The 111,717-nt window shown below is 50.5% G+C and overlaps 5 protein-coding genes across 8 annotated transcripts; 4 read left to right on the forward strand and 1 right to left on the reverse strand.

The window, feature by feature from the left end:
- The first annotated feature begins 792 nt into the window (after positions 1-792).
- On the forward strand, positions 793-4,012 carry SOX12 (SRY-box transcription factor 12). Its single transcript, XM_087445463.1, has one exon. It carries the CDS (start codon positions 1,165-1,167, stop codon positions 2,122-2,124), a length of 960 nt encoding a protein of 319 aa, XP_087301589.1. The 5' UTR covers positions 793-1,164; the 3' UTR covers positions 2,125-4,012.
- Positions 4,013-18,106: 14,094 nt separating this feature from the next.
- On the forward strand, positions 18,107-24,400 carry NRSN2 (neurensin 2). Its single transcript, XM_004433860.2, has 3 exons — positions 18,107-18,147; positions 21,045-21,239; positions 22,867-24,400. Exons 2-3 carry the CDS (start codon positions 21,051-21,053, stop codon positions 23,290-23,292), a joined length of 615 nt encoding a protein of 204 aa, XP_004433917.1. The 5' UTR covers positions 18,107-18,147; positions 21,045-21,050; the 3' UTR covers positions 23,293-24,400.
- Positions 24,401-42,639: 18,239 nt separating this feature from the next.
- TRIB3 (tribbles pseudokinase 3) lies at positions 42,640-53,236 on the forward strand. Its single transcript, XM_004433859.3, has 4 exons — positions 42,640-42,853; positions 46,303-46,593; positions 48,479-48,771; positions 51,771-53,236. Exons 2-4 carry the CDS (start codon positions 46,303-46,305, stop codon positions 52,261-52,263), a joined length of 1,077 nt encoding a protein of 358 aa, XP_004433916.2. The 5' UTR covers positions 42,640-42,853; the 3' UTR covers positions 52,264-53,236.
- Positions 53,237-61,063: 7,827 nt separating this feature from the next.
- Positions 61,064-79,636, forward strand: RBCK1 (RANBP2-type and C3HC4-type zinc finger containing 1). 4 transcript variants are annotated; one of them, XM_087445465.1, is made up of 13 exons: positions 61,064-61,087; positions 61,634-61,722; positions 62,689-62,833; positions 68,924-69,017; positions 69,122-69,320; positions 70,477-70,598; positions 70,687-70,860; positions 71,905-72,179; positions 73,104-73,215; positions 75,801-75,980; positions 76,765-76,863; positions 77,245-77,388; positions 78,393-79,636. In XM_087445465.1, exons 2-13 carry the CDS (start codon positions 61,701-61,703, stop codon positions 78,471-78,473), a joined length of 1,647 nt encoding a protein of 548 aa, XP_087301591.1. In that variant the 5' UTR covers positions 61,064-61,087; positions 61,634-61,700; the 3' UTR covers positions 78,474-79,636. The 4 variants fall into 4 exon arrangements, with proteins under 4 accessions (XP_087301591.1, XP_087301592.1, XP_087301593.1 ...); XM_087445466.1 differs by lacking the exon at positions 61,064-61,087 and having other exon boundaries at positions 61,189-61,722; positions 71,905-72,065; XM_087445467.1 differs by lacking the exons at positions 61,064-61,087; positions 61,634-61,722; positions 62,689-62,833 and adding an exon at positions 66,942-67,055.
- A 3,743-nt stretch (positions 79,637-83,379) lies between these two features.
- On the reverse strand, positions 83,380-103,541 carry TBC1D20 (TBC1 domain family member 20). Its single transcript, XM_004433855.3, has 8 exons — positions 103,359-103,541; positions 93,141-93,326; positions 90,907-90,987; positions 88,339-88,525; positions 88,074-88,175; positions 86,998-87,139; positions 85,978-86,165; positions 83,380-85,709 (listed from the first exon to the last, which is right to left on the reverse strand). The coding sequence occupies exons 1-8, from the start codon at positions 103,426-103,428 to the stop codon at positions 85,454-85,456; spliced, it is 1,212 nt and encodes a 403-aa protein (XP_004433912.2). The 5' UTR covers positions 103,429-103,541; the 3' UTR covers positions 83,380-85,453.
- Positions 103,542-111,717: the final 8,176 nt, after the last annotated feature.

Consider the following 111,717-nt stretch of genomic DNA (forward strand, 5'->3'; position numbering starts at 1 on the left):
GTAGGCGAAGTGCCCCGGCCCTTGCGTGCACTGAGCAGGGAAGAGAGAGCTGGGACCGCGAGCGTACGATTCGAGCCCTAGTCTGCAAGTCCTCGGTGTTTCTTGTCTGGAAAGTGGGCGTCGTATTCCCTTCTTTCTCAGGACTCTTGTGGCCCTTCAAACGAGATAAAAAAATATGAAAGGGATTCGTTCTTTGAGTCCAGAAGCATTTGTTGAGCTTTTATGTTGCTGGACCCTCTGCGTACTAGGCAGGGGCTACATCTATGACACGATGAGTCTGTCACCTTAAGGAGCTTTTCTGAGCCAGCGTCCCCCCTCCCCCATTCTGTCCTGAGACGGTCCAAAAAGACGCTCTCGAAAGAGGAGAGGGCGGAGGTCCAACCTGGCGGCAGGTGTCACTGAATAAGCTAAAATTTCAAAGGCAACGCGGGGCGGGGACAAGCTTTCAGAGGCAGATGGGAAGCACGTTCCGCGTCCCCCACCCTCCCTCCAGTCCCCAGCCTAAGAAAAGAAACCGACTTCATCCTACACCCCCAATCCCAGCCGCGAGACCGCCCAGCCCCGCAGCCCGAGCCCCGCCCCGCCCCGGCAGCCAGCGATTGGGAGATGCAAATACCAGGTTCTCTGCCCAGCAACGGGTGACGCGCCGCCCGAGCGCGAGGCGTGGCCCGGCCGCAGCCCAAGCGGGCACCTCGGTGTTTACACGGGGCGGCCCCGCGCGCGCCGCAGCGGCCCGCAGACGGCGAGGGGGAGGGGTGGCGCGCGCGCCGGCGGGGCCGCGCGGGGAGAAAGACATTGGAAGGCGGCAGGGCGGGGAGCGGCGCGCGCGGGCCGCGGCGGAGCAGGAGGCTGCAAGGAGAGCCCGCGGGGGCCCGGGGGGTGCGATTCCTCCGCCCCCGCAACACAATGTGTGGAGTGCAGCGGGGCGCAACTTGCCGGAGGCGGCGGGGGCGCGCTGAGCCCGCCTGAGACCGCGCCGCTGACCTTCTCCCCCCGCCGTCCGTTGGGCCCGAGCGCCCAGCTCCTCGCTCCCCAGCTCGCGGGGGCCGGGCCGAGCTGCGGGGCGGGGCCGCCCCTCCGTCGCTGCTGCCTCCTCCCCCACCTCCAGCCGCGGAGGATGCGGACGGCCCCCGGCGGCGTCTAGCGGCCCCGGGCCCAGGCGCGATGGTGCAGCAGCGGGGCGCGAGGGCCAAGCGGGACGGCGGGCCACCGCCCCCGGGGCCCGGGCCGGCCGAGGAGGGGGCGCGGGAGCCCGGCTGGTGCAAGACCCCGAGCGGCCACATTAAGAGACCGATGAACGCATTCATGGTGTGGTCGCAGCACGAACGGCGGAAGATCATGGACCAGTGGCCCGACATGCACAACGCCGAGATCTCCAAGCGCCTGGGCCGCCGCTGGCAGCTGCTGCAGGACTCGGAGAAGATCCCTTTCGTGCGGGAGGCGGAGCGGCTGCGCCTCAAGCACATGGCGGATTACCCGGACTACAAGTACCGGCCGCGCAAAAAGAGCAAGGGGGCGCCCGCCAAGGCGCGGCCCCGCCCCCCCGGCGGCGGCGGCGGCGGCGGCGGCAGTGGCGGCAGCCGGCTCAAGCCCGGGCCGCAGCTGCCTGGCCGCGGGGGCCGCCGAGCGGCAGGAGGGCCTTTGGGGGGCGGCGCGGCGGCGCCCGAGGACGACGACGAGGACGACGACGAGGAGCTGCTGGAAGTGCGCCTGGTTGAGACCCCCGGTCGGGAGCTGTGGAGGATGGTCCCGGCGGGGCGGGCCGCCCGGGGACCAGCGGAGCGCGCCCAGGGGCCGTCGGGGGAGGGGGCGGCTGTCACCACCGCCTCCCCGACTCCGTCGGAGGACGAAGAGCCAGAGGAAGAGGAGGAGGAGGCGGCGGCGGCGGACGAAGGCGAAGAGGAGACGGTGACATCGGGGGAGGAGCCGCTGGGCTTTCTGTCCAGAGTGCCCCCCGGCCCTGCCGGCCTGGACTGCAGCGCCCTGGACCGCGACCCGGACCTGCCGCCTCCCTCGGGCACGTCGCACTTCGAGTTCCCGGACTACTGCACCCCCGAGGTTACCGAGATGATCGCGGGGGACTGGCGCCCGTCTAGCATCGCCGACCTGGTTTTCACCTACTGAGCCCACCGTCAGCGGGGCGCGCACGCCCCCAAACCAGCTGTTTACATACAGGAATCAGGTATTGGGGCCCCTCGGAGGCCGAGGCTGGCACCCCATCTCCCGCGCAGCCTCCCCCCTCCTAGACGTGCCCATCCCCCTCCAATCTAGACATGCCCCTCCCCCGCAGACACACCCCAAGGCAGCCCAACCTCCATCCCTAGCCTGACATCCAAGCCCCTCCCCGTCTTGCCCCCTCCCGCACAGCCACCAGCAGCCAGCCCCCCTCCGATATACCTCCCGTTCTCTCCTACAGACCTATACCCCTCCCCCACGTTGCACACGCCCCTCCGCACCCCCCGTGGCCGGAGGACACGCCCCTGCCCTTGCCCCCGAATCCCTCCGCCTTCGCCTAGCCCGCCTCCTCTGCTGTTTAGGGGGGCGCTGCGGCTGGGCGGCCCCGCGCCCTCCTCCCATGCCCCTCCCCTCCCCTGGAGGGGGAGGGGCGCGCTCCTCTCGCTCTCGGGGCGCTGGGACCCGCCCCCTGCTCGCGCATGCCTAATGCTTCGTGGGAGGAGGGGGCTGTTTCCAGTCGAACCGCACGCCTCTGTCACCCGCTCCGGGAAGAAGGGGGCCGGGTATAGAGCGATCCAGAGAAATCTCTTGATCCGGGAGCCGCGGCTTCCTTTCAGCCCGACGGGGCGTCGCTGCCTTAATGGGAGGAGCACTCGGAATGGGGGGAAAGAGAGTAGCTGGCCCGGAAGGGATGATTTGGAGCTTGGAACTCTCCCAAGTGGCGTAGCCCCTTTTCCCTTACGGAGTCGCCCAGCCCCACGTGTATGCCCCCACACCGGCTGCTTGACTGCCTCTACAGCCTATCTTGGTCACCAGAAACCTCCCTTTCTTGCCCCTACCTGGGAATTAGAGGTAGGGTCTTGCTCTGGAAATCCACCACGAGAGGAAGGGGCTGCCCAAGAAAACTTAGAAGCAAGACTCCTACCAGTCTGTTGGGAGACAAGGTCCCTCTGCTCCCTTCCCTGCCCCCCACCCCCAGGGAAAGTGCCCTCCCACTTCAGGGCACACTCCCAGCCTGGGCTCCTCCCTAAGCCCACCCCGCCTTCTGTCACTCTAGTCCACCCTCAGTGCCCACAGTTCCAGTATTCAGTGGGAGAAACTGAGGCACGTAGGTACGAGGGGCTTGAGGTTGAGGCCCGATAGCAGATGGAGTGGGAAGCAGAGCCCCCCTTTTAAACGGCTTCGGTGAGACTGAAGGGAGGGTCAGGGTGGTGGAGGAGGGCCGATTTTGCCTCCGTTTTTCCATCTGAAAAATAGGGGCAGCGCTGCTGTAAGAGGAAGTTGTGCCCAGTTGGGGGTGCCCTCGGGGACCCTGCCCCTGATGCCGTTTCCTCTCTTTCTCCGACTCCCCCGCTCCAGCCCCGCCCCTCCGGCCTCCCCACGCGCCCTTTGCCCTCACTACCTGTATCTCACCGGCGTGTGTTCGCCCTCGCGGGTGTGCACACACTCTCATTCACATACACAAATCTCAGGAACAAACGGTCCCAGAGTCCTCGGGACCCCTGTCCAGGGTCTCTGCAGGCCTCTGCCCCACGCGTTCCCGTCGCTGACAAAGCCACCAGCTGCCTCCTTTAAGCTTGGTGCTCTGGCTCTGGGCCTTTCTTGCGCTCTCTCTCTCTCTTTCTCTTTTTTTTTTTTTTTTTAAGTAAAACGACAACAAAAAAAGACAATGAAAAAACCAGAAAACGTCATGTGAGTGAAGAGATGTCACTGTCTGTGGTCTTGGAGAACTAGTCTCGTAGCTGAGGGGAGGGTCCCTCCAATCTGGGGCACTGGCACCCACAGCAGGACTTCCGCCAGTCTGATGCCAGGACTGAATAAAGTGTATTTGCCCCGACCTCGCCCTGTGGTTCTACATGTCTGTGCCTTTCCTCCACCCTCCCCAAATAGTTTGCCAGATTCTAGTCCATGTGATTTAGCTCTGTTGCAGGAAGAGCTGGGGGTCCCAAGGGAAGGCACCTGGCCCCTCTAGGCCTCTGTCTCAGGACTCCCTGGTCTTCGTGGAGGGGGGCAAATTCATCCCTACGGGGGCCAGGCAGGTAACATGAATGAATGAGAGAGTCTGGGTAGACACTGGCTTCGTGACCCACTTCTAAGGGGGCAGCTGCTCACCTCCTGCCGGTTGTGACCCAGTGGCAATGCAGCCCAGCATAGCCAGGTGGCTAGATTTTTCAAGAGAAGGTGGAAATCTGGATGTTTCTATGAACATTTCAATTTCAACAGGAAAGCTGATTCAGATATTTTTAAATCCTTGTGGACCGAGTGAAACAAGTATGCAGGCGTACCTGGTCCAAGGGGGCCAGTCTGGCCCTGCCCTTAGTAAAGATTAAGAAGCAGGGTTGAGCCGCATTGTCTAGGCTCACAGCCCAGCACCACCGCTGAGCACCTGTGTGACCTTGAGCATGTTAGCTTCACCCTGACGACTCTTTCCATACATGCAACGTGGAGACAATAACAGTACCTGCTTCACAGGGTGAAGTTTAAGGTGTTTAACATGGTGCTCCATAAATTGTACTACTCCATCCTCCAGAGGAGGAAACTGAGGGTCAGGGTGGTGAAGCAACTTGTAGGAAGGCCTGCAAGCAGCATAGGTCAGAGACAAAGCCCCAAGTCGGTTCTGTCTCCTGGTGAAGTATTACTTCAGGATGCTGCCTCTCCCTCCCTGTTTGAATCTGCACATGGCGTTAGGCTGTCAGCTCAGGGCCTGGAGTGGTGGGGTTGGTCCCAGTGTCTGGCACATCACTGGCCCGCAGTGTAGGTTTATTGAATGACTAGAGAAGAGCAACAGAAGCCACAACGATTCCTGTCCTTGAGATTCTTTCCCAGTGTTTTTGGAAACTGAGACCAAGCGTTTTCAAAATCTTTTGTCCCCCTGACGCCCATCCCCCTGATTCTTCCTCTGTCAGATCCAGTGAATTCCTAAGGCTGGACAAAGCCTGTTTCCCCAGTACGAACGGAGGTCGAATGTGCAGACCTCCTTCAGAGAGGCTATTTGGGGACTGGGATACCCACAGACGCTTTAAGAGAGCTATAGCAGATTTGGGAGCACCGGGTGCCTATAGAAAATGGGACTGAGGGGATGCAGGAATTAGTGACTGCATCCCCCCAGCCTCTCGGATCAAGATGGAAAAAAAAATCCTATAAGAAAGAGTTGAGAAGGTGTGGAAGACAGATATGTGCCACCCAGAACCCCCTTCAAGGAAGGACTACCCAGGCCATGGGAAGTATGGTCAGTGGCCAGCCTCCAGCTGTCAGCCCTTCAGGGTCTGTCTCAGCTGCAGGGAGCCTCCTCGCCAAAGGTCACGCCCTTCCCAGGGCTGCCTGCACCTGGTGTCTGAGTCAGCCTGGGTATACCCGCCTGGCCATTTCAGTTCAGTGTAGGACAGACACCGGCAGGCAGTACTCGCCCTTCACAGTACTCACCCCAGGGCCCCTCCAGGGTGGCCGAGGCTTTGTCAGGCCTGCAGAGCAGTTTGACTTCCTGTACCCAATCCTGCTTCCTCCTTCTTCTTTTCACAGGTGTTTATCCCTAATAAATACCTTGAACCCCAATTTCGGTTTCCGCGTCTGCTTCTGGAGAACCCAGCCTGCAAAGGAGGGTGTGAGGGGCTGGACAAAGGCAACTGGGTCACTGGCCCAGCAACTGCAGCTGGGCCCCTCGGATGCCCCGCCTGTAGGAGGAGCCTTCTTCACCAACACCGTCAGCTGCAACCTTGGAGCTTCAGTTAGAAACTCCAGCCTCGGCCCACAAGTCACTCCAGAGCCCTCTGCTGAGTCCCATTCGCAGTCCCTCTCCGAGTCAGAGCTGGAGAGAGGGAGATGATCAGTCTATTTGCTCTTCCGAATGGCCCCAGGAGGAGGAGGTTAAAACGCCTGGCCAGAAATAGTGCTAGAACAGCTAGAACGCTGTGGGATCTTGGGCAAGGCTCTGCCCCTTTGCAGGCCTTATTTTCCCCGTATGTAAAGTGGGGGAGGGTGAGTGCGGATAGAGGAGGGACCATTTATTGACTTTAGTTCCTTCCATTTCAGAAGGAAATGGATTCTGACCTGTGAAAGGTGGGAGAGTCCTGCTTATGTGGACTATGGGGACACCTAGTGGCTGGAAGGAGTAGGGAGCATTTGGGGGTGGGGGTCGGGGTGTGTCCTCCAATCTGGCTCATTCATGCCATCATTGATTCATCCTTCAGGTCCGGGCTATTTGAGCCGTCTGGGTTCCAAGGCTTTAGAAACACTTACACGCTGATGTATTGGTTACCTAGTGCTGCATAACAAATTGCCAGAAACTTAGCGGCTTAAAACAGCATGCATTTATTATTTCACAGTCTTGGTGGGGCAGGAGTCCATGCATGCCCTCACCGGGTTTTCTGCTCAGGATCTCACACTGCAGTGAAGGTGCCAGCGAGCTGCGTTCCTTTCTGGAGCTCAGTGTCCTCTTCCACATCCACGTGGCAGTGGGCAGAATTCACTTTCCTGTGGGTAAAGGTCTAAGGTCCCTGTTTTCTTCCTGGCTGTCAGAGTGCCATTCTTGATTCCAAGAGTGGCTCACAGTTTCTTTCTTCACGGGCCTCCCACAGCGTGGCAGCTAATTTTGTCAAGGCCAGCAGGAGAATCTTTCCACAGCTTCCAGTCACCTGGCTCCGGGAAGGCTATCTTTTAAAGGGCTCACTTGATTAGGTCGGGCCCACCCAGGAAAATCTCCCTTTTGGTTAACTAAAGCTAATTTGGGACCTTAATCACATTTGCAAAATCCCTTCACCTTTGCCATATAATGTAACCTGATCACAAGAGTGACGTCCATCACCCTCAGTGGTCTCACACTGAGGGGAGGGACTGGTGTTGGGCATGTGCACCAGGGGTGGGAATCTTGAGGTCCATCTTAGAAGTCTGCCTATCATGGCTGCGGATTCTCACGTCTGTATCTCCATCCTGACGTTGGCAGACTCCTATGTCTGGCTGCCTTCTCGTCATCTCCACTGGGATATCTAATTGGCACCTCAACCTTAGCATGTCTAAAAATGAATTCTTGTTTCCACAATCCTGCCAAGCCTGCTCCCCGACCCCGCATCTTCGCATCTCATATTATTAACAGCTCAACAACCTCTGATCATTGTTGACTTCTTTTTCTCATAGCTTCATATCCCTTATGTCCTGTTCGCACTACCTTCAGAATGTGTCCTGTGTCCTGTCACTGCTCACTGTTTCCATGGCCACCTGCATGGTCCTGGCCCCCATCATTTCTTGCTTGGTATCCGGTGCCAGCCTCCTTAAGGGACTCCTTGCTTTCTCCTTTGTGTCAATCACAGTCTTGTTGTCCACATAGCAGCCAGAGGGCTCTGGTTAAACTATAAATCAGACCATGTCCCGCCACTGCTCAAAATTCTCCAATGGCCCCCATCTCATTCAGACTAAAAGCCAAGGTCTCCAGCATGGCCTGCAAAGCCCTATGTGATCTGGCCTGTGGCCCACCATGGGACTCACCTCCTACCTCTTTTTCCTTCCCTCACCATGCTCCAGGCACACTGGCTTCCTTGCTGTTCCTCCAAACTGCCAAGCACACACCCACCTCAGGCCCTTTGCACATGCTGTTTATTCTGCTTGAAATGCTCTTCTCCCAGATATTCACATGGCTCATTCCCTCATTTCCTTCAGTTCTCAGCTCCAATGTCACTACCTCAAAAAGGTCTTCCCTGACCATTCACATAAAGTATCACACCCTCCTTTATGCTGTCCCCTTACTTTGCTTTATTTTTCTTAGTAGCATTTTTAACTATCTGGTGTTTATCACATATAGTTTTTATTTTGTATCTGTCTCTCCAATTACTATGTAAGCTTCGTGAGGAAGGAATGGCCTCTGCATTGGACTCCATGCCTTGTCTTGTTCAGTTACTCATTCACTCACCTATTCAATGAACATTTATTAAGGGTCTGCTTTTGCCAGGCTCTGTGCTAGGTGCTGGGTGTATAAAGGTGACAGGGACGGACGTGGTGCATCCTCACTGAGCCCGCAGGTCTGAGGAGGAGAAAGATGCATAAACACAGGGGTGGAAATGCATTGATGGAGATGGACAGTGGGGCTCGGGGAACACAGAGGAGGCACTTAGTCCAGACATGGAGCAGGGTGTGGTCAGGTCACCTCCTGGAGGAGGTGATGTTTACGCTGTGACTGAGACCTCATTCGGTTGTGGTTTTAGAACATGGTTACAAGTTCTTTGACATCCCTTCCGTACATTTCCTGCCCCTTGAATCTGGACTGGCCTTTGTGGTCCACCTGTACCCAATGGGACGCAGCAGAATGATGCTGTGGGTTTCCGAGGCGAGGTCACACTGGACCACCGTGTGAGAAGTCCACCAGCCCTAGGACAGTCATGTGGTGAAGAAGCCGGAAACACTGGAGAGACCACGTGCAGGTGCTCCCGGTGATGCAGACACCTGCCTAGGCGCCAGACGGGTGAAGGGGCCTCCAGATGATGCAGCCCCAGTCATTCAGGTCCCTCCTAGGTGTCAGAGTGCCTTCCAGCTGAGGCTCAGCCATCACGGAGCAGAGACCAGACATCCCATCCTGCCCTACCCAAATTTCTGACCCACAGATCCGTGAGCGTGGTGAAATGGCCGTTATTGGCATTACTAGGTTTGGGGGCACTTTGTTACACAGCGGTTCTAACTAGAACAGCAGGATGAGGCAGATTCTGGTGAAGGAAAAGCTTTCCAGACACCAGTAACCGCAAGTGGGAAAACTTAGCAAGAGAGGCTGACATGGAGAGAAGTTGGCTGCGGCTGGAGGGGGTGGTGGGGAGAGAGGAGATGGACTGGCAAGAGCTCGACGGGCCTTGAAGGCATTTGGACTTCACCCTGAGGCTCTACACTGCAGCCCGAAGGGTCTTTTGAAAACACACGTCTGACCACTGCTGAAAACCTTTTGGTGGCTCCCCATGACCCTCAGGATAGTCTGAAGTTCTTGGCCTGGCTTTCAATGCCTTTTGCAGTTGCCTTCTTTACTGTTTTTTTGTGTGTGTGTGTGAGGAAGATCAGCCCTGAGCTAACATCCATGCCAATCCTCTTCTTTTTTGCTGAGGAAGACTGGCCCTGGGCTAACATCTGTGCCCATCTTCCTCCACTTTATATGGGACACCGCCACAGCATGGCCTGACAAGCGGTGCATTGGTGCGTGCCCGGGATCTGAACCCGGGCTGCCAGCAGCAGAGCGCGCGCACTTAACTGCTGCACCACGGGGTCGGCCACCTTTACTCTTTTATAGACTCTTCTTCAGCAACCAGCTCTACCCTGAAACTCTGCCTCGGTCATGCTGGGCCACTCCCCACCTATGCCATTTGTCTTTGCTCTTGTTGAGACATCAGAGGGAGTTTGGGCTCATTACCCTGACTTTTGAGGCCTCGGTTTCCCCATCTGTATGTTGGGTGGTTGGACTAGAAGTCTTTAAGAACATATCCAGCCTGGCACTCCAGGAGCCTATGAAAAGGAGGGAGAAAGCCAAACCTGCGCGTCTAGCTTCTTCCAGGTTGCCTAGCAATGGATACCACACCTCTCGCCATCCTCCGAGGTTTCTTAGCAACCCAATTTCTCACCCTCAGTTGTTTTCAGGGTTTCCTGTTATCTAAATGAATGTCAAGTCCTGCTCTTTCTCCTCCAAAAAAATCTGAGGCCAAAGATGTCTTTGAGACCTGGATATAAATCCAGAACGGAAAGAAGCCTGGGTTTGAGGTCAGTGGAGTGTTTGCTGTGTGACTTAAAGAATCAACCTGACCTCTCTGGCTTTTATCGCAGATTATGAATACCTGCCAGGAGCTCCTCAGGGCTTTCCCTCTTCTCTTGTGCATTTGATTCAACAGCTAAATTTATTCACTCTTTCGACAAATCTTTCCTGAGTGCCTACTCTGTGCCAGGCACTGTCTCCAGGATTGGGAATTCATCAATGAGCAAGACAGACATAGTCACTGCCTTCACAGAGCTTACATTTTCGTGGATGGAAACACACAATCAATACACAGATAAATGTAATCAAGTCATGCGGTGAAGGGGATAAAGTGTGAGGAGAGGCTCCTCTTTTAGATGAGGTGGTTGTATGTGTCAGTATAGGCTAGGGGAGCCCGAGGAGGAGAGGCAGAACAACGGTGGCTTCTCCCCTTCCCCCACAATCTCCTGTCCGGAGGCCAGCTGACAAGGGAGGCTGGGACCCTCAGCCTCCAGGGGTCGGGTCTGCAGAGCAGGGAAAGAGCAAGGAATGGACTGGAAGGCAACAAGGCCCAGGGCTGCCTCATGATCCTTGGGAGGTACACAGCTTTTTTAGTCCACTTCCTGCCTAAAAACTGTTGGGGATCCTAGGATCCTTTTTTTTTTTTAATTGTGGTAAAATATACATAACATAAAATTTACCACCTTAACCATTTTTAGGTGTATGGCTCGGTGGCATTAAGTAGTCACATTGTTTTATAACCACCACCCCCATCCATCTCCAGAACTCTTTTCATCTTGCAAAACTGAAACTCTCCACCCGTTAACCCAATAACTCCTCATTCCCCACCCCCCACCAGCCCCTGGCAGCCACCATTCTACTCTCTGTCTCTATGAATTTGATACTCTAGGAATACTCACGGAATCATGCAGTATTTGTCTGCTTGTGGCTGGCTTACTTCACTTAACATAATGTCCTCCAGGTTCATCCATGTTGTAGTGTGTGTCAGAATTTCTTTCCTTTTGAAGGCTGAATAATATTCCATTGTATGTATATACCATATTTTGTTTATCCATTCACCTGTCAGCGGACACTTGGGTTGCTTCCACCTTTTGGCTATTGTGAATAATACTGCTATGAATATGGGTGTGCAAACACCTCCTCAAGATATCCTGCTTTCAGTTCTTCTAAGCATATACTCAGAAGTGGAATTGCTGGATCATATGATAATTCTATTTTTAATTCTTCAAGGAATTGTCATACTCTTTTCCACAGCAGCTACGCCATTTTACATTCTCACCAATGTTGCACAAGGCCTCTAGTTTCTCCACATCCTCACCATCACTTGTTATTTTCAGTTTTTGCTTTTTTTTTTTTTTTTTGCTGAGGAAGATTAGCCCTGAGCTAACATCTGTGCCAGTCTTCCTCTATTTTGTATGTGGGTTGTTGCCACAGCATGGCTGGCAAATGATATAGGTCCCTGCCTGGAATCCGGGCCCGTGAACCCAGACTGCTGGAGCAGAGCATGGGAAACTTTAACCACTATGCCATGGGGCCGGCCCCCTCACTTTTGTTTTTTTGATAGTAGCCATGCTAATGGCTGTAGGTTCCTAAGATCACTTTGAACTTCAAACAGTCATGGGTTTTTCATCCCAGGCTTGTGATTTCTTTGGCAGAACAGTTCTCTCAAAAAACAGAGTTCTTGGGGCCGACCCCATGGCGCAGCGGTTAAGTGTGCGTGCTCCGCTGCTGGCAGCCCAGGTTCGGATCCCAGACGCGCACTGACGCATGGCTTGTCAGGCCATGCTGTGGCGGTGTCCCACATAAAGTGGAGGAAGATGGGCACGGATGTTAGCTCAGGGCCAGTCTTCCTCAGCAAAAAGAGGAGGATTGGCAGAGGTCAGCTCAGGGCTGATCTTCCTCACAAAAAAAAAAAAAATTAAAAAAAAACAAACAACAGAGTTCTTATCCATTTGACTCTAGTCAGTTCTGTGTACTAAAACCATATCCACAATACATTTCCACACACAGTCCTTAGGTTTGCTTTATTTCTTTGCTCTCTTACCTCAAAGAGCTATGTTAATTTAACAGCAGCCATCAGGAATACCAGGTGGTAGAGCCACACCCCGAATATGAGCTTGGCCTTGAATCATTCTGTCCATCTGAGAAGTTATACAGAGTATTTTTCATCCAAAGCCTTTTAAAATCCAATCTCTTACTTTAATTGACTTTAGCCCAAGATACTTTAATCAACAGAGAAGTTTTTAAAATGAGTGTGAAGGCCACACCCTTAACCCAATCTTTGCCCTAAAACATTTTGATGAATTCATAGATTTTGCTGTGCTCAGCACCTTTTTAAAGCTCATCTCTTTCTATTTGGGGTCTGGAAGCATTAGGCTTTTCCACTTCTGCAAGGACCTAAATTTCTGAACTCTATTTCTGTTTATTCCTGTGTGCAAGCCAGCCAGTTCTTTCCTGAACTCATCTCTCTCTTGAATATTTGGACAAACACAGCCAAAGGCACCCATATAGTCTGCTTCCCAAGTTACTGCAGTGAAAGTTTTACCAAACGTGTTGCTTCTGCATAACAAGCATCGCCAACTTTCCTGCCTGCAGCCTCAACCACTAAGGCACTGCCACGTATCTTGGGTTTGGTTGCATAAGTACCCTTCTTCTGGTACCAGTTTCTTTATCAGTCAGGATAGGCTGGATTATGACATAGTAACAAATTAACTCTGAAATATCAATGGATTGACACAACAAAGGCTTATTTCTTGCTTAAACATATTCTGATATTGTGACTCTCCAGAGCAGCTGTTCTCCACTCAGGGACTCAACAGTCCAGTCAACTTCCATCTTCTGACTGAACCGTGTCAACGGGTAGCCTCCACAACTGTCACGTCAGGAGAAAACATAACTGGATGGTCATGCACCAGCTCTTAAACGCTCTAGCAGTTCTAAAACATGGCCCCCAAATTATTTGACGTTTCTCCTACTGAGAGCCGGGGAGTATGTCTCTTCCCCTTGAATCTGGCCTCTGTGATCAACAGAATAGAGTAGAGGTGACAGTGTGCCAGTTTCTAGACTCTGGCCTTAAGAAACGTGGAGCTTTCATCACCTCTTTCCTGGGATACTTATTCTTGGGAGCCAGCCACTAGGCTGTGAGGAAGCTTGAGAAACTGTGGCGAGTCCCACACAGAGAAGAACTGAGTCTCCTGGCCCTCAGCCCCAGCTGAGCTCCCCCCTCACAGCCATTACCAACTTGCCAGCCATGTGAGCAAGCCATCTTGGGAGTGGATCTTTCCAGTCCCTGGTCAAGCCACCCCAGCTGATGCTAAGTGGAGCAGACTCAAGCCTTCCTGCTGAGGCCTGCCCAAATTGCAGATTTGTGAGCAAAACAATGATTGTTGTTGTTTTGAGTCACTACGTTTGGGGTTGGTTTGTTATGCAGCATAGCAACCAGAACAAATTCTTTGGCCCAGAAGTGACCTGAATGACTCTGCTCATAGCTCATTGGCCGGAACTGATCACGTGGCTTTGTCTCATTTCAAGGGGACTGGGAAATTTACATGGAGCACATGGAAATTTGGTGAGCAGTCTATGTCTCTACCACAGTATTTAAATAAAACCTCTTTGATAAGGCACCATATGAGCAGAGATCTGAATAAAGCAACAGGCTAGCCATGCAGGTATCTGGAGAAAGAGCAGTAAAGGCTCTGAAGCCTTGAGGTAGGAGTTTGCCTGATGAACTTGGCTCAGTCAAGGACTAGCAGTGAGCCCAGCGGACAGACAGTGAGCAAGGGAAAGGAGGAAGATGAGATCAAGGAGGTAAATAAGGTTGCGGGGGAGGGGGCAATGACAGGCACAATAAGGACTGGTTTGGGTTGTCTATTGCTGCATACCTAACCATCTCACAACTTAGTAGCTTAAAACCACACCGTTTTATTATCTCTCAAGATTCGGTGGGTTTGCAGGGTTCAGTGGGATGGTTCTTCTGCTCACGTGATGTCATCTAGGGGCCCAAGTGGGCTGGAACATCCAAGATGACACACATGACGCTATCTAATATGGTCCCGGGCTGGAAGTTTGTCTGGGGCTGTCAAGTGGAGCACGTCCATGTAGCCTCTCCATGTGACTTGGGCTTCTTCAGCATGGGGACTGGGGTCCAAGAGGAAACATCCCACCAGTGAGTGTTCCAACAGAGGGGAAGAGGAAGCGGGTCTTCTTGAAAGCTAGGTCCAGAACCAGCACCACATTACTTTCACCACGTTCTACTGGTTAAAGCAGTCACCGGCCAGCTCAGATTCAAGGGGAGCAGAAACAAACTCCACCTCTTGAAGGGCAGAGTGACAAAGAGTCTGTGGCCATCTTTAATCCACCACAGTCTTTTCCTTTTACCCTGAGTAAGGTGAGATGTTGTCAGAGGGTTTTGAGCAGGGGAGTAAGGGAAGATTGTGGCTGCAATGTAGAGAAGAGACCACTAGGGGCAGAGCAAAAGCGCTGGGTGAGTGGGGATGGCTGAGGGGTCTGAGATGGCAGCAATTCTGCCCAAAGTGGGGCCCTGGCAGCAAGGTTTGTCCCACTGACCCTTGACGGTCCAATATGGTGGCCGCTAGCTGCATGTGGCTATTTAAACTTAGATGTAAAGTAGTAGTTAAAATTAAATAAAATTTAGAATTCACTTCCTCACTGGCATTAGCCACATTTCAAAGGTTTAACAGCCAAATGTGGCCAGCAGCTTCTGTATAGGCAACACAGATATAGAACATTCCCAACTTTGCAGAAACTTCTATTGGCAGCACTGGCTTAGACCATCTCATCTCCTACAAGTTTCGACACATAAAATCTTTAGCTACAGGATCCCACACTCTGACCTCAGACTCCCTTCCTTCCCATCCACCTGTTTTTGGACTTCATCAGACTCCTCAGTCTGGAATTCTTGCATCTTCCCCAGATCCATCTGCTCCCCTCCTGGGCTGCCCTGGCATCCTTACCCACGGAGCCAGGTTCCATCCTGACGTTCATCATGGGATCTGCTCTCTCCCCTGTTCGCTGCATCCCCATTCATCCTCTCCTTCTGCCCCACCTGTCCAGGGGAACCCTAACCCGGGAGCTGGGGTCCCAGAAACCTTCTTCTTCACTCTTATTTCTCCCGACACTGCCAAAGAAAGCCACAGCCACGCAGACCATTGTCTCCACAGATCACGGCCTCAGAGCCATCAGAGCAGATTTTGCCACATGGCGACTGAATGACCTTGGGTAAGGGACTCACCCTCCTGAGACCCAGAGTTTATCATCTGCAAAATAGGAATTCTCACAGCTCCTATCTCGTAAGGCTATTGAGAAGATAAATGATCCTGGCACATAGTGAATGCCCAATAAGTGATATCTATCATTATTATTGATTGTTCCAAGTCTTCACTGCCCTTTTTGAAAAATTGTGGTAAAATACACATAACGTAAAATTTACCATTAGTGACATTTAGTACATTCACAATGTTGTGCAACCATCGCCACTATCTGGTTCTAGAATGTTTTCATTACCCCAAAAGGAAATCCATTATGCAGTTATTCTTCATTCCTCCCTTCCCCCAGCCCCTAGGAACTACTAATGTTTTCTGTCTCTATGGATTTTCAATTCTGGATATTTCATATATATATGGAATCATTCAATATGTCACCTTTTGTATCTGCTTCACCACCTTTTTAAGCCTCCTGTTGAACTAGAACTTTCCTTCTTCTTAGATAATGCCTCTTGTTTTTCTCAAGAGCATTCAATTTATCAGGTGTCATGTCACTCAACTTCCTACCCTCCTCACCTATAAACTAATGTAACAATAATAGTAGTAACAGCAACAATGATTTATGGAGCTCTTACTCTGTTCTAGGTGCCTTGCTAACTGTCTTATATGCACATCTAATTGCACTCTTAGAACCCCTGTGAGAGGCAACTACTAATATTATCCCTATTTTACAGTCAGGGAAACCGAGGCTCAGAGCGGGTAAATAATGTAAGCAGCGAGTGGCAGAACCAAGATTCAAACCTGGATCTGTTCGACTCCAGAGTTCAACTCACAACCACCACGCTGTATCTCTCCTCAGTGGCCACCCTGCCCTCCGTCCCCGGCTCTCAGAGGGTACTGGATCTTCCTGTGCTGGCTCAAGGCCAGCCCATCGCCCTGTACTTTTGACCTCATCCCTTCCCGTCACCTCCAGAACCTCACCCATCCCCTCTCCGATATCACTGGAGCTGAAGCTGATTTGAACGGCTCTGAACTGGAGTCATCTGCTTGCTTCTTCACTCACTGGTCTGACGCCTGAACTGGGATGACTCAGAGGCCAGGCTCAGCGGGGATGTGGTGCCTTCCAGCGGGCTCTCCATGTGGTTTGGCTTCCTCACAGCATGGCGGCCTCGAGGCAGACAGCCTTCTTGCATGGCACCTCAGGTCTCCAGGAGCTAGAGTTCCAGCGAAGTGCGTGTCCTTTTATGTCCCAGCCTTGGAAGTCAGAGCATCACTTCCACCATACTCTGTTGGATGAAGTCATCAGCTCACCCGGGATACAAAGAAAGGCTACATAGATCCCATCTCTCTATAGGAGAAGTGCTAAAGAATTTGCAGCCATGTTTTAAAACTGCCACAGGGTGTTTCCTATCTTTTGCTATTCCTGTAGTTTATTTTGCCCTTAAGATGTCTCAAATCCATTCAGTTCTCTGTGAGCCCAGTAGGCCAAGACATCGTCATCTCTAACCTGGAGCATCCTCACTGGTGTCTCTGCTGCCAGTCTTCAGCTTTCCATCCTGTTCTCTTGAGGGATCAGCAGCCAGAGGGATCTTATCAGAGTGCAAACCAGATCACAGATCCCCTCCCCTCCTTACAACCCTTCCATGGCTCCTCACTACTCTTGGGTGGAAGTCCACATTCCTCACCTTGGCTCACGAGGTCCTGCAGGGTCTCATGAATGCCCACCTCTCTGGCGTCCTCTCCTGTCACCACTCTTGAGTTTAGTTTTGAACTCCAGGACTTCCTCCCATTTTTCTCCCCCACCACACACATGCACATGGTTAAATGAGTAAGCAGTACATATAAGGAACTTAGACAAGCCCTTTGCACATAATGAGCACCATATATTTTCTATTATTAGTCTGTGTTCAGTAAATATTTATTGAGCTGCCTACTCAATGCCAGGCACTATGCAAGGCTCAGGGAGACAATAGAAAATGAAAAAGATGTGGCCCCATCTTGCAGAGCTCATTCATCTTTGTGTCCCCAGCCCTAGCACAAAGAGAGATGGAATGGACGCTCAAGGCATGAAGGCATGTTTATGCAATGGTGCCTGATGAAGCTGGGAGAGGTGTGGTGACTTTCCCAAGACCACATAGCAAAAGTGGGACAAAACCAAGGCTGTGGGCACATGACAAGGAATGAAGTAGATGCAGCTGCCTGGCAAGGGCTGGCTCTCCAGGAAGATGGGCCATAGGGTACACACTGCCCAGGGCAGAACTAGGGGTAGGTTGGGAGTGAGAACAAGGGAGCCTGTCTCATTGGCTCCTTCCAGAGCAGAAAGGAAGGAAGGTGTCCCCTCCCAACACCTCCTCCCCACCCCAACTCCCTTCTCAAGATAAGGGGGCTGATCCTCAGCAAGGTGTAGGGGTTCAAAGAGGAAAAGAAAATGGAGAGAGGACAGGGGACTCAGTGAGAGGGCAAGGGCTTCAGTAAGAGATGAGGGGCTCCTGGTGCAAGCACGACGGGACTTCCTGGTAGGGACCCAGTGACCCAGAGGTGAGGCTCAACCATGTGTGAGGGCTTAGAGAGACAGACAGTAGTTTGTGAAGGGCGGGGCGCTCAGTGAGGAGATGAGGGTTTATACACATGGGTGGGGGCTCCATGAGAGGGATGGAGGCTAGAGAGGGAACTAAGGATACAGTGAGGAAATGAAGGCTTGGTGAGGGCAAGGGGCTTCAGTGAGAGCGGTGGGAGATCCAGGGAGTGATGGGAGAGCCGGTGAAGAGTTTGAAGGACGCATGAGGGGGTGGGGTGGACGGGGTTGGGTCTCCAGGAAGGACTTGGGGTCTCAGAGAGAGAAGGGAACTCTGGCAGGGGACAGGGGCTCGCGATCTTGCAAGGGTCCACAATCTGCAGAGCCAGCCCTTGGAGCGGGCTGGCGCCCCCCTCCCACCCCCATATCACCCCCGCCCCCGGCTGCGGCGCAGGCGCCGACCGAACCCGCTTTTGCAGGGCTGGCGCTCTGGCTCCCGCTCGGCGGAGACAGCAGGCAGAGAGGTGAGCTCAGCCCTGCTCCGCGCGCGGCGCGACCCCCACCCCGCCCTCGCCGGGGCTCCGGGGAACCCCCACTCCCGCCCGCATCCCCAGCCCCAGCTGTGTCCTGCCTCGGGCAGGACGGCGGCGCCCTAGCCCTAGCGTGCCTCGGGCTTTGGGAGGTGGGGTCCCAGGGAAGCAGCAGGCGGCAGAGATCTCACCAGCCCCATCTCCCCGAGACACCTCAGGGTTGATAGGATCGGCGGGGGCTTCAAAGGACAAGACCCCCACCCACCTCTCTACTAGAAACCCATTCCCACCCTCTCTGCCTCAGTTTCCCTCTAGGGGAAAGGATGCAGTTATTTGGACCAGGGAACGGGTGGTCCGGTCAGAAACAGTGGTGCGGTGGGGGGCGGGGAGCATTGGCCGCAGGGAAATCACCCTGGCCTCACCCCCCAGGAGGGCGCCCTTCTCCCAGTCTGGGCAGCGCCGGATGCTGGAGTGGGCGGGTCTGGGGGTCTGGGAAGGAGAACTGAGTGAGGCCGTGCAAAGGCGAGAGATTCCATCCATCTTCAGGCCATCGCGCCTGTCACCTTCCTGTACGCCTCCTTCCGCTCGCTCCTCCGCCGCAGTCTCCCCCCCTCGGACCCTGTGGCCCCCTCCTCTTCCGGCTCCCTTCTCACCGAGCTCCTCCCCTCTCCCGCCTAGGGACATCTTCTCAGCGGTTCCTATGGCAACCCTCGTCCCGGGTCCTCAGCATGCTATCCCTCCCGCCCCCCGACCGCTAGACCGCCTCCCTGCAACCCTAAAATGGGAGGGGGAGGGGCCAGGCCGAGGGGAAGGCAGCGTCAAGGTCACCTTCCTTCTGCAGTGACGGCAGGATTGAGTGATTATGTATATTTGGGGGAGAGGGGCTGTGAGTTGCAGGGGAGGAGCTAATCCAGGCCGACAGTTCCTGGACCCCCTCCGCGCTCCCTCCTCTAGGGTCTTTAATTACAGGTCGCTGCACTGAGACCCTGACTGCCCCTCTGGCCCCCATTCATTCTCCCACCGCGACCTCCCGGGCCCTCAGCCGGGGGCGGTTCCCGCACTGGCCACGCCCTCCGCGGAGCCCCGCCCCCTCCCGGGGAGATCCCCTCCCTCTCCAGACCTCTCACCCTCTTTCTCTGTCTTTCGCGTTTGGTGTCTGCCTTTTCCAATTCTCTGTCAAAGAAAATTTTCTTCTTCTCTTCCTTTTTTTCTCCTGAGTTGTGGGTGAGAGCTGTGGAGTCCTGCGATTTATAGGCAAGCTTTAACGACAGCATTCCTGTGCGCTTGTGTGGACCCGTAGGGGCTCCAGGAATCACCCTCAACACACTCTGTGGCTGTGTGTGTCTGCGTGTGGCTGTATGTGTGTGTCTCTGTGATGTGTGTGTCTCTGTGATGTGTGTGTCTCTGTGTGTTTATGTGTGTGTGTGTTTCTCTGTGGCGTGTCTCTGTATGTAGTGTGTCTATGTGTCTTCCTCTGTGCTGTGTCTATTTTATGTGTCTCTTTGGGGTATATGTGTGTCTGTCTGCATATGTCTCTTTGCAGTGTTTGTGTGTCTGTATTGGTGTGTGTCTCTGTGGTGTGTGTGTGTCTGTGTATGTCTCTGGTGTGTGTGTGTCTGTGTGTGTGCGCATGTTTTTCTCTGTGGCACGTCTCTGTATGTAACTTGTCTGTGTGTCTTTCTCTGTGCTGTGTGTATTTTATGTGTCTCTGTGGGGTATATGTGTGTCTGTGTGTGTATGTCTCTTTGTGGTGTTTGTGTGTCTGTGTTGGTGTGTGTGTGTCTCTGTGTTGTGGGTGTGTATGTGTGTACTGGTGAGTCTCTACACGGGGAATTGAGGGCCACATCTGGCTGGAAATGTGAGAGGGCTAGAAATTTGTCTTACCCTTCAGTGTAATAAGCACATTGCTTTATTTTGTTTGAAGCTGTTCAGAGGGGCTGAGGGCCATCATGGCGGGTGGGGAGGGGCCCAGTCCTTCCCCAGCACTGCCCCCTGTCCCCGGGCTTTGGTTTTAGTCCTACTGTGTGTGGAGACACAAGTACCTTCCATTCCCAAGGCTTCAGTGTCTCCATTTGTGAAAAGAGGGGATCTTAGATAGGCTTCTCTAGAAATCTAACAGCCCTTGAGCCTAAGAGCCCCTAATCCCCAGGGCCCCTGACCTTCACCTCCTGTGGATTCACGATTTCTCAGGACTTAAAGGTTGTTGCCTTCTACAGGGCAGCCTAAGGAGGGACCTTTCAGGGCCTTACAGCTTAGGGAGCTCTGCCTGATGGGACACGTGACCCAGCCGTGACCATTACCCCCAAGAGTAGCCTGATGGGGGGGGAGATTTTGAGAAGAGATGGGGATGAAGATCTCTCACTCCAGACACAGGGCTCCAAAGTTCAGGATAAAAATAATAATGAAGAAATTATTAGTGATAATAATAATCATCATCACAACTTCTATCATTTTTTGGCACCAGACACAATAACTGTATGAAGCACGTTTAATTATTAGCCCTGTTTTACAGATGAGGAAACCGAGGCTTAGAGAGATGAAAGCCCTTGTCTAAGGTCACACAGCCGGGAAGTGGTGGATCTGGGATTCCAGTCCAGGCCGTCAGGCTCCAGAAGGCACAGTCCAGCTACTGGGTGGCCTCCAGATGAAACATGCACATTTATTGACACCTGCAATTGCCAGGCTCTAGGCTAAGCTCTTCTGTGCATTGGCTCCTTCACAGTGTACTTAGGGAAACACAGGCCAGGATTCCAGAAGGCCAGGTTGTACTATAAGTGTGGGGTGTCTAAAACGGGAGGAGAAGTGGAGGGGCACAGAGACCCTGTGAGGGTCACCATGGGCCACTCCCACTGACCTCTCCCTCTGTCCGCTGCACCTTGCCTACCCCATAGGGCCCCATGATGCCTAGCTGCGACCGTCCCTGTGGCTGCAGCCGTGGCCCCAACGTGGAAGATGGCAAGTGGTATGGGGTCCGCTCCTATCTGCACCTCTTCTATGAGGACTGTGCAGGTACCGCCCTCAGCGATGACCCCGAGGGGCCTCCTATCCTGTGCCCCCGCCGACCCTGGCCCTCACTGTGCTGGAAGGTAAGGCTGGAGGAGGAGCAACTCTGGTGGTTTCCTGTGGCTTCAGGTAGGAGATGGGGTCAGTGATTAGAAAGCAAAGGAATGCTGTAGCAGCTACACGTGAGACTTGCACATTCAAGCAACAGAAAACCCAACTCAAGTGGGTTTAAACTAGAAAGGGAAAATATTACTCATTTTATAGAAGAGACTAGAGATTTGGTGCCTTCAGGCAAAGTTTGATCCAGCAGTTCAAACCATCACACTGAGGACTCAAAATTTCACTTAGTCTTCAGGCTCCCCATGGTGCCTCCACCCTTGCAGCCCCTGTTAGCTTCAGGCTCTCCCCATACGTTCCCCAAATGGCTGCTACCATGCTACCACCCTCAGTCTTTCACCCCACACCATCCAAGGAGAATCAGAATTTCCTCCAGAAAGAGGAAGTCCTGGCAAGCATGGTGTTAGCTCTGATTGGGTCACTTGCCCAACCCTGAAGTAATTACTATGGCCAAGGGGATGGTATACACTGACTGGCAGAACGGGGGGCTCATCCCACTTAAATCTGACTGTGGCTTCACAGTGATCTATTGGGGTACTGCTGCCAGGGCAGTGGAAAACGTGAGAGAAACAACAGGGAGAGTGGCCAGTGAGGGCGCCACGTGTGGGAAGGTGTGGAGGTGGCAGTGAGCCAAGTCTCCACGATGGGCATAGCTCTTTGCTAAACACTGTAAGGAGACTGAGACAGAGGGTCTCCCCTCTGAGGCGAGGTGCCAGCTATGCAGAGGGAATGTACAGCCTCAGGCCAGGTGTGCAGAGGATGTCAGGAGAGGAAATGCTCTCAGTGCCTGGGGTGATCAGGGAAGACTTCCAGGAGAAAGTGAGTATGTATTTTAAAATTTCGAGCATCTTCTTATTGCCAGGCAGTGTGCTAGGCTCTTGGGGACACAGAATGTAAGAAGACATGGACCCTGTCCTTGAGGAGCTCGTAGCTGTGGTTCATTTAGTCATTCTGCAAACATTCGCTCAGCTACTGCTCTGTACCAGCACCATGCAAGGCATGGAAGACACCTAGTGAGCCAAAACAGACCCAGTCTCTGCTCTCATGGCTCTCCGGGCCCTCAGTCCTGTGGGGCAGGCAGACATCACTTACACAGTAACCAAAGAACATGTCCAGGTGTGCACCAAGGTGAGTGCACTGCAGAATAAATGGGCACAGCATTTGCATGAGTGCAGAACAGGGAGCCTGACCCAGTCCAGGGGCATCTTGGAAGGCTTCCCTGAGGAGGTGAGGTTTGAAATGAGATCTGAGGGAGGTGTAGGGGTTAACCCACCAGAGAGATAGAGGGTAGATGGGACGGGGGATAGGATGGGACCCAAATAATGATGGACGGGGACTCAAGGTTGGCAGGAGAAACCCATGACTAGGTGGGAGCTGGGAAGGAAATTAATTGAGAGGCCTCAAGATTCCAAATAGAACATGACAGTTTGTGCCCCTTGTCAGTCAGATCCTAGCAGATGTGTTCTGTGATTCTCATCTCTTAGGGTTGGACCAAAGGGTTACCTTTAAGTCCAGTTGGGATCCAAGGTGACCCCTTGGCCTGGGGCCCCTGGCTGTCCCTGACTACCTCCCAATCCATCTGCCTCTCCCCAGATCAGCCTGTCCTCCGGGACCCTGCTTCTGCTGCTGGGCGTGGCGGCCCTAACCACTGGCTATGCAGTGCCCCCCAAGCTGGAAGGCATCGGAGAGGGTGAGTTCCTGGTGTTGGATCAGCGGGCAGCCGACTACAACCAGGCCCTGGGCACCTGCCGCCTGGCTGGTACGGCGCTCTGCGTGGCGGCTGGAGTCCTGCTGGCCATCTGCCTGTTCTGGGCCATGACGGGCTGGCTGAGCCAGGACACCAAGGCAGAACCCTTGGACACCGAAGCTGACAGCCATGTGGAGGTCTTCGGGGACGAGCCCGAGCAGCAGCTGTCCCCCATCTTCCGTGATGCCAGTGGCCAGTCTTGGTTCTCGCCGCCCGCCAGCCCCTTTGGGCAATCCTCTGTGCAGACCATCCAGCCCAAGCGGGACTCTTGAGCTGCCCACATGGCCAGAGGAGGCGCCAGACCTGGAGTCTGGACCCTTCCTCCTCCCCATCACACCCCGCCCTCCCCTTGTCTCCCTAACTTCTCCCTTTCAGTAGAGCCCCTTCCCTCTAAGTTCCCAGAAGGCCCCACACCAGGTCAGAAAGTCGAGCTCACATCTTCATGCCCCGTCCCAGGGGTAGGGCCCCATCTCATCCAAGATGTCAACCTTCCCCAAGTCCTCCTGAAACTGCCCACCTGCCCCTCCTTCCCAAGGCTCTTTAGGAGCAGAAAGCGTCTCCCTCAACCGATCCCCACTCTCCTCTGTGACCTTGGGAAAGCCCCTCACCCTTTCAGACCATCGGTTCCTGCCTCTGTGCTACGAGGCCTGGACCAGAGCCTGGAGTTCCTTGACTCTCCTGTTCTCCCCAGGATGTAAGCATTCCCCCCATGGGCCAAGACAGGAGGAGGGGAAGCGAGGTCATTCTCATCCACTGACCCTCCCTCTGTCGGCTGTACCAGGATGCCTTGGGATGGGTCAAAGATGCTCCCTTGGACTTCCCCTCCAGGATGTGTGAACACATTATCCCTACAGTATGTTTGCTACATGCATTTTGGCATCAGAGCCCCTCAGTCCACCCATTAAGGGCTGTTACTAGCCCCCGTTTACAGAGCAGGAGGCTGAGGGAGGCTGGCGGTCTGCAGGAACTCAGACCTATGTCTTCAGACTCCTCCTGGGCCAGCTCTTGCTCTACAGCTGGAGCAGGGCTCTGCACCTGCCTGATTTCCAGGGGACCCCCGGGGGAGGTCAGATTCAGCCCAGAGAGACTAGCTGCAGGCCTCATGGTCCCATGTGGCTCGGAAGATACTTTGGGCATGCATTTAAATGGTCTCTAAGAGCCAGGGGGCAGGAGAACTGGAGGTATTTGCCCCTAAAAGTCCACCCACCTAGAAACCATCACCCGTAGGTCCTGATCTTACCTGTAACAGATGTGCCCTCCTGGAGGTACCAAGCCCTCCATCCCGCAGGCTCCCCAGCCAGGTGCATCGTCTCCGTTCTCCACCACCAGGGGGAGCTCCAAGACAGCTGGAGAGAGGCGCCCATGGGCCGCGCCCCTGCCCTCCCCACAGTCTCACCACCAGCCTGGAGGGGCCTCCTGGGCGGGTCCTCAGTCCGCCCCGACCAGGCAGGCCCTGTTGCCCTTGTGCGGGATCCCCCCTCCCCATCCTGCACCCCTTCCATCCCACCTTCCCTTTCAATAAACACTGGGATGGACACGGACTTCGCTTCTTTTCTCCCTGACCACTGGGGGCATGGGGGTAGGAGACTGTTACAAGTTCCTACTGTGTGCTGGGCACTTAAACCCATTCTTTCTCCTCTGCGCCTCACAAGAACCCTTTGAGAAAGGGGACTGCTATCATCATATTACAGATGAGATAACTAATGGTCAGAGAAGTAAAGCCACCTGCCTAGGGCTTCCCAGGGGTGGGTTTAAATGCTAGCCTGGTGGGAAGGAAATTTCAGTCATCTTGACAACCTACTGCCCCTATTCCTGGAAGACACGGGGGGTGGGGGTGGGGGTGCGGGAGGGCGGGGTGGTGTTTGGGGAGGGAGCTGGAGCCAAAGGTGGGGTCTTTTCCTGGTTAACCCTTATTGGCACTTACCAAGGTCCAGGCCCTGTTCTCAGGGAATAGACATGAATTCATTTAACCCTCACAATAGCCTGTGAGGGGGGGACCATGATTCTACTCCCAGACTCCACGCTGGTGTTTCCAGCTGCACTCACCTGCATGTTGAATCTCTGCTCAACTGTCCCAAACTCTTCTCCTTATCACCCCTCGCCCTCCAGACCTGCCCCCACTGTGCTGCCCACACCTTAGTGAGCAGCAGCTCCAGCCAAAAGCTTGGAGTCATCCTTGACCCCCCTCTTTCCTCGCAGCCTGAATCCAGTGCATCAGTGAGTCCTGTCAACTCAACTTTGGACACACATCCTGTACCCAACCACGTCCCGCATCCTCACGCTAGCTGCAGGCCTGAGCCACCGGCACCTCTCATCTGGATTATTGCACTAGCTTCTCCCCAGTCTCCCGGCTTCCTGCTTCCCCCATCAAGTCTGATCCTTACAGAGCAGCCAGACAGATCCTGTTATGATGTAAGTTAGCTCTTGTCTCTTCTCTGCTCAGAACCCTCTCATGGCTCCCACCTCACACAAAATAAAAGCCAAAATCCTCCCTGTGGCCTGCATGGCCCTATAGGATTTGCTGCCCTCCCCCTCCCACTTTCTTCCCCTGTGACCTCAGCTCCCAGCACTCTCCCCCTTCCTGCCTCCTCTCCAGCCAGACTGGCTTCCTTGTTGTTCCTCCAACATCAAGCCCAGCTCCTGCCTCCCGGCCTTTGCCTCACCGTTCCCTCTGCTGGCATGCCCTTCCCCAGTTCACCACTCGCTCAGTCCCCTCATCTCCTTCAAGTCTTTGTGCAGATGTCACCTTCCCTGAGGCCTTCCCTGAGCAGCCTATTTTAAAACGTGACCTTGCCCCCATTCCCCTTTCCCGGTGCACTTTTGATATTGGCTTTTGCTTTCCTATAGCATTTATCCCCTTTCAGTATACCATAGAATTTACCTATTTGTTATAGTGTTATGTATTACCCGTCCACCCAAGCCACAATATGAACTCCACGAGAGCAAGGATCTTTGCACCTTGTTTACTGACTTATCCCAAGTGCCCAGAACAGTGCTTGGCACATAGTAGGTACTCAATAAAAATGTGTTGAGGGGCTGGCCCCATGGCCTAGTGGTTAAGTTCTGTGCACTCTGCTTCGGCAGCCCAGGTTTGGATCCTGGGGGCAGACCTACACCACTCGTCGGCAGCCATGCTGTGGCAGTGACCCACATACAAAATAGAGGAAGATTGGCGCAGACATTGGCTCAGGACGAGTCTTCCTTAGCAAAAAGAAAAAAGTGTGTTGAACAAATCAATTTTAGTTTTATAGATGAGGACGATGAGGCTTAGAGACATTAAGCAACTTGCCGGAGAATGCACAGCTAGTAAATGGCAGAGCTGGGATTCAAACGCAGGCAGGTGGGCTCCAGAGTCCACAGCCTGGGCCACTGCACTATATTGCCCCATGGTTTGACAGCCCAGGGCTGGGGACATGACATCAAGTGCCAACTAATATATCCAGATGTTCCTTGCCATGTGGAAACGTGAGCATGGTATTAACAAATATTTTTTACCCAGAGAAGTTAGGAAACCAAATTTTTATATGAGATGGATCCATTTTTAAACATTAGTATCTGTTTCAAATTTGCCTAAGGGCTGTGCAAGACAAAACATTCCCAGGGACAGCTTCAATCCTTGGACAGCTGTGTGTGACCTCTGACCTGGACACTCTGGGTGAGTGCCCACAGCTGATCAGGACCAGGAATAGAATTTCACACTGTCAAAATGGGCCCAAAAACTCAGGTAGACCTCCACCCCAGAATATCTGTGTCCCACTAGCTTTCCTTCCCATTAGCTTTCCTTCCCAGCTGCCACCGGGGAAGCCAACCCTTGTCTGTAACCCCAATAAATCTCAGGCCTCCCCCACAGCCCAGTCCCCAGAAAGCATCCCATTTCAGAGGAGCAGAATCCAATAACCAAAATTAATTCCCAGTGATGCCAACTGTCACTCAAATCCTTGAAGATGTTAAAGGAGCTTCCATTTCACTCTCATACACGCTAGTGAAGATGTGTACTGGGTTGAATAGTGTTTCCCAAAAGTTCATGTCCACCTGGAATCTGTGTTTGTGACGTTATTTGGAAATAGGGTCTTTGCGGATACAGTAAAGTTAGGAAGAGGTCATATTGGATTAGGATGGCCCTGATCCAATAACTGTTGTCCCAATAAGAAGAGAAGAATTTGGACACACAGAGGGAAGACGGCCACGTGAAGATGGAGGCAGAGACTGGAGTGATGCATCTACAAGCCAATGGACGCAAAGGGTTGCTTGTTACCGCCAGAAGCTAGAAGAAGCAAGGAAGGATCACTCCTAGAGCCTTCAGAGGGAGCATGGCCCTGCCGACACCTTGATTTCAGACTGCTAGCCTCCAGAACTGTGAGACAATACATTTGTGTTGTTTGAAGCCACCCAGTTTCTAGTACCTTGTAGAGCAGCCCTAGGAAACGAAAACAGGGTGTAAATTGGCGGAGCCTGCAAGAGAGGCAGTTTGGCAATATCAAAACGGAAAACACACACGCCCTTTGATCCCTCCCTCCGGTGCAGGTGCACCTGTAGGTTAAACTCGACCTGCTGGAACACTGCAGCGTTGTTTGTAACAGAAAATATTTGGAAACAACCTAAGTGTTTATTGATAGGGGACTAGTTAACAAATCATGGTATATTTACATAATGGAACACTATGTAAAAAAATGAGAAAGTTCTTTATGTACTGATCTGGACTATCTCCAAGTTAGATTGTTAGGTGAAAAGCTGCGAGGTGCAGAACACTATGAATACTTTTAAACTATTTGTGTAAAAAGAGTATTTATGGACATTGCTTGCATATGCATAAAATCTCTGTTGATTTTGGTTGCCTTTTGGGAGGGGATTGGGGACGGAGTGGCTGGGGGTGGAGGTGGGAAGGAGACTAGCACATCATACTCTTTCACCCATTTTGCATTTTATTTATTTCTTTTTTTTTTTTTTTTGTGAGGAAGATCAGCCCTGAGCTAACATTCATGCCAATCCTTCTCTTTTTTCTGAGGAAGACCGGCCCTGGGCTAACATCCGTGCCCATCTTCCTCCACTTTATGTGGGACGCCGCTGCAGCATGGCCTGACAAGCAGTGCATCAGTGCATGCCGGGGATCCAAAGCCAGGCTGCCAGCAGCGGAGCGTGCGCACTTAACCGCTACGCCACGGGGCCAGCCCCATCACATTTTGCATTTTGAACCATGTGAATATACTACATTCTTAAAAATAATTAACTTTATATATAGAAAACCCTAAAGAATCCATCAAAAAACTATTAGAAATAGTAAACGAATACAGTAAAGTTGCAGGGTACAAATCAACATACAAAAGTCAGTTGCATTTCTACGCGCTAACAATGAACTAGCAGAAAGAGAAATCAAGAATACAATCCCATTTATAATCGCAACAAAAAGAATAAAAAACCTAGGGATAAATTTAACCAGGGAAGTGAAAGACCTATACACTGAAAACTGTAAGACATTGTTAAAAGAAATCAAAGAAGACACAAAGAAATGGAAAGATATTCTGTGTTCATGGATTGGAAGAATTAACATAGTTAAAATATTCGTATTACCTAAAGCAATCCACAGATTCAATGCAATCCCTATTAAAAATAATAAACTTTAAAATTTTAAAAATAATATAATTGATTGGATGCGTTTAATAAATGAGAGAGAAGAGAGAAATCTTCCTTACAGAAGAATTCCAACTAATAAATACAGAGGGATTGAGAGAAATAGGAAATTCGTCCGTAGCACACCACAGTAAAAATTTCTGCATACAAAATCCACTAATGAATGCTGAAATGAGTGGGTGAAACTTTAAGCAGAAACAGTATATTTGCATGGTCTCAAAGTATCTTCCCTCCATATATTTGTTAATTTCTGTGGGGCTTTTATCCTGTGTTAAAGTTCTCTGATGCTCCGCCCTCCGGGTGGTGAAGCTTAGTTCCCTAGCCTTGGGTGTGAGCTGGACTTAGCAACCTGCTTCTAGCAAATAGAATGTGGAAAGGGAAAATAGTGACTTCAGAGTGAAGAAATCTGGCAGGCACTACCTTAACCAAATGATCAAGGTTGGTGTCGCCAGTAACAAGTCTTGTTGATATCATAGACCCCTGAAATAATGTGATGGGAAGCGCACTCCGCCTGTGTGGTGTGTGTCCCCTCAAATCCATAACTTCAGCCTAACCACATGAGGGACATGCTACAAAATATCTGACCAGCACTCTTCAGAAGTGTCAGGTCACGAAAGACAAGGAAAGGCCAAGAAACTGTCCCCGACTTCAGGAGAGGAAGGAGACATGGCTGGAGGGTAGATAGGAACTCTCTGTACTGTCTTTGCAACTCTTGTATAAATCTAAAGTTATTTCTAAAAAAAAGTTAAAAAAAAATTGTTCTGGTCAAGATGGAATAACAAGAATCAAGTTTGATTTTTTTAGCAGCCACATCTATTGGGCATCTACTATGTGTAAGTAAGTAAAGATAAGGCTCAGAGAAGTGAAGTGCTTGCCCAAGGTCACGTAGCTAGCAAACAGCTGGGATTCCAACCTTGGTCCTGTGATGTTAGGAAGTGGAGTTCGTGTCCTCTACTGTGCAGTTGTGTTCAGGAGTGAACAGATGTGCACAGCTGGATCCCCACATTGACATTCCCTGTGACCTTGGACACACCACGTCCTGTTCTGGGCCACATCCTCACGTGTCTGTTCACAGGTGTGCTCCATGGGCTTGTGTGGTGATGGGACCAGTGACTCTGGCCTCGTTCCAAGTCTCAGCCTGGCTTGGCGTCACCAAGGGCTGTGAGCTTCCTGTCCCAGCCTCGCCAAGCCCCAGAGCACGTGACTCAAAGCCAAGCCCTGGGCAGCAGGCCATCAGTGATGGCCTTCCTTCCTTCCAGTGATGGAAGGATTCATAGGATTTCATAAGCATCTGGCCCGGGCCATGTGGTCAGGGCAGGGAGAAGGAGGGAGGAAGACAGGATGTCCATGGAGGTGTGGACCTGGGCAGGGTCCATGGACCGGATCTGGCAGAGGAAGAGCTGCCAGGACCTGGGCACACAGCAGATGCAGGCTGTGCTGGGGGTGGGGGTGGGGGTGGGGGTGGGGTGAGGGGTGGGGTGGAGCAGGACTGCGACATTGCCTGATCCTGGAGGCCCTGAGTGAGTGAGTGAGTGAGTGAAGGAAGGAAGGAAGGGGTAATAAATTAATGATGGAAAGAGGAAGGGAGTGAATTTATCTTCTCCACAAATCTTGAGCGTCTGCTCTGGGCTGGCCCCGAGCTGAGCACTGTGGACGTTTCCTGGACAGCGCGGACACAGCCTTGCTGTTGCAGAGCTGAGAGCTGGAATGACATCAGTCAGGCTGGGGCACCGGGAGCACCCTTCACCTGCAGAGTGACTCAGCCAGTGTGAGCCATCGTCAGCGTGTCTGGGAGAGCAAGAGCGTGCAAGAGAGGGGTGTGTCTGCCAGTGCATGTGTCCCCATGAGCACAGGCTCAGCCCCCGTCCTGCCCTCCGTCAAAGCTGATCCTTCCTATCTCAGGACTAAGTCCTCCTCAGCCCAGAGCTTGGACCCCAGGGGTACAGACCTCCCAGCAGAAAGACCCCAGTGGCCCTCAGCATTGACTTCTCCACCAGGAGCCCCAGAGTTGTGAGGAACACATGCATCCCAAAGCCACCTCCTGGGTGCCCGTGTGCGGGGTGCGCCCAGGCAGAGGCCTCGCATTCCAGGCACCAGAAGTGCCCCTGGGGAGGCCCAGACAGATGTGCCAATGACACCTTGGCCACTGAGTCCCCACTCTGGGCCCAGGCGCCACGCTAAGTGCTTTTGAGATACACTGCCCAGCTGGGTGACCTTAGACGTGTCCACCTTTCTGAGCCTCAATTTCTAATCTAAAAAGTGGGGTGATAATACCCACATCCAGTCTCGTCATTAGAATAACTCAGTGCATCACGATCTCAATGCACCGTGACTATCTCCCACGGTCCTTGTCTTCTAGCGATGTTGTCTGTTCCGCAACAGCATCCGCTGGCTCGCGTATCCCTGTTTCTCCCATGACACTTAGTCACACAAGACTCAAATAAATACTGGCTGTAAGAATTGCCGAGCAAAGTTGTTTATTCCTCATAAATAATCATGACAGCCACTAGCATTTAGATAATAATAATAACCAGCACTTTTGAGCTTTTATTGTATCTCAGGCGTTGTGCTGAGTACTTCACATTCCTCCATTCAACAACTATTCACAGAACACCTGGTAGGTGCAGGGCTCTGTGCTGACAGAAGAACGCAGCATCCCTGCCCTCTAGGGCTCTTACCTTCTAGTGGGGCAGGAGGACTGGCAAGAAGCGATTTAACACACAAATGTGATCATTGACAAGTGCTGTGAATAAAATAAGACAGAGCTATGGGATTAGAGACAGACTGCATGGGCTGGGGTGGGGCACAAGTCTTCCTAAGCAGTCAGGGAGGGCTTCTCTGAGGAGACCTGAAGGAGGAGGAGGAGCCTGGGAAGATGTAGGGAAAGTTCCAGGCAGATGGAACAGCAAGGGCAAAGGCCCTGGGGCAGGAAGAATTTGGTTTGTTCAAGGACTAAAAAAAAGAGCAAGTGGCTGGAGCAGAGGGAGCAAGGTGGGAGTGGAAGGAGATGGCTCAGCCAGGCTGGCAGGGGCAGCTCCTCGATTATCGTTCTGACTTTACACACTAGAGAACCAATGCTCACAGAAGGCGAGTAACTGGCCCCACATCACATCGCTGTTAGAGGCCAAGCAGGGATTCCAGCCCCGCTCTGTCCTGGCTCCAGAACCAGGCATTTTTTTCCTTCACTCCAGGCTGCCACAGAGACACACATCCATGCGATACACACCAATATACACACATTGGCACACACATACACACACACAAACATACTCGGCACTCTGACCCACAATGAGGGGGTGTGGGCTTGACCATCACTAAATGCCAGACCAGCTGAGATGGTTTAAGATTCTAACATTCTCCCTGGTGTCTTGTGGGGCCAAGTAGGAGGGCCGGATGTCACCTTAGCCCAGCCTTCCAGAAGCTCTGGGCCAAGGACAGGTTAAATAGCAGGAAGAGGGAAATGACTTCCTCAGGAGGCGGCGGGAGCTCTGGAGTGGCCTGTGGGGGTGCAGAGATGGGGGAAGATGATAGACACGTGACAGCCCATGGGGCACAGCTGGGAGGAGAGGGGGAGCCGAGAACAGAGGAAGCGGAGGGAGACTGTTCTCGGAAGACTGTTCTCAGAAGCACAGCCCCTGCCAGGCCAACTGGCTGGCCTCCTCTCACCTCCACTGGGTCACCTCCAGAGATGGAGCGCTCACTGCCCACCAAGGCAGCCTGGGCGGTGCCCACCTTGAGAAGTTCCTCTTCCCCAGCTGCTTTGTGGCTGTAAAATGTGAAAAGATTCACCTGGCAGGACAGGAGAAACCTATGAAAGCTGCATGAAGACCCTGTCATCTTTCTGAATCAGATTGGTACAGATCAAAAACTTCGATAACACACTGCACTGTTGAAGTGCAGTGGGGAAACAGGCACTCACGCTCTGCTAGCAGGAGGTAGACTGGTACAATCTCAATGGAAGATCATCCAGAAATTTCCATTAAAAGTGCAAATGTGGGGCTGGCCCGGTGGCGTAGTGGTTAAGTTTGCATGCTCTGCCCAGGGTTCACAGGTTCGGATCCCGGGCACCCACCGACGCACTGCTTATTCAAGCCATGCTGTGGCGGCGTCCCGTATAAAGTGGAGGAAGATGGGCACGGATGTTATCCCAGGGCCAGTCTTCCTCAGCAAAAAGAGGAGGATTGGAAACAGATGTTAGCTCAGAGCTAATCTTCCTCACACACACACAAAAAGTGCAAATGCACAAACTTTTGGCTTAGCAATTCTGCTTCTAAGAAATTATCTTGGGGGCCAGCCCGGTGGCGCAGAAGTTAAGTGCGCGAGCTCCACTGCAGCGGCCCGGGGTTCGCAGGTTCGGATCCCGGGTGTGCACCGACACACTGTTTGTCAAGCCATGCTGTGGCTGCGTCCCATATAAAGTAGAGGAAGATGGACACAGATGTTAGCCCAGAGCCAGTCTTCCTCAGCAAAAAGAGGAGGATTGGCAGATGTTTGCTCAGGGCTCATCTTCCTCACAAAAACAAAAAAAGAAAGAAATTATCTTGGAGATTCTCTCTGCTCCCCCATGTGTGAATACTGCAGCATTGTTGGTTATAGCAAAAGACCGGAAATAATGAAATGTTCATTGACAAGGGGTGGTCTCAATAAACCAGTACATCCTACAATGGAATACTACAAAGCTGTAAAAAAAATCAGGAAGGTCTTTCTGAACTGGTATGGAATAATCCCCAAGATGAACTGGTAAATAGAAAGAAAGCAAGCAATCTGAAGGACTGTGTGTGCATGCTCCCGTCTGTGTGACAAGGGGAAAATAGTCATAACTTACGTCTTGAAGGAAACACAAGAAAATTGGTTGCCTCCAGAAAGAGGAACTAGGGTGCTGGAGACAGGAATGGGAGGGAGACTTTTCAAGTATTATTCCCTGTACCTTTTAAATTTTGAGCTGAAATATAAACAAATAAAAATATTTTAAAATCTGTCCTCTTGAAAGTGCCATATCCCCACACACTCCCTGCCCCCAGCTAAATTCTGCCCCCTGGACAGAACATCCTGGAAGAGAAAACACCTGTCTGCCAAGACAGGAGGCCTGAGTACGAATCTTGGTTCCATCGCTGACCCATCGTGTGACCTCAGGCAAGACATCCCCTCCCTGGTTTGTATTAGACGACACCAGACAATGCTCCCAGCTCTGGCTTTCTGCATCCTCCTGCTAGACCAGGCACCTGGAGGGGAGGCACCACGCCTTCTTGCTTTTTAATTCATTTAATCCCTCTAAACCTAGTATCTACTATGTGCCAGATTCTAGGCCCTCCACCCCCTGCCCTCCACCCCCAGCCCCAGTGCCTGGCATGGGAGTTGGTCCCTGTGGGAGCTCAGGACACCCTTCTTAGCTTACGGGCGAGGATGAGGAGTGGATGTTTGCACATGCATGGTGACTGGTGGGCGGACAGGTAAATGGTAGATGGTGGTCAAATAGATTTATGGATGAATGGAAGATGGATGGATCTTTAAGACAATAGTCTTCACCTGATCCTACAGCCCTCCCCACAGCTACCCTCCACTTTTTTTGCTCCCCTTTGCAGCAAAGGTCTTTGAAAAAATTGTCTATACTCACAGTCTCTAATTCCTCTTCTCTCTTAAATCCATTCCAATTATACTTCTACTTGCCCCCCCCTACCTTGCATCCATTGAAACTGCTCTTGTCAAGGTCACCAAGGTGCTAAATCCAATGCTCAATTCTCAGTCTTCATCTTCTTGACTGACCAACGGCTTCTGACACCGTTAACCACTCCCTGCTCCCTGATACACCTTCTCTCTTCACTTGGCCTCCAGGTGTCCACTCTCTCCTAGCCGTCCTCCTACCTCATCGGTCCCTCATTTGCTTCTCCCCACCCTTCCTGCTGGAGTGGTCCAGCACTTGGTCCTTGGTGCTCTCATCCAGTCTCATGCCCATGACTCTAGATCTATATCTTCAGCCCAGACCTCGCCCCTGAACTCCAGCGCATACATCCACTGACTGCCTACCCGACGTCTCCTCTAGGAGGTCTGAAAGACATCTCAGACTCAACACAGCCAAAGCTGAACCTTGGGGCTGCCTCCAGACACCTTGCCCATCTCATCTGATGGCAGCTCCATACTTGGAGTTGTTCAGGCCAAGAAACCTTGGCAGCGTCTTTGACACCTCCCTTTCCCTCACAGTCCACATCTGAACCATTAGCAATCCTGTTGGTTCTACCTTTAACATACCCAGAATCCAATCACATCTCACCACCTGCACTGCTGCTGCCCTGCTCCGAGCCACCGGCGTTTCTCAGCAGAATTATTGCGACATCTGCTCCCTTCTCCCCAGAGTCCTTTCAAAGGCCTACAAAGCTCGAGATGGTCTGCCCCAATCACCTCTCTGACCTCATCTATTACCGCCTCCCTGTCACTTGCTCCACTCCAGCCACGCTGACCTCCTTCATCAGCACACCCGTCAAGTGTCCCCTCAGCCTTGCATAAGCCATTCCCCCTGCCTGAACAATTTGCCCTCCAGAGAGTCTCATGGCATCCGCCGGACCACCCTACCCACCACCTGCCTCCATGCCCCTCCTGATCCTCTTCACCCACTCTTCTATGTTTCTACTCTTTTCCTCTAGTACCCTCTAACATGACCTATAATTTAAGTATTTATTATGTTAATTACTTCTTGCATATTTTCTTTCTGCTGGGATGTAAGCACTGTTTTTGTCTGTTATTTTTATGGCAGTATCTCCAGCCTTTAGAATAGTGCTTGGCAATTAGGAAGTACTCCATAAGTATTTGTTGAATGAGCGTATATATGGTTCAATGCTGGAAAGATTTATAGGTGGGTGGGTGGGTGGATGGATGGATGGATGGGTGGATAACGGTTGAGTGGAGGGTAGATGGAAGAATGGAGACATGGTAGGAGAAAGTTGAATGCATCGGTGGTGGGGAACAGATTACAGGTGAATGGTAAACGGATGGATGAGGCATGAATAAATAGGTGGAAAGATTTAATCCAGTCATCTACTATTTACTGAACACTTACTGTGTGCCAGGCACTGTACCAGGACCTGGAGATACACTGGGAGCCAAACTGGCAGCTGCCTGCCCTGAAGGAGCTTACAGTTTAGTGGGGGAGACAGACACTAAATAAATGAAAAAACAAATACATATATAATTCCAAATTATAATATGTGCTATGAAGGAAAAGAACAGGATGCTCTGAGAGAGAATAATATAGATGAGTGATGGAAAAATGGGCAATAAATGGGCAGATGGAGGTGGATAGGACTCGGACGGGGCTGCTTTACCTTAATGGTCCCGGCCGGCCACATGTACCATCCATTTTTAGACCTGGAGCCTCCCCACCCCCCACCCTCAGCTCTGACCTCAGAGACACTGTCCTCTCTCTCCCTGCGCTGACTCAGCACCTGCCCTGGCCCAGCCTCAATGACCCTGCTGACTCTACCTCCAGCCCCCACCCTGCTGAGTCACAGTCTCATGCTAGTCAGGGGACAGCTCCATGGGGGCCCCCAGCTTAACCCAGCCCCTGGGCCATCCTCAGCCTGGGTGGGTAAGAGGCCCAGGAGGGAGGCCAGCAGATGCCAAGCTCCTGATGCTTGTGCCTGACACAGCTCTCTTGATTCTTAAGAGTGTCTCAAGACACTCAGGCCTGGGGCTAGAGCTGGGTGTATCTGGGGACTGGGGTCAGGGGTAACAGATTAGAGCTAAGTCTGTCTGCGGGACTATAACTCAGTCAGGAGCCAGAATTGGAATTCAGGCCAGGGGTCAGGATGGGAAAAGGTGGGTGCCCAGTCAGGAACCGAGTCAGCACTCAGTTTGGGGCCAGGGTCAGGGTTTAGCCCTGGCTAGGGGCAGTGATCAGGGCTCAGGCTATGGCCAAGGTTTCAGGTCAGAGTTCAGTCAGAGTCCAAAGTCAGGGAATAGGGCTCAGTCTATGACCAGAGTCAAGGGTCAGGGCTCAGTCAGTGTCCAGGGAGGGACTGATTGGGGGGATTCGCTCTGGACTCCTTGAGGAGCACCTTCCAGCCTAAAGTGCCATCATCCAAACCCTCCCCTCCCCAGGTCACTCTCGCCCTCCCCAGGTCACTCCCCAAGGGCCAGGCCTGGTTGAGTGTCCCCCACAAGGCCTAACAGTCCTTACTCTAGCACCCCAGGGGCCCCGGCTGGGGTGGGGGTAGGGGCTATGGGGCAGGACTCCACGCCTGACCCAGGAGGGCGCCTTGCGCAAGGCTTTTCTGATGCAACCGGCTGCTGGCTGAACACCTCGAAGTGCCCCCCCCACCCCCCACCTCACAAGCTTTTCTCAGAAAGGGAAGGGCTGGACAGTGGCCTGGATGGAACACAGCATCCATTTCCTTCCCTGGCGCTGATGGCTTCAGGACCGCAGGGGGCAGGCAGGAAGGAAGGCAGGCAGGGCAGGGATCAGACGACTCAGCAACTCAGCAGCAGCTCCAGTACTGGGAGGGGTGGATCTGGGCTCCCTCCTCGCCTCAGCTGGAAGGTGGGGGACAGAGCAGGATCCCTGGAAGTTCAGAGAGCCCCATCCTTACACACATGAAGCAGTAATTTTGTGGCTGAGCCGGGAGAGGGACTGGGGCTGCCCAAGGTCAATGGCAAGGTCTGAACCAGAAACCTGCCTTCCTCCTGCGGTCTCCAGCTCCTCCCATCGCAGGTTGGGGAGAGGACCCCTCACCCTTGAGGGGGGCACAGGACTTCCCCAGAGCTTTCAGCCAATCTCCTTGAGGCTCCTGAAATAGCGGAAGGACACGGGCTTTGGAACTACACAGACCTGGGTTCAAACCCCTGGACTTGCTGTGTGATCCTGGGCAGGTTACTTCTCCTCTCTGACACCTGGTTTTCTCACTTGTAGAAAGGGCATAAGTGCATCCTTAGCTCACAGGGCTGTGGTCAGGATTACAGGAGAAAGCAGACGGAGGACACAGCCCAGGCCTGCCACACGGGGGATGCTCAGGAGGTATGTCCCCACCTCTCCCTACACCCTCAGCTCTCAAGCGGTGTGTGTTGGGGTGCAGGGGAGGCAGCAGCCTGGGCTCCGTAGACATAATATTGCCGCTTATCATCAAGTGCTTACTGTGTGCCACGAACTCTTCTAAGCACCTTACCTGTATTAACTCATTTAACCCTCCATTTAATCCAATAACAGTTCCTGGTAACAAGAAGCAGCTCAATAACCCTATCAGGAGGATGCTACTATCAATTCCATTTCATAGATGAGGCTCTGGGTCTCAGAGCAGCTAAGTGACTTGCCCAGTGTCATATAACTAGTACTGGCCAAAGAGGTCATGTAAGGCTGTGGACAAAGACCACCTGGGCTTTAAGCCAGATAGACAGGCTCCTAATCGCACTACCCTCCTCATCCTTAGGCCAGTGATGTCACCTCTCTGAGCCCAGTTTCCTCATCTGTCTCCAGGGATGAAAACAGCAACTCCCTGGGAGGTTTGAGGATGCAGTGAGGTGATGTAAGGAAGCACCCACACAGGGCCATGCTCCCTCCTCAAGCACAGGCATCACATTCTTCCCGAAGAAAACCCAGGCCCACAGGGCAGACCTGGGTCACCTGGCAGGGCCATGGCTGCCACTGGGCCACCTCTGGGAAGATGCTGTGCCCACGCACAGGGCTTCCTGCCTTTCCTGAGGCCCAGCCTCAGCCACATTCGGATGATGAGGGATTTCTGCAAAGCCCCTGGGAAACCCCAGAGAAGGGGGGGTGCCTGGTCTCCTAACGAGGGCTCCCCAAGAGGAGCACAGGCCTAGAGCTGCAACTCTTGAATCACCCACTGCTTTTCCCAAATTGATTGGCCCAAATGCATTTACGCATCTGTATTATTAGTTTCCTGATGTTTTTCTTTCAATCAGCTTATTTTTTAAAACTTAGGTAAATTCATTTAAAATGGAACATTTAAGTCACTGACCTCAAATGGAAAGCCACTATCATTTCTGGTAAGGAGGAAGTCACCATCAAATTAAATACAAGGAAAGCAAAATAAGATTCTTCAAGCCTAGCAAAATCCTGTTTCTTGCTGAAGACTCTGGACTGAGCCCTGCTCTCTCTTCCTTACCAAGCGAGATGTTAAAGACAGAGAGGCTGTAAAATGAGACTTTTCCCCCCAGTAACTGGAGGAACAGGAAGAAAATCAAAAGAAAATGCGTGTACCACCAAATGATGCAATGATTCAGAGTCTTGAGACCCTACCATTGCTATACATGTCATATTTTAGAAAACACCGACCTAATCCAACTCTTTCTTCCTATTTTACAGACAAGAAACTAAGGCCCCAAGAAGGAAGATGACTTGCCCACCATCTCACGGGGTCAATGGCTTCAGCCAGACCTGAATCCAACCAAAATTCTTTCCAAAGCATCTTTTCGCTTTCGTGGGCACAACTTACCAAGCGGAAGGTTTTGGGGCCGGCCTGGTGGCACAGCTGTGAGGTGCGCACGCTGGGCTGTGACCGCCCAGGGTACGCCAGTCCGCATCCCCCGTGCGCACGGATGCTTGTCAGGCCATGCTGGGGCGGAGACCCATATAAAGTGGAGGAAGTTGGGCACGGATGTTAGCCCAGGGCCAATCTTCCTCAACAAAAGGAGGAGGACTGGCGACAGACATAGAAAAAAAACGCTGAAACGTTTTAAGAACACCAGCGGTGGCATTTCAGGCTTGAGGCAGGCACCAGCGACGGGGTGTGGAGGAGGGAGGCGGGCGCGGCTCCTATCATCGCGGTCCACGGACTCCCACCCCCACCTTGCAGCGCAGCCTCCCCGCCCCGCGCCGAGTTCCTCCTCCCAGCGCTGGGGGTCAGCGGAACTACAGCGAACAGAAATGCAGCCCGCGTGGCTCAGGCATCTGGGTGGAGGGACGTTCTGAGCCCGCAGAGAAGGGAATTGATGAAAGCCCAACTCTCCATCCAGGAAAGTGCACATTTTTGCATTTAATTTTGGGGCGTTGATCACCATTTATTTTCTCTCCTTTTAACAAATGCTTATATAGCATTTATATGCCAGGCACTTCACAGATATTAAGTCATTTAATCCTCATAACAAACCGATGAAGTAGGCACTATTATTTTCCCCGTTTTACAGATGAGAAAACTGCCTCAGTGCATTTAATCCTTAGGACTACAGTGCAAAGAAGGTATAATCAATCCATTTCATAGATGCAGAAACTGAGGCTCCAGGGTCTGTGGCATCTCTACTGCAGACCCCACGCTCTTCACTTCTTTGCTATACTCCCTGGAATTCTTGGTCTAGGGGTGTGCTACTCAATACCATAGCCATTTGCTACACGTGGCTCCTGAGCGTTTAAAATGTGGCTGGTGTGACTGAGGAACCGAATTTTTCATTTTACTGAATTTTAATTTTAAAACAGGTAGCATATTTTTTCCATTAAACCCAACTTAATTGTTTTGGGAGGACAACATTTCACTTTCACCACTGACAATTTAGCTTCCATGCTGATTTGTGTCCAAACCAAGTATGAAATACACACCACATTTTGAAGACATTGGTATGAAAAAAATTTTAGATTATCTCATTAATAATTTTTATTATCTTATCTGTTGAAATGATAATATGCTATGTTATTGGATTAAATAGAATATTTAATATTTATTAATATTAATTCCACCTGCTTCTTTTCATTCTCCTGCAATACCTGACTAGAAAAATGAAAACATACTTGGCTCATGTTATGTGCTATTGGAAAGTGCTGGTCTAGAGAATTGGGATTTGACACGCCCAACTGTGACAAGGCCCTCAAACCTGGAGTCCAGGCCCAGGGTGCAGTTCCAGTGACCATCCACAAGTCCGGGTGGAGGCTGCCTTCGGGTTGCAAAGATTGTGATCTGTCCCTGGACAGTGTGGGCACTGGAGTTAGCTGCCCCAGGTTCAAATCTCAAATCTGCTTCATACAACGAGCTCGGTGGTCTTGGTAAGTCCCTCACCTGGACTCATCTATAGAATGGAGGTGACAGTGCCCATCTCACAGTTCCTTAAGTACCTCAGGGCCTTTGCACTTACTTTTTCTCTGTCTCCCCTCACATCTTTGCACTCCTCACCCCTTCGCTTCCTTAAGATCTTAGTTTAAACATCACCTTCCTGATGACTCCTACTGAAAATAGCCACCGCTCAGTCATATCTGCTGGAGAACAAATCTATCCTGTTCATTCAAGAAAATACATAACATTTATAACATATTTTAAATGATCTCGGCTATTAATTTTATTTTCTTGATAATGGTCTGTCTCCCCACTGATTTATAAGATCCCTGAGGGCAGGAATAGGTCAGATTTGTCACGGCTGAGTCCCCAGCATTTAGAACAGGGTCTGACACAGCATGAAACAAAGTTAGGAATGTGGGAGCAAACCCAGACAGTGCTGGCTCCATCGAGGTGCTCAGAAGACAAGAATGCCTGCCTTCTTTTGCCCCGGACGGCTGCGGGACCTGCTGGTGTAGAAAATGAGTCCACCCATCCCTCCCGGCAGGGGAGTCTCCAGGGTTAAGTGAGGTGCCACAACCGCCTGCTGTGCCCGGAGGGTTCTGAGACACAGGGGAGCTGGTCCCTGGAGTGCTGGAATCAGGGAAACAGAACTCCACCCACCTCCCATCCAACTTCTGCCCCAAGGAGTTATTTTTTGACACTGGTGAATTCAGATATCAAGACCTAAAAGGGATTTCCAAGAAAGGTGCTGGACCCTTGGGGCTGCACAGGGATGTTCCACCAAACAGCAAGGGCCACCAAGGCCTCTCAGGTCTGGAGTCTGAGCCCTGTAACGGGCACCTTCCCCCCTCTGAGCCCCCGTTGTCCCCACTCTATTTATTGAGCACCTACAACATGCCACACATTCTAAGCATTTTACATGTATTAACTTATTTAATCCAAGCAACAACCCCGTGAAGTGAGTACTATTATAAGCCCGTTTTACGGAGGAGGAAACTGAAGCAGGGTTTTCAGTATCTTTCCTGAGGTAGCACAGTGGGTCTGGGCAGTGGTGGGGTGCACTCTTAGGCAAGCTGGATCTAGGGTGCTTGCTCTTAACCACTAGGCTGCACTGCCTCTGTCAAATGAATGCTGTGAAGCCCACCCAACCTCAGGCCTCTCCAGGGCACCGCACTGGTTCTTTTGAGCCCAGAGGCGGCTCCTAAATCTGTGGTCTTTGCAAAACTCCAGGGCTGCTTTCCCAGAGCGGAGCTTCACGCTCCCCCTCAGTAGAATAGGGAGATGGAGCTTCCTGCCCCCCTGGGGTTCTCCTAAAGGTTTAATAAAGCAATGGTGGCAAAGTGCTTTATATATATATATATATATTTGTGTGTGTGTGTCTGTGTGTGAGGAAGATCAGCCCTGAGCTAACATCCAATGCCAATCCTCCTGTTTTTTGCTGAGGAAGACCGGCTCTGAGCTAACATCTGTGCCCATCTTCCTCTACTTTATGTGAGACACTGTCCCAGCATGGCTTGACAAGCAGTGCGCCTGTGCACGCCCGGTTCCGAACCTGAGAACCCAGTGCCGCTGAATCGGAGCGCGTGCACTTACCTGCTGTGCCACCGGGCAGGACCCCAAAGCGCTTTATAAACGGGGAAGCACCCAGGAAACTGTCACGGTTTGCTCTTTCTCCTTGGAACCATCCTGAGAGGGAAGGATGTTCTTGCTTGCCATTTCACAGATGGGGAAACTGAGGCTCAGAAAAGCAAAATGCTTTTCCCAAGGTGATAGGGAGAGTCGGAGGCAGGTGTCCTCGCTCAAACTTCGGGCACGGGGCGGGAGGGGAGGGAGTGGAGACCAGACACCCCTAGAGGGCGGGAGAGGCGAGGGGTGCCGGGGCGGAGCGAAAGGGAGGGGCCGGGGCGGGGCGCGCTCGGCGGTGACCCCGAGGGGCGGGGCGCGGCGGATGGTGCAATCCCCGGCCTGAGGGCATCCGGAGGCGGCTGATTAGCTCAGGTTTACATCACCCGGGCCGGAGCAGGAGCCCGGCGCCTGGCGTCCCCGAGACACTCGCAGCGGAAGCGCCGGCGGCTCCGCACGCGTCCGGCTGCTGGGGCCGGGACAGCGCTCCGTCGGGATCCCGAGCTCGGCACACCGGACTGACCCCGGGCCACCTGGGGGCCCCGGCGACTCTGAGCTTGAGCGGCGGCAGGACCCCCGCGCACGCGGGAGCAAGGTACCCGGTGGGGACAGGAGAGAGGACGGAGATGGGCGGAGGGGGACCGGGAGCCTCTGGGCGGCTGCGGGTTGCTGCGTGTTACACACACGCGTGCACACACAACTTTTAACAAACCCCGCCGTCCAGGGCGCGACCTGGGCTGAGTGTTGCCGTCGCGTCTCAGGTGACACGGCCCGGCAGGGCGTGGGGTCGCCCGAGTGTGGCCGACTCGGGCTGGGCCGAGGGTGCGCTGCCGTGGGGAGTGGCAGCTGTGTCCCGGGGGCAGAGGGGACCGGGGACTGAGGTGTCCGGGTGTCGCCCCGAGAGGGGTGTGCGGTTGTCTGTGTTTTGTGTGAGTGTGAGGCGGGGGAGTTGTGTCGTTTGGTGCGGGAGGTCGGGGGGCGCCTGTGTGGGGCATTGCGGGACTGCGTGTAGGGTCTGTGTCACTGTGGGGGCGTGCCTGTGGGGATCAGCGGGTGTCCACGTGACCCTGTGGGGTCTGGGCGGGGATGGTCTCGGGCGTCTGTGTCTTCGTGGACTGTGCGAGCTGTGGGGAAGGTTGGGCACCTGGTGGCAGGTGTTGGCTGTGCGGGGACACGGCCGGGAAGGGCTGGGGTGCCGGAGGGGGCGGGGCGGGGAGGGGGGTGGGGGGGTGCACGGCGAGTGGGAGCGAGGATGCAGCGCGGGATGCGGGGCCCGAGGGCGGTGCGGCTTCGGGTTTGCACGTTGTATTGTGCGCGCGTGTATTTGTTCCTGCCAATGGTGTGCATTGTACCTGCAGACTCGGGCGTGTGGGGGCGAGGGCCCAGGTCCGCCCCTTCTCCCAGCCTGGAGCCCAGCCTCCTTCCCTTTGCCTCACTGCCCCCACCCCTCTCGGTTTCCGCCGAACCTTCTGCCCGGGACACCCGCGGCCGCCGCTTCAGCTCCCACCGGAGGGGCCTGGCTGCGGAAGGCGCGGGGAGGGTGCTAACTGCCTTCCCCGGGGTTGGGGGGGCGTGTCAGACTGTGCGTATGGCCTCGTTGGTATCAATCCTGCAGTCCTGAGTGTGATAGTGGGGAGAGCTGTGTGTGTGCCTGTGCACTTGCCCTGGAGGGCGAGGTGTGTGTCACGTAATGATATGTCCCTCTCTGCCCTGGATGTGCGCGTGGGCTGGCTGGCTTGGACAAAGTGTCTTTTTGAGGGGCGTGAGTACACCTGTCTGCCCTGGGTTGTGTGTGTGTTTGGTATGGCTCACTCTCATTCCCCGGAGGTGTCAGGGAACAGCAAGAGGTAGATATTGGGGGCTGCCTCCGTCCTACAGCAGAGATTCTAGTCCTGCAGTGTGGCCTTGCTCATCTACAGCCTCAGTTACTCCACCTGTCCAGTGGAGCTTATCTCAGACCCAGCAGCCTCTGGGCATGGATGGGGCCAAGCAGCCTGAGTGCTGGTGTGGCTCCCAGAGGGCCCCTCCAGGGAGTCTCGTGCTTCCAGGGCACAAAGCATCCACACAGCCAGGTATCATCCTGTGTGACTCTCAGAACAGCCCTGGAGGTAAAGAGTCATCCTAGCCTCACCCCAGGGAGATTCCTGAGCCTTTCAAGGGTAGCACTGTAGCATCTTCAGCTACGAATAATAATAATAATAGTAACGGACCAACAGTAGTGACCATTTTCTGACACCTACCCTACAAAAGGCCACTCTAGTTTATTTGTGTTTTCATTTCATCATCAGAAAAATCCTATGGGCTTTGCATCCTGTTCCCACTTTACAGATGAGGGAACTGAGGCTCAGGGAGGTTGAAGAGCTTGCCCAGGACTACCCAGCCAGGAAGGATCTGAGCCAGGATTAGAACCCAGGAATATCTGACTGCAGCCACCCCTGATTGCATTCTTACCAAGATGGGATTATGGCCTTTCACTCGGGGTGGGGGTGGGGGTGGGAGTGGGGATTCCCTCTCTTCCTCCCAGGCCAGCCCAGACATTTGGGAGCAGCGTGATTGGAGAGGTGGGCCTCAGTGTGAGAACCGACTGAGTCATGTTTCCCTGTTAATCCTGCCTGGGACTGTTGGGAAGGTCTCACCTGGGCGGAAGTCCATCTCCCTCTGACTCCTCTTCCCTGGGCTCCGTGTCCCTCATTTGGAGCCTGAATGGGTGGGCAGATGGGTCCTGGAGAGAACTTTTCTGCCCAGACATGCCATTGCCCTCTCCTCCACCCACCACACACGGTGACACAGCTGCATGGGGGGTGGCTTCCCCCACAGTTGAATGAATGAATTTGGGGGCCTTTGACAGACCCTCCCCTCCCCGCCTCACCTCTCACCTGAGGGGGAAGCTGAGCTGGCTGGGGGACTGACTTCGCCTGTGGTCCCTGTGATTCCGGGAGCTCTTGAGCCGTCAGGCAATAGTAGATAAAATTCACATTTGAAAAAAAGAAATACACTCTGATCTGAAATACTCAAGCAGTAAATGAATGCAGGATCTTTACCTTACAATACTGAAATTGAAAATTCCCTTGCCTCCCTACCAAATCCCTTCCTCCCCTGGGGGCCTCCAGTTTAGTCTGGGTCCTTCCAGACCTTTCCCTGTGCATTCACACACCGACATATACACAAACATGGAGATACATCATTTTATATGCTGATGGGGTTTTTACATAAATGAGATCATCTTGGGTGTGTTGTTCAGCAGCCTGCTTTTTTCACTTGACAATATATCCGTTCCAGAGCGTACATTCACATGTACATTCACGGCCTACCTCATTCATTCATCACCCCTCATCATCCTTACTCCCTCCTTCCCTCCCTCCTTCGACCCCTCCCTCCCCTTCACGGCTCATAGCCTCCTACACTATGACACTCAACAGATATAATGCAAAGTCTTTCTTCCTCCCTGTCACAACCACTAAGTCTCTCTCTCCGCTTTACCTTTTTTTCTGTTTTCACTTAACAGTTCACTTTGGAGATCTTTCCAATCAGCACATAAAGAGTTTCCTCAATCTTTTGAATGGCTACAATTGTTCCCTGTATGGATGAAATATAATTTATTTAACCAGTCCCCTAAGGATGGACGTTAAATTGTTTCTATCACATGGGCTGCAGGAATAACCTTGTACTTGCATGGTTACATCAGTGTATAGAGAGCTTCCCAGTCCTTTCTCAGAGCTGTATAGTATTCCACTGTATGGCTGTACCATGGTATTTAACCAGCCTCCCACTGCTGGACACTTGGGAGTGTTTCCTGCCTTTTGCTATTAGACACAAGGCTCTGATGAGCAACCTTTCACATATTTAATTTTTTGGTGAGCATTTTAGTTGGAAGATAAATTCCCAGAAGTGGGACACCCAATTAGGGCTATGTGCACTTGTCAGTTTAATACACACTACAAATCATCCTCTGTAATTGGCTGGGCCAATGTACCCTCCCACCAGCAGGGGAAGAGAGGGCTGCCAAACAGCCTCACTTGAGTGCCTTCCTCTCCTTCTTTCTAGATGCGAGCCACTCCTCTGGCTGCTCCTGCAGCTGCCCCCTCCAGGAAGAAGCGGTTGGAGTTGGACGACAACCTAGACACTGAGGCTCCCACCCGGAAACAAGCTCGAAGTGGGCCCCCGCCCAGGCTGCCCCCCTGCCCACTGCCCCTGAGCCCACCCCCTGCTCCACTCCGTGCCCCTGCTGTGACCACCGCCTCCCGGCTTGGGCCCTATGTCCTCCTGGAGCCTGAGGAGGGCGGCCAGGCCTACCGGGCCCTGCACCGCCCCACAGGAGCCGAGTACACCTGCAAGGTACCTGCCCTGGGGGCCACTCTCCACCAGCGTCACAGGGGGCCTGAGAAGGGTCTTGGTTGCAGAGGATTGCCAGGGACTGGGGGGTCTTTATATTAATTTATTCCTGTGTTTACTGGGGAAGCAGCCCGTGAGCCCCCAGCTCTCTGTCAAGCTCCAGGCTGGGGCTGGGCTGAGACAGGGGTAAACCAGACAGTCCCAGCCCTGGGGGAATTCACAGTGTAGGCCCCATAGTGTGATAAACGGGGTGGTGCTGAGGGGCCCTGAGAGCACAGGGGAGAAGCCTCTACTGTAGTTCAGGGGGGAGCCAGAAAAGGCTGAGCAGGAGTTAGCCAGGGAGAAGTGGGAGAAGGCAGGTCCAGGCCGGGGAAACAGCTGTGCAGAGGCCCAGCGGAGTGACAGCTGGGTCCCCTTGGGAGTGCACAGAGAGGCAGAAGGACTTAAGCCTCCACCTGGGAGCAGCAGCAGCTGTCTCCAGCTCCTGCTGGGTGGGGGTGGGGAGGCAGAGGGACAGATGTGGGCACATCGTCCAGCCACCAGCTTCACCTGGGCTCCCTGCGTGCTTGACCCCAGGTGCTCTAAGGGACCCCTGAACTCTGGGTCCCCTTCCTGCAGCATCGCAGATTCTTTTCTGTTCCCACTGGGGAGGGAGGTCCACGCTGAGAGGAATGACCCAAGCCAGCTCGGACAAGAAGCGTCACACTTTCACATGGCCCCCATTATTCAGCAACATTTAGGGGAGTCTGCTGGGGTGCGCTGGTCCCCACACCAGCGTGAACCGCAGGGGCTGACCCGCCATTTCCACATTGCCTAGGGTTTTCTGGTCAGAGCGTAGAAGGAGCAAGATCGTGTCTTTGTAGATTATCGCCTTATTCATTAATTCCACACACCTTCAGTGAGCACCTGTATGCGCCATGCAGCACGCTGTCGTTCAAAAACAGACAAAATTCTGCTCTCATCAAGCTGACATTCTAGCGGGGGACACGAACAATAAACAAGTGAATAAGTAAAATATAAGTCAGGTAATCGTAAGTGCTGCGGAGGAAAAGCTAGGAGCTGGGAGAGAGGGGAAGGGGGGTAGTGGGGGCAGGTGATCTTAGCTGGGGACAGCCGGGACGACCTCTCTGAGAAGGTGACATTGCAGCAGTGACTTGCATGAATTGAGGGAGCCAGCCCTGTGCGTGTCCAGGCAGCAGGAACAGCCAGTGCAAATGCACAGAGGCAGTAATGCGCTTGCCCTAAATTTTAAAAAAGTCTCTGTTTTTGGATTATTTCCTCCATGCCACCACAACTTTTTTTTTTTTAGACATATGCTTACACTTTTTTCCCCATGGATTACATATGTCTATGCTTTATTTATTTTTATTTTCTGTGCGGCATAGACAAAATAACATGCAAAAGGTTTAAAGTCAGATGAGCCAAAGCGAGCACACCAGCTTTGCCGCCATATGGCTTGCAACAACTCACCTTCCTCCTCTGAGCATCCTCTCAGGGCTATGGTGAGGTTTCCGTCTAATGTCCCTAAAGACCCTAGCACATTTCTCCAGGACCCCACCCTCACCATGGCCCCTCTGCCCTCCCCCACCCTATTCCAGCCATACTGGTATTTGGCTGGGTTTCTAGTGCAGCTCAAGCTCTTTCTTGCCGCAGGGCCTTTGCACTGCCTGTGCCCCCCAACTGGAAAGCTTATCCCATGGGCATCTCTGAATCATTCAGGTCACTTCCCCAGAGTCCCTTCTGGACCACACTTTCTAAAATGGGTGCCCCCTTCCAGAATATTCTCTATTTCATCATCCTTCTAAAGAGTTGGTTGTGACTCTTTCCAAGGCCAGCCGGGGGTGGCTCCACGGCTCCCCCCTCTGCTCACGCCATGCTCCGCCCCCAGGTGTACCCGGTCTGCGACGCCCTGACGGTGCTGGAGCCCTACTCGCGGCTGCCCCCCCACGCGCACGTGGCCCGGCCCGCCGAGGTCCTGGCGGGCACGCGCCACCTCTACGCCTTTTTCCCGCGGCCGCACGGGGACATGCACAGCCTGGTGCGCCGCCGCCGCCGCCTCCCGGAGCCCGAGGCCGCCGCGCTCTTCCGCCAGATGGCGGCCGCCCTGGCGCACTGTCACCAGCACGGGCTAGTCGTGAGAGACCTCAAGCTGCGTCGCTTCGTCTTCACCGACTGTGAGAGGTGAGTGTGGCCGCAGAGACCTCACCCCCAGACACAGCCCAGAGTGGGCCCTAGTGGGAAACTGAGGTTCAGGAAGGCGAAGGAACTTACCCCAAAGGTGGAGAAGCCTGGGCTAGCACCGCCGCCTAGTTCGCCGGAAAAGGTCACTCCGCCCTATCGGAACCCCCTGCGATGGAGCGTAGCCTCGGTCATAATCGTAATGGCTGACGGTGGTGAAGAGCAGAGCTGCCCTGTCTGCGGTGGCCGGCATCCTTGCACATATGCGGGAGGCACTGTTATTATTGTCCCCACGCGGCAGGTGAGGAAACTGAGGCCCAGAGAGGCCAAGTAGCGCCCAAGACCCCGCGGCTACATGAATAGTAGAGCTGGGATTTCCACCCAGACGGGACTGCAGAGCCGGAGCCTAATTCACTCTGAGCTTGAGAGGCTGGAGGCTGGCTGGGCTTGGCCACTGACTCTGGGTGACCCGGTGTCTCTGGACCTCAGTTTCCCCGTTGGTGGGGGAGAGGGCTGGCTTGTCAAGATGTTTCCAGGCTTCAGGGCCACAGACAGCAGCCAAAACAGGCCCTGAGGTTCCCCACATGGGAACTTTTCCTGTGAAACTGAGAATCAGTGATTTTTGGAAGGGGAACAGACAGGGACCCGACATCCTGCCCCTCCCTAGACCCCTCGTGTGACCAGGATGTGTCAGGGAACACACCAAGCCACCAGGTCCACATGAACACCCATCAGGAGCATCGATTCCATGTCAAGACTTTTTTAGGGTGGGAGGAAGGTGACCCCATGGCACTTTTTAAAACTTTTTATATTGAAATACTTTTAGACTTTGAGGAAAGTTGCAAAAATAGTCCAAAGAACTCACATATGTCCTCCACCCAGTCTCCCTTCATGTTAACGTCTCACATAACCACAGTACAACTATCCGCACTCAGCGATTAACCTTGGTCTGGTACCGCTAACTAAACCACAGATCGATTCAGCTTTCGATAGTGTCCCACTAACGTCCTTCTTGTGGCCGGGAGCCCATCCAGGAATCCGTCGTCATGTCTCCAGTCCCAGATGGTTCCTCTGTCTTTCCTCGTCTTTCTCGACCTGGACACTTTTGAAGAGTGCCAGTTGGTTAGTTTGCAGAACACCCTCAATTTGGATTTGACTACGTTTTTCTCACGGTTAGACTGAAGTTATGCATTTTTGGCAACAAAACCCCAGAAATGAGAGGCCCCTCTGAGTACATGGTATCAGGAGATACCTGATGTTGACCGTATTACTGTGATGTCAACCTCGATCCCGTGGCTCAGGTGGAGTCTGCCAAGTTTCTCCACTGTAAGCTTCCTAATTTACCCTTCGTAATTAATAAATACCTTGGGTAATACCTCATAATTAATAAGTCCCTTGAGCTACTTTGAAGTTATGCATGTAAATACCCTGGTTGTCCTCAGACCTTCCTGCACTGATTTCAGCAGCCATCCATTTTGCCTGGAGCAGTTATTACTATGACATTTGCCTAAGGGTGATTTTCTATTTCTTTATTTCCTTCTGTATTTTATACTAAAAGGAACACGCCTTTAGTAAGAAGTAGAATATAAAATGTATAATGATTTTTAAGCTAGTGCACAACTTCCAATAATTTTGAGCTTAGGGTGAGGACAAAACCCCAGACCTCCCAGAGGTGAGAGAATGCTTCCTTCTCTTTTCAAGGCAATAGTTTGAGAAACACTGTGGGTAGAAGAGTGACAGTGGAGTCAGACAGACCCGGGTTCGAATCCTGTCTCTACTTTTTACCTGCTCTTTGCCTTGAACACTGGCTTCACCTGCCTGAGCCTTGATTTCCTCATCTGTAAAATGGACCAAGAATGCTGACACCTCCCCCACCACACACACACACACCTTTTCTGTAATTCACAGGATTGGTCAGTGTTTGTGAAATGCCGCAGGCACCCAGGAAGTGGTGCCATGGGAATAAGATTGACAGCAGTGGGAATAGGGTGGTTATTATTAAAGTACCCTAGAGGCCTCCGGGGGAGTTGTTTAAAGCAGAAGTTGCAAATGGCAGGCTACACACACATTTTTATTTTTGCTCCACATACGTTTTCATTTGCTTTTAATTGAAATTGGTTGCCAACATTTCAAAAACTGGGACTTTTTCATTAAAATATGATTTCTGGCTTCTCTTGGGAAAAAATGGGACTGTGGAGCCACCTTGGGAAATACCTGAGTGGTTCATAGCACTGGCTGTGTGTCGCTGAGAGCCAGGGTTCACGTCCCAGCCCTGCGCCCTGTGGCTGTAGAATGGTGTCCTCCCCACGGGTTGTTCGAGGGTAAAATGAAGTGCGCCAGGTAAGGAGCCTGGCTCTGGGGCAGGTGCACCGCGGGCGCTCCATGAAGACTCACTGTCATGTTGTCAGTGGTGCCTTTTTTTTTTTGTGAGGAAGATCAGCCCTGAGCTAACATCCATGCCAATCCTCCTCTTTTTGCTGAGGAAGACTGGCCCTGGGCTAACATCCGCCGCAGCGTGGCCTGACAAGCAGTGCATCAGTCCGCGCCCGGGATCCAAACCCGGGCCGCCAGCAGCAGAGCACGCACACTCAACTGGCACCACTGTGGCCGGCCCCATAGTGCTGCCCTTTTTAGGCAAGGTTTGTGCTGAGATGTTGGCACAGTCCGCACTTCTCTTATTTTATTACCTGCCTGGACCCTAAGTTTGCATCTGGTTTAAGAGAAGCTTAGTGCCCTCAGCCCCCTCAGCCCCCTGCTCGAGGGACTGTTAGGAAGTGTGTTCCTCTCAGAGTCCTAGTTCAAATTTAATTGCTCTGTGACCTTGAGAAAGGACTTAACCTCTCTGAGCCTGGGCTTCCAATCATCCAGCCTCACAGGACTGGCTCATATCTGCCAAATGCCAGCAGGCACTTGGGAAGTGGGTGCCATTCAGGGTGACAGTGTGGGATGGTGGCATGGGAGTCCCACTAGGAGCTGACCCCTCTGTCTCTCTCCCACCACAGGACGAAGCTGGTGCTGGAGAACCTGGAGGACGCCTGCGTGCTGACTGGGCCGGATGACTCCCTGTGGGACAAGCACGCGTGCCCGGCCTACGTGAGCCCCGAGATCCTCAGCTCACGGGCATCCTACTCAGGCAAGTCGGCGGATGTCTGGAGCCTGGGCGTGGCGCTCTTCACCATGCTGGCCGGCCGCTACCCCTTCCAGGACTCAGAGCCCGCCCTGCTCTTTGGCAAGATCCGCCGTGGGGCCTTCGCCCTGCCTGAGGGCCTCTCGGCCCCCGCCCGCTGCCTGGTCCGCTGCCTCCTTCGACGGGAGCCGGCTGAGAGGCTCACAGCCACGGGCATCCTGCTGCACCCCTGGCTGCGGGAGAACCCGGTCCCGTCAGTCCCATCCCGATCCCACCTGTGGAAGGCTGACCAGGTGGTCCCCAATGGACCAGGGCTGGAGGAGGCCGAGGAAGAGGAGGGAGAGAGAGAAGTGGGTCTGTATGGCTAGGGCTATCCCACCAGACACTGAGCTGCAAACAGTGGATGGAGTTTGGGTGTCTCCAAGCTCTCTCCTGCCTCTTTGAACTGAGCCAGACCTTAAGTGCCTTCTAGGGGGAGGGAGAAAGGAGGAGGCATGTGTGGAGTGTGCTGTATGCACCCCTCTGTGGTTCCGCACACCTGTGCACACGGGCTTGTGCATTCAAAAAGTCTTTCTTGGGGGCTCACTGAGGGCCAGGCCCTACTCTAGGTGCTGGGAATGTAGCTGTGAATAAACGAGACAAAACTCCTGCTCATGGAGCTGACAACACTTTTCCACGCCCACAGGTCAGTTTCCACGCTGGGCACACTTAGTGCAGGTTCGATATCCACTCGTGCTGGCCCCCAGGCACCTCTGTCATGGGACAGTCCCCTTCACAAACAACCCAGCTGCCTTTGTATCTTGCACCTTTCAGAGAAAGGGAAGCATCTCTGTGCCAAAGGCTCCAGGCCTCTCCCCAGCAACATAGGACTCCAGAGCCCAGGCCATGCTGGGAATTGTGCTCCCAGCAGCTCTGTCCTCTTGGTCAAGGGATTCTCTGTCCAGGCCTTAGCCAAGGATTGGGGCTGGAAGATCAAGAGTGGAAACTATGAGGCTGGTCCTCATCTAACTCTAGGAATGGTTTGGAATGAGGGGCCTGTCCACCTCAGTGGCCCCTGACCTGAGCACCAGTTGGGCAACAGGATCAGGCAGAGTCTGCCCGCTGGCCTCCTGGAAAGTCCCAAGCCCTGTTCTGGGGATACTTGGGGTCCGGGACCCCACATTGTTAGTATGGGTTTTTGATGCCACGAGTATATATTTCTATCTTGTGCCTAATAAAGGAGTTGTGAAATATTTTTATCTCTCTTGGACATTTCTTCTCTCCTCTCCTCCCTATCTCTTATCAGTTTTCCCTGCCTCCAAAACCAGCCCCATGGGGAAAGGCCAGAGGCCTTGTATCTCGACCTCAGCTGAGTGGTTGTGAGAACAGAAGACCCAGCAGGTCTTCCCACAGTCTCTCTGTTCCTTCTGGAAACAGTGGTGTTTCAGGGTATTTTTTGGCTGCAAGTAACTAAAACCCTGAGTCAAAGTGGCTTAAAAAAGAAGGAAATGTATTTCACACAGAGCAAGAAGTCAACAGGCAGGGTGGGCTTCAGGGCTGATTGATTCAGCTCTCAGAGCTGTTAGCAAGGACCCTGGCTCCCCAGGCTCATTCTGTCTCTCTGCTCTGTTGTCCCAGGTGACTGCTGGCACAATGGCTACAGCAGTCCCAGGTGCCACATTAGAAGATCTGTGACCAGAGGAAGAAGGAGGGTGGCATTGTAGTACTTGAGAACTCAGCACTCTGGGGTCCGGCTGCCTGGAATTAAATCCTGCCTCTAGTATTCACTAGCTGTTTGACCTTCTGCAAGTTTCTCACACACTCCATGCCTCACATTCTTCATCTGTAAAATGAGGGATAATAGTACCTAACTCATGAGAACTGCATAAGTTATTTTATGTAAAGCACTTAGAATCAACAGTGCTGGCATAACAAGCCCTCGTAAGAGTTAGTTGTTGCTATCCCCATAGCTCTTTCTTGGGATGTGGAAAGCTTTCCCAGAAGCACTCCTAACAGACTTTCTCACATATCTCATTGGCAGAACTGGGTCACATGCCCTTTCCTGACCAGTCACCATCAAGGGAAATGCAGTTACACTGATTAATCATGCCAATCCTCCAGCTGTAGGTGGGGACAGCCTCCTTGAGGCTCATGCTACCTGTGTGGGGGGGAGTGATACTTGAACAAAATCAAATTCAGAGAGGGAGGAGGTAGTGGGAGAAAGCACAAGGAGAATTGAGATGCCCTGGTCAGTAGCCCACTAACTGCAGACACTTGAGGGAGGCTGTCCTAGATCATCCAGCCACCAGGCGACCCTCCAGCTGACTGCAAATGCAGAGGTCAGTCAGGCTGGCCCAGACCAGAAGAGTTGCCCAACTGACCCACAGAATCATGAGCTAAGTAACAGGATTGTTGTTTTAAGCCACTAAGTTTTGGGGTGTTTTGTTACACAGCAAACACTAACTGATACAGACAGGGACAAGTCAGCTCATCTCTGTGCACCCAGCATTGCCCAGTACAGGGCCCAGCTGTGTCTAGGGTCTCATGGGGCAGCCCCCAACCTTTCCCTTCTCCCTCCCAGCTTCCAGCAGACCCTGCCCCAGCTCCCTCAAAAGCTGTGTCCTTCCTGGTACTTGTGGATCAAGGGCAGGGGAAGCAAACTCATATAAGATGGGGGCTGCTTGGGCCGGCCCCGTGGCTTAGCGGTTAAGTACGTGCTCTCCACTGCTGGCGGCCCGGATTCGGATCCCGGGCGCGCACCAACGCACCGCTTCTCCGGCCATGCTGAGTCCGCGTCCCACATACAGCAACTAGAAGGATGTGCAGCTATGACATACAACTATCTACTGGGGCTTTGGGGGAAATAAATAAATAAATAAATAAAAATTAAAAAAAAAAAAGATGGGGGCTGCCACGTGGCATGAACTGTGCCCACCCTTCATCTACATTACACAGAGGGACTCGTTTACTCCTCACAACGACCCTATGAGGCAGATACTCTTGTCCTCTTACAGATAAGAAGAATGAGGTTTAGAGAGAGCAGAAGACTTGTCCAAGACCACACAACAGAGGAAAAGACTCACCTGGTTTTGCCTTGAAGCAGGAACTTTTGACAAGGCCACTCGGATGCAGCCACATGAAAACTGCCACATCAAAATGCAAAATCGGGGCGGGCCCCGTGGCTTAGCAGTTAAGTTCGCACGTCCCACTTCGGTGGCCTGGGGTTCACCAGTTCGGATCCTCGGTGCGGACATACTCACCGCTCATCAAGCCATGCTGAGGTGGCATCCCATATAGAAGAGCTATAACTCCACAACTATGCTACACAACTATGTACTGGGGCTTTGGGGATGAAAAAGAAAAAAGAGGAAGATTGGCAACAGATGTTAGTGCAGGGCCAATCTTCCTAAAAAAAAAAAAATGCAAAATCCACTCTCACCAAGTAACGCATGTAGCCACACCCCTGACTGCAATTAGTGGGGACTTTCGTGTTCTATTTATACTCATTTAATGATCATTGTATACGAGTTTTACAATATCAAATATAATACATATATATTACTGGGAAGGAAGGACTGTTAGAAATTTAATTGGGGATTTTTTCCGCAACTGGGAGCTAAACACAAAAGCACACATCGTGGTCTGCCCCATTACTCCTTCACTTAGCAATTCAACAACTATTACAAATGCCAACTATAGGCCAGGCATCAGGCAAGAAAGACACAGACATGCTCCCTGCCCTCAAGGATTCACAGTCTAATAGAGGAGACAGAGGTTAAACAGATAACCACACAAATTAAGAAGTTACTTATATCTGTGGTAAGTTCTTTGTGACAAAGGGGGGCATCACCAAATATGTCATGTGCTCCCCTACATGCCCTGGCCTCCCTTACAGTCACATGACTGGTTCTGACCAATGGTGTATGTGTAGAAGGGAAAAACAGGGGCGGTCACTTCTGGGCTGAAGCAACTGAGAGCTGGTGGGCCTCCATCCCTGTCTTTCCCTTCCACAGCCACCTCGAGGCCAGGCGTTCCCTTAGCTAAGATAGAGGAGGACCACCAGACCCATGGTGGATTTTACTAAGCAAGAAATGAAGCCTCCTGCGCCTAGTCTTTGAGATGTGGAGTTTGTTTGTTGGGCAATGTTAATTACCATGATGAAGGAAAATTTGCTACGAGTGAAAGAAGGTAAATTCTCTCCCCTAGTAACTAGGTTGTATCAGTCTTGGCTGTGTTACAAACTCCAACACTTGGCGGCTCATGATTCTCTGGGTCAGCAGTTTGGGCTGGGCTCAGCTGGGTCGCTCATGTGTTTGTGGGCAGTGGGCTGCTGGGAGGGGGCTGCTGCAGCCTCACTTATGATTGGCAGGTTCTCGGGAGCCTTGGCTGTGATGGCTCATCTCTGCCTCCAACAAGCTTATTGCTGACTCTGCGTGGTGGTCTTGGGGTTTCAAAAAGCAACAAGAGAGGACAGATCCCAATATGCAAGCTGTGTTTGTGTCACATCAGCAAATGTCCCTTTGGCCAAAGCATGTCCCATAGCCAGATTCAGGGGGTAGGGAAATCAATTCTCCCTCTTGATGGGAAGATCTGAAAATAATTTGTGGTCTTTTTTTTTCCTCAATAGACAACATGAGATATACTTGATCAAATAAGTTGACCACTGTGTACCAAAAACCAACCCTGCAGGTTGCACGCCCCTGGACAAATTGCTTGGTGTCTCTGGGTTTTAGACGTTTCGACTCGTCTCTGTGTGGCTAAGTCCTGCCCGTCACTTGAGGCTGGACCTGGAGCCTCTTCTGACCCTTGTCAGAACAGGGTTTCTCAGCTGTGGCTGGTTAGTCCCCCAGGGTGTTTGTTTAAAATGCAGATCCCTGGCCTCTTTCCAGACCTAGAGGGTCACAACACCTGGGATTCTGCATCTTAACAAGCTCCCTGGGTGATGCTACTGAGCAATCGAGTTGGAGAATCTCTGTATTTGGAGAAATCCTGACTCCTTGGGGACTGAGAGCTCATTTCAGCTGCTCTCTGGGCCGGTTTGACCCCAGCCCAGGTGTAAAATGAGTATAAATTCTACCTGCCTGGAGTGCTAGGATGGGCGCACAGGTGTGCGAGGGCTTTATCAGAGGTCAGAATCTGAGCCACCACAACAGCTGTACCAGCTTCACGGGGAAAGACATACAGCCCCCATCTCCTCTTCAGCCTCTCTCCCCTTACTGGCTTTGTGGTTCTTCATAGCCTGTAGCACCACCTGGCAGGACATTCTATATCTGTGTATGTGAGTTTCATAAGGCCAGGGACTATGTTTTCTTTCCAACTGTCTCCCCAGCTCCTAGAACAGTGCCTGGCACACAGAGGTCCTCAATAAATGTTTGTTGAATGAATGAAAACAGTTGCTATGCAGATCCTACATGCCTAGAGCAAAGCCAGGACACTTATTAAAGATGGTTAATGTTTACTGAGCACATACTACGTGCCAGGCATGGCTCTAAGTGCTTTACATGGATTATCTCACTTGACATGTGATAACCAGCCTCTAAGATGGCCCTCGACAATCCTCAACACCTAGTATCCATGTCCTTGTGTAGTTCCCTCCCACCCTGAGCTGGGCTGACCAGTGTAACTGACAGGATATTATGAAAATGATGGAGTATGACCTCTAAGCTAGGCCATAAAATATATTATGGTTTCTTCCTTGCTCTCCTCGATCATCTGCTTTGGGGACTGCAGCTGCCATGTTGCTGGGACACTGAAGTAGCCCTGTGGAGAGGCACAGGTGGCAAGGAACTTAGGCATCCTGCAAATAACCGACTCCAACCAGACACATGAGTGGGCTTTCGTGAAAGTCGAGCCTCCAGCCCCAGTCAAGCCTTCAGATGACTGAAGTCCAGGCAACATCTTAACTACAACCTCATGAGAGACCTTGAGCCAAAACCCCCTAAGAAGCTGCTCCTCTAATCCCAACCCATAGAAACTGTGTGAGATCCACATGGTTATTATTGTTGTAAGCTGCTAAGTATTGGGGTAATCTGTTAGGTATCAATAACCAACAACTGATACAGATCCTCACAACAGTCCTATGAGGGAGGGATGATCATGATCACCACTGTAGAGAGGGGGAAACTGAGGCCTAGAGAGCGGGAATCTCTTGTCCAGGGTCACACAGACAGCACACTGTGGGACTGAACGCAGGTTCGAATGACTGCAGAGTCTACCCACCAGGATGAAGGGTGTCCACAGTGAATGCAGCTCCACCCTTGAAGGGCCAAGGGCAAGACCAGGACACCTGAAAGAATATCTCTGCCCCAGGCACAGAGCTGTGCTTGTGAAAGAGCTGAAGGAACATGACCATCATAAACCCGCAGGGTCAGCAGGAGAAAACAAGGCAACCGGAGTGAGAACCAGCAAAAACAGAAGCGTATTGGGCCAGCCCCATGGCCTAGTGGTTAAGTTCTGCGTGCTCTGCTTCAGCGGCCTGGGTTTGGTTCCCAGGCGTGGACCTACACCACTCATTGGCGGCCATGCTCTGGTGGCAACCCACAAAATAGAGGAAGATTGGCACAGATGTTAGCTCAGGGCGAATCATCCTCAGCAAAAAAAAAAAAAAAAAGAAAGAAAGAAAAGGAACAGATACTCAGAGTTCAATAGCAATATTATCGGACTCAGATTATAAAACAAAGAAGTTTACTGTGCTTAAATAAATTAATTAATAATAAGCTTGAAACTATGGCCAAAGCATAGGAAATTATATTAAGTGACATAACAGATTTGGAAACTTAACAGAACTTCTAAAATGAAAAATACCGTAACCAAAAAACAAAATTCAAAAGATGGGTTAAACCGCAGACGAGACATGTCTTAAGAGGGAATTTGTGAGAGACATCAGACATCAATCACAGATTCAAGAGACTCCATAAATTTTCACACACAGACACATCATAGTGAAAATGCAAAAAACCAAAGACAATGAAAATATCTTAAAAGCACTCAGACGAAATAAAACCAGAGAGATTACTTTCAAAAGAACAGCAGTATAACATGGATGAACCTCAAAAACATTATGCTAAGTGAAAGAAGCCAGTCACAAAAGACCACACATTGAAACATTTAAATAATATAAAATGTCCGGAATAGGAAAATCTATAGATACCAAAAGTAGATTAGTGCTGGGGGGTTGAAGGGTAGGAGATGGGGAGCGTCTGCTAATGGGTACAGGGTTTCTTTTCGGGTGATAAAAATGTTCCAAAATTAGATTGTGGTCACGGTTGCACAACTCTGCAAATGTACGAAAAAAACATTAAATTGTACACTTTAAATGGGAGGATTTTATGGTGTATAAATTATATCTCAATAAAGCTGTTGAAAGAAAGAACAGCAGTTTGACTGACAGATGATAGTGTCTCCATGGAAGCTGGAAGACAGGGGATGCTGTCTTCAAGGCGCTGAAATGCCAGCTAGAATTCTTTACCTAGCGAAAATGTCTATCAACAATGAGGTCTAAGCAAATACTTTTCAAACAAAACCTGAGAAAGTTTGTCACCAGAAGACTCTTCCCGTGGGGAATTCTAAAACAGCAGTTCTCAAACTTGGCTTCTCATTACAAACACCAGAGAGGGTTAAAAATTCCTGATGCCTGGTTCCACCCCCAGAGATGCTAAATCAACTGATCTAAGATGCTGCCCAGGCACCAGGATTTTTAAAAGCTCCCCAGACAATTCAAATGTACACCAGGCTGAGAACCTGTCTTAAGGGGTGTATTTCAGGCTAAAGGAAAGTGATCCCAGATGAAAGTCTGCGATTTCTTCTGCCATTTAACGTATAATCCTTGAGCACCTGCTATGTGTGAGGAACAGTTCTAGACACCAGGACACAGTGGTGAGCAAAACAGACAAAAGTCCCTGCCTCTAGAAGAGGGAAACAGACAAAAAACAAACAAACAAAAAAGATAAGTAAAATATGCTGTTAGATAGTAATATATGCTTTGGAGAACACATGAAGTCAGGAAGGAGGATGCGAAATGCCGGATATATGTGTGTATGTGTGACATTTCACATAGGGTGGTCAGGGAAGACTTTTGGGTAAAGACCAGAATAAAGGGAGAGAGCAAGCCATGAAGATATTTGGGTTACAAGTGCAAAGGTCCTGAGGCGGGAGTGTTTTCGCCTTATTCCAGGACCCAGGAGACCGGTGGGTCTTGAGTGGAGTGAGCCAAGGGGAGAGTACTCAGAGACGGGATGGGGGGAGCAGTTTGTAGGCCTTGGGGAGGACCTCGGCTTTGACTTTGAGTGAGATGGGAGCTATTGGGGGTGTTTTGAATGGGGGAGTGACATTGTTTGATTTACATTCTTTTTTGTGTGTGTGAGGAAGATCAGCCTTGAGATAACATCTATTGCCAATCCTCCTCCTTCTTTTTCCCCCCCTTTTCTCCCCAAAGCCCCAGTAGATAGTTGTATGTCGTCGTAGTTGCACGTCCCTCTAGCTGCTGTATGTGCGACGCGGCCTCAGCATGGCCCAGACAAGCGGTGCGTTGGTGCACGCCCGGGATCCGAACCCGGGCCGCCAGCAGCGGAGCGCGCACTTAACCGATAGTCACCGGGCCGGCCCCTTATCTAACAGGACCCTCCGGCAGCTGCGTGGAAAATGGACTCTAGGGGCCAAGAGGAGAAGCAAGGAGCCCAATGAGGAGGCTGGTGCAGAACACCAGAGCAGAACCGATAGAAGTGGAGCGCGATGGGGCGTGGAGGAGGTGAGAGGTGACAGATTCTGGATCTATTCTGCAAGGGGACCTACAAGATCTGCGGATCTAGGGGATTGAGGGGCGGGAGAAAAATGAAGGGAGGGGGAGGCTGGAGGATGCGAAGAGCTTCCAGCCTGTGCCGGGGAACGCAAACTTCATTAGTGATTCAATAAAAAGGGGAGAGTGACCGCCGAGAGGCAGCATCGGCTGGCTAAGGGTGGGTTCCTGAGCCCGCCAGGCCTGGATTCAAACACGGATTGCGCGGCCTCGAGCAGGACAGAAACAAACAGCCTCCGTTTCCTCTTCTGCAAACGGAGCTAAGAAGCGGACCTGCCCACTGGAGCGGCGGCGGCCCAGGCCCCGCCCGGCCGTCAAGGCCCCGCCCCGCCGACAGGCCCGCCCTCCCTTCTGGCCCCGCCCCGCCCCGCCGCCCAGGCTCCGCCCCCTCCGGCGGCGCGGCGGGCTCGGCCCGGCGGGTGAGTGGGGCCCGGAGTGGGGGTCAGGCCCGGGGGGCGGGGGGTGCCGCCCGGGACCGCCGGGCCTGGGGGCGGGGCGGGGATCGACAGGGACTGCCTGGCGTCTGCCGCCGCCGGGCGGGGTCCGGATCCCGCGACAATCCTCCGCCCCACTTCCGGGGCCGCCACTTTCACTTTCTCTTCCGCCGGAGCTACTCTCCCCTGCCCCCCCGCCAGACTGCCGGCGGCCGCAGCGAGGGGACGGAGTCGGGCAGGAGTCCCGGGCGGCGGGGCGCCCCCAGCAGGGAGAAGTGGGGACCCTCCCGGGATCTCGTCCCCGCCAGGCCTGTCCTGTTGCCTCTGTCGCGCGTTGCGGGCTTGCTCGGGACCCCCCGCCCTTGCACCTCCCACGCGGCGGCCCGGCCGGTTCCCTACCCCAGGCCCGGTCCCCGGGTGCTGTGATGCTACCCGACTGTCGCCGGGGACACCGAGGCACAAACAGGGCTCGGGCCACGCGGGAGGCCCCTGGCCGGGCTGACTTGCTCCTGGTCGCCCGCCCTCTCCCAGGTGACCGGCGGTAGCATTTCCCCGGAGCTGCAGCCCCCGCCTGGGGGGATGGGCGCAACCACGCCGGATGGACGAGAAGACCAAGAAAGGTGGGCGCAACCTGGAGGCGACTGGAAACTCCGGGTGGGAGGGGGGCCCGGGCAGGACCCGGCCTCCCCTGCCCAGAAGGGCCTGGGAGAGGGGCCTTTAATCTTGACCTCCCCGGCTGGTGGGGTGACAGACCTCAATTGACCTGAATACCAGGGGTCCTTGCCTCCCCTCTTGCCTCTGCTACTCAGCATAGCATTGTAGAACATAAGTCAGACCGTGTCCCCACCCTGCTCGGAAACCCTCCTGTGCTCCTGTGTTAGAACAGAGCCCAGAGCCCTTGGGTAGCCCACAGGCCCTGCGGGCTTCCAGGACCTTACAGTCTTCCCCCGTTAGCCCCCTTGCTCACTCTGCCAGAGCCGCACTGGCTTCTTTCTGTTCTAATCCAACAATTTCTTGCCCAAGGCCCTTGCCCTTACTCTGCTCTCCACCCAGAACATGCTTCCCCAACTAGGTCTTGATGTGTCCAGCGTCTCCTTCAGGTCTCAGCTTCAATGTTACCTCCTTACAGGCCTTCCCTGATCTCCTTACCCTGTTTATTTCCTTGCCAGCGTGGATCACTATCTGAATTTTTTTCTCTCGTTAGACTTAACTATCTGTCTCCTCACTGGGCTGGGAAGTCCATGAGGAAAGGAACTCTGTTTATCTTATTCACTGCTAAGTCCCAGTTTCTGGGACAGTGGCTGGCACACAGTAGGAGCTCAGTAAATGCTTGTGTAGATAAATGAATGGAAGTATGGGAGACCCTGGGAGTATGTGGGAAAAATGAGCCGCGGGGGCGGGGGGAGAGAATGTCAGAGTAGGCCTCCCAGAGAAAGGGACTGTTAAGCTGGGTGCTGAAGGATATGTAGGAGTTCACCAGGAAGACAGAGAGGAAGCAGCATGTACAAAGGATCACCTCCTCCCTCACCCCTAGCTCCTGAAAAATAAACCCTGTGCTAACCTGCTTCCACTGTGCTGGTTTTCAGCCGAGGAGATGGCCCTGAAACTCGCCCGAGCAGTGGCAGGCGGGGATGAACAGGTGGCTATGCAGTGTGCCACCTGGCTGGCAGAGCAACGAATGCCCCTGGTTGTGAAACTGAAGCCTGAGGTCTCCCCAACAAAGGACATCAGGTAAGGAGTGCATGGCTGACCAGGGACTTAGGGCTTCCTGAACCCCGGTGGGCTGCATCATATTCTTGCCTATGGAACAGTTATTCTTAATGGCAGGTTCTGGTGTCAGGAGACTTAGCTTTAAACCCCAGTTCTGTCACTAATCAGCTGTGAGTTCAAGGGCAGGTCACTTCACCTCTCAAGAGTTTCAGTTTTTTTCATTTTAAAATTGGGGCAATAATAGTAGCTATCTTATAGAGTTGTTAGAAGGTATATTAGGATGTTAGGCCTCATACAGCAGGAAAAACCTAACAGTGGTGTAAACAAGTTTGATGGCAGGCAGTCCAGATGTGGAGGCTCTGCTCCCTATAGTCCTCAGAGACTCATGCTTCTTCTGTCTTGTTATTCTGCCATTCACGGCTTCCATTCTCAGGTTCACTGCATGGTCCAAAATGGCTGTTCCAGCTCTAGCCGTCACATCAGCATTCTTGTCGCCAGGAAGGAGGAAGGGAAGAAGGGCACCCCCTCCCATACTCCTCTTTCAAGCACAGCTCAAAAAGTTGCACACACTTCTTCCACTTAATTCCTGTGGACCAGAACTTATTCTCACAGCCATACTCAGCCTGAAGGGAGGCTGTGAAATATAGCCAGGTATCCAAATAGAATTGAGGAGAATGGAGAGTGGATACTGTTAGTCTTTGCCCCAGGAGACTTAAACTTGATGCTGAAACACTTAGCACAGTGCCTGGCACATGTTAATCACTCAATAAACATGAGTATTTATCTTTTTTTTTTCCCTGCTGCATAGTAAGACAATAGTCTTACCATTTCTGATTTTCAGTCATCCTGGTGGACTGCATTTGATTTTTTTTTTGGTGAGGAAGATTAGCCCTGAGCTAACATCTGTGCCCATCTTCCTCTATTTTGTATCTGGGACACCACCTCAGCATGGCTTGATGAGTGGTGCGTAGGTCCACACCCGGGATTCAAACCTGTGACCTCTGGGCCACCGAAGGGGAGTGCGTGAACTTAACCACTACGCAACCCGGTCGGTCTCCCCTATTTGATTTTTTAACAGCTTTATTGAGATATAATTGATATGCCATACAATTTAGCAATTTAAAGTGTGTAGTTCAAGGCTTTTAGTATATTCAGAGTTGTGCGACTGTCACAACAATCAATTTTAGATCCTTTTCATCATTCTGTAAAGAAGCCCCGTACTCGTTAGCAGTCACGTCTCATTTCCCTACCTTTCGCCAACCCCCCAGCCTTAGGCTGCCACTAATTTACTTTCTATCTCTAGGCATTTGCATAATATGGGAATTTCATATAAATGGAATCATACAACATGTGGCCTTTTGTGTCTGGCTTCTTCCACTGAGCATCATGTTTTCTAGGTTCATCCATGTTGCAGCATGTATCAGAACTTCATTACTTTTTATTGCCAAATAATCCGTTGTACGGATATACACATTTTCTTTATCTGTTAATCAGCTGATGGACATTTGGGTTGTTTCTACTTTTTGGCTAATAGGAATAATGCTGCAATGAACGTTTGTGTCCAAGTTTTTATGTGGACGTATCTTTTTTTCCAGCTTTATTGAGATATAATTGACATATAACATTGTATTAGTTTAAGGTATACAACATAATGATTTGATATATGTATATGTTTTGAAATAAGTTTAGTTAACATCTGTTGCCTCACATAGTTACAAATTGTTTTTTCTTATAATAAGAACTTTTAAGATCTACTCTTTCAGCAACTTTTGAATATACAGTGCAGCATTGTTAACTACAGTCCCCATGCTGTACATTACATCCCCAGAACTTACTTATCTTATAACTGGAAGTTTGTACGTTTTGACCACCTTCACGCATTTCCCTCTCTCCCCCACCCCCCACCTCTGGCAACCACTAATCTGTTTTGTTTCTCTGAATTTGTTTTTTTTAGATTCCACATATAAGTGAGATCAGATGGTATTTGTTTCTCTGTCTGACTTATTTCACTTAGCATAACACCCTCAAGTTCCATCCATGTTGTTGCAAATGGCAGGATTTCCTTCTTTTTTATGGTCGAATAATATTGCATTATATATTTCATTTCTCATTCTGTGGGTTGTCTTTTCATTTTTATTGATGGTGTCCTTTGAAGCACAAAAGTTTTTAATTTTGATAAATTCCAGGTTATCTATGTTTTCTTTTGTTGCTTGTGCTGTTGGTGTCATATCTAAGAAACCACTGCCTCATCCAAGGTCATGAAGATTTATCCTTATGTTTTCTTCTTTTTTTTTAATTTTATTTTATTTATTTATTTTTTTTCCCCCAAAGCCCCAGTAGATAGTTGTATGTCATAGCTGCACATCCTTCTAGTTGCTGTATGTGGGATGCGGCCTCAGCATGGCCGGAGAAGCGGTGCGTCGGTGCACGCCCGGGATCTGAACCCAGGCTGCCAGCAGCGAAGCGCGCACGCTTAACCGCTAAGCCACGGGGCCGGCCCCTTATGTTTTCTTCTAAGAGTTCTATAGTTTTAGCTCTTATATTTGGGTGTTTGGTCTATTTTGAGTTATTTTTTTTATATGGTGTGAGGTAGGGGTCTAGCTTAATTCTTTTGCATGTCAATATCTAGTTATCCTAGCACCATTTGTTATAAAGACTATTCTTTCCCCGTTTAATCATCTTGGGACCTTTGTTGAAAATTAATTGACCATAAATATGAAGTTTATTTCCGGACTTTAATTTCTATTCCATTTTTCTATATGTCTGTCCTTATGCCAGTACCACACAGTTTTGAGTGATGTAGCTTTGTAGTAAGTTTTGAAATCAGGAAATGTGAGTCCTCCAACTTTCTTTTTTTAAGATTGTTTTGGCTATTCTGGGTCCCTTGAGCTCTATATGAATTTTAGTATCAGCTCGTCAATTTCTGCAAAAAAAGTCAGCAGGGATTTTGATAGAGATTGTGTTGAATCTGTAGATCAATTGGCCATTTGATTTTAAATAAAATACTTACATATCCACTTCTTGATATATTGACTTGAGACAGTTCCTGTGCTGTTTCTTTGTTATGAAAAATGAGGACTTTATCATATTCATCTCTCACCTCACCTTTTCCTGACTTCCTGGTTTTTGTGAAGGTGTTCTAGGAGAAGCTCTCCAGGTTGACCTCCACTTGATCCCCCAAATTAAATGGCACTGTGGTTTCTGCTGTAAAACATACTGCTAAACCCAGCTTGTTTATATCAGTTGTGTTTGTTATTGTAATAACATAATTTAATTAGCTGTTACATCAATCGGTGAAACATGAGTGCTAAAAGAGAATGTTTCTATGAAAACTAAGTTGATTGCTTTAGAAAGACAAATACAAACGAGTCACCAAAAAAAAATTATCACTTTGGGGGGACATAGTTGTAAAAATACGGTAAAAATCCAGAAGCGTTCTGTACCCAGGTGATTCGAGAGTGTCTCAGTGCTTGCCACTTTAAAGAAGATGATTCTGGAAATCATGGACCATGTATTATGGATACAGTTCATACAACAAGAATATGGAAACTCTGGTGGCAGATTCACACTCAAAGAAAAGCCAGTGGCCCTTCACCTAGAGATGGGCCAGTGAATGTGCGTTTCTGACTTGTCAGTTAAAATTAAGTGTTTAAGGTTTGTCTGCAGCTGTTTGTGCGATTCTCTGCTTTCACGAGTTTTCTGATTAACTGAACACTACTGATCTTGATGACAGTGGGTATGAGGGCTCTAGCCGTATTTTTGTGGTTGTTATTAGTGTTAAGGTTAGAGCTTTTAGATTTTGTTTTCTAACTATAATTAAGGCTTCTATGCTTTGCCTCTAGGTTGATTCTAAAAACGTAAACCTACTAAAATAGCATGTATAGTATTTTGATTATGGAAATACCGTTCACCATAGAATAAGTAGTGCAGTTGAAACTTTATGCACTTTTATGTTTCATAACTCCTATTGCTGGAATGTTTTTTTTTGTGTGTGTGTATGTGTGAAGAAGATCAGCTCTGAGCTAACATCTGATGCCAGTCCTCCTCTTTTTGCTGAGGAAGATTGGCCCTGGGCTAACATCTGCACCCATCTTCCTCTACTTTATATGTGCTGCCGCCACAGCATGGCTTGACAAGCGGTGCATCGGTGCGCGCCTGGGATCCGAACCCAGGCCGCCAGCAGCAGAGCACGCACTTACCCGCTACGCGACGGGGCCGGCCCTGGAAGAAAAATGTTTTGAAGGTTAAGATCTAGTCCTTCGTTTAATTTCCTTTTGGTTTTCTTCCATTCTCCTGCGTCAGACTCAGCTATTCTCGTTTCTTGTATTTCAAAAATTTTTCCTATGGAAAAGTAGATGGTAAATTTTTATGAGAGTCTTTACATGTCTAAAAATTTCTATATTTTGCCCTCTCATTTCATTGATAGTTGGCTGGGTGTCGAAAATCATTATCGTTAGGAATTGTGAAGATGTTTTCTGGAGTCTCTTAAAGCAAATCTCAGATATTATTTCATTCATAATTACTTTGATATGATCTTTAAAAAATAAGGACTTAAAAAAATAACCTCAATGCCATTATCACACCTAAAACATTAACAATAATTCCTTAAAATCCCCTAATATTCTGTTTATATTCAGATTTCCCTGATTATCTCATTAATGCTCTTTATCGTTGGTTTGTTCTAATCAGGAGCCAAATGAGGTCAACACATAGTATTTCTTAATGTCTTCTAAGTCTCCTTTATTCTCCTTCTCTCTCTCTCTCTCTCTTTTTTTTTTTTTTGGTGAGGAAGATTGGCCCTGAGCTAACATCTGTGCCAGTCTTCCTCTATTTTGTATATGGAACACTGCCATAGCATGGCTTGAGCAGTGCATAGGTCTATGCCTGGGATCCCAACCCACGAGCCCTGGGCTGCTGAAGCAGAGCACATGAACTTAACCACTATGCCGCCAGGCCAGCCCCATCTCCTCTATTTTTTTTTATATAATTTTATTTATTTATGTATTTATTCCCCCAATGCCCCAGTAGATAGTTGTATGTCATAGCTGCGCGTCCTTCTAGTTGCTGTATGTGGGACGCGGCCTCAGCATGGCCGGAGAAGCGGTGCGTCGGTGCGCGCCCGGGATCCGAACCCAGGCCGCCAGCAGCGGAGCGCGCGCACTTAACCGCTAAGCCATGGCCCCGGCCCCTCCTTCTCTATTTTTATGCCCTTCATTTTTTTAAGAAACCTGGTCTTTCACCTCCAGAATTTTCCCACCTTCTGGATTTATTACTTGCCTCCTCATGGTGTCATTTCATATCTCTCATTTTCCTTGTGAACTAAAGGTTAGGTTAGTTGGGAGTCACTTTTCAATGTCCAGGAGCTGTTCCTTGTTTTCTAATTGCTTCTTGCCTAATGAATGCAGTGTTTTCCCAGATCTCTCTAGAAGGTGCTAAGTGGACTTTACTGTCATTGATCTGCACCCTAATTTATCTCTGTTTCCTTTGGGATCAGTTCTGTTTTTTCATCTTTGCCCTTCCTTTTCATTGTTTGGTCTTCCAAAAATGTTCGAGGATCCTTGAGAAGGATCAGCATTGGATCGAAATCCTGCCTCTAACAATTATTAGTCACTTCCTCGGCAGCGTCACAGGACCTGTCTGTGCCTTGTGTTTTTATCTTTAAAATGGGGATAACAACGGTACCCACCTCATGGGTTTGTTGAGAGGATGGAATGAGTTAATACCGTTAGGTACTTCGAAGGGTCCTGGCGTCGAGTAAATGATAACTGCTGGTGGTTTGGCTAAGGAGCAAGAGAGAGAAAGATAGAAGAGGCTGGAGCGAGGGAGGGCCGGACCCCGGAGGCCCTTCTGTGCCACAGTGAGTTTGGATTTTATTCTAAGAGCAGTGTGGAGCCATTGGGGGGCTGAAGCAGTGGGTTCTGATCAGGGAGGAAGCACAGGGGTGTGGGAATCCGGGAGAGGCCCCTAACCCAGTTAAGGGGTCGTGCGTCTGTGTGTGTGTACACACGTGCAGGTGCGTGCACAGGTGTGCCGACGTGTCCCTGCCTGTAGCTGGTGGCTGAGGTCGGACCTGCGGCCAGAGCCCTTGCCCCACCCCCACTCTTCTCGCAGGCTGTGGGTGAGCGTGGAGGATGCTCAGATGCACACTGTCACCATCTGGCTCACGGTGCGCCCTGATATGACGGTGGCGTCCCTTAAGGACATGGTGAGTGAGGAGGCTAAAGGGGACCTCAGGGCGGGGGCTTCCCATTTTGCTCCTCCTGTCCACTCTGGTGTCCCTTCCCACTCTCCTCTCCTGGTGACCCCCAGGTGTTCCTGGACTACGGCTTCCCGCCAAGCCTGCAGCAGTGGGTGATAGGGCAGCGGCTGGCCCGGGACCAGGAGACCCTGCACTCCCATGGGGTGCGGCGGCACGGCGACAGCGCCTACCTCTACCTGCTGTCGGCCTGCAACACCTCGCTCAACCCTCAGGAGCTGCAGCGTGAGCGGCAGCTGCGGATGCTGGAAGGTGAGCTCTGTTCCTGAGCTCACCTGAGGGTGGGGGGGGGAGGGAGCAGAGCCTGGGGCCTTTGGGTCAGGGGCTTGCCGGGAGGACCCCATCCCTAGTGAGGAAGAGAGGACAAAGGACACCCCAGGAGGGAGCCATTGCAGGGAACTGTTTGAGACCCGCCAGCCTGGGGGAGAGGGGCTGAGGCCTGTCACAGCTCTGGCATCTATCAGCTGTGTAACCTCGCGACAGTCCCTCCCTGTCTCTGCTCCTCAGTGTTCTAAATCTGTAAATTGGATGTGATGATAATAATAGCTAGCCTTTAGTCTACATTTTTTACTTCTTATTTTGAAATATTTCAGACCTACAGAAAAGTTGCAAAATTATACAAAGAATTGTATAACAAATTCCCATGTGCCTTTCATGTGGATTCCCCCAAAATATTAACATTTTATCACATTTGCTTTGCTATAGCATTCTCTCGCTCTATAAAATTATTTATAAAAATTATTTGTATATGCATAAATACTTTTTTTCTGAGCTGTTTTGAGAGTAAGTTGCAGACATAGTGTCCCTTTCTCCTAGACACTTCAGTGTGTATTTCCTTAAAAAAGAAAAAAGGTCATTTTTGTACATTACCACATACAACTTTCAAATTTAGGAAATTAACACTGATACAGTACCATTATCTAATTTATAGGTCTTACTTAAATTGTACCAGTTGCCTCACTATCATCCTTTATAGTGAAAATCGTGGCCGTCTGCCAGCCTGCCTCCAGACTGAGGACTGAGCCTCTCTCAGTCCTGGGTCCCCATCTTCCCTGGACTCTGCTGATAGTGACGTTTGAAGAGCCCAGGCCAGCTTGGTCTTTTGTCCACGTGTCCTCATGAGTGGATTCAGATTCAGTATTTTGGCAAAACCGCTTCAGAAGTGTTGTCTGTCCCTGCAGGGCATCACTTCAGGAGCACGGGTGTCGGTTTGAGGCAGGATTCTTAAGCCGGGAGGGCACAGGAGCATTCGTGGGTGGAGGAGGGACTCCGACCCTGTGGGAGCCAGACATAGCCAGGTCTGGGCCCAGCTAGCGGACCGAGTGGAGACTCCTCCAGGGAGGAGGGAGAGGATAGAAGGAGGATTAGCTGGCTCAGGGTGTGGACGAAATGGGCTGCTCCTCCCCAGATCTGGGCTTCAAGGACCTCACGCTGCAGCCACGGGGACCCCTGGAGCCGGCCCCCCCGAAGCCCGGGGCCCCCCAGGAGCCGAGGCCGGGACAGCCCGCCACCGCGCCGGAGCCCCCGCCGGTAAGCCGCACCTGTGCGCGCCCCCCACCTCCATGCGCGCCCCCCGCGCCCGGCGCCCTGCGCTCGCTCACCGCCGCTCCGCCCGCAGGTGGGCTGGCAGTGCCCCGGCTGCACCTTCATCAACAAGCCCACGCGGCCCGGCTGCGAGATGTGCTGCCGCGCGCGGCCCGAGGCCTACCAGGTCCCCGCCTCGTACCAGCCCGATGAGGAGGAGCGAGCTCGCTTGGCCGGCGAGGAGGAGGCGCTGCGCCAGTACCAGCAGGTGGGCGCGGAAGTCCCTGGACAGACACCTGCAGCCCGGCCGGGGGAGGCGTAGGCCGGGCAGGGAGGCACCTCCGCACCGCCGCTCCTCTCCCGTTGCTGCCTTCCCCTCATGACCACACCGCTGGCGGTGACCTTGCACTTGACTGTGACCCGCTCTCCTGGAGGTCATCCTGTCGCTGAGACCCTGCTCCCTGCCTGTGACCACACGCCCTGCCCCTACGTGGGCTATGGCTCCGCCCCTACCTTTGACACACACACCCACTGTGCACACAGTGTCCTGGTTGTGACCCCGACACCCAAGTGGTGACCCTGACCATGCCCCCATCCGCCCCCCCTCTTCCGCCTGTGACCTAGTTCCTGCTCCACTCAGCCATGACCTCACCCTGGACCCTGCTACTCCTGAGCCCCCTCCCTCTCTAGCTGTGGCCCTCTCTGACTTCCTGTGACCCTGGACTTGCCCCTCACGGCTCCCTAGGAGGTCACCCTGCCCTCTGTCCTGCTCTCCCATAGTCCCACCCCCTCTCGGTGACACACGCACTGATCACTCACATACCTGACCCTGAGTGTTCCCCCATTCTGATCGGACGTCCTTCATCCCACACCTGCATTCCGCCGGGACCCAGTGCTGTCCTGGCCCCACCCCGACCGTGACCTCACTCCTGGTCCCATCTACAACCTTGGCCCGGCCCGGCCCCGTCCTGTCCTCTCTCCTGCCTGGCTGTTCTCTAGCTTTATCACCGCCTGCCCCATACCCCTGACCTAGTCTGTGACCTTGACCCGGCTCCGCCGCCACCTCCTGGCCCCAGTCCTGCCCTGGTACCCCAAACTCGCTGCTCAGGCCCTGGCCCTCTAACTTCCCCTACCGCCATCGCTCTCTCGCCTGGCCTGGCTGGACCCCCGTGGCAGGCCCTGCCTGGCCCGCCCCCTGCCCCAGCTTCCCCGCCTGGCTGCCGGCCCCCCACCCCCACCCCCGGATCCTGACTCCCCGGCCCCGCCCCCTTTCTGGTCTGACCCGCCCCGCGGCCCCGCCCCGTGTGCCCAGCGGAAGCAGCAGCAGCAGGAGGGGAACTACCTGCAGCACGTCCAGCTGGACCAGAGGAGCCTGGTGCTGAACACCGAGCCCACCGAGTGCCCCGTGTGCTACTCGGTGCTGGGGCCCGGCGAGGCCGTGGTGCTGCGGGAGTGTCTGCACACCTTCTGCAGGTGCGGCCCCCACCCCGCCCCAGCACCCAGCGTTTGTCCGGCCGCCAGTTACGGAGGGCTGGTAGGGGTGGGCCCTGTGCTCTTGCGTCATTGGACACCCACGAAATCTGCGAGGTAGGCCCTCTGGCCGCATTCTGCGGAGGAGGATATGAGGGAAAGAGAGGCCAGCGGCTTGCTCAGGGCCGCACAGCTCGGGCGTTCTGGCTGTAGAGCCTGTGTGCCCTTCACCGCGACCGGCCCAGGCCCACGCGAGGGCACGAGGTCCTGGCGCTGGCAGCCTGGCCGGTGGACAGTCTCTCCTCTCTGAGGCTCCTCTCCTGGCCCGTCGGTCCTTGGGCTGTGGAGAACGTGGCCGCCTCCTCAGCGGGAGCAGTGGGCGCCGGGGCTGTGCTGGGCCTGGGCATCCAGGAGTGGACCAAAGAGCTCAGTTCCCGCCTCCTGGAGCTTCCATTCCAGTGGGGAGGGGGAGGGTAGTGAATAATCACTGATACAGTTGTAAACTGTGTCAAATGCTAATGCCAGTGGATTAAAGCAACTGGGGCCCGGCTCCTGGAGGGGTCAGGGAAGCCTGTAGGGAGGTGACAGTTGAGCGGAGACCAGAGGGTCTGGCGTGGGTGTGTGCCTGGCCTGTTTGTGGCAGCAAGGGGTCAGTGCGGCTGGAGCAGAGGTGTTAGGGAGGGCGGGTCACCGGGCTTTTGTGAGCCGCAGTGAGGGCTTCAGATTTGTTTGGCGTGGGACAGGATGGGAGGCTGCCCGTGAGGATGCGGCCGCAGCGTTGAGGATGTAGTCTAGGGGTGAGGAGTGAGGAAGCTCCTACAGTCCTCCAGGCGAGGGCTGATGTGGACCTGGGCCGGAGCAGTGGCGGTGGCAGTGGGGTGGGCAGAAGTGGAGGCCATGATGATGGGTTGGTGGGAGGAACAGGAAGGAAGGGAGGTACTGAGGAGAGCCCCACCTGGGGCCAGGCCTCGAGGTGGGAGGGGTGGAGTCCTGGGGCATGGGGTTCAGATGACCCTAACTTCCACCCATCCCCTCCCCCAGGGAGTGTCTGCAGGGCACCATCCTCAACAGCCAGGAGGCCGAGGTCGCCTGCCCCTTCATTGACAACACCTACTCGTGCTCGGGCAAGCTGCTGGAGAGGGAGATCCGGGCGGTAAGGCCTGAGGGGGGTTAGGACACAGGCTGCTGGAGAGGGGGATGGGGGCATACCCTGAGTTGGCAGGTGGGAACTGGCTCGGAGCGCCAGGCTCAGACAGCAGACATTTATCGAGAGCTTTCCCTGTGTGGGATGCTCGGGGCCCAAGCAGTGAGCAGGACAGGAACTGGGGGAAGTAGCTGGTAAAGAAACCATCCTTATGAAGGAAAGACAGCAGAGGGGTTAAGAGTGGGGCAACTCTGCGGCCAGATGGCATGGGTGACCTCAAGCCAGATACTCAGGCTCTGTGTGCTTCGGTTTCTCATCTTGGTTAGTTAGGATCAAAGTTAGTTTCTGTTTCACGTGTTGTGAAGATTATAGTAGAGAATATGTGTAAAGAATTTAGAGTAGAGCTTGACACGTGGTAAGCCCTTGTGTCAGTTAGCTTTTGCGGTGTAACAAATCACTCCCGACTTAGTGGCTTAAAGCAACCACCATTTATTTAGCTCATGAATCTGCAACTTAGTAATTTGAGTTGAGTTTAGCTGGATAATTCTTCTGGTCCAGACTGGGCCTGGCTGACTTCCTGTGGGCTTAGCTGGTGGGTCAGCTGTCATGGACTGGTTTATGACGGTCTGGTCTGCGATGGCTGGGATGTCTGGGCCTCTTTCCACTCTGCTCTCTTGTCCCCCAGCAGGCTGGCCAGGGCCTGCACACGTGATGGTGGGGCCCCCGTGTAGGAGTGCTTTCCTGGTCTCTGCTCGTTTCTCACTGGCTGGCGTCCCGTTGGCCAGAGCAGGTCGCACGCTCAAGCCCAGAGTCCACGTGGGAGGGACCACCCAAGGGTGTGGCATCAGGGAGACACGAATAAATCGGGGCCGGGCATTACTCCAGCCATCCGTCACGGTGCTGTGATGTATACACGTGCGTGCGTGCTGTTGTTACTATTATTAACGTTGTTCTTATCCAGTCCCTCCCTGACCGCTGCTGATCTTGAGCAGGTCCTCTCCCTTCTCTGGGCCTCCATTTCCCCATCTGTAAAGTAGGCTGTTGGGCTTGACTCATGGTTTTTAAACTGCTGGGGAATGGCCTTCTGGAACTGGGCATCTGGGATTCCAGGAGCAGGGCCCAAGGTGGCTGAGGTCCAAATGGGAGACCCCTCAGGCACATACACAAGAGCCCCGGTTCTCCTCGTCCTTCCTGTCTCTCCCTATGCCCTGCTTCTCCTGAGAACCCCCTGACTTCACCAGGTGTTTCCTGGAGCTCAAGGGCTTCTGCCTCAGGCAAAAGAGGGGCAGAAGGGGGAACTTTGGTCACTCTCAGCCCTGCACTAGGGGCAGCCCCATTTTTCCCTGTCGTCTGGGGGGCGTCTTAGAAGGGCAGCTCCAGGTGGTTGCTGAGGCCCCCTCACTCAGGCCTGGAGAGGCCCCAAGACAGAGATCATCCCATATGGCCCGGCACCCACAGTCGTTGCCCAGAAGTTTTCCCTCCGCGGTCCACCCCTGCTAAGGGGCATTGTGATGGGGCCAGAGTTCATGCCCAGGGGCTGCAGGCCCCATGCTTCCCCGGAGCCCCGGGGAGTTGACCAGAGCCTCAGAGTGACCTCAGAAGGGTCAAGTGTGGCAGGGAGAGAAAGGGGCAGGGATCAGCAGAGTAATGCACCAGAGGTGGTTTTTACCAAAAACATGCCTAAACCACACAGAACCAGAGCAGAAATCAAAGAGAAAAGTCACCCACAACCCCGCCATCCCAGGAAATCCTCAACTGCATGTTCTGTTTCCTTTGGTGTCTTTGGGCAGACATGATTTTTTTTCCTTTTTAAATCAACCCTACTAAGGTATACTTTGCACACAGTACAATGCACCTGTTGTAAGCGAGCAGTTGGGTGAGTTTGGATGAATGTAACTCATGTGACCACCACCCAGTCCAGATACAGAACACAGGCATGATTTTTACCTCATCGTAACCAGCATAGATGTAATAATAGCTTTTACTATTTTGCTACAAAATCTCTCTAAAGATTATTATAAATCTCTATGGCGTATCTCCATGGCATATCTCCTGTTTATACCTCTTCTTTTAATAATCCACTTTCTCAGTTTGCAAGGAATGCTTCAAGGAACATCTCTTCCTTCCTACGTATTATTTTCTTAGGATAAACTTGTAGAAGTGGAGTGAGTCCCAAAGGGTCAGAAAAGTTTGGGATGGTTGAAACATTATCACCACATTACTTCCTCAGAGTACATTGTACCAGGATACTAGTTTAACCACACTTTCCTCAGCATTGCATGCTGTTATTTTTGTCCATTTTTCCTTTTTCTATTATTGTGGTAAGATATACATAACAATTGACCATTTTTAAGTGTACAGCTCTGTGGCATTAAGTACATTCACATTGTTGTGCAACCATCGCCACCATCCATCTCCAGAACTTCTATCTACTTTTGAATGAAGTTTTTAATCGTTGAGGGAGATGTGAAGAAAGGAGCATAGGGCTGGGTTGGACCTTATGGGTTGGGACTTCCTGGAGGATATTTGGTGGCAGTGAGGCCACATATCCGGTGTTCTGAGCCCCGAGCAACCAAGTTGTGGTCTGTTGGCAGCTGCTGACCCCAGAGGATTACCAGCGATTTCTGGACCTGGGCGTCTCCATCGCTGAAAACCGCAGTGCCTTCAGCTACCACTGCAAGACCCCCGACTGCAAGGGATGGTGCTTCTTTGAGGACGACGTCAACGAGTTCACCTGCCCCGTGTGTTCCCACGTCAACTGCCTGCTCTGCAAGGTGGGGAGTGGTCCCACACTGCCTCGTCACCCCAGTCCTGCCAGGAGCTCACTGCAGTTCAGAGCTCGTTGTCCTGGGAAGGGACCTGGCATACTGGCCTGGTCGGCATGACTTAGAGCTGCTTGTCAGTGACGGAGCCTGGCCTGGGCCCTGAACTGAGCCTCAGCCTGGGACCAAGCCCTGACCCTGGACCGAGCCCTGACCCTGAGTCCCAGACCTGGCCTCCGATGGAACCTCAGCCTAGACTGATCCCTGGCCTAGTACTGAGCACTAACCCTGGCCTCTGACCGAGCCCTGACCCTGGCATCCGACTGAACCCTGATCCCAGTCCCAGACCAAGCCCAGCCCTGGCCCCAGACTGAGTCTCAACCCTTGTCCTGAACTGAGCCCTGCCCCCATCACCTCAGTAGTTGACCACTAAAGAGACTGGTCTCGAGCGAGTGGCTAGGTCTGAGCCTGGGCGCAGCCTAAGCGAGCTCAGTCTAGAGCGTCGGGCCCACAACCTGTCTAGGGACAAGGGGCTGCAGGCTGGGGAAAGATAGGGTAGGGGTTTCTGTGCCCATCAGGACTTAAAATGAATAGGTGTATATTATTATCGTCACATGCGACGACCCTGGCATCACCCCCGGGTCTCAGTGTCCTCTTCTGTAGGATGGGTGTATGGTTGACGAAGCAAGGCCCTGGCAGTAACTGCCTGTGTGGATGCCTGCTCTGCCCCCCACCTCTCGTGGCTTTTTAACCCCCTGGGGGGCCTTCTCACCTCGAGCCCCTCGCCCCGAGGCAGGCCATCCACGAGCAGATGAACTGCAAGGAGTACCAGGATGACCTGGCCCTGCGGGCTCACAACGATGTAGCCGCCCGGCAGACGACGGAGATGCTACAGGTGAGGCTGGGGCAGGGCTGAGGGCCTGGGGAGTTGAGTTCTGGGCACTCTCGGGGGGTGGGAGCTTCTTGGACAGGGTTGTGGTTCAGCCAGGCCTGGAGGCTCTGACCTCCTCCTGGCTGTCACCCCCATCCAGAGATGGGCCTTAGGACGAGTGGTCCCATGGCGGGCCACAGGAGGAGAGTCCCGGTGGAGGGAGGAAGCCGCGGAAACACAGGAGAGGAGGCCGGATGCAGTCAGGCCTGGGTGGGGCAGCGTAGGAGAGTGATGGCACAGCTCCGGGGGGGACAGTTTCCCTCGCAGTGGGGAAGGGCCCGGGGAGCGGGGCGGGCTGGGGAGCTGCCCCAGCCTGGCCCCAGGTCAGCACCTGCTCTGCCCCAGTCGATGCTGCAGCAGGGCGAGGCCATGCACTGCCCGCAGTGCCAGATCGTGGTGCAGAAGAAGGACGGCTGTGACTGGATCCGCTGCACCGTCTGCCACACCGAGATTTGCTGGGTCACCAAGGGCCCGCGCTGGGGCCCCCGGGTGAGTCCTCCGGGGGCAGAGGGCCGGTAGTGGTGGGGGGTGCCCTCGTGCGCCTTGCCCGAGAGTAGGGATTGGACAAGTGTAGCCCCCAGGCCAGATCCAACCCACTGCCCGTATCTGTACAGCTTGTGTGGTAAGAAGGGTTTTTACATTTTAGATGGTTGAGAAGGCTCAAAAGAATATTTCATGACATGTGAAAATGATATGGAATCCAAATTTCATTGGCCATAAGAAAAGTTTGATGGGAGCGCAGCCAAGCTCGCTCATCTACATACTGTCCGTGGCTGCTTTTGTGCTACAAGGGCAAGAGACCCTACGGCCCGCAGAGCCTAAAATGCCAGGCTCTTTACAGAAAAAGGTTGCCGCCCCTACCCTAGAGGACAGTGATTAAGGGGTCAGCTGGAGTCCAGTGGCGTGGGTCCCTGGCTCTGGCACACACACTGGCCGTGTGCTTAGGCTGTTATGCCCTTCTCTGAGCCTCAGTTTCTTCCTCTGAAAGATGGAGATGATAGCAGGGTTTGCTGTCAGAATCAAATGAAAAAATACCACAGAAGTGCTTAGCCGGGTGCTTGTCACATGGTGAGGACTCCGCATCTGGGAGCTGTCATTATTAGGGGTGTGTTCCTGGCATTAGGGGCTCATTGTTATATACAGGCAGACATTAAGACAGATGGAGGCAGAGAAAGCTGCCCTTTTTTATGCTGCCAGTGTGCTGCTGACCCACCCACGATATGCAAAGATCTCTCAGATCCTTTCCCTGCTCTGGGTCTAGGGGTGGGTAGACTGAGACCATGTAATTGGGGGCGCTGTGCAAGCCCAGAAAGGCCTTAATGGCTGCCTCCATCAGGTAGCTGAGGCTGGGAAGGCCATTCTTAGCTGAGGGACCTGCCCGAGCAAAGGCCTGCAGTGGCAGTGTGCACTACTTTGGGGGTGCGATGGAATAGCACAGGGGGGCGTGCTGTCTTCACTGCCCTGACCTTCTCTTCTCTTCCCCCATCCTCTAGGGCCCAGGAGACACCAGTGGGGGCTGCCGCTGCCGGGTGAATGGGATTCCTTGCCATCCCAGCTGTCAGAACTGCCACTGAGCTGAGGATGGCCCGGTCCCCATGCTGACCCCAGGCCCACATTCGCAAGCTGCTGTGGGACAGGGCAGGTGCTTTGGCTCTGATTTCTGGCCTGGGAGACACCTTTGTCCTTGGCTGAGACAGGGGTCCTGCAGAGGCCAAGGCCCCTGAGCTGCGTGGACGGGTGTTTGCTGTGGGTGTGGCTGGGCCCCGCCCGAGCTGGCTGTTGTCCAGGGCTGCACCTGCCCCAGTGCATTTGCCCTTCCCCTGGGGCTTGCCCGCCAGACCTCGCATCTTTTCTCTTTGGCTCCCACCTCTGCCCGACCCAGCCTTAAACACAGCCCTGGCCAGAGGCCTTCCTGAATGGAGTCTCAGAGAGCCCTGCCTGAGTCCACACTCCCCCATCCTCTGCCACCGTCTACTGGCCGCTGTGCTCACAGCCTACCACTTCGCCTGTCAGCTTTCTGGGGTGACTTTTCTCTGTCTTTGCTGTCGGAGGCCTGGGGTCTCTTAGAATTGCTGCTAATCCTGTTCAGAGCCAGGAGGGAGACCTGGCAGTTTCTAAAGCACAGCCCATGTGGTCCAGCTTCCGCATCTCCCTCTTTGCCGCCAGTGTAAGCTAATTAAAATGTTTTTGCAGGAAGGGGTGTGTGTGCTGTCCCTGAGGGGGAGTGAAAGGGTCATGGGCTGGGACTCGACACACAGGCGGGACCCCAAGCTCTCCGGGAATCACAGCAGGAAGTTGCTACATCGGCCACTGTCAGTGGTGGAACGAGGGTGGGACTGAGCACCAGGATCCTTGCCCCAGACTTGGCACCCCTGTGCCCAGTTGGAGGGGTGGGATGCTCTTGGGTTAACACTGACCTGGACCGGTGGAGTTTGCAGTGTGTCGAGGGTCCACAAAGCAGGGTCTGCAGATCAGTGTGGGCTTTTAGGGAGGGAGGGGCTGAGGCAGCAGCTACAGGCTGGCGGGAAAGGCTTGCTGCTCCCTTCTTGCTTCTCAGTGGGCATCCAGGGTTGGGGGACAGACATTTCAGAACAGAAGAAGCGGCTGCAATTGAGGGGTGAGATTGTCCATCCTAATTTTAACATTTCAGGCAAGATGGGACAGTATTGGTCCAGCGATATTTATTAGTCCCGGCTCTGTGCTGGTCAGAGATGAATAAAACATGGTTCTGGGTGTCTGTTCTGTATGTTTTCACTGCATTGTGTGACTCACCCCCTTCCCCTGCTGAGATCTGGTATTTGATGGCCCACACACTGTCTGAGCCCCGAGGTGGATCATCATTACAGCAGGTGGGGGAGGGTCCAAGGCCTGGGATCCAGGCTCCAGAAGTGGGGCATGTGGTTTTGGCGGGGAGGACATGTTCTAGCCCCTGGAAAGGCATTGCCATCCTGTCCTTGGATGTCAAGGCTCAAAGAAGTTGAGGCCAGGCACTGGGAGCGGAGATATCAGAGAACATGAGTGCCTTCCTGCTCTGCCAGTGTTGGCTTATGGCAACTGTCACAGTTGATGAAGGACACGCTTGGACAGCCTCCCCGGAAGGGCCGGGCAGAGCCACTGATTGATTGAGAAGAAACAGAGCAAGATGAGGAGAGCTGGGCTGCAGGAGAGGGAGATGGGGCCTGGATCGGGGTGGATGCGCTCTTACCAGCTCCTCCCTCCTCCCTCTCCTGCCAGGGCCCATCTTGGCGTCCCTCAGGGGCCTGGGCACAAGAGGAAAGCAGAGATCATTGTCTTGGTGCAGAGGGTGCAAACTGCTAAGCCCCAGGCTGTAACCAGTTCACCCAATATTGTTTTAGAAATTTGAATTGGTTGCCAGTATTTTAAAATGGAGAGATACTAGATTAAAATCTAGATGCCTAGCTTCTCTTGAAAAAGTTGAAGCTTGGTAATTCTGGGTCCTTGTTTTCACTTGGCAGGAACGATAGAGTCACGTGATGGTCGCTCTTCATGAGGGTTTACCCCCTCCAGTCACCACAGTCCTTGTCACCCCCAGTACCCACACCGAGGCCTTTCCAGCGCCGTTGCACCATGCTTTTCCCAATGAGTAGTAAGAGGTATTAATGAAGTATTTCTTTACCCATGGCTATATCACAAGTCAGGCCGAGGGGGCTGCGTTGGCTGCCATCTTTCACTCGGCCCGCTCATCTGTGCCAACCCAGGCAGTGTGTCTTAGTCTGCTGCAGCCACGTGGAGAGTCAGGAGTGCAAATGGAGGGGTGGGGGCCGTCGGGGGGTTCCAGCCTCCAGCACCATACTGAATGCACCAGCCAGCGTTTAAAGGATGTAAGATGGGCAGCCTCTCAAGTGCTCCCTACGGCAGAGTCAAGTGGAGGTGCCTCCCCCTCCCAAGGGGTCACCCCATGCCAGGCCCCAGACCTTGAGAGCCCAGCACCAACTCTTCAGGGCAGACTTGAAACCAAACCCCCATGGGCTTTGGACAAACCAGCTGCCTGAGGAAGCAGCAGGAAGTCCCAAACGTACTTCGGTGACAGACTCTTGCTCTCCCGGAGCAGGGGAAGGCCAGTGGAAGCCCACTGCTCAGATGAAGAGCAGCTGCGGCTGCTGTGGGCAGCAAGTGGAGGACGGGCCCCACGGCCCGCGCCAGAGCTGACGCGCGTCTTCCTCTACTGTCGGGGCTGCCAGGAAAGCCACTCGCTGAAAGAGCAGGAGGCTGGAGGCAAGCCCACAGCCTTCTGGGCTCACAAAGGCTGCTGCGCAAGTTCCAACCATGCGTCAGCCTGGAGAGAAGATGCCCGGCAAGCAGAGGGCCTTTGTGAGGACAGGACAAGGCCGCAGAAAACACAGAGGGGCCGGCAGGGGAGAGAGAGAAAGCCAGGCTGAGCCTCAGGCCCCAGCATCTCTGGGATGGATTTGGCAGAAGCCTCTGGCCTATTCTTTCTCTCAGTCACCACGTAATCCCAGGATGAGCATGGGGGGCCCAAGTGCGGGGCTGGCTAAAGGCATTTATTGATCGATAAATGTCCCCTGAAATGGAATCAAAACACTTGCACCACCTCATAGTTTGTAAAGCATTCGCCAACATCACTTCATTAAACCATCCATGTGGGATGGGACTATCCCTGTTTTACTGATACTGACAGTGAGTCTCAGAGACGTTGTGACTTGCAGAGGCTCTCACAGCCAGGAAGTAACACATGTGCCATCATGCCACCAAAGAATACTCCCTCCAAACCCAGTCTTGGTCATGGCCCACCCTCTCCCGCAAATCGCCTGCAGCGAGTCCCCACTCCCTTCCACAGTGCTCGAAGCTGTCCCTGGCAGGAGCCCCCCCGTGCCCTTCCACTGACCTCGGCCACTCCATCTCTCTACAAAACACATTCAGCGGTTATTTTGACACCATTTTCCCTCAGCCTTGCGTGTTGTGCGGCATTTTCTGACAGCACTTCAACACCGAGTGTCCAACCATTCAATTCAGCGCTGACACTCCCTGCCTGGAGCAAGCATGGGATCCACAAGTTAAAAGGCGCGGTGCCACCACACTGCCCACCGCAGATCCAGCTGCAACTGAGGGGCCCAGGTACCCACACTTCTGCCAGGCCAACTACAATTTCAGGGGTTTCTACAACCCCACTCAGGTTCAATAATTTGCTAGAAGGGCTCACAGAACCCAGGAAAACACTTTACTTAGATTTACTGATTTATTATAAAGCACGCAATGCAGGAACAGCCAAGTGGCAGAGATGAGTAGGGCAGGGTATGGGGGTGGGGAGACCTCCCAAGCCTCTCTGGATGAGTCTCCCTCCCAGCACCTTCATCTGTTCCCCAACCCAGGAGCTCTTGATCCATCTCTGAATCAAGTTTCTGTAGAGCTCCAGCTCCAGCCTCCCCACCCTTCCCAGGTCAGTGGGTGGGGCTGAAAGTTCCCATGCTCCAATCACTTGGTCTTTCTGGTGACCAGTCCCAAACCCTGAGGCTATCTAGTTAGGATAAACTCAGGCGGGATCAAAAGGGATCATTATGAACAACAAAAGGTACTCCTATCACTCAGGAAATTCTAAGGGTTTTAGGAAAACTGGGGACAAAAAAAAAATATTTCTTATCGTCCCACACAGGCCCTTCCTTCATTTTCCAGTGATCAAAATTCTACTCTTTATGTTCAACCATCAACTCCTAAGAAGCTGCCACTGAATCTGCCACTCAAAACAAATTACTCCTTTAATGCAGCTCTCTGGTGTGAGCTCCCAGAGGCAGGGCAGTGCCCTGGCCAGCCCTGTGTACTCCATGAGTCAGATCATAGGGCAGCACGGACAGCTGGCCTACATGTGGGACGGGGGCAAGCAGCCGAGCGATGCCAGCTCAGCCTTGGGCCCCCTGATATCTCCCCTCCGGGCCAGGGAAACAGGAATAAACATCCCAGACAACATGGATTCTTGCCTCCGCGACTGGCCCATCCTGAGGCTGGAGGCACTCATCACTGCTCTGGGCTCCCACGAGCCAACAGCTGGCGTGTTGAGAGGATACTGGAAGAGCTAAGCAAGAACAGCTCTCAAGAGCTCCTTTGTGGATGGAAATTACATGTGGAGGCAAAGTTGCTTTCACATCAGGCTCTGGCTGGGTTCCAAATCCAAACGTCAGCCTTTAGAGCCAAACGCACCCCCAGAACAGTGTGCGAAAATAGTCAAGACCACCCCAGACTAATGTTCCACACCACTCGCGCTGCTTAACTGTGACCAGTGGCCCTGGGCAGCAGCGGGAGTGTGCATGTCATACTTGCAGATGAGACAGAAGCAGGGCTGCAGGTATCGCCCAAGCTCTCCAGCAAGTCGAGGCCAACCAGGAGTCCACAGACCACAGCACAGTCCTGGGCCAGGGCTGGGAGGGCGGGAGCATTGAGGCCAGATGTCTAAAGCCAGAGCCCACTCCCAACAAGAGGTGGACAAGGACGGAATGACAGAAGACATCGGCAAACACAGAGGCTATTTATTCCATACAGGGCTCTGTACAAAATATTTACACATATTCTTTACAGAATAGTAAACCATCTGAAGGTAAAAAGACAATGCTTTCTTCTCACTGGCAGGGAGAATCCTGGTGTCAGCAAAACTACAAAACAAATGAACTTTCTCCTTCCCAGGCCACGACAGAAGCCAACACTACTTGCCTCCTGGAATCCCAAAAGCTGCAGCCTTGGGACCCTGATCACATGCACCTCCTGTCCTCCTCCCCATCAATTCCTTCAGTGTTTACAGACAGGCCCGAGTGCTTGTGGTAGCAGGGGCCAACTCTGCTGTCCACTGCAAAGATGACCAGAGGACAAACGTGCTGTGGGAAAGGACCGGGAATATCTGTCACTGTATCACCTCTGGATCCTGAAAGAACTTCCTTTCTCTTGATGAATTCACCACTTTCTAGATTAATCCACCCACATCACACTCACCCCAGGTGGGACTCCTGCTATGGAGAATGACCCATGACTTTGAGCTTTTTTTGGTTTTAAAGTGCTTAGTGTAACAGTGTAGACGCCTCTCCTAACTACTCTGGGCTCGCCAGCTGCCTGGCGTGCTAAATGCCCTCCACTCTGCACACAGTGGGCGTGCCCGGAGGGTGTGGCTATCTGGCTATGGTGGGGTAGAGTGCTTCTGGCATGTTCACTTTAAGAAAACACCTGCCAAAAGAGAACAGTGCCCAAGAGACACCTGGAAAAGAAAAGTACATGGCTGCTTCTTACTGTACACCCTAATTCTTTAAAGCAGCAAAAGGCACTTTTTTTTCAAGCCAGAGTTAATTTAAAACAAACCTGGCTCTGCTTACAGGAAAAGCTGTCCCAGAAGGACTGAATGATCCATCTTGTTCCCTGAGGCCTGGAGAGTCCTCAGGAAGCGTGGGGCAGGGAGCTGGCTGTTCCAGGCTCCTACCACACTCTCCAGGCTGCAGTGTGTCCCCTTCCGGGTGCTGACAAGTTTCCAATGACATTTCCAACCAGGAAGGAGAGACCAGCAATTGAGGGGATAAAGCAAACCAAAAGAAGGAAGCCATGGTAGTGAGTGGGTGCCTATTTGGGAGTGGAAAGAGGATCTAAAGAGAACGGGAAGGAAGGGACGCTGGACAAGTGGGCACTTGGGAGTGTGGGCTGTTTATAAAGAGCAACTCTGGCTAAAGTGAAATGTTAAATAATTGAGTAGAAAGGAAACTTCAGGGTCTTAGAAGCTCATCCTTCTGATGAGAACTATTTTTTTTCCATGAAGGAACTATTATTTTTAAAGTGAAGGTACTTGACACGTTGGGTGTATGTAATTCTAAAAATAGTAATAAAAGTGTCTTTTATAAGCAACATTGTGTGGCTTGTGGAAGAGACAAAGCACAAAAAAAGGCAGGCAAAACCAGTCTTTGGGCCCTAAAACTTAAGATTCCTTCCCATTTGACTGGAAATGCCCCAGTGATTTCTAGGCTGAAAATAGGTAAGATTTACCTAGTAACCTAGTTCACATCTGTCTCTCTGCTTTCTGACCAACTAATGGAGCTGCTCTTAAGAGAGGCAATCTTGATCCTGGGATAGCATCCTTTGCCCCCTTGCCTTCATTCCAAGGTCTGACTTGTTTAGCAGCAGCTCCCTGCTTTGTCCAGCTGAAGCAGACAGAACAGGAGGAGCTGTGAGGAGGGCATTCAGTGGTCCAGCTTACTTAGTACTGGGCAGCTAAGAGGTTCCCCAGTAACCAGGCCCAGCAGGTCCCAAAGGCAGCTGGGAGCTAAAGAAATCCATTTCCTCCAACACAAGAGGAGGCAGTGGAGAGCCCACTCAGAAGGCCCCTGTGAGGGAGGAGAGAGTTCTACGCCCAGGCCCCCAAGTGCCCGGTGTCAGGCAGGCTCCGCCACTGGCCTCTGAAGCAAAGGCAAACCATAGACAGGCAGGGAGGGACGGCAGGAATAGAAAACCCTTGACAGAAACCCTTTTAATAAAGGAAATTCCACCCCTCCCAACCCTTCCACAGAAGGGTGAGACCTTAATATAATGTAAAAGGAAGTGTCTCTGGCCTTCAAGGAAACAGCTGCAGCTGAAACTTTGGGGCCCACTCCAGGGCACTCTTCACCACAGCCAGCGCGGCCGCTCCCAGTGCCACCGTCAGCCCCATCACGGCCAGTTTCACAAAGCGGTTGGTCCTTGGTTTGGTCAGGACATCTTTCGTTCGATCCTCAGGCCGTAGGAGTCCCCGAAACCGCTGCCGCAGCACCATGTCAGGCCTCTGCTGGGCTGATGCCAGCTCAAAGTCTTTGAAGGTAGAGGCTGCCGTTCTGCAGAGGGGAAGGAGACAGAAAGAAGGAAATGGCAGGAAAGAAGAAGAGAAGAAAAGAAAAACTAGATCAAATAGGCTGAGGGCAGAGCTATCCACTGCTCAGAAAACTCTTCTTGATAAAGACCCGTAAAGTCTCAAGTGGGGATTCCACTAGCACAAGCTCAGGTCTCTGGAAACATCTCCCCAGCGCTGTCCCACCAGACACAACCCTCCATCACTTCTGTTCGCTAACACCCCTGCTCAATCAGTGCCTTGGCCTCACTCACTTCTCGGCCTGCTGTTGGGCAGCTGCCTCTCGAGCAAGTTCAGACGGGGGAAACTGAACAAAGAGGTCTCCAGCTCTACTGATCAGCGTCTCATAGGGCAGGTCCTGAGGGATCTGGGACAACAGGTGGTGGACCGAGGCCATGTCACAGTCACAATCCAGGACTTCCTGCTCTCGATACAACACGATCTGTGGGGAGCAAGGCCTTGCATCAGAGACCAGAACATACAGGGCCTGGGCCACTTGCATTTCATTCTCCTTAGAGATAAATTTAAATTGGTAACAGACAGAGTTCACCCCAAATGTTCGGCAAATTTTTGCATCCATCTAGGAAGTAATACTGTACATATCTGAGTGCTTTTCCTACTGGGTTAGCCTTCCTGCCAAAGGCAAACTTCCACCCATCTTGTGAAAGGCTGACCAGTTAAATGAAGGAGATTCTTTTAGAAGGAAGAAAAGGAGAGGGATTACTGGAGATTCCTGGAGCTCCAGCATGGGAGAAACGGTTCAAAACAGTAGGAAGAACAGTCTTGCTTCCTTTCAAGAGCAATGAAGAATGCCTCTGAGTCCCGACCTCCACCCCCCCACCCCCACCCCGGATGATTCAGGCCCTTCTCATAACTGGACCCCCACCCCCCATAAGCCATCTCAATTTTCTACTGTAATACCACACCTCTTCTTTACTTAAACCCGGAGTCGGCAGTTTGTACTAGTTTCAGGAGATGTCAATAGGAACACATAACTCACAATGCACGTGCAAATTTTAAAGGTTCTGAAGAATCACAAAGTAAACAAATCTGTTTAACTTGTTTAACCAGCATTTCCCAAATGTACTTTTACACGGAACATGTTTTTCCCCATGACTCTCCCATTCACAGTGCACAGAACAGCATCCAAGGACATCAGCCTGGGAGATGCTGTCTTTTGGATCGTTCCACAATCACCAGGTTTCCCGTCAGGGAAAATGATCAAGCTGGAATAAGTGACGGTGAACCTAGCTGCTGCTTCTGCCTGTACCTACCACAGCTGCAAAGTAAATGGGCATCAGCGGGTGGCAGGCCAGGAAGAAGTCGTATAACCGCACGACGTGCCTGAAGTCAGACAGGACATGCCCAAACCACGTGATGAGCCAGCTGAGGGCAAAGATGGTCCCCACCTCGGCACTAGGAGCAAGGAAATCCAGATGTTAGCTTCCCTGCTGAGTCACCCCTTCCCTCTCTCTGGGCCTTTGTCATCACTGCTGCGAGAAGGAAGCATCTGGGAAATACACTTTTTGGAAAATTCAGTTGCCTAGGAATTCAGCATCTTCTCCTTACAAAATACAAAGTCCTTAAAATGTACCCACTATCGTGACACTAACACCACAACAGGGCCCTGGTTGCCTTATCTCACCGGGTGCTCTCCTAATGGCCAATAAATGTCAACCACAGGAACAAGAAGGAGCCGTTTCCACAGAACTATCCCAGGATTTTCCTTCTGAGAGAGTCAGACCCTTTTGGGGGGCAGAGGCACATATTCTCAGGCTTGAAAACACAATCATATTAATTTTTCAGTGAACATGAGATGACTGAAACACCTTAAGACATAGCCATTATTTTAAAAAAAAAAGAGAGAGAGAGAGAAGCATCGACCAAGGACCTATTTCCAATGAAATAGAAGAGAAAAAAAAGTCTTGTGAAAGAAATATTTCTTCTCCTTGGTACTTGGTGAATAAAACAATCCAGAGATGCCCTTATCTTTCTCGCCTCTAGATCCTACAGGACTTTGTATCTCTCTTGTGGCAATAACCTCAAAGTCTACCTCGGCATACTCACCTTGTCCACCTCTCCCCACTAAATGTAAACTCCTCGAAAGCATGGGCTGTGACATCTCTCATATCCCCAAAGAGCACAGCAACCAAAAAGTGCTCCAAGATTGTGTACAGAACTACATTATCCAGATCGCCGGTAACTGGAAAGGACAACTCGGAAGAACTTAACACTAATCAACATAAGAGGATGACGCAACTGAGCTAGACTTGTGGGGAAGAAACAAAGGCTAGGAGAAACCTGAAGGGGGGGTGTGGGTGTACACACATAAATGCAGACACATATATACCTCTGCATGAAGTCATGGAGTTCTGGATTCACCTGGTCAATGATGGGCATCAGATAGTTTAATATATGCTTGGTGTTGTCCATTGTTGGATCCATGAAATCCCTAGAGGGAGAGAATTCAATGAGCTTGGTCTGACCAAAACACTTAGAGGGGTGGAATGGGGCTCAAACCATTGAGTACACTGACTAGAAAATGGGCTGAGGAGCTATCCCCAGTGGGGCTTGAGGAGTGATACCCATCCTCTTAAGTTCCTCTGCAGTGGTACCTGAGGTGGTGGGTAGACAATTTTTCTACCAGGGATGTTGCCAGCCTCTTGCCTACCACCAGCAGAAATGTGACCACGATGTCATGGTAGCCCTGGTAGTAGTGCAGCTGAGGGTTGCGCTCCAAGATGAGGAGGATGATGTCGATCAGTTCTTCCTGGAGCCCTTCTCTCTGTTCTTCTGGCATGCCTGGGGAGGAGGAGGGAGATGCACTTGAACATGGCAAGCAGCGTAGTAACAGCGAGGTAAGGAAGATGGTCAGCAATGGATTTTCAGAGAAAGTGTTTAATAAAAGAAAGTAAGTTACAAACAATTTGGCAACATTTATCAAGATTCACACACCGGTGACACCACCTGGCACACTGGAAAGAGCCACAGACTAGCAACCTTCCAGTAGGGGAACCTGGCAGACACCACCTTAATGAAGTCACCACAGTTCACGTTGCCAGCAGGGTGACTATTCAACAGCGTGTGCCGCCGGAAGTGATACACTGAAAAAAACTCAGCACCATTTCTGTGGAATACCTACCAAGAGTGTATAACCCTGAACCTGATAATGAGTAAATACCAGATAAACCCAAACTGAGGGAAATTTTATCAAATAACTGGCCTGTCATAAAATGCAAAGGAACTATTCCTGATTACAGGAGGGTAAAGAGATACAATGACTGAGTGGGAAATGCATGAATTTGTATTTCCTTTTCCTAGGAAGGACATTACTGGGATAAATGGTGAAATCTGAATATAAAGTCTGTAGATCAGATAACAGTACTTTTCAAAGCTGTTACTGATTTTGATAAGTGTACTGTGATTATGCAAGAGTCTTGTTTTTGGGAAATATACTCTGAAATATTTATGGGTAAGGGGGTACCATGTCTGTAATTTATTCTTAAATAGTTCAGAAAAAAACTGTGTGTGTATAAAGAAGAAATAGAAAGCAAGTGTAAAGCAAATAGAGTAAAATGTTAACATATAAGGAAATCTGGGTAAAAGGTATCTGGGGAGATTTTCATCCTATTTTTGCAATTTTTCTGTAGGTATGAAATTATATAAAAATAAAAAAATTAGGAGTTGCATGTTTCCCTCTAAACAAAACTAAATATCACAGGAGAGACCAATCTCCTCGATCCACAGATGCAGGGGAGCCTGTCTTGGGAGCTCTTTCCAAGTAGGCGGCTGTATGTGGCAGTGGTCAGTGTAGCTCCTCAGCTCCTCTGGCTTTTAGTATAAAGATACCAAACCTTGGCCTTGTGAGCTGCTTTAGAAGAACAGCACACAGGACAGCTTTCTTATACCATTAGCTTTTCCATTTAAAAACAGATATTGTGAGAGAAGACAGCTAACAAAAGGGCCCAGACTAAACTGAACACAGGGTTTAAAGTGAGAACACAGCTCATTTCTTGCCTCTATTTACCCCACCCCTTCTCAAAACGGCATACTCTAAAAGATAAAATAAAACAGAAAACGGTGTAAACCTAGTTCTATGGACAGGTAAAGTCATGAAAGTAGTTGAGAGAAAAAATTATACTCTGCTTGGATTCTCAGTATAAGAGTGGTCAGCTAAGCTCAGAAGAACATGAATGTACAAAGAATATGAAACCCTATGGAAAGTTCAGCCTACAGAAAGAACATCACAGACTGATGTTACATAAATGGAAGAAGAATAGAGTTCAGAGGGAAAACAGGTCACCTAGGGGAAAATGGGAGGCATCTGTCCTATGTGGTTTCATCCAAACCAGCAGGATAGAGAAAGCGGACTGGACCACTGACATCAAAACCAAGATGGCAGGCTACTGGCTACACAGGAATCACAAGAGCCTCTCCAGGGAGCCAGGGAGTAAGCAGGACAGACGGCCCTTTAACAGACAAAATCCAAGCCAGAGCACGGGTACAGAAGAGGGAAGCAACAGGTTTAGAAGCTCTTCTTCCCTCTAGCAATTCTCCTCTCTTCATGGACCTAAAGGTGGCGTTGTCAGCGAGAAATAGATCATAAACGTGAGGTTTGTTGCCCAGTTTCCTTCATTGTGAAAATGGAGATAATGGTCTTTCTTCTTATTCTTCCTGGAATGGGGAGGCAATTTTAGGAATAGACCTTTTAAACATGCAGGGAATGGCCTCCCTTGCAGTCCAAGGGACCCAATATACGTAAATGTAAGACATCATTATTTATAAGTCTAATCAAATGAGGATATTAATAGTTCTTGTTAGTGCCCACTTCTAAACCAATCTGCTCTTTAAAGCCAGACTGATGGCTCTAGCAATCCCTGTGAAGTCTCTTCTGTGGCTCTGAAAGGCGGAAAACCCTCTTCTCTCATTCATCACCTCTAGGCCAAGGGAAATCCGCTTTGGCTCCGGCTTTCTCAGTGAGGGTCTGAACACGACCGAGTCAATCAAAGAACGGCTCAGCAGATGGCAAATACGAAGGGTCCCCGAGGAGGCACGGTCCTCCTGCGTGTTAGGTCACGTGTGTGCTGGGATGGAAACTCCCTGGGACTGGCAAGCACCAGCACAAGAAAGTAAGTGCAACTGGGACAGCAACGCCCAAGAGGCAGGCCGAGAGAGTGTCTCACCAGGAGGGAAGCGCCGTAAAGATCGCCGCACGTCCAGCAGCACTTGTTGGTAGTCCTTGCTCATCTGTCGTAGGTCCTGCCCTATCGGAGGCAAAGAAACACATTATTGTAGGAATGTCTGGGAAGCCAGATCAGGAACGAAACATTCTGGTATGACACCAAAGGCCTGGAGGACACACTTCAGCTTTTTCCTGAAGAGGACATGACTCAAGACACAACATTTGGAGGGGAATCCCCAGTTCAGTTCCAAACATGCTGTTTCATGCAAGTCACGATGACTGTAAGAGGAGCGGACACAGACTGTCCAGGAGGCAACAGAGTGAGGTGGAAAGAGCAGCAGGGAAGTTTGGAGGCCAGGGGCCTAGTGTAGGCTACCACTGTGCATCACTGGGGCACTGCTCTGAATTTCCAGGTCCACATCTGTAAAATGGGGCTATTCCCTTCCATATGTACCTCTCAGATTACTGCAAAGATCAATAAGATCACGAATGTGGAAACCACAGACCACTGAAAAAACTCTAACATCTGTAAAGTCTACGGAGCACTGAGCTGTTCAGAAAGCAGTATTGAGATAAATTAATATAAAGGAGAACCTAACCTCTCTTGATCCTGAAATTCTAAAACTAAGACTGCAAATAGGAGATAGTACTTGTGTTCAGTTGATAAGCTCAATCAGTATGAAAGTAAGGAGGTAGTCTCTAGCTATTATATATATAACAGGTATACATGTCCCTCAACCCAAACTGAGTGTTATATAACAAGTGCACATTTCCTTCACAACCAAAATCAAAAGCTACCAGAGGAGCCTGTATAATACTTCCCCACATGCAGAATGCATCTTATAAAGAGATGAGAAATTTGGAATCTGATAGAGGAATATCACCTCTGGATTTAGTGTGTGAATACGGCAATGCCTTTTCCTTCCAACAAAAAAGCTGTCTAGGGCCGGCCCTGTGGCTTAGCGGTTAAGTGCGTGCGCTCCGCTGCTGGCGGCCCGGGTTCGGATCCCGGGCGCGCACCGACGCACCACTTGTCCGGCCATGCTGAGGCCGCGTCCCACATACAGCGACTAGAGGGATGTGCAGCTATGACATGCAACTGTCTACTGGGGCTTTGGGGGAAAAATAAATAAATAAAATTATAAAAAAAAAAAAAAAAGCTGTCTACTCTGAGCCAGCCAGTTTCAAAGATAATAACAAGTGGCAACTTAAGATTATTCGGCTACACCATGACACTGTGAACTTTTTATTGGCAGAGGCCATTTTAATCATCTCCAGTACTGGGCACACAATAGGAGCACAACTATACTATCTGCCAAATGCATGAGAGAATCCCCAGCGCCTGGACTTTGCCACACATAGCAGGAAAGTAAGAAATGTTTGTTGAGTAAATAAATGACAAAGTGGATTCACTGTTCTGCAGTACTTTCTTTTGTATTTTGCACTGAAATACAAGAAACTCCTTTCACTACACAGTCCTTGCAAACCTGTTACGTAACAGCTTTTCATAGAATTACAGAATTTTAGAATTTAAAAGGATCTTAGTATTTCCCAATAAAAAGTTTTTTGTTTTTTTTTAAGGACCTTAGAAGTATTATCTCTCCCCATAGCCTAATGTTTCTCAAAATGTAGTCCATTTCTATCAGAATTAGGTGGCAGGCCTGTTAAAATAGATTCCTACAGCCCACCTCTAAGTGAATACAGACCAGAATATGCTTTTTTTTTTTTTTTTTTTTTGCTGAAGAGGATTCACCCTGAGCTAACATCTGCTGCCAATCTTCCTCTTTTTTTGCTTGAGGAAGATTAGCCCTGAGCTAACATCTGTGCCAATCTTCCTCAGTTTTGTATGTGGGTCGTTGCCACAGCATGGCTGACAAGAGGTGTAGGTCCGTGCCCAGGATCCGAACCCATGAACCCGGGCCGCCAAAGCGGAGCATGCCAAATTTAATCACTACATCACAGGGCCAGCCCTCAGAATATGCATTTTTAATAAACTCCCTAACCTAGCCAATAAAAGATAACTACCTACCTAATAAAAGCTCATTCTATTTTTGAATAAAATTCTACTTATCAGTTTGGCCTTATTTTCAGAGTGGGCCCAAGCATACCCTAACATGCTTTAGATTTACTCGTCTACTCTTGGTTTAAAAGGAGCATAATAAATCACAGATCCTGGAATTCTTTTTTCCTTGCCTGCTAGACAAGCTCCCCTCACAGTGCCCCCCACCCCATCACCTGATATAGGAGGTGGGTCACTGGTGTTGACATTGAGGAGCTTGGGCCACACTTTTCGCCTGATGTCATCAGTCAGGAGCCCTCCTTCACTGATAGCCATGCGTCTAAGGGCAGCCACATCGGTGGGATCACTGTTCAGAGCCTGGTGTATCTCTGTCACCTTTTTTTTCCTTTTGGCATTAAAGCCTGCAAAACAAATGGGAAAAAGGCATTAGGCACATGCATGTGTGCCTAATCGGCATGTGTACCTTTTCTATTCAGAGCTCAATCTCATTTGGTTTGAGGTACAGGCAGGTATTTTTAAAGGCAACCTACAGACATTTAATTAGCACATGATGTGCAAAACACTAAGAAGATATACCGTATAAGTAACAACCAAGGAATTACAATTATAATAAATGCTCAGTAAATTCAGACATATCTAACAGTTACTGTTAATGCTTTCCTCATAGAATGCTTGTTCTTTCTTTTTTTAATTGATGTCTTAATAGTTTATAACGTTGTGAAATTTTGGTTGTACATTATTGTTTGTCAATCACCATATACATGTCTCCCTTCATCCCTTGTGCCCACCCCCCAACCCTCTTGCCCCTGGTAACCATTAAACAGTTCTCTCCGTGTTAGTTTATATTCCACATATGAGTGAGATCATGTGGTGTTTGTCTTTCTCTGTCTGGCTTATTTCACTTAACATAATACCCTCCAGGTCCATCCATGTTGTTGCAAATGGGACGATTTTGTCTTTTGTTGTGGCTGAGTAGTATTCCATTGTATATATATATCACATCTTTATCCAATCATCAGTCAACAGACATCTGGGTTGCTTCCACTTCTTGGCTACAGTGAATAATGCTGCAATGAACATAGGGCTGCATAAGCCTCTTTGGATTGTTGATTTCAGGTTCGTTGGATACATTCCCAGTAATGGGATAGCTGGATCATAGGGTATTTCTATTTTTAATTTTTTGAGGAATCTCCATACTGATTTCCAGAGAAGCTGCACCAGTTGGCATTCCCACCAGCAGTGAATGAGGGTTCTCATTTATCCACATCCCCTCCAACATTTGTTGTTTTTTTTCTTGGTAATTATAGCCAATGGGTGTGAGGTGATATCTTAGTGTTGTTTTGATTTGCATTTCCCTGATGATTAGTGATGTTGAACATCTTTTCATATGCCTATTGGCCATCTGTATATCTTCTTTGGAGAAGTGTCTGTTCATTTCCTCTGCCCTTTTTTTTTTTTTTTTTAAGATTTTTATTTATTTATTTTTTCCCCCCAAAGCCCCAGTAGATAGTTGTATGTTATAGCTGCGCGTCCTTCTAGTTGCTGTATGTGGGACGCGGCCTCAGCATGGCCGGAGAAGCGGTGCATCGGTGTGCGCCCGGGATCCGAACCCGGGCCGCCAGTAGCGGAGCACACGCACTTAACTGCTAAGCCACGGGGCCGGCCCCCCTCTGCCCATTCTTTAATTGGGTTGTTTGTTTTTTTGTTGTTGAGTTGTGTGAGTTCTTTATATATTATAGAGATTAACCCCTTGTCAGATATATGTTTTGCAAATATTTTTTCCCAGCTGGTGGGTTGTCTTGTCATTTTGATCCTGGGTTCAATTGCCTTGTTGAGGCTCTTTAATCTGATGAAGTCCCACTTGCTTATTTTTTCTTTAGTTTCCCTAGTCCGAGTAGGCACAGCATCCGAAAAGATTCCTTTATGACCAATGTCAAATAGTGTATTGCCTATATTTTCTTCTAGGAGTTTTATGGTTTCACGTCTCACCTTCAGGTCTTTGATCCATTTTGAGGTAATTTTTGTGAATGGCGATAGCAGATGGTCTACTTTCATTCTTTTGCATGTGGTTGTCCAGTTTTCCCAGCACCATTTATTGAAGAGACTTTCCTTTCTCCATTGTATCTTCTTAGCTCCTTTGTCAAAAATTAGCTGTCTGTATATGTGGTTTTATTTCTGGGCTTTCAATTCTGTTCCATTCATCTGTGTGTGTGTTTTTGTACCAGTACCATGCTGTTTTGATTACTATAGCTTTGCAGTATGTTTTGGTTTTTTTTTTGTTTTTTTTGTGAGGACAATCAGCCCTGAGCTAACATCCATGCCAATCCTCCTCTTTTTGCTAAGGAAGACTGGCCCTGAGCTAACATCCGTGCCCACCTTCTTCCACTCTATGTGGGACGCCGCCACAGCACGGCCTGACAAGTGGTGTGTCAGTGCACACCTGGGATCCAAACCCGGGCCGCCAGCAGTGGGGCATGAGCACTTAACCGCTCCACCACGGCGCTGGCCCCTGTAGTATGTTTTGAAGTCAGGGATTGTGATGCCTCCAGCTTTGTTCTTTTTTCTCAGGATTGCTTTAGCTATTCGGGGTGCTTGTTCTTGCTTAATACCAACTTCACACAGCACACATATCTCTTAATATAATAATTTTTTCCTGATGTTTATAGAGGAAAAATGTATATGTATGTCACCAAAATTCAATACTACATTTTTAAACAAAACCACATGTGGAAAAAGTCTCCAGTTACATGTTAATACAACTGGTGAAACATCAGAGTCACATAAAGATGTTTTCAAAAGCAGAATGTCAAAGGGCATACTTGGGTCTACAGTGTGGCTGGTGGTAAGAGAGGCATGATTCTGTGCACAAAATAACTGTTCCTTAACAACCACATGAATTACTTGTGATCAGCCAGAAATGTTTTAAGCATCTTACATCTAATGTGATATTTTGATATTTATACACAGGCATTTGATTGTGTTTAAACTACTTTTAGGAAACTGGTTGAGAGTTTGTGGTTGATGTGTATCTTATTATTTTTCTATTTAAAATAATGGGGTAATGGGCTCTCGGAGTCTTCATACAGAATGCCTAATTTTAGGAATGGCAAACACAAGAAAAGTTTAAAAAGACAACACCAAAGAGATGTCACAATGCAGTGCACTATAACTGCCAAAAAAAGGTACGTGTGGACACCAAGCGCTCAGAGTCTGCTGTGGCTCTCAGGCTAATGTGAGAAGGCATTACTGAAGAGCGCACTTTAAAAAGGAAGGGGGGATTTCAAGAGGCTGGGAGGAGGGGTAGGGAGCAGAAGAAAGGCTTGGAGACGGAAAACACAAGGCCTTTTCATTTAACTGTACACAGACTCATTAAACAATATTTATGTAGCGCATGCTAGGTGCAAGGCACTAGAGAGAACGTAAAGTGAAAGATAACACTGGAAGTAGGTCAGGCTTTAGAAGGGACTCACATTGGAGAGTAGATGAAGTTTTAGAACGGACACTAAGGAGCTTTCCTCAGTAATGTTCTATTCGGAGACAACAGTCTACAAATTGTTTCCATGACAAAGCTGCACATTATTAACACAAACGGAAGTTGATACTAATGGTCCTCGTTACCTACCTATGAGAGCCGTGACAGATAAACCATATAAACAGAGGCACCAACTGGTTTGGAGTCACCGGCAACTGGAGTTGCAGACAGGAAAACAGCACAGGCGACTTTTCACGCAGGTAAACCTGTTCTCCTGGCTAGACTGTTATTTCCCTGGTAATCTAGTAGGGTGACCATCTGTTCCAGTTTGTCTGAGAGGTTCCTGGTTTACGCCTATAGTCTTGGCATAATTGTTCATAGCAAACCCCTCCTACTATCTGCGTTCTCAAAAATGTCCCAGTTTGGACGCTAAATTAAATGGTTACTCTACCTAGAAATCATGAAAAATCAAATCCCAATTCCCTCTGGCAGCACAGCACCTAACTAGTCAAATGTTTGTTTATCAGGTGCTTCAAGCTCTTGGCTTGGCTGTGTCCTTCCATCCATCCATCCACCTGTCCATTAGTCTATCCATCATTTATCAGTCCGCCATTTAATGAGCATCTACTTGTACTAAGCACTATACTGGGGATAAAAAGATGAATATGTGGGGCCGCCCCGTGGCATAGTGGTTAAAGTTCCACTTGCTCTGATTCAGCAGCCTGGATTTGTGGGTTCAGATCCTGGGTGCAGACCTACACTACTCGTCAACCATGCTGAGGTGGCGTCCCACATACAAAATAGAGGAAGACTGGCACGGCTGTTATCTCAGGGCTAATCTTCCTCAAAAAAAAAAAAAAAAAGAATACAACTCCCTGTCAGCCCTTGAGAGGCTTATAGTAGGGAAAGACACAAACAATTATTACATATAATAGAATCATGAACAACTATGAAAATCTAGAGACAGCATGACTACGTCTGAGGCAATCAGGAAAGGCTTCACCAAGAATATGTTCTGATACCTCCTTAAAGAAAACTTCGAGGGGCTGGCCCCATGGCATAGCGGTTAAGTGTGCGCACTCCACTGCTGGCGGCCCGGGTTCAGATCCCGGGCACACACGGAAGCACCGCTTGTCAGGCCATGCTGTGGCGGTGTCCCACATAAAGTGGAGGAAAATTGGCACGGATGTTAGCTCAGGGCCAGTCTTCCTCAGCAAAAAGAGGAGGATCAGCATGGATGTTAGCTGAGGGCTGATCTTCCTCTCAAAAAAAAAAAAAAAAAGAAAATATATGTATATGGGGCCGGCCCCGTGGCTTGGCGATTAAGTGCGCGCGCTCTGCTGCTGGCGGCCCGGGTTTGGATCCCGGCCGCGCACCGACGCACTGCTTCTCCGGCCATGTTGGGGCCGCGTCCCACATACAGCAAATGGAAGGATGTGCAGCTATGACATACAACTATCTACTGGGGCTTTGGGGGAAAAAATAAATAAATAAAATTATAAAAAAAAAAAAAAGAAAACTTTGCACATTGAAGAATGTGTTGAAGAGAGAGCATTCCAGGCAGAGGAAAGAGTAGGTGCAAAGACCTTGTCACAGGAAAGAAACATCATGCCCAGAAAACACAGAGAAATTCCGTGAGGCTGAAGTGTTAGGTCAAGGGACAGAACGGAGGCTGAAAGGACTGCAGTAAATGTGGCTAATGGAAGAGTCTGGGCTGGATTTACCCTGTTAAGGAGTCTGGGTTTTATCCTGCACTCACGGGGGAGACAGGGGGGATTCTACTTTGAGTCAAAGGGCCTTCCTTTGGAAGAGAAGGCTGTATGTTTTCAAAGAGGGATCACAGAGACGTAGGAAACAGAGAAGACTTTTTATATAACAACACAGGCTGAGACAAAATATGAGCAGGAATTAATTTCCAACAAATTTAAAAATCCACCAGATATTATATTTACTTATTTTTTATTCAGCGTGCCCTTGTACTTTTTACATATCACAAATTAAGAACACTTAAATGGTAATACTGAATACTGGTTGAGGTAAGCTGACATTTAGAAATACTGTTAACCTATTTGCTAAGAATGTGGAAAATTTTCCTCAATTTGTTTAGACATATATCCACCTTGCCCCTCTTTCCAAGTTATTCAGCAATCTGGGGGAAAGGAAAACCGTTGGGGAAAATAACACTGTCTGCAATCAGCTGGATTTCCATTAGGTTTTGGCAAATAATCTGCAAGAATTTTAACTAATTCTGCACCCAAACCACAGCTCCAATACTTCCTTCTCTTAATGCTCTGTTCATATTCTATTTTTAATCCTGCTTTTCAGAATTTCCTACTATCTTCTCATTTTTGGTGCTCTGTGGAAACTCAATAACTATGTGCAGAATAGAATACATAATTTAGCTTAGCTATTGTTCCTTTGGAAAAATTTGGAAAAAATTATTTTCCCCATGCTCTGTTAAGAATATGCTCACTGCACAACTCTAAATAGATTTGTACACTCTTTGGCCTTTTTCTAAAGCTACTGGTACTTCTCAAAGTAGGATGCTGCTCAGTTGTGGATTTGAGCTGCTGTCCGCTCAGGCCCCCGATATCACCTTCCTCAATCCCACACTGTAGTGATTCAATGTTAATGGCAGATGAGGAAGGCACTACGTATGCCACTCCCCAGCACATAAATATTTGTTGCACCTAATACATAGCTCTCACTGTGACATAAAAAGGGAAGAGAAAATAGAAAACTCCAGTGAGCTAGAGATGTATAAATTACCGAGTGATAAGTTATAGCGCTAGCCTACACAATGAGGGAGAGAAGGTTAGCGGAGCCTCAATTAACAACTAATTTACACATATCCTCTTCATCTCGGAAAGAGAAAAATCATCGAGTTATTCTTGGGATGCTCAGGAAAAGATTAAAGTTAACGTCTACTATCTATTTTAAGATAAATTTTATATATGGATTTTGGGGTGGGACACACATTTCTGGACTTGAGAATGCTATATTTGGGCTTGGGATAAAAGCCCAGATTTCATCTGGAGGTAGCATATATGTAATCCAAATCCCCCCAAATCCTTTCTTCTCCAGTTTTTTTTTTGCCCCACTTACGAGAGAGATGTATTAGATATTTCAAAGCTGATATCTTCCAAATTCCTTTACAGCAGAGGTCTCGGCTATCCTAACCTTGACAGAATGAAATGACTACCCTGAAATGACTATCCTACAGCTGGCTGCAAAATAAGACCCTGCCATAAATAAATCCCTGATGCCTGAAAAGTAATTCATTCAGCAAAGGAAAGAGAAATGGTACAGGCACTACTTGGCCTGCTCTCCATTACAGCGATTACTTTAATAAATGCACTAAGTGTGGTTCTTAACAGTTCAGATAAAGATGGCTCAGCTGGTTATTGTCTCAAACCTCTCCCAACTCTGGTTACAGAACCTAGGTAAAGATTTCTGCCTCCTCAAAGCAACAGGTATCTGCAAAAGCATCTGGCTTGGGGAACTTAATATACAAAGAAAGGACAGGGACTAAAGACGAGCACTGCTATGCTTCTTCTAAAAATTTTTCAGTATCAGCAAAATACATGTAAGTGACTTACATCAGGTAAACGATCCACAGACTTAATCATGGAATTCTATGTGAGAGTACAAAATTCCATACTTATTATTTGGTCTAAGCTTGCATATCAAGAAAGCTTTACAATCTTTAAATAGAAGTTAAACTCAAACTAAGCAATGCTGAGCCTTAATCAAAACAATGGAAGAGTCAGTCAGAGAGAGAGAGATCCCCTCAGACAGACAGACACCTCCCTACCCCATCCCTGGAACTGATGTTGACACTGGAAATTAACTTAAAAATTTATGCTTGGTATGTTTTCAAATACCATGTCTACTCAGGCAAAGGAAACAAAAGAAAAAATAAACAAATGAGACTACATCAGACTAAAGAACTTCTGCAAGGCAAAGGAAACCATGAACAAAATGAAAAGACAACCCACCAACTGGGAGAAAATATTTGCAAATCATATATCCGACAAGGGGTTAATTTCCAAAATATATAAGGAACTCACATAACTCAACAACAAAAAAAATGAACAACCAGATCAAAAAAACAGGCAGAAGATATGAACAGACACTTTTCCAAAGAAGATATACAGATGGTCAACAGGCACATGAAAAGATGTTCAACATCACTAGTTATCAGGGAAATGTAAATCAAAACTACAATGAGATATCACCTATCAGGATGAGATTACACCCGTCAGGGTGGCTGTAATTATCAAGACAAGAAATAACAAGTGTTGGAGAGGATGTAGAGAAAAGGGAACCCTCATACACTGCTGGTGGGCATGCAAACTTGTGCCGCCACTATGGAAAACAGTACGGAGATTTCTCAAAAAATTAAAAATAGAAATACAACATGATCCAGCTATTCCACTACAGAGTATTTATCCAAAGAACATGAAATCGGGCCGGCCTCATGGCTTAGCGGTTAGGTGCACGTGCTCCGCTGCTGGTGGCCCTGGTTCGGATCCCGGGCGCAAACCGAGGCACCGCTTCTCTGGCCATGCTGAGGCTGCGTCCCACATACAGCAACTAGAAGAATGTGCAGCTATGACATACAACTATCTACTGGAACTTTGGGGGGAAAAAGATAAATAAATAAAATTTTCAAAGAACATGAAATCAACAATTCAAAGAGATTTATGCACCCCTATGTTCATCACAGCATTATTCACAATAGCCAAGACATGGAAGCAACCCAAGTGCCTACCAACAGATGCATGGATAAAGATGTGGTATATATATACAATGGAATACTACTCAACCATAAAAAAGGACAAAATTGTGCCATTTGCAACAACATGGATGGACCTTGAAGGTATTATGCTAAGTGAAATAAGCCAGACAGAGAAAGACAAACACCTTATGACTTCACTCGTATGTGGAAGATAAACAAACTAAGGATAAGGAGAACAGATTAGTGGTTACCAGAGGGGGAGGGGGTGGGAGGGTGGGTGAAAGGGGTAAAGGAGCACATATGCATGGTGATGAATAAAAACTAGACTACTGGCAGGGAGCACAATGCAGTCTATACAGAAACTGATATATAATAATGTACAACTGAAATGTACACAATGTTATAAGCCAGTATGACCTCAAGACAATAATTTTAAAAAATTTATGCTTGAACTTCGTATCTCTACCAAAGAAAGACAGTGGAAGAGGAAAACTTTACCTTATTCTGAGTAAGGTTCCTACTAAAAACAAAATAAAACAAAGCAGACTCTGTTTTTGGAGGTCCTAATTAGTTTCAACAAACAGTACCCAAATCAGCAGAGATTCATTAACTACCTGAAACATGGAGACAAGCACGTATTACGAAAGACTGCTTTACCCCAACGGAGAAAAATATTCTAGAGAGTAAACCAATCTGATCATAAACTCCACAAAGGAGGGTTTCTAGTGTTAATAACTTTGCCAATTCTCCGATATGATTAAAAACAAAACAAAGAGGAAAAACAAACTCTCATCTCCAAATTCCTCCCATTCATCCAGAGGAAAAAAATCAAGAAAACTGGGAGGTAAAGTCTCGCAACCTAGGCACAGCTGCACTATAACAGGTCACAAGATCCACACCACTTGGGGCACTGACTATTAAGCCATGAGGACAGATGTCATACGAACACCAGCAAAGGGTTACAAGGCCAAAGGGCCCAGAGCAGTAACATGAGGAGTGAGCTCCATTTCTACCCAGGATTAGAAAAGGAGAAAAAGGGGATATCAGAAATGAGTCTAGGGGCCCGCCAGTGGCATAGCGGTTAAGTGCGCGCGCTCCGCTGCTGGCGGCTTGAGGTTCGGATCCCGGGCACGCACAGATGCACTGCTTGTCAAGCCATGCTGTGGCGGTGTCCCATATAAAGTGGAGGAAGATGGACACGGATGTTAGCTCAGGGCCAGTCTTCCTCAGCAAAAAGAGGAGGATTGGCAACCGATGTTAGCTCAGAGCTGATCTTCCTCACCAAAAAAAAAAGAGAGTCTAGAGAACAAGATGTGGATACCAATCAAAATATGTGGGTTGAATAGGTGGCTGGTTCTATTATGGGCACCACCCATCAGAAGATGGAAAACTAGGGAAGCTACCTTAGTCTTCCCCAGGGGGAAAAAGGATTATTTTACTTGGTACAGAATAAACATCAATAATTTTAACTGTCATGTACTAAATGTATGTAAAACATATTTGAAACCATAGTGCACAAGGAAACCATGATTTCATAGAAATTACTGCTTAGTATGAAACAATATAAAAAATAGAGAGAACTGCTTTTTACATAATTAAACATTAAATTAGGTGGCACAGGATTGAGACAGAAAGTAGATGGCAGAGGAGCCCTGGAGACTGGGGAATGGGGAGCGGTGGGGTCTTTCTGGAATTAGAAATGTTCTGGAATGAGCGGCGATGGTCGCACAACTTTGTGAGTGGACTAGGAACCACTGAACTGTACACTTGAAAAGGGTGGTTCTGCGGCAATTAAAAGAAGTAGGTGGTACACGCACGCCGTGTAAATCAGGCCGGCGACAGATGAATGAAGTTTGGGAAACCTGCCTTACAACTAGGGAGGAGGCGCCCGGGGCCTGCGGACGTGGCCGGACAGCCTCCGACCAGGGGTGAGGCTTGGCCTCAGTTATCAGGGAGCCCCAGTTCTCCTCTCCAGACGTGACGAGGCCGGACGCAGCCCCCGCCCCGTCCTTCCCCCGGGACGCGAGTCTGCCACCAGGGCTCCCCGCTTCCAGGCTCTCTCCCCTCCAGACGCGGCCCGGCCCTTCAGCCCCTTCCTCTCCCGCCGCCGCGACCCCGGCGCCCGCCCGCGCCCCTCCGGCCCGCTCCTCCCACAGCTGTCCCCTGCCCCTCAGGCCGCCCCCGCAGGCCGCTCCTCGGCACCCCGGCCGGCTTCCGTACCTGCCTTCTCCGCGCCGCCGTCCCAGCGGCTGGAGGTGTGGCCATCGCCCTGCGCACTCCGGAAAGCCATGTCCCGGGGGCCCGGGCCCGGGCCCGAGCCCCGGCTGGCGGCGGAGCCGAGAGAAGACGCGGCTACGGCCGCGGGACCCAGCGCCCGCTGGGCCGGCCAGGCTCGGCTCGGTCAGCCCGCGGCGCGCAGGCGCGCAGGCGTCCCCGCGCGGGCCCCGCCCATGCCCGGCACGTGACTGTCCGCTACGCGGGGGCGGGAGGCGGGCGCAGGCGCGCTAAACAGCGAGACGAAGAGCGCAGGGAACGCGCGCCGGCGAGAGTTGGTTCCCTCTGAACTGTGGAGCGTTAGCGCTTTTGACCGAAAGTGTTCAGGCAGGACCAAATTTTGCCATTTTTGCTTTTCTTATCTGTAAAATGATACTGATGATAATAAAAGTACTGAGCTCACAGTGTTATTGGGAAAGTGCTTAGAACACTACCAAGCATATAGGAACTGTTCCACAAGTATGAGCTATTATTTTTGCTTACCAAGGATTTTACCTCTTGTCTCGCCTCCCCACATGGACTCCTGTCGTCATACTTGGTGACTTAAGGGTTTGCAGAACCATCGCATACGGCTGCGCAGGTTGTGCACTGCACAACGCCAGGAGGGGCCATTCACATAGACGATTATGTGAACAGTGCTTCCTTCGAGTTATATAAAACTGGACACTCATCCAAAACGAGCATCTGTTTTATCAGGTTTTTGACCTCCTGCTCATCTCCAGTGACAGTCTTTTCTCTCCAAACGGCTTCCCATTCCCTGGGTCACATCACTGTTGTGACCAGAAACTGCTCCACCTCCCAAATCTTCAATGGTAGGTCCCCATTCTGAAGTTCCCATGACTCTGGTTGCTGGATGATGCCTACCACAACAGTTCTCTATTCTCCAGAGACGTCCAGCCAATGGAACGTATTACCACTGGCACCTCTTGGTTTCATTCTGTTCAATCCAGGTTCCCTGATCCACCATTACATTGTAACGCCTTTCAAAAAGTCCTCTGGGTAGCTTTCATGAGCAGAAACGATTACTCTCAAGTTAATTTTTTAAACTAATATTCAACTTATTAGAATTAGAAATCCCAAAACCTAGTTATTCCTTAATTTCAACTGACAAATTTTAAAATTCCATCCATAACTCTAGCAAATTTTAACAATCACTTCTTTGGTCCCATTAATAAACTTGGTTAAATTCATTTGAAGATTTGAAATTGCATTTATAAATTTAATAATTCACTTTCCTTTAAGTATCCCAATTTTCTAACAAAGCCTTGAGTCCTTATGTATTTCTTGTAAATGAAATACATTAAACTTATAACTACATTGAGTCTTGAGTTCTTTTAAATGTCAATACAAATTTAGTAAGATTTCAACTTAAAATCACAAGTCTAAATCTATTATTCAATATACATTTTTAATTAGTACAAGAGGGGCCTGCCCAGTGGCGCAAGCGGTTAGGTGCGCACGCTCCGCTGCGGCGGCCCGGGGTACGCCTGTTCGGATGCCAGTTCGGATCCCGGGTGCACACCAACGCACCGCTGTGGCGGCGTCCCATATAAAGTGAAGGAAGATGGGCAAGGATGTTAGCCCACGGCCAGTCTTCCTCAGCAAAAAAAAAAAGTGGAGGATTGGCAGATGTTAGCTCAGGGCCGATCTTCCTCAAAAAAAAAAAATTAGTACAAGAAATCTGTTAGAATTCTCAAAATTACCTTAAATATTGTAAGAATTTAAAGTATCACATCCATATAGATCCCTTGATGCAAAAATATTAACACTGGGAGTTTATAACATTTCTAGTCTTTATTCTAAATTGCAGTTGAGGTTAAAATTAGATGCTGATTGCCCTGAAGAAAGAATTAAGTCATCCCAATTTGGGAGTAACATGCTCAAGCAATTTGGGGTATTTATTCCCTTCTCAGTTACTGTGCTGGCCAGTGAGCCAGGTGGATTCTTGTCTGCGGTAGTGATGGGACAGTGACCTGTTCCCCACCACCACCACCATCACAACTCTAGTGGGCATTGTGAGGCTTGGGCCAGCTGTCATTTTCTCTAACACAAGCAAGTGGCTGGCTCTCAGGGAAAAGGGAGAGAGGGTCAAGCTACTGTCAAGTTCTCAGCAAGATGAACAAGGTGTCCCATGGAGAAAACCAGTTCCTGTCTCAGGCTGGTCCCCCATCTTCTGGCCAGCACATTGCCTAATTGCAGTTCATCACTATGGAGCTCTGAATGACGGCGTGACCAGGAATGCCGATCATTTTGCCTCATAATTCCCCATGCCCACTCTCTTTGAAAGGAGGTCTAAGTGGTAGCTGATAATTTTTAAAAAGCCTTCCTGGGCCAATAGCAGCCAGCCTATGATTCAAGCTTTTGTGATGGCCATGCATTGCCTTGTGGCCTGGGCTTGGAGCCTGTAGGTGAGCCAGAGCATGCTGGGCTGGCCTGCCATGGGGCCCAGGACACTAGGAAGCATGAATATCGTGGAAGATCCCAAATCACAAACATGGAGATTACGGAACCCATTTGTTTGTGCAACAAATATTCATGGTCTTTACCCGGATGAGGCCTGTGCTGTGACCCAACATAATGAAGTGTTTTTGTTTTTTTTTTTTTTGTGAGGAAGACCAGCCCTGAGCTAACATCCGATGCCAATCCTCCTCTTTTTTGCTGAGGAAGATTGGCCCTGGGCTAACATCCGTGCCCATCTTCCTCTACATTATATGGGACGCAGCCATCCAATGGCATCGGTGCACGCCCGGGATCCAAACCTGCAAACCTCGGGTGGCCAAAGCGGAGCGTGCGCACTTAACCGCTGCGCCACCTGGCCGGCCCCTATAATGAAGTTTTATTCTCTGCTCTCTGAGACAGCTCAGGTTGGTAGGGGAGATGGACTCTTCAACTTACAAGAGGTGACAAGTTCTAGGAAAGGAGAAAGAAGCATAGATGCTCATAGAAGCCTGAAGAGGGGCACCAACCACACACAGGGGCAGGAGAAGGCAATGAAGGAAAATTTCCTGGGGTAGTGATTTCCAAGCTGATATGAAGGGATGGGTAGCAGTAAGTCACTTGATGTAGGGAAGAGCATTCTAGGCTGAGAAAATAGCACAGGCACTGTCATGAAGCTACGAGAAAGTAAACCATAGTCTAGAAACTGGAAATGGTTTAGTGTTCTTACAGCACAGTATGAAAGAGAAAGTGGACTTCGACACTACTGAGGGCAGAGCAGTGTGCAGGGGCGGGTCAGGCAGGACCTCTTAAACCATACTCAAGAGTTTGTACTGGATGGAGTCAGCAGAGTGGAAGTAAAGAATTTTAGCACTGAATGTGGTCTTTGATGTCATCTAGATTAATTCTCATCTCCATATAAGAATCACCTCCACTTATGCATACAACAGTGTTTACGGAGCACCAAACCTGTGCCAGGCTGTGAGCTGGGACGTAGAGTGACAAATATTCAGTTGCTCAGCTTCCAATGGGGAAGAGACACAAGTAACCAGGCAACTGTAGAGCCAACTGAGAATAGGTCAGACAGGGGACAACCTAGAAGCTGGGAGAACATGGAAAATCCCAGAAACCAAGAGATTCATGATTGAATGTGGAGCTCAGGGGCATCAGTTAGGTCTCTGTGGTAGGTGAGGGCAGGACTTGTGAAAATGATGGGATTCTGCAGATGCAATGAAGGTCCCAAATCAGTTGACTTTGAAATAGTCAAAAGGGAGATTGGCCCAGGTGGACCTAATCGGGCAAGTCCTTTAAAAGAAGGTGCAGGCCTTCCCTGAAGGCCAAATTCAAAGTGGCAGAGGTATTTTCCTGCTGGCCTTTAAGAAGGGAACTTCGTGTTGTGGAGAGGGCCACATGGCAGGGAATGGTGGGCAGCCTCGAGGAGCCGAGGGCCTCAGTCCTACACCACAGGGAACTGAATTCGGCCAACAGTAAGCTTGGAGGACCCCGAGCCTCAGTTGAGATCACAGCCTTGGCTGACGACCTGAGTTTAGCCTGGTGAGACCCTGAACAAAGGACCCAGCTAACCCACACTTCGATGCCTGAATTGCAGAAACTGAGATACATTTGTGTTTTTTTTGTTACACAGCAAGTGACTAAAAATTTCACCCAAAAAAAGCTCAGACAGAAAGATTTATTGGCTCACATAAGTGAAAAGTTCTCGCCCTCCTGCATCCTCTCCATCTCTCAGCTGCGCACTCTTCACGTTGACTGCGTTCTCCCACAGGCCTTGGGATCATAACATGACTCTGGCAGCTCCAGGTCTCACACACTTTCTACATCAGACCCTGCGAAATACAGCTGAATCATCTTTGTCCCAGCATTTCCAAGAAAAGACTTGACATGTCTCACTGGCTCTGACTCTGTCCCCTGCCTAGGCCTGAACCAGTCACTGTGGCCACCGTGTGCTGATTGGTTAGGCCTGAGTCTCCTGCTCCACCAGACACAGGGCTGGAGCCTTGTCCAAAACACTGGGGCTGAGAGTGCGGAAGAGGTGGAAAAGATTAATTTTAGTGATTGCCCTAGGATTTACAATACACATCTTTAATTAACCAGTTTGCCTTCAAATAACATCCTGCTTCATGTATCGTATAAAGACCTTACAACAGTAGACTCCCATCTCCTCCCATCTGTTCTTCATGCTGTCGTCATACACTTTACTTTCTTCTTACATAAATCCCTCCCTGTTCTCCTTCTCCCCCACCCCCCTCATTCTCGCCCCACATATGCAGATAACTACTTAACTACATCCTGTCACTATAGATTAGTTTGCATTTTCTAGGATTTTATATGGATGGAATCATACGTATGTAGTCTTTTTTGTCTGGCTTTGACTCAGCATAATTATTTTAAGATTAATCTGTGTTGATGCTTGTATCACATTTATTCCTTTTTATTGCTCAATATTAGATATACCACAATTCATTTATCCATACTTTTTATTTTTACATATGCTATAAATACACAATTAATTGCTAATATGTTTGCTTTAGACCAGGGGTTAGCAAAGGATGCCCCATCTGCAAGCCAAAGCTAGCCCACTACCTGATTTTGTATGGCCATGAGCTAAGGATGGGTTTTACAACTTTAAATGGATGGGGAAAAAAAAAAACCAGTAGAATAATTTGTGGCATGTAAAAATTATATGAAATTCAAATCTTGAGAGTCCATAAATAGTTTTATTGAAACACAGCCATGCTCATTCATTTACCTATTGTCTAACATTGCTTTCATGTTCCAACAGAGCTGTTGCAATAGAGATCCTACAACCTGCAAAACCTATTTATTTGCTCCTTTACAGAAAGTTTGCTGACCTCCTACTTTAGACTTAGTTTTTAAGGCAATTAAAAAACAGATTTTTTACTTTCAGTGCTCTTAATTTTGTTGTAGATCCAAGTTTCTGTCTGAAATATTCCTTCTGCCTGAAGAACTTCCTTTAATACTTCCCGCAGAGTAGGTCTTCTGGAAATGTATTCCCTCAGTTTTTCTATCTGAGAAAAAGCTTTATTTCTCCTTCATTTTGAAAGATATTTTCACTAGGTTTAGGATTGTGGGTTGACAGGTTTTTGGGGTTTTTTTCTTTCAGCACTCCATTGTCTCCCAGCTTGTATGGTTTCTGTTAAATCCCACATGGTTTCTGATAATTCTTAGCTTCCCCTGTATGTAATGTGTCACTTTTTCTCTGGGCAGCCTTTAAGATTTTCTGTCTTTTGTTTTAGCATTTTGAATATATGCCTAGTTGTGTGTGTATAAATTCATTCTGCTTGCTGTTCTTTTGAGCTTCTTGGATCCATCTTTAGTTTTGGAAAATTTCCAACCTTTATTTCTTCAAATATTTCTTTTGTCCTGTTCTCTCTCTTCTCATGGGCATCTAACCACATGTTAGAATGTTTATTATCCCATGACTATTGGATACTGTTTTTTGTTTTATCCTTCACCCTCTTCCTCCTTCATGTTTCAGTCTGGGTAATCTTTTTTTTTTTTTTTTAAAGATTTTATTTTTCCCCCCAAAGCCCCAGTGGATAGTTGTGTGTCGTAGCTGCACATCCTTCTAGTTGCTGTATGTGGGACTCGGCCTCAGGATGAACGGAGAAGTGGTGCCTCGATGCGCACCCGGGATCCAAACCCGGGCCACCAGCATCGCAGTGCGCGCACTTAACCACCAAGCCACAGGGCCGGCCCTGTCTGGGTAATTTCTGTTGATCTGTCATCAAGTCCACTCACTCTTTCCTGGGCTGTGTTGAGTCTACTGGTGAGCCCATGGAAGGCATTCTTCACCTCTGTTACCCATTTTTAGCACCTCCATTTGATCCTCTTATGGTTCCATCATTTTGCTGCGATTACACATCTGGTCTTATATGTTGTCCACTTTTTCTGTTAGTGCCTTTACCACATCATAGTTATTTTAAATTTCTTATCAGATAGCTCCATGTTATATCTGAGTCTGGTTCTCAAGATTGCTGTCTCTTGGGAGTGTGTTGTTCTCTTGCTTTTTTGTATGCCTTGTAAGTTTGGGTGACCAAAGTTGGACATCTTGTGTAGGACAGCAGAGGCCAAGGTAAAGGGTTTTCCCATGTGGAAATGGGCACACTTTTTCTCCTGTGAGGCCTTTAGTGTGGGGGTTTATCTAGTTCAGTCAGGCTGGGCTTGAGGTTTACTGTTGTTATGGTTACCACCAATGCACTCTAAGTTTCGAATTCCTCTAATGATACCTCGCACTTAGGGTGCAGGCTGGTTTGCCAGATGGTTTTTCCCCCCTCAATGTCTGCTCTACCCTCAGCTTTAGGTCTTCCCTTTGTGCTGTGCCTCAGACACGGTCTTTCCATGCCCGTGTTCCTCTCCTAGCAGTATTGTTACTTTTTACTCATCGCTTGTTAGCTTAACTTGGTAGGTGGGGGAGGAGGGCACTCTGTTTTTCTGATTCTTAAGTCTGTGCCCCCGGGGCTTGGGGATACCGCCTCCTTAGTGCTCCAGGTCCAGCTATAGTTCTGGGCGGAGTATATATTCCTGCTCCTGCCCAAGGGTAGTCTTTTTCTTCCGCCCCTATTTTGTTCCCCCAGGTGCAAGGAGATCTCACCAGTGCCATATGGGTGACAGTGTTTGTGGTCCTTCCCCCCACAGATGAAGGCTTTTGTTCAGTAGGGGAGACAGGGAAGAAGGGTCTGGGTGGAGTGTGGTGACCCTTTCACAGCAGCTGCTATTCTCTTTCTACGGATCTTTACCATAAGAGACATTTCATTAAAACTTTCTCCAATCTTTTGTGGTCTCCCAGTGGGGTTCATGGTGAAAAACCCTCAAGAGGGTGAAGACTCCTACAATTTCTGTGTCCCACTCTCTCACAAGTGCCCACTTTTCTTACTAGTGTCCACCTGTGTTTGACAGGTAACCAGTGCTCATCTCTTGTCTCTGCCATCTTGTGCCTGTCTCTCCTTAGATTTGGGGCCATTTGATTGCCCTTTGACCTCAGCTCTCCAGAAGACCTCTCCTCATGTGCCCATCTCTAAACCAGTCACAGTTACCCTTGAGTCACACTGGGACAGGATGGACATCCCTCACCCCCCAAATTAGGGCTCTGTCAACAAAGAGGAAGGGAGGAATGGCTGATGGGAGACAGCCAACATCTCTGAAAGACTTTTAAGCAAGGGATTGAGTTGAGAAAATTTATGTTTTTGAAGGATATCTCTGGCTGCAAGGTATAGGATGAAATCAGTAATCAAAAGAGGGATAGATAGGAAGGCATTAAGGTCAGTTCTCTGCTGTGATAATGCAGGCAAGAGGATGGTGGCTTGGATGAGGGATTTGGCAGTTGGAATGGCGGGAAGTGGATGCATTCAAGATAAATATCCATTTATTAAAATTTAGTTTATTTTTTTTTTTAAAACCAGAATAATACATAAACATAGTTTTAAAAGTAAACAGTGCTCGGGGCCGGCCCGGTGGCATAGTGGTTAGGTTCGCCTGCTCCATTTGGTGGCCCAGGGCTCACAGGTTCGGATCCCAGGCGTGGACCTACACGCTGCTAGTCAAACCATGCTGTGGCGGCATCCCACATACAAGACAGAGGAAGATGGGCACAGATGTTAGCTCAGGGACAATCTTCCTCAAGCAAAAAGAGGAGGATTGACAACAGATGTTAGCTCAGTGCTAATCTTCCTCACACACACACACAAAAAAGTAAAAGGTGCTACTATGTAAGTAAACAATAACAGTAAAAGAGTAGCCTTACCTTTCTAATTTCCCACTCTCAGAACTAACTATAGCAGTTTCTTTTAGTATTTACCTTCCTATTTCAAAATAACATGCACATAGTACT

Source organism: Ceratotherium simum, chromosome 21, assembly GCF_057802395.1.
Source record: "Ceratotherium simum simum isolate JZ-2026a chromosome 21, ASM5780239v1, whole genome shotgun sequence".
Taxonomy (NCBI): domain Eukaryota; kingdom Metazoa; phylum Chordata; class Mammalia; order Perissodactyla; family Rhinocerotidae; genus Ceratotherium; species Ceratotherium simum.

What these genes read in the sequence shown, in the direction of transcription:
- SOX12 (XM_087445463.1), top strand. Translation starts at nt 1,165, where the DNA reads ATGGTGCAGCAGCGGGGCGCGAGGGCCAAGCGGGACGGCGGGCCACCG.
- NRSN2 (XM_004433860.2), top strand. Translation starts at nt 21,051, where the DNA reads ATGATGCCTAGCTGCGACCGTCCCTGTGGCTGCAGCCGTGGCCCCAAC. An exon ending in GGCCCTCACTGTGCTGGAAG is followed by an intron (nt 21,240 to 22,866) that starts GTAAGGCTGGAG and finishes GCCTCTCCCCAG; the next exon opens with ATCAGCCTGTCCTCCGGGAC.
- TRIB3 (XM_004433859.3), top strand. Translation starts at nt 46,303, where the DNA reads ATGCGAGCCACTCCTCTGGCTGCTCCTGCAGCTGCCCCCTCCAGGAAG. An exon ending in GAGCCGAGTACACCTGCAAG is followed by an intron (nt 46,594 to 48,478) that starts GTACCTGCCCTG and finishes CTCCGCCCCCAG; the next exon opens with GTGTACCCGGTCTGCGACGC. An exon ending in GTCTTCACCGACTGTGAGAG is followed by an intron (nt 48,772 to 51,770) that starts GTGAGTGTGGCC and finishes CTCCCACCACAG; the next exon opens with GACGAAGCTGGTGCTGGAGA.
- RBCK1 (XM_087445465.1), top strand. Translation starts at nt 61,701, where the DNA reads ATGGACGAGAAGACCAAGAAAG. An exon ending in GGACGAGAAGACCAAGAAAG is followed by an intron (nt 61,723 to 62,688) that starts GTGGGCGCAACC and finishes GCTGGTTTTCAG; the next exon opens with CCGAGGAGATGGCCCTGAAA. An exon ending in AGACGACGGAGATGCTACAG is followed by an intron (nt 76,864 to 77,244) that starts GTGAGGCTGGGG and finishes GCTCTGCCCCAG; the next exon opens with TCGATGCTGCAGCAGGGCGA.
- TBC1D20 (XM_004433855.3), bottom strand. Translation starts at nt 103,428, where the DNA reads ATGGCTTTCCGGAGTGCGCAGGGCGATGGCCACACCTCCAGCCGCTGG. An exon ending in TTTACGGCGCTTCCCTCCTG is followed by an intron (nt 88,526 to 90,906) that starts GTGAGACACTCT and finishes CCTCCTCCCCAG; the next exon opens with GCATGCCAGAAGAACAGAGA. An exon ending in CCATTTACTTTGCAGCTGTG is followed by an intron (nt 86,166 to 86,997) that starts GTAGGTACAGGC and finishes TGCTCCCCACAG; the next exon opens with ATCGTGTTGTATCGAGAGCA.